Genomic DNA, 144,179 nt, shown 5'->3' on the forward strand with positions numbered 1-144,179 from the left:
GGCATCTCCCAGGTCAGTGTGGGTACCCCCCGGGGTGGATCTCCCCTCTGGGCAGCCCTGCCTGGGCACCCACGGCCCCGCAGGGCTCATCCCCGCTGGGTGGGACCCAACCCCTTCTGAGGATCCCCATCACCCGCTAAAACACCGGGGTTTCGTGTAAGCTAAAAAAGCTCCGGCTTCCTGCCCCGCAGCCCTGCCCGTGGGGTGGGGGAGAAGGAGGCCACCCCGTTGATGCTCCTCTCTGTACAGGGGGCTACCCCTTGACTACTCCAACCCCCCTTTATTTTGGCGGGTAGGGGGGACGAAACTGCCCGAAAGCAGAGGTTCAGCAGCGAAGGGAAGCGCTCCCGCTGCTCCAGGAGCCCTCACCTCCGCTCCCTGCCTGTCTCTGCCTCTCTGATTATTTTCCCCCCTATTCCATAGGTAAATGTCCGCGCAATAATATTTATTTACAGTCAGGATGCAGCGCGTATGTTTCTTTTAATTGTATTTTACCAGGGTGATTCATTCTTGGTTTTAAAACAAGCGGCTTGGAAAAATATTCCCATTTGGGGAGAGGGGTAAAGGAGGGAGAAAGAGAGGAGGGGGAACATTTTTATTTATACCTTTGACATTTAAAAGAGCATAATTAATTTGTCCTGCTTGCATTAACATTGTTGAGGAAGGTTTCAGAAAGCTAACCAGCAAAGGGAAGGGGGAGGAAAAATAGAAGCTCGCCTAGAAAGCTCAGTATTTTTTTTTCTCTTTCAGATGTGTAATCAATCATTCGAGTAGGAGGCAGCAAAATTGTAAAGATTCGATAGATTAAAATGCAAATGAAAGGTAGAAAAAGAAACATTAACATGGCAATCAAAGATTTAATAATCGTAAATCACGGTGGGGTTTTTTTGTTGCAGCTGCAGTTTGTGTGTTTTTTATGTTTTAATCATGTTCGTTCTATAAATAAATAATTTCTGAAACGAGACTAATTTTTCACTATTTTAACCGCTGGCTATGGCACTAAATTTTTTTTTTTTTTTTTAAAGTATGTAACTCCAGATTGCAAGCTATCAGACCAGAAAAGGGAGAAAAAATAGCTAAGTTAGCTTAGTTCACATTTGAAATTTCAAGTGCAATGTCTTCGCTGACTGCTTTACTTTCCAATTGAAATCCTTATAAAGTTTATTTGGAAACGTGAATGTTTATGTAAAAGCAGACAACCGGCTTTTCTTTACAAGGCTAACGGTAGCGCTAACCCTCATTTCTGGAGGAAATACAGAAAGATAAAATACATATTATATATGTATATAGGGGAAAGAACAATATCACTTAGGCTGTAAGTATATTACTTCCAAAATAAAGCGTTGCTAAATTTCCAAGGGGAAAGTTGAAGAGGGGGAAACCTGAGGGGGGATAGGGGGGAGCTGTAAAATGCGGCGAAGGAGCCGTAGAGGATTTGCTAGCTCCCCTCGGTTTAGCGCTGTGCGTTAAAGGGAGGCGCCGGGGGCTGCGTAGGATGGCTGTGGCAAATTCAGCATCTTTCTGCCCTGGCTCGCCCAGCCTTGGCTTCGAGTCCCCCAAGCCCCAGGTTTGGGGGTGCACGAGCTCATCCTCTGGGAAAGTGAACGGGAAATAATTATTTTTAACTTTTGGGTGCTGCACATGGACTTAATTTTGTGCGGGGGCGGGGGGGGGAAGGAGTTTATCTTCACTTCGTTGGTAAGTTTTTATAGAGCAGAAGGAGAGAGAAGGGGTTCAAAAAAACCCCTTTGGCCGCTCAGGTTCGGGTTTTTTTAGCAGCGCTGCCCTCTCTATAAAGCGCTCGGCGCCGCTTCGCCGCGGTGAAAGAAACCGGTTAAAAACAACTAAATGCGGGAAACGAGCAGCTTTTCTGCGCTTTCCCCCTCCCCGCCGAGGGGGGCCTGTCCCCGTCCTGCCCACCCCCAGCTCCCGCCGGGACCCCGGCCGCACTCCCCGCCGCCGGGCCCTTCCCGCGGCGGCCGCGGGGCCCCGCTCATCCCCCGCGGCCGAGCTCCGCGGGGCAGCGGGGATGCTTGCCGGGGAAGGGGACCCCCGTGGAGAGGCCGCGGAGCCCCAGCCCCCCGCCCCGCCGCCCTCCAGGCAGGTACCGGCCAATACGGGGGGGGTGGAATTTACCGAGTGTTTTTTCTCACCAAAATCATATAAAACCCACTTCGATTTTTCCCTCGGTAGGGCCTTTTTTTTTTTTTTTTTTTCTCCAACCCCCTCCCCAAACTGGAGTGACCCAAGCGACGGCCCCGCCCGGAGCTGCCCCTGCCCTGCACGCCGGCTGCCGGGCCCGAGCTCCCGGCGGTGCCCGGGACTTGCTGTCTGCCAGGCGGGGACCGGGGCAGGGGGGAGCGGGGGGGTCCGCCGCCTCCCTCCCGCAGCCCCTGACCCCGGCATGCACGGCGCGGCTCCATTGATCATCCCGGCCCGCCACCCCCTCCCTTTATGAGATAATGCAATTACAAACATCAATAAGGAGCTGCGAGGGGAATCATTATGCGGTGACAGTGATAAATGACGGTGCAGAAATAGCATGCTTTTTTTTTTTTTTTTCTTTCCCCCCCTAACAATCCAGGGGCTTTGGGGGCTGAGCATAGTCACCAAGGTAACAGATGACATCCAAAATGGCACCAAAGGAAATAAAAAAAAAAAAACAGTCTTTCATTCGCCTTTCACTCTTTTTCCCCCCGCTCTTCCAAAAGAGTTTAGTTGGGGCTTTAGCAGCAGCTGCCACACAGGCACGCAGTTATTTCCACAGGCGTTAAAGGGACGGGGAAGCTTTGCTGGCTGTCACACACAAAGCAGCAGCCCGGCCCGGAGTTGCGCAGCCGGAGCCAGGCGAGACCTCGGCAACAGCGCCAGCTCCGCCCCACGCGTGACCGTGACCGCTCCGGAGACGCCCCTGAGCCGCCGAGCCTCTCCAAACGGTGCTTTGCTTTTATATACACATATATATATATGTATCTATCTATCTATATCTATATATATATGTATATAAAATTATCATCCGGGGCGGCATAGCAAGGGCAGGGGAAGAAGTAAATACCCTGCAGTTTTCCACGCGAGCGCGGAGCGCAACAGCACCGGTGTTGTGTGTGCTTGGAGATATTACCCCCGTGTCCGAAAAGTGCCGCTTCTCAGCCCAAAAGTACCTGTGGCTGCGGGAGGCAGGGCCGGGCCGGCGGGGAAGCCCACCCCGATTTGAGTCCCCCTGCCTGGGGGGGCGCGGGGGCTGGGGCTGCCCAGCAGGATTTGCTGACATTCTCTCTTCCCCCCAAAAAAATCACCACCACCTGCGGGTGCCCACCCCAGGCGCGGGGTAGCCCCCGCGTAGCGATGCGCGCAAACATCGCGCTGATGGCGTCTGGTCTCCGATCCGCCCTCGGGCGCCGGCTTTGCGCGGCAATGCGCGCACCAGGCTCCGCGGCACGCTGCGCCCGGAAGGGGGGACGGGGGGGCGGTAGAGCCCCAGAAGGAAATTGGGACGCGGGAAACTGGGGCTGCACAAAAAAAAAAAAACAACAAAGGCGGGGCGGGGGGAGAGGACAGAGCCTCGCCAGGGGGTTGCACAAACTGCGGGCCTACAGCGCGCATTGCCCCCGGCACTGCGCGGGGGGCCGCGGAGTGCCCCCCCGCGGCACTCTTCCGAGCCCCCAAGAGATGGCAGTCGAATCCGGCTTTCCTCATCCTCTTCCTCCTTCTCCTCCTCTCCGGCGGGCAGCGGCAGGACAGCGGGGAGGCCCCTGCCCCCCCGCCCGCTCCCAGACCTTCCGCCCGCCCCGGCGCAGCGCGGCGCGCCCTGCGCAAGGACGCGCAGCCCCCGGGGCCGGGCGCTGAGGCGCAGCCGGGCAGCCCCCCTTCCTCCCCTCCCCGGTGCAGTGAAAGGAGGGTAGCTAGGAAACAGCGAGCGGCCCGAAAAGGCGGAATTTCCAACGTGTAAAATGTTCTTAACGGAGCCATTGAGAGAGTGCAATAAGGCGTGAGGGGGAACTAATCTCCCCATTTAAATGTTTGTGGCAATTTTATCTAAATGAATTTTAATGCTAAACGCGGGATAATTCCCTATTTGTAACCCGTTTACTTCTCTTTCCTGTGCCTCTGAAGCTGTCTAACATCATGTGATGAACAATAACAATAAAAATACTGTCAAGGCATATTCTTCATTTTGAATGTGTTATAATTACAGCTGATTAAATGTCTTGGGATATAATAGTGGGTTTAATTTGAAATCTGCCCCCTCCCCAAAAAGGGGGGAAAAAAAGAAGGTCCGATGGAGGAAGATCTGTGCCCCACTTCTCTGCGGCTGTGAGGAGGAAGTGTGCCCTCGCATGCAAGAGGGCGGTTTGTTTTTTTTTGTCTTTCAAGAAACATTTTTAAAAAATACACAACAAAACAAAAACCCCAAGAAGAGCAACAGCCAAAAAAAAAACCAACAAAAAACAAACAAGAGGCGAAAAGCAAGACCCACTCATTCACGTTTTGGCAGAAAAGTGTCATTATTCCGGGCTCACAAAGCAGGAGCTTTGGGATGTGCAGCCTCTTTGGCGGTACAGCAGCCCTCTAAAAAACAAACAAACAAAACAAAACAAGAAAAAAAGCGAGTGGGGGGGGGGGGGGGGTTAGGAGGAAAAAAAAATAGAGAAAATTGGGAGTTACAAAAAAAAAAAAAGAAAATCTGAGCTTCGAGTGGAGAGGATCCCTTTGGTAGCTTGCTTTAATTCAGAAAGATCTGTGCTATGCCCGCCCCAGCCCTGCCTGCACCCTGCCTGCACCCTGCCTTAGCCCTGCCTCCAGCCCTGCCCAGCCCTGCCCGGCCCCCGCCACAACCGAGGGCCCCGGGCTGGGAGTGCAGGCAGCGATGGGAGGGCTGCTGAGCTCCCACTGCCCCTGAGGCATCCCCGGGCCCGCTGGGGGAGGCAGCCAGCTGGGGAGGGGAGTGGGGAGGTTGTTGCATGATTTTACCTTAATTAAAATATTTGTATATTTTTCCTGCCCCCGGGAAATTAACTTTTTCTATAGCTGCAATTTTACTTAAAGGAAACGAGCAGGTACTGCAGCCTGCCCAGGTCATTTGGTGATGGCTGGCAGGCCAGCTGGGTGCACAAAGCAAGAGCTGGGCAAGGAAATGGGTTACTGCTCCAGGGGTTCCAGCAGACCCTCGCACCAGCCCAACATTTACTTACAAACATGCATTGCCCAGGCAATGTTTTCCGAGTTTTATTTCCCTCTTTCCTTCTTATGTTCAATTCCAGAAAGAAATGTAGTATGTCAGTAGCTCAAATAATTTAAACTATGTGTTAGAACTCAAATTTGGTGGTGGTGGGGTAATACAATTTACAAATTTCTGTCTGATAATGCCCTGCAATATTACATTTATTAACAGGCAATAGTTCCCATCCTGACAATTTACAGTGCAAGCTCCCAGAAAGTTTCTTTCTGCACCATAGCATTACTTTTTATATTATTTAAATGCACAGCTGGCATTAAATAGCAAATGATGGGTACATCTCTGGAGCTAGCTGAATTTGGTAGCTGCTTGGCTCTCCATTTGGGATAGAACGGCTACAAATGCTGAAGGGGAGAGGGGGGTGGGGCAGGAAACAAATTTTGCAAGCAGTGGAGTCACCATGACAAAAAATAATTTGTTTTTATTTTAGATTCAGATTTCATTACTGCACTCAAACTACTACAACTGGGCTTTGAGTTATTATACAATCCAAACTGTTTCAATCAGAAACTCTAAGACTCAGTGTGCAATGATTATTATTAATAATAATTAGCTCCTTGGTTTCTTGATAGAAAAAGGCTATCAACAAGCATTTGTTTAACCACAACAAAAGTATAATTAGCTTATCCCACTTAGTAAATCTGTATGCATGCCAACTCATACCAAACTGCTACTTTTACAAAAAATTGCAATAATACAGATCATTTTTCCAGTCCTTTTTGCACAAAATTTATTTACAATGTATACATAAATGCTCCATGATGGGACTATGGAAAAAAAAATGCACACGACTGATGTTTTGCCCAGAAATAAAGTCAACATATTAAAAATAAATCTTCAGTCCATGTTTCGAGCTGCATAAAACAGGAAGTGATGTACAAGGTGGTGGTTGCTGCATGGGGACAAGGATGCTCTGATGTGACAATTAGGCTTCAAATACACTGCCTTTCCGTTTCCATGCTTCCTCCTACCAGTCTCCTTAAGACACTGCCTGCAACAGCTGATTAATCATTGTTGATGACCGCAGTTTTTCCCATCCTTCCCGATTTACATCTGTTCAGGCCAATTCAAATATGGTGAGTAAATGAATTAGACATGCAAATTCACGCCCCAGGCAAGAAAGAGAGAGAGGGAGAGAGACTGGGAGAAAGGGAGAGAAAGGGAAGAAAGACAGACGGAGAGAGAGGAGAGAGGAGAGAGAGAGTGTGCATGGCTGAAATCCTAGGATAGAAGAAAGATTCTTCTGCCTGACATAGTTATTTTAATGCTCTAAAAATCCTGCAAATAAGCCCTTTCTGTCATTTGCAGGAAAAGTGTAAGGCTTCTTTTTTAATGTAAGGAGGCTTCTGGAGGAAGTGAAGAGCTATGGAAACAACACACATAGTGTGGAAAAATTTCACATTTTTTTTAAAAAATCTATAAGAAACAACGTAATATGGATAACAGTATAATAGCATTTTACAATATTTCAATCTTTGTTCTCTTAATGTCTTATATAGGTATTTAGCATGTCCCCAGAAGTTGACTTCAGTTGGTGTTTTCCTGCTTTTCAGGGTCCCTGTAAAGAATCGGAACATCTCTTGGTCCAAAGTTGACACCAAGAACTCCATAGTCATTGCAGAAAGACAATGTTTGAAATCTACCGTCGCTGCAGACAACGCTTATTTCCCTTAAGCTACTGAGCATGAATGTCCATCACTTGTCCGCTCACTGCCGGCTCGCCGGTATGAAGCATTGTGGGGCTTGATGCTGACATGGGCATTCCAGGGTGGGGTGGTCCTCCATGCATCATCATCGCTGGGTGGTGAGGGTGTCCAGGAATGTAGGTATGCATGGGGGGGCCATGACGCAGCTGAGCAGGATGGGGGGGCATCTGGGGTGGGGTATAGCTTGGCTGTCCCATATTCATACCCATTGGACTACCCCGAGACACATAATCCCCTGGCATACTTTGCAGCCCTGTGGAGAGAAAGAGGTGGTGGTGAGTGGCGGGGTCCAGCTATGGACACTGGGCTGTGAAGTTCTTCCGCTTGGTCATGGGGAAGGCCGGGCTCAAGCCAAAGGCAGGACGCGGAGTCATGAGTGCGCAAGTGCAGTCGTCTTTGTGGGATCCGAGCCTACGTATAGACTCACAATGATGGCAATGGGAATGATTTCCCAGGTTTAAAAAAAAAACAAAACAAAACAAAAAAACAAGAACATCAACCCCCCTACAACGTGGAGTTTTGGGAGATAAAACTGCTTTCCGCTTTTATGATTGGGAACATATGCGAAGGAGATGCTTCCAATCTGGAAGCCAGCCTGATGATGACTAACGTCACAGGGGGTGGTGGCACCAAGCTGGGGGAAGCCCTGTGAGGGCTCTCAGGTGGGCTCCATTCCCCATGGCCTTGCTCCAGATACCCGCCTTCGTCTCCCTGCTTGTAAAAGCGTGCTGGGAATACAAGGCGGGGAACTCATAGGAGTTAATGAGGAGCTTGGGAGGAGAGATGGGTTAAATTGGTGTTGAGGTTTATCAACAGTTATTTATTTAGCTCTTGAGCCCCATCACTTGGAATCTGTCCCAAGTATTCATGCCATTCAAACAGACCCTATACAGAGAGCACATACATCGCTGAACAAAGGCCTCATATGAAGCCGAAATTGATAGGATTACTAAGGACGATTGTTAAATCAAACCTGTATTTTTAAACACACTAAAAATACATCTATAATCAATAGCAGTTATCAATTAATTCTTTCCCCCTGCTCACTTCCGTCCGCAAAAATCAGACGAGCAACTCAGTCAACCTTTCAGTGGATTTGGGAGAACAATAAGAAAAAATTGGACCTAAAACAATAAAACCTCCTGCTTTCTGTGGGCCTCTGCCTTCTGCTTGGATTGCTGTAGCTGATGGGAACTGACAGGTGTATTGTTTCGCAGAGCTATAAGCTCCATAATCATCAAGGGTGAAAGGCATACGCTATTGCTAAGTAGGTTCAATTGGCTTTAGTTCTAAGTAAGAGCGCGCTGTGAATGCACTGAACACCTTGGAATCAGGTCTCAAGGCTCGAGCAATGAATAGCTGCTTAATCTAGCCTAAAGGAACAGTTTTGAACTAATGAAAATTGCTTATAAAATATACTGTACTCACAGCTCTTTAATCAAAAAAGATGATAATATTTTTTGTAATAACCTATTAATTTAATTGGTCACGAAGCATAAAATACATCATTTAAATTTAATTGACCCAGAAAGTAAGAAACAATATTTAAATTAACTAAGCTAGAAATTTCCATGATGAGGTAATAAGGCTGTTGCATTCCCAAGCTCCGAGGAATGTTTTCACAGCTAATTGTTAAAACTTAGTTTTGAATCACACCCAGAGAAGATGACTATGAAATACACTTGGCCCGGGGAACTTGAAGCCCTACGTTAATATAGGCTGGGAGCACAACAAAGATGCCTAAATAACTGCTTGGAAGTCTAGAAAGAAAGCAAAAAGAGCAGAATCAGGCACCACTAAACACCATACCAGTGCCTTGGTGGTTCAAACTACTCCAGTCTTGGAAAAAAAAAAAAAAAAATTAAAAAATTGTATATGGTATTTACCCCTATAAAAAGACAAGAGGGGGAAAAAAAAAACCCAAACCAAAAACTGGGACAGTTTTTCTAGGCTTTCTTCACGAGGCCTGCCACTGAAGATTGCATTAATGATCTCTATTTTTGTATACTGAATAAGTCAAATCCATTTGTCACACTGCAAGTGATGGCATACTTAATTTGGATATAGTCAATTAGCCTGGGCTAAGCTCCATAGCCTGCTGTGCACACCTCTATTTTGTATTCTCTCTTTTTCCTTTGCCACACGTAATCCCATTATGATGGACAGACAAAGAGAAATAAACTTGAAAAAAAAAAAAGAGAATCAAAGTTTTGTTCATCGCCTTCCAAAACACAACTATGAGAAGCCGCTGTTTGTTTGTTTATTTATATATTTTTTTTTAACCTATGAGAAGTCTCTGTTTGGCTTTTTTGGTGTCTTGCAGGTTAGCGGGAGAAATGTAACTCATGCATCAACTGCGGTTAGACAGATTTATGACACTTTGGGGACATGCTCTTTCCTCTCCCTGCGCTGCTGCAGACCGCTTACATTTTGCAAATCAGTCTGTTGCCAAGACGACAGGCTCCCCCACTTCCCTGGCTGCTTCTTGTTTTGTCATGTGCTCGGGGATGGATAATAGCATCAATGTATGGCGGCGTCGATGTACGGTGGCGTCAACGCACGGCGCGCGCGCGCGCGCACAGGGGGTTTGGAAACCTTGCGCTGAACCGGAGGGAGAGAAACCCGAAGGAGCCCAGGCGCAGGATGGATGGATGGAAAGGAAGGAACAAGCATGAGGCTATGGGCAGGGAGAACATAGGGAAATGCAAGGAGACAAATATCCCTCGGACAAAGTGAGAACAAAGACCCCGTTTGTACTTACTTCCCCCTGGCTTTGCCATTGGTTACCTAGGTGAAGGTTACATGTAGTGCCACTGCCCCTCCATGCCCATATTCATGCCCATTCCACTCATAGGTCCTAGAGGGAGATAAAAATCCAAGAAGATGCCAGAGAATGAGCAAAGTCAACAGATAGTGCCAAAAGCCCCTTTCCAAAACACAGCACGGCAGAGGGCCCAGGACCACTCAAGCAAGAAGGTGCCTGGTTTCCGTCAACCGTGTTGAAGGCAGGCAGAAGACAGGTGAGACAAGGCAGGCAGCTGAGATGATGGCAGAGGGCAGCGGTGGGGTTACCTGCGGTGGCTCAAGTGAGGTCGCCCATCAGTGGGCAATGCTCCCCCAGGGGCTTACCTGGCGCTCGGATGCCCATGTGCTGCTGGCCGTCCATCACAAAACCTCCCATTGGCTGCCCATCGGGGTTATAGGGTGTTCCTTGACTTACTGGAAAAGTGCAGAACATTGCTTTTTAGCAACAGCCAAAAAGGACACCTTTTCTCATGGCATCAAGACACAACCCCCCCACCTAGGGACTGTGAGAGATGGCTATCCATGTTGGCTCTGAAAAGAGGGAAATACATCTACTGCTTGAATGTAGTGTCTGAGCTAACAGGCTTGCTTAGTTTTGGCTTAATTTCCTACTGCCAGTTTGGAAATGAAGTTAGCAATCTGAAATCTCAAGGCATGAGGACCCCCAGCTCCAGCTGCTGCTGCTGCTGACGTCAATGCAAAGACCTGTATAGGAGCTGGATTTTATGGCTGGAATAGTCACACTGAAATTGCAGTGTGTTAAATTACGCCTGTGTGCCTTTCTAAGAGCAGGACCTGAACACGTCCATGCCAGATATTTACCTCTAATGACAAAATAATTGAATCTACTCAAAGAGGAACTGTGGCCCAAAGGCATCTTGGACAACGATGGATTTGGTTATTTGGCAGCGAGATGTGGAAAACAAAATCAATTTGGAGTAATGGGCTATTCCTTGATGGTAAATACCCACACAGAGCTGCAAGCCAAGACCCCAGACAGAAGCATCAAGAGAAAACTTAAGATTTTTTAAAGATATATACAAATAAATTCCCCTGAGGTAAACCCCTAACATGCAGCGATCCCAAAATACAGTTACTAAACAGAACAGAACAGGGACAAAAGGACCCTATACAAGCACCACTACCTGAATGGGAGGTTTTCACTGTACACTAAAAGCTGGCTTCAGAAGTAAGCTGCCTTGGGTTATTAAAGCACATAAAGCTCCACCTCATTGAATGTCTTTGAACTTTACTGAGTCCCACAAGCAATTCTGACCCCTTTGCCCTTTTGACAGGTAATAAAGTTTACAGCAATTCCACACCAAGCCATGCACCAGGGAGTGGTCACAGGAGCAGAAAGAGCTGGGAAGGAAAACTCAAAACAACTACTAAAAAAAATAAAAATCACTTTCATTCCAAATGCGCACAGAAAGTCTGGTCATAGAGTGGACAATTTTAGTTTCCTTTTTGCATTTCCAACGTCTTTTTTTCCCATAAATGTTTTAATCATGTTAAGACGATTAGGGTTGTAATGAAACAAAGCTGGTTGTATTTTAATTGTCAGTCACTCCCAGCATTTATTTCTCATTTATTTACCAGGTAATGGACCTCCTGGTGAATGGCTTGAGGATGGTTTTTGTCTGCGTGACTTGAATACAGTTACTACTGGGGACTTGCCTGCTCGATTGGACTGGTCTATCATGGGCTGAACTATTCTTCTTCTAGCATTAATAAACCTGCAAGATAAAAAGAGGAAAGCAAACGGTTATCAAAGGGGATGACTTCCATCCATTTCCACACCCTCTCACCCAGCCACGGCACTCTCCATTGGGCTGCGTGTGGATGCAAATACTGCAAAACCTCTAACCCCGATGACCTCTGAGAGCACGAGCTCGGGGTTTCCGAGCTGATTTATGTTTGCCTGCTTTTTACCACAGTCGGACACTTCCATTTCATCTTTTCATGGGGGAATTAGCCGAGTTTTCAGGAAACAATACCAGCGACGCTCTTCTCAATTCAGAACAGGGCACACAAAAAAAGGGTGAAGCTGGCGAGATGCTCGTGAGGGCATCTGCTACCTCCCCCTCATTAGTACCATTTCTGCCTTATGTCCTCTGACTTCTTTTTCCCTTTTTTTTTTTTTAATCAAAACCTGCCCCTGCCTCTTGCAAACCTAATTCCCTTTTAATGCTCACTGTTAAGATAATGAACTGTGGTGGCAGAACCCCATCAAATGAGGGAACGTTTGGAGTTTTATCACCACCAAGTCACACTGCTGGGGACTTCACAGCCGCACATTCCTCCTAGCCATTTCTTGGTGGGCTTTCTCCCCCCCTCTGTCTTTATGCAAAGTCTGAGGGGTCAAGGCGAGGTCATAGCTTTACAGTAATTGAATTTATAATCCTGTTTTCTCCAGCTAGGCCTGACCATTTACAGCAAACATCTTGTTAAACTGTAATTACTGGACTACTGAAAATTCCCCCCGAACAATGAAAAGCAGATCTTTGAGGGGAAAAAAAAAGGTACAGTTGTTTTTAAAAATAGCCATCTGCAACCATACTCTGTGCATTTTTGTAGCTCTTTGCCTCAGTAAGTCTTGCTATACTTATTTGGGAAAGGAATATTTAAAATAATCTGGAATTAAACAGAAGGAGAGGAGTCACAAACGCCCTCCTCTCCTCTGTGTGCAGCCCTCATGGAGCTGAGATCAGGAGGCTGGAAACCAGGCTAGGAACCTGTCTGAAGAGAGTTAGAAGAACTTCTTTTGTGGTTTCGCTCATCAGAAAGCTTAGTTAAAAACCCTTTAGAAAACACCTCCATTGAGATTTAATCATAGCAAAGCCTCATAACCAGACTTTACATTCTTTGTGAGAGATGAAAAGCATAATAAAAATGTGTATGCCACAGTATTTACTCATAAAAGAAGAAGCGTGAGAATGGGTAAAACCATACTACCCTTGCAAAATGCAATGGGAAAGTCCCCAAAGGGCCACTTGGTTCTTGTTTTCATTGCCTTTGCTTGAGGTGGCTTAGCAGGAGCTCTCCTACCACAGAGATAAAGCCAACAAGACCTACCCGTGGGAAGCTATGCTGCCCAACCATTCCCCTATGCTGGCAGGGAAAAGAATTACAATCCACCGCCCTGTGCTGTTTGGTTTGCTCTCATCAAAGACCAGCACAGCAATTTTCGTCTCCTCCTATCTCCTGTTACCCAACTCCTGTAAAAATTAATCAAGATGTTGAGTTCTAATCAAACCTGTCTTGACAAAATGGGCTCAAAGGCACCAATTTTGGGTATTGATCTGGAAACTCTACACCTGAACTCAGTCATGTTTTGTCAGCAACAGTATTGGATCAATTTTTCTATACAATTCCAGTAAAAAAAAACCCAGCCCTCAACTCCAGCAAACAGTGTTGCAAATCAGTTTATCATTATCTTGTACAAACCATGAAAATTAGAATCATGTGAGCAGAAGGTTAGACTAATTCTCCTTTCTCATTATAAGCACAGGTGTAGCACAAACACCATGTGAAATAAGCAATTAAAAAAAATCTGCTTTTTTTCCCCCATTAGCTGCCTTAGCTCCATGACCAATTAGAAAATTGTTTAATATCTGTAATCTGCATTTGCAGAAAGCAATTTTCACAGTAACTCTCCTTAGTAAAACAACAACACCAAACCCCAGTGCCCCAGCCATTTCTTTCTGCTAGCCTGGCAGGCTCTTGCTGTGTTTACTCCATCCTACTCCTGCCTGATTGCCAGGATCTGTCACTGCAGCAGGTTTTTGGTAGCCTTGAGTTTGGCTGGTCACTGAAACCTTCATTTACCAGAAGTTTTTACCCCAAAGAACCCAAAGGAGCAACATTAAGCATTTACACCCCAAATTCACAACCTTCTCTTCCTTCTCCTTCAAACTACAAGCATTTTTAATAAAAAGAGAGGCTAAATAATGAACTATATAGCTAGAATAATAAACTATAACGCTAGAATTTGCCAAAAAGACGTGCCTATGGTAAAACATATTCTCACCTCTTTGCTCATGCTATCACTTGGGGTGTCTGCTTTAAGAACATTTTACACACAGGTACTTAACAGTTACCTTCTTCCTACACATTCTTACAAGTATTTTCTGTAAGTAGTAATTCTGCTAAACAGCCCAGTGTTTGGATGTCTTCAGGGGGAATTCAGACGTAAGAACATTTTCCTTCTGGGCAAAGTAATAAAATGACATTCTCGCTCCTCCCACTAGAAGTCAAATGGAGGTCAGCTCCCCATCCTTGTATCTGTTTAAATAAACTGGTCCAGCTGTTTGTTTCCAGGATGCCCTTTAACCTTCTGTCCCATCCTCCCTGCCTTTGTAACAGAACACTTTACTTTGCATTATAGTAGACTCCAAACCACTATGCATTAAAATAAAAAAAAAGGAAGAAAGTATTCACTTTCAAGTTTCTTCCCGCATCCCAAACCTGGAATTCCTAAGAACCCATCAGATTAAAACCATTAATGTGGCTTGCCTTGAGAGAGCACAATGCAGTGCTGTTAGGTTTATAAATCACATAGGAAAATTCTTTGCAAGCAAAATTGCAAATTAGCTGTTGCTGCAGAAATATACAGGCATGGAGATAATTTCTTCATATTCTGCTTTTTTTTCTTTGATAGAAAGGCCAAGATCTTTTGATCACTTTTTGACTTTTTAAAGCACCAGCCTGATGTAATACCAGCAAAAAATATGGAACAGAAAAGCTAACAGGAAAAATCTCACTGCTCCTTTCCCTGTATGTTCACATGTGCCCATCTCAAGCGACAGAAACCCTAAATCACTCTAATTCGTAAAGTTCAGTGGAATCAGGACCTAAAAAAGATATTTGCATAATAACTGCTACTCAAATGGAGTATTCTCAAAATACGACTCAGCATAAAACTGAACGATTAAGACAGCTGTATAACCTTACTTGTGTGAGTAAAGACTTGCACAGGCTCAAGATCTGCATGAAGTCCATTTTCCTTTACCAGCGCTTTGTGCATTGGTACCTTTGCCCTTATGTGGAAGAGTTTTTTTTTGTTTGGGATTTTTTCCCCCAAAGGGCAGAATCAATAATGATGCCAATAACATGAGCTCCCTCTGTGAACAAGCTGTACCCATCTCCCTGCCCAAGGAAAGCTCTGCAAAACAATGTGCTGAGTTGCTTTGCTTTCCTTTTTTTATATATTTTTATTTTTATTTTTATTTTTTTTCCAAGGGGAAGGATCTGGCATGGAGGAAACATTTGCACAGTTGGGCAAACAGAGAAGTTTAAAGTATTTTATTTTTTTTCAAGCTAACTGTTCCTTGCCCTTTTGGATGTATGAGATTGTGTTTTCTGCTGTGCTTCCAAAGGCAAGAAAAAAACCCAGCTATTCCACCTGTGTAGCCCCAAAGAGGAGTAGGAAATCCTCTTTTATCCAATTTGCATTTTACTAGGATGTTTTCTCTTAGTCCTCTTGCCTGGGGTCTGTCTCCAGAGGTCACTGGCAGTCTCCCTGGTTGGTGCAGGGCTGGTCCCACGGGTGTGATCCAGCCCCAGCCCCAGGGATGCGACAATCCGCCTCTGCACTCTGACCTTCAGCTTGGCCGCCCTCGCTGCCACGCACAAGTTTTGTTTCTTCTCAGCGAGAGGCGGCATGGCTGGTGATGACAAAAGACTTATTTTAGTTGGAAATTGGCTACAATAATAGCAGCCAGAGAGCAAGGATTTTCAGAGGGTCACCAAACCCTACGAAAGGCACAGTTTGCTAAGGCTCAGGTTACAGCCCGAGTGACATTTTCCGCACAGATCTGGTCTTTCTCCATTCCCCTTGTATTTCTCTTTTGTTGAGTGAATAAAACAAGACCTTCCTCTGCTGTCACAAATTTCCAAAGTCACCTTTGCTCAAGAATCGGCAGAGTGATTCCGGGGGCTTGTAATTTGCAGTCTTTGAATGAAATATTCCAGGACTAGCTGTCTGAAAGGAGACTTGAGTGGTATATTGAGTTTTTTTCTCCCCCTAGCTCTCCTAAATGAGGAGAGTTTCACACCACTACTAACTTCTGATACTTGGAGTTGCAGGCTCAATATTGTACCAAAGCACTGCACACCAGAAGTCTGTGACTGACTAGCAGTGCCAAGAAATATCCAAAAATAATTTTCTCCTCGAGATCCTTCTAGTAAACCAGGCATAAGGACAATAAGAAAGCCCACAGTACCGACAAACCCCAGTGCTAAAATGTCTCTTGGTCTGAAAGAACTGCAGTCCTCTTGACAACAAACAAATCATAGTTTTTATAGCAGATGCCAAAGTAACCAGAGCCCTTCAAACTGGCAAATAATTCACTTGTAAAACCAGCCATACTCTTTTCTGCATACTGAGATCCTTCATTTATACAGCAGCGAAACAACCGTCTCTATTCAGCACTTAATTCCTCAACACTTAACAGGTTTATCTCAAATAAAAACAATTTAAATGGAAAGTGTGCTATAAACTGGGATTAGTACACTTCAGTAACTGCTTTATTCCTTATTTTAACATATTTTCATTTTTTCCCTGTGTATTTGCTTTCCAGAGCTTTTTAAAGAAGACAGTCAAAGAAAAGAAAAAAACCCATAGAAATTATTTCACAGCATTATTTCAAATGTTTTAAAAACAGCTTTAAAAATAGCAAGCTCCCTCTGTAATTATGAACAGAAAAAATAACTGCAGACTTTTGAATGGTAATCGCATCTCTCCATCCCTAATATGAGAAATATATGTTAAGAGTGCTTACTGCCTTTATTAGAAAGTTCTGATCCTGAAGTCAGTTAGTGAGCTTAATGACCCGTAACTACCAGTCATTAGCAACCCATGCTCTCTGTACTCCCTTTATTTGTAAAGAAAAAAAAAATCCAAGATACTCAAGAAACTTTGTTCAATTTAAAGTCAAACCTTATGAAGTAATGTTTGGCAACTTTTCTTAGTTTCTCCTCCTCCTCCAAACTGAAGACAGTTCAGGACTGCAATACATCATTTACAACACTAAATGGAGGTAGGGAGGAAGAGAGTACACGGGCTGCTAACCACCCACTCCAGACACGTAATTTTGGAATATACTCCAAAGGCAGCAGGTCCATCCATCAGGAGGATCAGGAAGGTCTCCTGAAAGCTCTCCTCTCCCTCCCTCCATCACTGGCAGCACCAGGGACTCAGTATAGGGCTGGGGGTGTCTCAAGACAATACTGAAGAGCGAACAAATAAAATACTATGCAAAAACTAGTGATGAAAAACCACTAATTAGCTGACAAATTTGATGTAAAGCACTAATGAAAGCCATGTGTGGCTCTGCAATTTAGTTTTAAAAATAGCTTCTGACTTCAAGCATTACTATGTGACCCCACCGATGGATTCATGTGGTGCATTCAGAAAAGTAGCTTTAAAGCAGGAGAGTGCTGTGGAATCTCCTGCAAGCCAACCCTGCTAATGCAGCAAGCACATTGAGTGCAAAAATAGAACACAGAGAGATGGGATCAGGTATGCACTTCTTGTAAGAGAGCTGGCTGTGCCCTACATTCGGCTGGCCCAATGTGCACCAGCTCTACCTGTGGCCACCTCCTGTGTTTGCTCTCCTCCCAGACCCTGAAACCCCACTCCCCCTCCTGCTCCAGACCATTCTTTCTTCTCCCATCACTGTGGGACACATCCTGCCTCCAAATAAACAGAATGGATTTGGGGGAGCACCCTGCCACCTGCCCCATGGGACACCACTCAGCTGTGGTGACCGTTTCAGCGTGGCAGCAAGCCTGGTGGTGGCTCATGTTGTGGGGGCAGAAGGGACAGCTGACTGCTTCCCATCAAAGTAGAAGGCTCCTGGCTCTGCTCTTGTCCCCATTGTTCCTCTAACCCCATCTCTGCTTGTAGCTGGTGGCTGCTCCATGGGTCTTTCTAGAAGAAAGTGGGGCAGGAAACACTTTCCTAGTCTTGCAAAAATATCCCTGTTCCCCAGCAGGATGAAGCTAAAGCCTATTTGTATTTATTTGGTTAATTCTCAATGGAAAACAAGGGAAGAACTTGCTAGGAAGAAGTGAAGAGCTGACATGCCCAGGAAAGGGCTCCCTGGAGATGCTCCTCCCTGCTCTGCCCATCTCAGTGCCCTCCCACATCACAGGCAAGCTGCTGTTAGCCTTTCTGGTATGCTCTCATCCTTTTCCTCCTTCCCTCCCATCTGCAAATCCCACTTGAAAAAAGCTCAGCCAACATGGCAAGTTTCCGGTGAAAATCCAGGTCCAGCATCCAGGCATCTCCCTGCTGATGCCAGGGAGCCGGAGCAGAGGCCATGCTGCAGGGGAAGGCTCACAGCAATCTCATTCCCTGACACTGCAATTCCCTCAGGGTGAAAAGCAGATGTAAACTTGCCCTCGGCAGCCAGATGATGTAAGGGGAAATCTTTACATGGCAAAGCGCCAGCGGAGCTGACCTCCTGTCTCCTCACTGCTCCCAAATCCCAGCGCAGCTGTACGCTGCTGATCTCCGTGTGCCACAATTAGCCTTTAAGGAATACGGCAAGGATTCATCTAGTAGAGCAGCACTAGGGCTGCTCTAACTCACACCCAGGACAGCACTGGACTCCACACAGCACTGTAGTTGGGTACACAACGTGCTATCAGCCAAAATCTTGCTTCCCACAAAAAATGTTCTCCCTACCCAAGGGCTGATGCTGCCTTGTTGCTGCTCCATTGAAGGTTTGGAGAGAGATTCAACTCAACGCTAACTTTGCTGGGATAGAAATGTATGCCCTTCCATGTGCAGATGATGCCACAAACCCCCAGACACTAGTGGCAGAGGGTACATTGGGCTCATCACAACCCTTGAGAGCACCCCAGACTGTGATGAATACCTCCCAGCTCAGGGTTTTATCCCACCTTTGAGGTGGGGTCTGAACCTCAACTTTCCATCTAAACCTCCATGAGAGCATACCTGAACTACCTAACTCAGGTCCTGGTTTGGTGCATGCCATCAGTGCAAGCCAGCTGCTTGTGTTCAGCAGATCACACCAACAATCCAGGTCCTGCTCAATGGCAGGGATTATGGGTGAGAACTAATAGCAAAATACTCATTATTTCTTTGAAAACACTCCTCTCTCTTTCAGTAATTTCCATGTCCTCTGCTAATCCAGTATGAACACTTATCCAAGCAAATGTAGTGTTTGTGAGAGATGCCTGCATGATCTTTGAGCTTTCTCTTGCCACACAAGTAATATAAACATAGGGGTCTTCCTTTGAGGTCCAATCTTTTTTCCATGCAGCAAGTTGAGACCCTTGTCCAAACAGCTTTTTCCCTGCTCACTCCTACCTAGAACGCCTATGGCATGGGAGTTGGAAGCCATGCTCAATCCTCCTGCCCAAGCAGGCTGCTCCCCCCTCTGCTGCTGGATTAAGTGTGCTCCTGCTCACTGAAGGATGTGGGAAATGCCCTGTCCACACTCCTGGGTGGATCTCCACACCTCCTCTCATCTTCAGAAGGCCACTTAAGGAGTAACTCCATAACCTGTCACCAAAAAAGGACAAGGAAAAGCGAACCCAGGGTGGCCAAACCAAAAGCCCTGACTAGTGTCTTTGGGGGAAAACAGCCCAGAGCCACCAAAGCTATATATAAGCTATATATAAATAAGGAACCCCTGTATGGGACCTGAGATTTGTACATGAAATAGGCTTTGACATCACTCTGGTCTATGGCCCAAGACGTCGGCTCAGCACAGAGAAGGGAAGCTGTGATTCCTGTGGTTTCATCCTCCCCACCACTATTTTGAGTGATGTGGGCACCTGCAAAACTGGTTTGAATTTTTTTTTTTAAAATTCCGCCCCCCCCTCCCACCCCCCCGAAACCACAAAAGATACAACTCTGAGTCACAGCTAACCTGAAAAACCACCGCACACTTCTGGACAAATTCCCCCCAGAAGACATCCTACTTCAAAACACTGTTTTCTAACCACTACTAATAACCTACTTCGTAATCTACTTCATCTAAACATAATTTCCCATTAAGTGAAGTAATTCATTTTGCTTATAATCCTACTCCTGACAGCATTTTATTCAGAGCAGGAGAAAAGACATCCTCAGAAAACAACACAAGCAAAACATGCACAGGGAGGTCAGAGGAATGTCAAAGATAAAAAGAACTTGTAAGACCACAGGACATAGAAAGCTTAAGGATCATCCCCCTGGATGGTATAAACCACCTTTATAAACCAGGTTGGAAGTCAGACATTTCTGGGATAAATATGAATTTAAAAGGAGCATTGCTATTGTGTTTTTAGCCAAAAAGCTACAAGGATTGTAGTGCCTGGGCAGGGGAAAAAACAACAACCCATGAAACTGTTACATGACCTAGATTTTGTTGAAGAATTGTGGAAGCAATATTTTTTCAGCAGCATCTGCTGCCATTTCTTTTCTTTTTTAAAAGTAAAATAAAAGGCAGAAGCCTCGTTAGCACTAATGCTGGTAGAGCCGGCCATACACCATTTACACCCAAATCACTTCAGGGCAGGCAGGGCCAAATGCACGCCCTCGAAAGCACGTCCTCGCCCTGTGCCTCAGGCTGTGTTTAGTTTTGGAGCAGAGAAAATCGTTTTAGCCAAGAAGGAGGCAACATTTGCCCCATTTTTAATATTTTAGGCTGAGTTTTGAACCAGGGAGTTTGCTTTATGCAGGTGCAGCCCGCGGCCAGCACCTGATGTAAGTGCGAGAGAGGGTCTCTGAGGGCACCTTTCTCCACACGTTGGCGTTTCAGTTCACAATGGTTAATCACTCTACACCAACCTCGGCAACTGTTGACACAAAATAGGTGGAGATCAGGTCTGTGCAAGCACAAAATACCAGAAAGGCAAACTGTATGTAAACACACTTCAGATAGCTATGACAAGAATAGACCAAAACCTGACTTGCAAAACAATGACAAACCGTTGCCCTCCTCTTTTTTTTTTTTCTTTAATATATTGAGGGTAAATATGTGTATGCATATATATATATATATAGAGAGAGAGAGAGAGAGAGTTAATATATCAGGGGTATTTTTCCTGACAAAAGCATGTGGTGAGGCCACACCTCCAATACTGTGTTCAATTTTGGGCCTCTCACTACAAGAAGGACATTGAGGTGCTGGAGTGTGTCCAAAGAAGGACAACGAAGCTGGTGAAGAGTATGGAGAACAATTCTTACATGGAGCATCTGAGGCAACCGGGGTTGTTTAGTTTGGAGAAAAGGAGGCTGAGGGGAGAGACCTTATTACTCTTTACGACTAACTGAAAGGAGGTTATAGTGAGGTGGAGGCTGGTCTCTTCTTCCTAGTTAACAAGCAACAGGACTAGAGGAAATGGCCTCAAATTGTGTCACAGGAGGTTTAAATTGGATATTAGGAAAAATTCTTCACCAAAAGAGTCATCCGGTATTGGAAGAGGCTGCCCAGGGAAATGGTGGAGTCACCATCCCTGGAGATACTAAAAAGATGTGTAGCTGTGGTGCTGAGGGACACAGTTTAGAGATGGACTTGGCAGAGCTGGGTTCACAGATGGACTAAATAATTCTAAAGGTCTTTTTCAACCAAAACAATTCTATGATTCTATGACCTCTTGCACTAAAGCAAAATCAAGTCCTGAGACTTGTATTTACAGAAGATTGTGCAGAGTCCTTTCCTTGCTTGCAGTGCAGCATTTGCACAACACAACAGTGTCCTGGATGTTGGGTTTTTTTTAAAGCCCAACTCTTGTTCTGAGACAATGCACACCTGAATCTCAGCCTTTCAAAATAAAAAGTAGCAACTCAAGCCTTCTGACCCCTACCCTGATCCTGCAGAGCAAAGCTAGGGCAGGAGCGCAGAAAAGAGCGAGCAGTGAATGTTTGCACAGCCCCTTTTCATCTTATTTCCCTGACACCTGACAGCACATTTGTCACAGAATATTAATTCACTGACTAAAAAAAAGTTTGTCAGGTATGAAGCCACCCCAGGAGAGGACGAAAAGCTCAAGGAAAACAGGATATTTTTTTTTTTTTGGCTGCATATTAACTTCTCCAGTGCTGAGCACCTTTTGTTAGTCAAGACTTTTGGCAAGTAAACCGTTTTCGTGCTGTATGATGTTCTGTGGTGGGAACCAACCTTTCTCCCTCTCAAAAAAGCATCTGTTTGAATAGACTAGCACCCGTTATTTTATTTGTGCAATGCCCAGGGCACCTAAGTAATCTGTTAGTTTGCGCAAAATGATCCCAGGTTTGCTCTTGAAATAAACGGTGTTTCCTCTGTTGGTTTTGCCCAGCCTGAATCCAGGGGGTGTCAATGCAAGGATTATGGGAAACATCCTCGCCTGGTGCTCCTACATGTCATGACCCCTGTTTTGGGGCAGTCTGGGGCACACAGAGACTGCCAGGGTCTATTAGCTCTCCAGGGTAAACACCCTTCCCCTGCTCCACCTGAAATCCCAGAGGCCAAAGGGGATATTTCCCCAAAAAACTTGTTTATCCACCTCCTCCAAGCACCTGCCCTCTTTGGAAAAACACTTGTGTTCAGTGCCAAAACTCCTTAAACCCACATGCCGAAACCAAACCCTGCAGGTTTAAACCACTGTGCTGTATTTTTAAATAGCTTTACTGAACTAAAAAAAGAAAAACCAGCCTAAAATCCGGTGATACAATGGTACCTGATGGCTCTAAATTCACAGCTCTTCCCCCTGCAAGCTATTTGCTCAGCTTTTCTAATAATACCTTCGCTGCCTGGCAGCTCTCCAGGGCTGTCTAAGGCAATATGCAAGCTAAACATTTTTTCGTCTGATTTCAATATTTTCTTATGAGTAACTACACAGGACTTTACCTAGTGAGTATTCCTGATTGCTGTAATTTAAGAACAGAGAAATAGACTACAGATGTAATATTATTATTACAATTGGCATTCAAGGTGAAAGGCATAACAATTAGCTAAGACTTAGTGAAAACATAAATGTAAAAATCTGCCTGAAAAGCCTGGCACATGGGATGTTTAGAACAGCTAATTTACCGCACATATTCTGAATTGCTCAAATGGTATAACAATTCACCCAGCCAGAATCTTTTTTAAACTCTTTGCTTGGGGTTTTGTGGGTTTTTAGGGGGACATGATTTTCATGTTGCAAACACCTACTGTCTTATTTTACTCTGGAATAACAAACAATATATATTTGTTAAGCCTGCAACATATATTCTTTCTTACTCCTATTTTTCCTGCTTTCACATGTATTCCCATTAACAAAATAGTATTTAAATAACATCTGTATACATATTCTTGAATCACATAAAGAAGGAAAGTAAATAGTTTCCAAAATCTGACAGTTAAGTTTGTATTGCTGAAGTTGAGAGGATAATTTGTGAATGTTTTAACATTTACTAGTAAATAAGTACTTGTATTTACTGTATCTGATTACTGAGAAAAGTATTTGTTATGTTCTTACATAGATTTAAATTGCATCTTGACCTTTTCTCGTTTAATATGTTTACTGCAACAAAAGCAGTAACAGATACATCTGAAAACAAGCAGATATTTTACGCATCTAGGTCTAAAAACCTCTGCATGCGACATGCTCTGCAGAGTGGCAAATCAAATAGCTTGACTCTTTATTTTAGCCTGTGATTAGGTAGGCAGCAGGGGTAAAAATCCACCCCTGTGAATAGGATCAGCACCTGCTTTTGTTATGCACCCTCCCTGCCAGCCTCCTCCCCCTCTTACACCCTAAAAATAGTGCTTAAGTGGAACTAAAGTGGTGCACTGGTCATATGCTGGCCTTTTGCTCAGGGTATCACCCTCAGCGATGGAACTGAGCGAAGAGATGTGGACATCAACATGTGGGAACCACCTGACGTTTGAAGGTGTGCCCTATATGCACTGAACCCCAGGCATACAATGACACAGTGGGAAAACAGAGGCCTGTGACTATTTACCAGAAGGTGACAGGATAGAGAGCCATGCAGCCACTCCTCTCTCCCTTCCTCATCCATGGAAGTGGCAGGCAGGGGCTTTCTGCATCTGCCCCATCTGCATCCTCCTATCTACCCCATCTGCATCTGTCTCCATCTGCATCCCCCCACCTGCCCCATCTGGATCCTCTTATCTACCCCATCTGCATCTGCCTCATTCTGCATCTGTCCCTGTCTGCACGCCTCCATCTGCATCTCCCATCTGCCCCATCAGCATCTGCCCCCATGCCACCATCTACATCTCCCAATCTGCAGCATCCCCACCTGCCCCATCTGCACTCCCCCCATCTGCTCCATCTGTAACCCCACCATCTGCAAGCCAGGCTGGGCACAGCCAGCGAGCAGATGGGCAGGACACCCCTTGCAGCAGTGCTCCCCACTCAGCTCCCATGAGAAGTGCAAAATCCTCCTGTCCCCACCACGCCACATGCCTGCCCTTGCCACGGCAAAGTGCTTCATCCCCTGCCCCATGCAACTACAGCAGCAAAACTCTACCACTGCAGTTACCAGAGAGCAAAGACAGAGGCAGCAGAAAATTTCCTGCTGGAGGGGAGTTGTGATGGGGCTAAAAAAGTAATAAAGTATTTCTGGGTGTCTATGCTCTGAGCTGGCTGTGCTACATACAGTAAGATGGTCCAGTCTTCCCATTGCAAACCCATCTCAGGTTTTTCAAACTCATCTTCAGGCTGGTCTTGGGAGACTTTTAAAAAATTCTTCCTTATAAAGTTTCAGCAAAAATAACTTCAGTTGTCTACAAGAATGACATTAGAAAAACTGAAATTATTTGATAATTTTTTCCAGTGTGTTTCTTTGGGGTTTTTTTATTTGTTTTTTGGGGGTCTTGGGGTTCTAAGAGTTTTGTGGTTTCTTTGGGCTTTTTTGCAAGCCTAGGAAATTATATGCAAAACTGACATTTAAGGAGGTCAAGGTAATAAAATTAAGAACTTAAGAATTAGGAAACCGTATTACTAGAGCTGCTTGCACCCTATTCTTTAATCTACTCTACATGCAAGCAGTTCAGTTACCTACTCACTGTACAATTTTTGAGAGGGCCCAATACCTAAACCACCCAAACAATGGATATATTTATTATAAGAACAAGCACTATAATGTAGAAAAATTAATTTCTACAAGAAATAAACTTTGTCTAAGTTGAACAAATAAGGCAGCAAACAGCAAGAAAGGCAAAGCAGTGTTGGCTGAAGCAGCTGAACACTGCACTGGAGAAGGGGATTTTCAGCTCTGCCTTTGACTACTTGGGAATTGCTGAGGAAAGCATTAAATGCAAACTTCTTGTGTCTCTCCTCTATGCCCAGCACTGGAGCTTGGTAATGTAAGATCACAGAATCACAGAATCACCAAGGCTGGAAAACACCTTTAAGATCATCAAGTCCAGCCTATGACCTAACACCACCACATCTGGAGGCGATAAAATTTTTGAGTTTCCACTAGTCATTTGACCTTCAATGAGGATAACCTGCTGTCATTTTGAGTCTTCTCACAGTTCCCAGACTGACCCAAAATCAGTGGGTGTGCTGGACCTGGATCTCTCTGAGCCTCACTTCTTCAGCTGTGAACTGAGACAGCCCTATTCTTTCTCTTTGAGGGGAGATGCAAGAATACCACGCAGATCTACAACCCTGTATGCGTATATAGGCAAGCAAAGGTCAGGAGAGGACTTGGGTATTACAGCAGCAAACACCATAGGAAAGCCCAGCAGTAATTATTAATTTCATATTCAAGCACGGTTTGAATACAGTTCAACAAATGAAGCACTGAAGAATGAGGGTAGGATAAAATACTGACTAGCTGCTCCATCATTGTCTAGTCTGTGTCCCAGATAGTACAAGGGTATTTTAGAAAAAAAACAGAATGGAAACACCTAATAAAATGCTGGAGCTTTAAGAATTTGAATTTTCAAACTTAATTACTTTTTAAAGATAATTTTAATGCAGTTGTATTCATCTCTGTGTAGAGAGACAGTCACAAACAGGCATGCACAAACAGGTTATATAGGCACATTATTCTGCAAATACGCAGACATTTATCTGGTGCACCTAGAACATAATCAAGTGCTTGACACCTAATGCAGCCCTTGATGAGAATTGCTCTCTTTTCTCCATAGATTACCACCAGTAATTATTTACCATTAGTTTTTAACAGGAAGAGATTCAGCTGGGATATACTAAACAAGAAAACTGTATAGATTATTCAATCTAGTCTGGCTGGCTCTCAGCTGAGGTAAAAAATGATTGGATCACACCTCCTGGGTATTTCAACTGCAAGTTTTATCACTGGGGAAAAGCACTGTATTAATCTGGACTTGGTCAGGTCCCCTCCATGTCCATCTACATCATGCTGTCAAGATCATACAAGTGCCCCTTCTAGTTCACATCATCCTTGCTTCCAACCCTCAATCATTGCAGGGTTAAACAACTAAAAAGACGGCGGCCTGGAGAGTTCCTTTAGACTAACAACATCTTGAACTCTGCTACCTTCCTAGCTGCTATAGGTATTTTTTAATTTTTTTTTTGCTCCTTCTTCCCACAATAGAAACATCTGATTGTGGAAAAAAGATGGTCCTAAAGGGCAACGCCAGTGATTCACAAGGAAAATCATCATGTGTGGAAAAATCTTCTGAGTTGAGGATTACATTTAAATAAAATATTTAAATTTAAATAATAAAAAAAAAAACAACCCAAGCAAAAGGGTCAGGGTCCTTTTTCCCAAGAAAAAGGAATTTTCCAAGACATGTGCCCTACCCCTAATTTTCTGGCATGTCTCACATAATCACCCCGTTCCTGTGACTCTCCACCATCAATAGGAGTTGTGTGCATCAACATAGGGAGTCTGAACACCGGCCAGGCCATATGTGAAAAACACAATTTTTTTCATTACGGCAGAGAACTTAAGTATGCAACTAGCACATACTGTAAAGGCATTCAAAATATGACCAAAAAAAAATAAAAATTGCTTAAATACTTTCAATCTGCAGCAAACAAATGCTCTCTTCACTGCCTGCTCTGTGGCAAACTTCTAATTCCATCCAGAAAAGCCAGCATTCCCAGTCTGGACTAACGACCATGCTACGAGACATGAGTTTATGTTTTTCATGCACATTTCATGTATTCCCACATGCTGTGTTGCTGCCAATAATTTATGACTGATCTGCACCCAGCCTGCCCTTCAGCATTTTATTTAATCTCTGCAACAGTGATTTACAATGACTCATCATTAATACAAAAATGTACATATGTGTTAACAAGTTTGGAAGAATCTAAGAAGGAAGGCAAAATTTTTTGCAAGTTGTGGCTGAATGACTTATGAGCCTGCTGAAGAAAGGCAAAGTCAAGCAGAAACAATACATTCGTTCCTCTCTAAAGCAAACAATTTAGGAAAAAAGAATTTCTTCTCCTGCATACTGCCTTAGAAGAAAAGAGATTCAGGAGAAGGTTGGAAAAGGGTTGTCCCATACCCTCCAGGGTTTGGGAGGGGATGAGCAGTTTGTTGGTTACCCCATGGCTGGATGTTTCCTGAGGATGCACACGTGTGTCTGTGCAACCTGCATGCTTAGCCCCAGCCTCACAGCCTCTTTGTTCCTTAGCACCCATTGCAAAAAAAAAAGGGGCTGAATTACTTTTCTTTTGGCATCTCTGCCCATCACCTGTGATTTAAGAAAATCCTGACTGGCTTTATAGCGTTAAATCTTCATGGGGCTGGAGAAGGAAGGGGAATTGTCTCAATAATTTATACAATTGTAACACCAAAGCAGAATTAGCAAACTAGCTCAAGCAGAGGAAGCCTGCCCTACATCCACAAGACTTCAGTTATAATGTATTTTGACCTACTTTTTCCCTTTTTTTTTTCCCCTTGCACATAAGGAACTTATAAAAACACATCTAACAACCAGCCAAAGTAAAAACTCCTCAAACCCAAGACTGAAAAACACCCTGGAAAGTCCCTCAGGAGAAATTCCAGCAGCTTTAGTTCAAAGCCTCCTATGTCCATCATCTCAAAAAAATTATTTGATGAACCATCATAAACGGACATTGTTGCCCATGTCAAATCCTACACTCCTGGACCCCTCCAAAGCAGCACACTCTTGCTCCATCCCATCGTTAAATAAGACACCTGAGGAACACACACAGCTCTTCAAGTGGCCAAAGCACCTCTCATTAAACTGAAGGACAATCATATAAATTAGGGTATCTCCTGGATGAAGGTTGGAGGATGTAAAGCTGAAGCAAACACTATTTTTTCCAGGCTGAGCCAAAATATCACAGGTTATGTCTGCATATAACATGTATTTTATGTTTAATGCCCTTTATTCCTCTGTTTTAAAGTAAGTAACTTGGAAGCATACTTTAAATATACTAAGTATTTGGCATTTTCCTTTATTCAGTGTCTTAAAGGGCTTCAAAAAATTGATCTCCCAGGGCTGCTGTGGGGTCACAGAAATTGATAACCCTTACAAGCTATGCTTATGTGAGCCTGCCTGCGTCTCCCAGATAGTGCACTTTGTAAATTAATCCTCCAAAGGCAAATATATTGTAAGTAGCTTGTTATCTCTAAAGTACTAAATTGAAGAATACACGGGATTATATTGACAGAAATTACATTTTCAGTAATGGGGTTTAATATATCTGCAATCTCTCCCATAGGCTCCTACTTTCTCTGAGAGAGAAGGGTTTGTTAATGTAGGTGCAATGGACATCAAGACCGAATTTATTCACTAAAATGGATTAGGCCATGTAATCAGAGCTTCAGTAATATTAATCTCTGACACTTATTGAACAGAAAAGAAAACACTTTTGTCTGCAAACTGGCATTGCTCCCTCCCTTCTCCCCAGCAGGCTTGCCGTTTGCCTTGGCCATTTTCTGGGTATTACTTCAAAGAGGATAAGGTTTCCCATCATAAACACTAATCTAAAAATATTAGGACAATTAATTAGATACACTCCGTTTTACAAGGTATTAGATTGCAATACACTTCAAATATGACACTTGTTCTGGGGTAGTGGGAGAAACCTGCATTTCAATGCAGTAACAAAGGGTAATAAATCAAACATTTTCTTTCAAGGGTTTGCTGTTTTGTTTTATACTTAAATCATGACTAATTTTCACTAGCTGCCTTCACCACATCCTGAACAGTTAGCAACCCCAAATCCACTGAAGAAATAGCATGGATCCTAATCTTCAAACAAATCACTACTACAACAGATCAGGGATTCCAGCAAGCCCTAGCTGGAATAACTAAATGAAATTGCTCCACACCGTACTTCCGCAACAAAGAGCCAGATTGTCCCCCAAGTTTATTCAAGCTTTCAAAAACTAGACTTTTTAAACAAAGTGGAAAAGAGATGTCAGTTAAAAAGAAGAAAACCACTAACAACATTAAAAAAAGGATTGCAACATCCCAAAATAAAAATATGCTCTGAAGAAAAGGGACCAATTGCCCCTTTTTTTTCACCCAAACATCTCAACTTCTTCCAAGAACAAAGTTCTTAAAATGAATGTGGCTTCTTATTGAAGAGGACACATCATCAGTCAGAATCAGGACCTATATGCAAATACACTGAAAACAGTCCCACTGAGAAAGCAATGACAAAAATAAATACTGCTAGTTTTCTGCAACAGCAAACCTCCTAGTTCCCACAACTGAAATAATTTGCCCAAATATATCACCTTTGCATCAAAAAATGCTGGAAGGGGGGAGCAAACAAGGGAAAGGTGTGTCCTCAAAAATGCAAAGCATTAGCCAGAAGGTGCCAGTGGCCATATAGAAACACTAAAGAAAATGACTTACCAATTGTTCACTTGAAGTATAGTGAGCCCTGTGTCTTGTGCCAACTGCTTTTTCTGTTCTTCTGAAGGGTAAGGGTGCTAGAAGACACAAAAATAAATACATTTAAAACAATGCTCTTTTTTTTTTTTTTGCCAACTTTTTATTTTAAATTTTAAACAACAACAACAACAAAAACTCCAAAAAAAAAAGACACAGAAGTGTGACATCTATTACTGAAAGGTGAAAATGCTGAGGTGTGTCACTCTTTTATAATTATTAATGGGCTACTACATCACTTAATTAATGGCAGTAAAAGACAAGCCAATTATAAAGATTAGTGAAGTGGAGAAATAACTGCTTAGGATACTGGCAGTACCTTGATACTCAAGAAGGATATTTGTTGCATTAGCTGTAAGTTTTTGCACATGTCTCGAATGACCGATCAGAGTAAAACCACCCCGTTTTCTTTCTGTATTTCACAGAACAATAAAGCAAGCAATAAAGCACTTCTCTGTAAAACTAAAACACTCTGATGTTTTTCTGAGATAGTGAAGACAAATCTTGCCAGTGCCCCAAAATAATTTGCAAATAAGATCAGCATCCTGAACATAAACAAACGCCTGGGTTTTGAACACAGGCCAGTGCAAGGTCAGTGATCAGCACATTTTTGCCTGACATTAACATAGCTGTACTGCACTAATCCTAAGAGACAGAAAATAAATACTGGTTTAATTGAAGATAATGTAAAAATTCAATCACAAGTTAAGTTTCTTGTGAGAACTTGATTGCTTTTTGAGAAAATTCACTTCTGCACAAGTACAGATTGCTTAACAAATCAACACCAAAAACCACATCCAAGTTTGAAATTTGGAAATTACATTAGCAATATCATTTCTGTCCTTTCCTTCCATGTAAAAATGTCACCATCCCCAAAGGAAATGGCCAAACATTGCAAACATAACAATTCCTAGGAAAAACCCCATACTGAGGATGTGGCTTAGCCCCTAACCTGGACACCCAAGTCCCAGTACACATCAGATTAAGACCTGGTCAGCTACAAGGTACTTAATAACATTTCAATAAAGAGAATTTGCTATAACCGGTTAGACCTACCCCAGTGTCCCATTTAGCAGTTGGTTTTCACTAAGTATTTGCTGCTATACACATATATCCCCCCTTTTTTTTCCCCTGAAACATTCCCGTATTCTTTGGATGTATTCTTTGGCATAATATTACAGGAGATGTAAACTGAAACCTTGTAAAGCATAAGAATTTAAAACCTCGTAAAATTCCACAATCTTACTGGTATCGTAACTATTTAGCAGTTTTTATATATTCTTGTAAACAGCATAATTTGACATCTAAAGGCTATGTCACATGACTGCATCACCTCATTTTACTAAACAGGGATTTTTGTTTTAACTTCAGCTACTTCCCTTTGCCCAACAACTTCCCTTTGCCCGACGTGCCCATTTCAAAGCCCGTTGTATCCAAAAGGTACGGGTTTTTTTCCCCGAAAATGGAAGAGTAACTTTCCAGTATGTTAAAAATACTATTGCTTGATAGTAAGCCCACAGGTAACCTGCACACCTCTAAACCACCCTCTGTATTTTCTGCATGTACATGAAACAGCTCCAGAATTCTGAAGTGAAAAACACAGGGAAAGGGATTTTACTTCTTTTTTTATGGGTATTTTGCATTTTACACAAGCAAAAATATAGTATGAATTTTATCATCCACTTTATATAAATGTTCAGCCACAACAAACAGTTGCACTTGACTTATGTCCATCTATCTGAACATAACATTTTGCTTCTCTTAAAAAAAACCCTACAGAGATGATTTGTAACGTTTTCATCTTTATAGCTTCCCATTTCATTACTTTTCTATCAAGTGAGGACAAAATTATTCTTCGTTTTTTTCCTTATTTTACATTGCCACCTTACATGTGATCTAATTTTAAGTAATTGAACAAACTGTGTCTAATTTCATGCAGCAAGCAATAATTACCAGACAGCCTCTAGCTATTGGAATTGAGAACTCTGTCTCCATTAAGCAGTATCCAATTGTTCTGGACTTTTTTTCCAAATGGACAAGACTGGATAAAATTAGCCTTCAGAATAATACAGTCACTGTAAAAATAATTGCTTTAAAAGTCCCAAAGCCCAAATTCCTCAAATTATGGTATATTTATGGTCATCTGATTTATTTTTTTTTCCGCATCCTAGCACAGCATAAACTTTTAATTTTGTGATAAATCTGTAATTGCCATATTCACATGACAGCCCAGGACTTCATGTAGTTAATCCCTCTTAGCTAAAGGTTCATAATGCGGCAGGCTTTTTAACTAGGATCCGGTGTGGTTTAAAATAATCTTAAACATTGGGCATCCTTATTATATAAGCCTTCTGCAGATCATACGAGTTGTTCCTTTGTAGGCTAAAAAAAAAAAAAATTTAAAAAAATGGCTTGACAAAGAATCAGCATGCCACAGGGTAGGTTGCTATAAAAACATTCAAAGCCTTGTTGCATTCCCACCCACAGGGCTAGGAAGGCCTGTGCTACAGGCAAAGGCAAGACATCACAATGCAATGGAAAGAAAGGGGGAAACCCTGAGAACTGCCATCTTATGAAGAAATAGGAAATTCAGTCAAAAGTGTTGCTTTAGGTCTTTATTTCACCCCTGTGAGAATGACAGGCACCATCCAAAAGCTTTCTCATGTTTGTTTAAAGGGATAAAGACACATGCACAGAGGTACGTGTGTGTATTTTTGCCTATGTATGTATATGACATTTGCGTGTGTAGGTATAAAATATATATAAATACATATTTATATATATGTTAGTCAAATGGTTTAATTTTAGGTAGTCCATGAGGAGCAGGAGGTTCACTGTTGTGATCCTTATGGGTCCCTTCCAACTTGAGATATTCTATGTAATATATTAATAAAGAGATACAGAAATATACATGGAAGTGCGTCTAGAAACACTACACTGACTCCAGCTGGCAAGTCCACCTATCACTCTGGATCACTTTGGGATATCAAAGCAAACTGTACCACTGTTCAATAAACAGTGACTTGAGACCTTTACTTTGTTGTGTGCATTAGCTCCTACCATTATCTCTTAAAAGCTTAATTATTTGCAAACAATTGATCAAGATGGGAATTGGAGAAAAGGGATGCTGGACCACCGGGAGAGCTACAATGCATTAGGAGAGCAAACAGAATTACCTTTAGGTCTTATAATCAGAATTAACGATTGGGACCTTATGCAGGGCAGCATGAGAAGCTGTAACACTCTTGCTGGAGTGTTTCCCATTTGATCTGCATTAACACCTCGAGTGAAAGCCATAAAACAGTGATTACAGATGGGAAGGCTGACCCCTCCTTCTCAGAACTGTGCCAGCCTATGTATACTGAAAGACTGCAGACAAGCTTCCTTGCCAAGGCCAGAGGAAAAGAGCAAATTCAAGGGGGGGAGGGGGGAAAGAAGTAGGAAGCAGGCAGGTTATAAAAAAAAAAAAAAAAAAAAAAAAGGCAAGAAAAAACAAAGCATTTGAAAGAATAAAGCTGACAACAGATACAACAGATAAGGACTCTGAATCTGGCTCTGCTATTTTCTGATCATGCCTACTGCTGCTACAGCTCTACAGAGCTGCATCCACTGCATGGTATGAGACCTAGTGCTTTTCCCTTCCCATAAATCTAGTGCTGAAATGTGGATTGTTTGGCACCATTAATGTGTTTTTGAGGCTCTGTGGTGTTACTTTTAATAATGACTTAGTACAGAAAGTGATTGCTTAATAACACCATCAAAGTCTGCATGTAAATGAAAATTATCCCTGGGGGATTTGCCCAGGGTAATACGAACAGTTAAGGAACATTTGAAAAGGTAAAAATAACTATGCAAAATATGAGTCAGAGCAGTCATTTTAGCAGTAACAAAGAAATCAAAGTGACACAGAGAAAAATATAACTTTCCATCGTATTCTCTCATCACTGTTTTATGAATGGTATTTAGAGAGCAGCGGTCCTAATAAAAGCCCTTTTTTAATGCAGTCAAGATAATTCTTAGCAAAACAAACAATAAGATTTGTGGGTTTTTTTTACCACCTTTGACTACAGCTGATGGGTAAAGTATCCAGCAGATACAGATGGAAAGGATCCAAGTTTGCCTCTTAATTATACCCCTTGTCCAAATGTACTCCTTTCCTCAAATTTTCCACCCCAGGCTGCAACTGCTGGATGCCACTATAGCAACAGACTTTATCTTATCTGTAATCCAGTATCAATAACACTCTCACAATCTCAGCCTTGCCTGCCATAGCAGTGCATCATAATAGGTTGCAGAAAAAGATTAAAATAATCCTTCCCAGAGCGTATGGCTGAGATAACAGGAGGCAAAGCCACCCCTTCTCACCCCCCAAATTACTAACTTCTTGTGGCACCAAGCCGCCTCAACATCAACACTTCCAACCAGCCTCATGGCAGCCCAGAGACAGAAGCAATCCCCAAGCAAAAGGTTGGACATTCCGCTGTAAGGACGTCGTGGCAACCATCCAGTGTCGCCCTTATCACAGCAGTGCTGTTGCTTGGCTGACCGTGCCAGGAAAACCATTTTGGAAGTCCTTTTATCCCCTTCCTCCAGCCCTATGCCTCCTCCAGAGCTCAGGGTGATGCACCAAGGCAAGATGACCTTGAGACTCTGGTAGGTGATGGAGAGAAACTACCCCCAAAAATGTATACCTTTAGGAGTGCCTAATAACAGTTTTCTAACCTCAGTATAAAATGAAAAAAATCACCCAACACAATGATTTTCTTGTTTCTGAAGAGTAACCCAGCTCACCTAACTCAGTAAGCAGAAGAAAGCCTGAGGTTCAGCCCTCCGGTGACAAACTGCACATTGGTTTTCTGCTTAACTCCAAATCCTTGCATCCCTCAAACTTGTCCAGCGTTAGTTAAGGCAGCAGCACAGACTTCTGGATCTCTCCTCTTTTCCTACCTCCTCCTGGTTTGCATTTTAACTGTTTACATTAGTGATCAAGTTGATCTCTGATAAATTATTATTATTATTATTAAAAAATATCCATAATGCTTTACTACTGTCCCTCAGCTTTATAAATTAGTTTTACTGTTGCAGTGAATGCTTTTTTTGTCTCCTGACTGCACATTATCAAAGGGACACTTTGTGCCTTCCATTTGCATTACAAAAGCAGTGCATGGTGTAGTCTAAGAACAGAGCTTGAATTTATAGCAGTTAAGTCCTGGATCCTCACACATGCCAGCCTCCAAAAGAGTAACGGGGGTTCCTGCATTTGCAAACTAGCCAAAAAATGGTTGGATCACTATCAGCAAAGTCACAAGATTCCAACCTGCTTTCCTCATCGGCCACCAGCATATTTAGACAGCGTAATAAAAAGAATGCCTGGGGTCCCTTGCCTGTTTTGCAGGCTGCGTGAATCAGTTTACAGACCATCCCTGAGAGCTGCTTTAATATTCAGGCAAGGCTGTACAAAGTTGCCAAGTGGAGGTGAGCTGCTAGGGGGGGAAGAACAAAAAATCAACTCGGAAGCTGCAAACTTGATCCTGTTTATCCCATGGGACTGGCTTGCGTGTTGGAGGAAATACTAAACACCGAGAAGGAAGCTGTTTTATTAGAAATGCATCTATGAGGCAGGGAAGAAAAAAAATGCCGGTACAAAGTTTGTACAGCCTTTTCCTTGGCCGAGAGCAGTGAGTCAGCCTGATAATGCTGTTGAAGTGTGAGCTGGCTTTGGCATTTAAAACTCCTCATTGCTTTTTCAGCGCAGTGAGAAAACGCAGTCCATATGACATGGTCATGCTGCAGACAAAGCCAGCCTACTCCTCTTGCAAAAGAAAATATTTCTTCAACTTGTTATAATAGTTTAATATCCCCACAGTAGGATTTTTTTTGTAGCATTACTGTTAATAAATCCTGGCACTGCCGAAGTTTTTGAACTGCAAACTATGAAGGCAAAATCAACAGGCATGTTTTGTCTTGTAAAGTTAAAAATGCATCAAAATATACCACATGACAAGATGCTGCATCCCTGTATTGCTATGGTGAGGCCACACACTGCCACTGCTACTCAACTTCTGCATCACCCCATTCTGAGGAGATGGGGCTCTGAGACAGAGCTCATCACTGCCCTTACAAAAGGGTTTGCAGGCTGCTTTGGCAGCCCTGCCAAAAAATAAAAAGTGAGGAAAGGAGGCAGAATCTGACTCTCCTAAGGCAAACACAGAATGTAAAATACTGAGTCAATAACCCCAAAGTTTTAACATCTGAATGTGTGTTCACAGTGCAACCTGATTCAACAAGGCTTGGGTTGGTTTTGCAGGCAGGGAGGTGGAAGAGACATTTTATTTGTGGGGGCTTGCAAGGGGGGAAGAGGTACTGGCAACAGTGACACTTTTTAATGAAGAAGCTGTGCTGAGGAAAAAAAAAAGTGTTCTGTGCTTCTCTTTTTTTTTTTTTTTTCCCATTTGCCCTTTTGTAAATAACTTTTTTCAAGAGTTGTCTGTGAACAAGTTTTGGCACTCACTAACATAAATATCCTTTCCAAGGCTGATGGAGAGACATGGTATGGCTTAGGATGTGCTGCCAATACTTCTCTGGTGGCCCCATCAAATTATTCATAAAGCAAGCACTCATTAAGGGAAAAAAGTTCAGATCATCCCTTGCACAGGATATTGCAGAAGTCAGAAAATGGAAAAACCTTTTAACTCATCTGATCCATCCCCTGGCTGCTACAATATTATTCCTTCCATACCATATATTATTACCCACTGCCTTTTCCAGTTGAGCTTCAGCTAGTCCAAGCACTGGTGCTTCTGCTATTTCCTTTTGGAGACACTCTGATAGATCTCAGTGTTTGGAGCTTACTCTGGCTCTCATCAGCCTTCAGTTTAAGTTGAGTCTATGCAGACACTCCCGCCCCATGCCCAGGTAACCGAGCAGAGCTCTTCCCACGTTAAATATTCCTTTAGTGCCTGCATGTATGTGCACACAGGAACATACACACAGTGCCTGCACACACACATTAACTTCTCTTCATTCACTTAATAAGTGATTTTTGCTCCAGTGTCAAGATTATTTGTGCTAATGTGACCTGGGTGACCTTCTTTACTTTTTTTTGCTCTACCACAGCCTAAAAATAACATCATTAAAAGAAAAATTTTATCCAAAAGATCAGCAAAACTCTCTCCACCACAGCACATGTCCAAAAACAATGAAATATTACATCCAACTGACACCGAGGGAACAGAGGAAATGCATCATCCAACTTCCAACAGTGTCAGAGCTGAAATTCACATCCTTGAAACCCAGCTTTTCAGTTAAGCCAGAGTCTTTATCAGACGGCTGTGGAAAGGCAGGAAGGTGAACCTCAGCCCTTCCTAGGTGAGCAGCTTTTGGGAAGGAGGAAAAAATATCTTTGCCCCAGCACACTAAAGGAAATCCCGGCTACCTGATAACTCCGTAAAAGCACTGCTGTTGTTTTTAGAGCCAGCCTAAGACAGATTAGCTCAGGTAAATATCTCCCAACCAGAAGCCTCTTCTCAGCAATAAGTCACTGTCCTTATCTACCTCAAATGACTTTCTAAACAGGTGGGCTCGGAAATAACTCCACAATCTCTGGGAAATGCCAGCGCCAGTGGTTGTAATCCCACAGAGCTAAGCCGAAACCTTTTATTTGTGCTTTCTGCTCTCCTTCTCAGGCTGCCTTTGGAACGTCAGGAGCTCCCTCTGTAAGTCAGGGATAAAAATGCTTCCCTACACCCACCTCCCCTACCCTACACACTGGAGCGAGCAGGGCAAGGGAGGGCTGCTGTGTTCAGCCAAGTCCCTAATATCAACCACAGGCTTTGGGACAGAGTGGGAGCTTTAGGCAGGTTTCCAGGGGTGACAGCACCCTTGGGAGCAGCCACCAAGCAATTTGGGAAGCCTCCTGCCATGAGTTTGGCCACTTTTTTGCACTGAAGGATGAAGCAGTCACACAGAGAATTCAAGGGAACAACTTTGTGGAGGTGTCAATCTTCAACACCACGACAAGCGGGTTTTTACATCCAAACATTTTCTATTTGAAAAAAAACAACCCCAAAATCACCACCGAGGAAGGAAATGAAAAGATAAAGCTCCTATTTTGCAATGCCACTTTGTTGGCATGTAAAATCCTTGAACAGATGCCCCATCCACCATTAAATATTCACAACATATCCTTGTAAAAGAACAAAGTCCAGTCAAATTATAAGCAAAAACACAATGTGTTCTTCATAAAAAAAAGATGCATTTAAAGATCCAGGAGGGAAAAAAAAAAAAAAAAAAAAAGGAGGGAAAAGAAAGGAAGAAAAAAAAAGCCAGCAAAACACTGCTGTTCTCCAAAGAAGCAGAGACTCCTGGAAGAAGTGCACATTCTCTGGCGTTAATTTTCCCACTTAAATTACAGTGATGCTGTAGCCTCATCTCATTAGAGATCATTGTCCCCAGTAGACAGTTGTGTTTATGGGGGATTCTTGCTGTTCCACACCTGCTGCTCAGGTTGCTACGTGATAAAGCCTGCATACAAACAGCAGTCTTGAGGTTGCTGGACTGCAACTGATGAGCCCAGGCTAATTCAAGGGTGATTATGTAGTTTACTGGACCACTAAACCTCTTTAAGCTTGTAATTACTGCCTATTTGAGTAAAGAACATTCAAAAGCAATTCACTGCATCATGCCTGCCACAGCTGGAAGCAGGCTGCCAGCAGTCTGCAGGGACATTAAAATCTACAGGGACGGGGATTTGAGCACAGCTCGTAGGCACTGACGGTGGCAGCCAAGTGTGTTCACATTCCAGCTCACCTTTTCTGACCAGACGTACTATTAAAGGTGCAATGAAAACTATAGAAAAGCAATAAAGATGACAAATAATGGGACGTAATTGAAAGAACTGCATTTTAATGACTCTCCCCCTCTTCCTTCTTCCCTTATATTGGCTTAACAAAAAAAAAAAAAAAAAAAAAAAAATTAAGCCTTTTTGTCATGACAAGGGAAGGGAAAGAAAAGGCCTTTTGCAAAAGAGGAAATGTGCTGCATCAGTGTGTTTCTCTTTTCAAAGTTGGGGGCTTTCCTCATGTTTGGAAGTTTTAGAAAGGAAAAGTTTACTTGTAAAGTGAATGCAGAGTAAGTCTTACTATGTATTTGGCAGCAATGATGATGCAGAGGCATTTTAATCTCTGAATCTTGATTAAAATCTCACTGAGTCTTCCTGAAACCCTCCAAGAGTATCTTCAGATCTGGAACAAATGCAAACCCTTCTCTCACCTCTGCATCACTTGCAAGCACTGGGAAATGCCCTAAAGCATCACCCTGAAAAAACAGCTCCATCCCACATAGCAGTACCAAAGCCAGGCACAGGTCCCTACTATGAAGACAAGAGGGTTTTTAAAATAATAAAGATCCCTCTGATTTCATTTGCCTTTTGAGCTTGGAACCACTTGGGTCCTCCTTTTCAAGCCTGCCCCTGCAGCTCTCAATGAGCCGGAAGTTATTTCAAAAGACACCTTGTTTTTTGGCATAATTAGCAGCCTTTGGGAGAGGGGTCTTGGGAAAAAGAGCAGATCTAATGGGGCCTGTGACACAGGCAAAAAGGTTAGTAATGTGGACTTTTACAAGTGATTAAATTAAGGCCTGGAGTGGATTGCTCCGGCAAAGCTTGAGAACCAAGGGAAGTTGCCAGAGGGGCCAGTGAGCCCTGACGCCACGCTGACTTCCTCAGGAGCTCTGAGGAGGTGGCAGTGCCTGGCCATGTGGCTCTGGTTGAAGAGTCGAGTCCTTGGAGCCCTCCCTTGCTCCAGCCACCTCCCAACACCATCTCGTTCCTATTATACTGCCACGTGCGAGGTCCACGTTGATGGGTCTAACGAGCCGCCCTATTAACTAACTGCATTAAATGTACTTTAAAGCCTGGCAGGACATTTGAAGAATTCATCAGTGTCCTTTCCCTGTCCCTCTATCAACTGCCGCAGCTGCCTGGGAGAATGGGGTGTGGGAAAAAGCAAAAATAAACAAGAAAAATAAAATAAATTATTGCTTTTGATATCATTAACCCTGGACTGAAACTAAGTTTGAGAGATGAGGCCTCTTTCTCTCCTCATCTCATAAATTGCCTTGTTTTAAAAAAACCCGTCATCTCATCTGTAGTATTAATCTCACTATATATCTAGAGAGGGAAAGGGGGGGGAAATCCAAGCATGCACAAGCATGCCACTGTTAACAAATAACAGCTTTTAAAGGAGAATATAAAAGCATTTGGGAAGTTTATTCTTAAAAAGCATGTAAATTCCCAGCTACAACAATCCTCCAACTAACCCCATCTGAGCTCCAAAGAGCCATGGGCTTATATGTTATCCAGCCACCACTCTTATTAATATTCATTAGGCAGGTCTACTTGCATTTTCATAAGCTGCGAAGGTGGCAAAAGAAACAATCAGAATTCTTTAACACACAGGCATTATCAATTCAACATCTGCCAAAGAGGAGTGCATACACATCTGAGGTTGAAATTCGAATGCAATTTACCTGGGTTGGAGCTGGGCTTCACTTCCCAACACCCAGCAAGCTATTTCAGGCACTCTCATTTTATCCATCCCAGCTTCTGTATGCCCATAAGTTCATTCTCCATTATTTTTACCTTTAAAATGAGAATCCCTCATAAATTATCTCTTTCGTTCCTTAGCTCTAATGAGCTCCTTTCTGCTAAAATAGCCCAAGTTCCGTAAGATCGCATATATGAATAATAAAGCTGACTTTTAGCTTGGTAAACTTGACTAAGCAATTCTGCTTTCTGACTAGAGAATTCATTTATCTACACCCATTTAGCGTGTGAAATCCCTTTGACTGGCTTCAGGGTGCAGAGCTGTGCAGAAATACAGACTTTCTGACCAGCCTGGCCTAAAATTTAACTCCAAGAGATGAATTAAGGAGTCTCCAAAAGAAAACAACTGCTCTGACTAATTATTTACCCTACTTAGCAAAGAAATGTGTCTGATAATGCAAATGAATTTAAGAATAAAACAGGCATGCATTCCCAGGATGGTATTTATATGTGCAAGGACACACACCAAAGAAAGTGTGATTTAGATCTCCCTAGAGCCAGAAAAAAGCACATCCCAATTCTCCCCCAAATCTCCAGATTCAACCCTAAATTAACATGCATTTGCCCACAAGTTCACTACGTATTGATTCCTGCCCTTATAAAAACCTCTTTTAAAAGGTTTGGACAGTCTCCAGGACGTGACTCTCCTCTCTTGGCAACCTGCTTGGACTGAGAGGGCTTCCCCATAAAAAATAACCTTTTCCCCTCAAAGTCAATGCAGCTCTCCACTGTTTTTGCCTGGCTTTCAAAAACCACGAAAGACCAAACTGTATACTCCCTCACGGAGGATTGACAGGACTGAACTTTGCATTTCAGTGGGAATATTCATGGAGCCAGGCACTTCCTGGGGCTCAGTGGTGGCCAATGCTCCGAGGACAGGCCCTGAAATGACAAACCTGTCTGCGCCTATGTAACTTCAGATATGGTGATTAGCAGCAGCAAACTCAGCCAAACCCTGGGGTGCCTAAAGGATATGTCCTCATCTTTGTAAGGTGAGACCCTAGGTGGGTGTCTTCTACAGGATGATGGATGGACAAACCCAGGACACTGGTTTTTTGAACAGGCGTTTTCAAAAATACAAAGAGAGTCAGCTACAATACACCAGTGCTCACTGCTTTGCCAGCCTGGGCATCCCCTCCATCCTCTCCTGCATGGTCTCCTTCAATGTCTGAAGACATCAAGCACCATTCATGTGCAGATGTCTCCACAGATACTGCCAGAAAAGAGACAATCAACGTATTTGGAAGCGTAAGCATTGAGATGGCACATTTCTTCCAGCACATTTATGATGTGATGATCATTAATAATTCACAATGATAATGACATATAATCAATTTTCTCAATATCAAGCTCCTTTCTGAACAAAACTCCACTTTTGTTTTAGCAAGATTTAAAGGGAAGTAGCTAATAACAAAAAAATGTCACCACTAAAAAGTCACAACGTAGGAAAAGACAGACCAGGCACATCTGAACTTGTTCTGTACATGAACCATACTACAATGACTAGTCTGATTAAAAAAAAAAAAAAAAAAGTTGAATCCATCATTTTGATAACATGAAATTATGAACTTGATTATTATATGCATATACTTTGTTTAATGACTTCATTTATTTTAATAACAAAGAGAAACTAGATCTTTACAGATGAAAGCTTTATTTCATGTCTTAGATGCAACTGGGATTTTTAAAATCTGTGATGTTAACCAAAATGTAATAATGGATGTTCTCAAGGGTCCTATTTTATAGCATTTTATGCAGAACCAAACTATACATGAGACATTACAAACATGATGTTTAACCCTATTTTAAGAAAATAGAACTGACTCTGGTGTCAAAGGCCTCTGTAATTGTTTTCCGGCTGCTTCTTGTTCCTCTGAACAGTTACTTATGCAGCAAAGTCTGGCTGTAGAAATACTGTGACAAAGGCATTAGCTCTCTGAAGACTTGTTATAAAATTATATTGAAAGGCATCGTTTGTGGTATTTTGGCTGTGAGGGAATAAGAGTGATTGCAATGTAGCCACTTTGTAGAAGGCTGTCTTGAAGGGTCTGTTGACATACAGAAGAATAGACACAGCAAAAAGATGCAAAAAAAGAAAAAAAGATACTAAAAAAAAAAAGCTAATTCTGCTACTGCTGTTATGTCAGTTAATCCTTAAGTTAGAGATAATCAGAAACACCTCATCGAACTTGATCATGAAATCAGTCCTTCTGAAGAACTTCTACTCCACTTTCTTTTATTTTTACATTAGCAGATGGAAAACAGTTGTTTGAGATAACGGCAGCACTCATGCATATGCAGCATTAAGGATGCTTTTGTTTAATACGTTTCATAGATACATACACATCTTTACACGTGCAAAGGTGTGTATGCATATGTGGGGGTCAATGTCATTTTGCAAACTATGCCTTCCACCCAAAAAAGCAGGGACTTAACCGCTGTCTTACAGAAAGGTAGCCCAAGATGGCAGCTCGTGATTAATGGCTGTATCATCCCTGGCTCGGCAGCGGTGAGGCCTGGGGTCTGATCTGCCAAATATGCCCTTCGTCTGCAGCCAATCAGCAGATGTAAGCACATAGGCCCTGTCAGCTTGACATATCATTCCAACGACAATGTCAACGAGTATTAATGTTCAATTATCTGTCCTAGAAATAACCCTCGCCTTTACACATTGTGTAACTGGGCGCGTGGCAGGGCGGTAATCTGAACGACAAGGGCAGAGATGCCCACGCTCACCCGCTCACTGTGAGTTGGCTTCCCAACATCATGATGACATTGCCTCGCGGTAGCGCATGGATGCTTTCCCCCTTCTTCCTCTCCCTGGTTGTGGGGGGGTTTATTTTTGGAAGGCGTGTTGCAAGGACTCCAAAGACCTTTCTCCTCCTCTTCATGTGTTGTGTGTCATGCTAATGGAGCATTAGCTTGCCAAGGTACACTCAGAAAAGACGCATTTTGATTTTGCGCCCATGCAGAACCACAAGAAGTTTGCCTTTTTGCTTTTATGGAGGGCCATAAGCCACCCACTACCTGGCAGCCTCTTTTTATGTCCCATGCTTGGGGGTGGGTGTGTGTATATATATATTTTTACCATCAAATGCAAATGTCAACAGTGGCTTCTTCCACAGATACATCATGATCAGTTCAATCCCCAACTGCAGGGCTGGAACAATTTCTTCACATGAAACATCACTGCTTCCCTTTGTTAAAGAAAGGTTAAAGTAAGACCCCCAGGAGAGAGATTATTTGAAGAACAAACACGAGTTCATTCTTGGCATCTTTTACCATTGTTCAAATATTAAAATTATCGATCAGGCCAAATTCGAATAGGACTCTTGGAGCTAAAAGCCTACCAAGTATTTCTTCCTTTAAATCAGCGTTATTGTAAAATTACTGCTTGTTCGAATAGGCTGTGATGGAGTTTGCATGATTTTTTTTTTTGTTACTATGGCACAGCTTCCTTGAACTAACATTCAAAGGTTATCGGCTCTAAGTTATGCTTGCTAAGTCTTCTTATACAACTCACAATCGGAGGGAGGGAGTGGGAGGAAGCAGTGTGATAACCAGTGCCAGCTTTGAGATAAAGCCTTCCATCTAATCTCTGTTTATTTAGACAACCATCTAACCGCAGCACCGGGTGTAAAAACAAGCCAGGTGTATGGCTAAGGGAATTTCTTCCGCCTTATCGTGACTGCTTTATATTTTGTTGCAAAGGCAAGCAGAGCAACCCCACCTCCCGCCCCCCCTTTATTTCCCCCAAGATAACTTTGAAAATTTAAATAATCCCAAATTTTGAGGCTTTGATGTTTGGATTTGTCCGGCTTGTTGGGCTTCTTTGCTTTGCTTTGTTGGGAGGGGAAGTGATGGTAACAAAGCGCATTTTATTCCGTATTTTTGTCTTTCTGGAGGTTTTGGAGAATAAGGTTTGCCACATCACATTAAATAATTAAGATCCTACATCAAAATATTTCCCACCAGAGGGGATTCAGGGTGTTTGAAACAAATACACATATCATGGGAGCAAACTGGAGCAAACTGAGAAGCGTTTGAAATGTATTTCACCCTAAAGAGCTGACAAAAGCTCAAGCAGCCAGCACACCTCCTCAGCAGTGGTGCTGAAGCTGCTTTTCCAGCACTGAAGCTGCTTTTCCAGCACGGTTGCCAAAATAGAAAAGCTCTTGCAGGTCAGGCCATGAGGAGCAGCACTGTAAGGCACCTGGCTGAAGGATAACTGAGTCTCGAAGGATAACTGAGTCTCTCTCCAGCTTCAGCAACAATGTTTAACTGCAGTGGGAAGCTTGCGTGTCAGCTGATGGCTCTATTTCTCCTGTCATAGGAGCCCAAAGTTGCTTCTCATGTATTCAAACTCAGTTTCCCCCCTTTTTTTCCCCTCTGAGAATTCACCCCACCATTTGTTCCATCATCTTAGGTAGGGCGAAGTGATGAATGTTGCTGAGTGCCAGTTTTTTTGGTGCAAGAGGAATAACCCCAAGGAGCAACTTACACCGGGTCCCAGGCTCCTGTCAGCCCTGTAATTGATGATGTTTTCACTGTAAGGGGTGGGGACTGGGACACATTAAGGCTCAATAGGGGAAGTAAACGGAGTGAATTGACTCAGCAACTATGCCTTTTACCACAGCTTCTAATAAGGATAAACTGATTACTGCCAAATGTACTTTAAAATCATGGGGGTGGGGGGAGGAATCGATCTGCTCAAAGGAAATAAATGCTATACCAGAAGTTTTTTTTTTTAAGTGAACTTTTATATTCAGAAGACTAGACGCATGTTTCAGCAGCATGTTGCTGCTTCCTTTGAGTTGTCTTTTGCCAATAAACCAAACTTGAATCTGCAGACTTAAAATGCATATTTAAGATGAATGCTGCAAAACGATCACTATGAAGGCAACGTATCTTTTCTCTAATCCCACTGTCAAATTACTTTAATAGCAAAGAAGTGCACAGCAATGCTCACACTGTATTTCAAATGCTGACTTCATGTCAGCATCTTTTTTTACAGCGATTGGGAGAGCGGATGCTCTGCTTCTGCGCCAGGCGGTGGGAAGGCAAGCGGGCGGCCTCCCAGGTTGCCAAGGGTGACTACAGAGCTGACAACCCCAGGATCCAGCAAAAACCGCCCTGACTGATGGCTTCTGGGTTTCTGCTGACCTTTGATCCCTTCTGGTTTGGCTGGGAACAAAAGAGCTTGTTCACTAGGGCCCCTTGCACGTACATTTAACGAAAGCGGTCATCGCCTAAATACTGATTAATATGTTTGCTTTACGTGTGGTGGGAGGAGGACCATGGCCATCCCATGCCACCAGGCAGGTAAGTGCCAGGCTGTAAAAACAGAATATATCCCAGCTTGTGTGCCACACAAAATAAAACAAGGAAATCCACCACGAGGCACACAGAAATGATTAAAACAGGTAAAGACAATTTTTGTCACCGATGCAAGAAGTTGCCAAGGCTGGCGACGGCACTGGGAGCAGTTTTCCCTGCATACTCGAAAACCTGGGAGGAGTTTCTGTCATGAGAGATTTGGTGCTGCTCTGACACCAATGGCTTGAATGCACTGCCTTCAAGATGCTGCCAGCTATGGCAACCATGGAGGATGCTGGACGACCCTCAGCGGCAACTTTCATTGCTGCGTATTGTCACCATAGCAATGAAGCTGGATGTGGGCAAATGACAAGGGTCTGTCATCACTCAGCCCTGGCCTGACAGCCTTCAGCACCACTCGCTCTCATTCAGCCTCAATACGCAAATATATCCTCAACAGGCCTTCTGCAATGTCATTGTTTTGCTGGTACTCCAAATAGTAGTGTGTAGCCCTTATAACGCATGGGGATGCTTTGTTTTATTCCTCAGTGAGTTTCTGTGCTTCAGAGAAAAGGAATAACAGAGAAGGGGAGAGCCAGAAAGGAGACAGTGGCACCCAAACTTCAAATATCAGAGATAATCAAGAAACAAACAAACAAAAGGTAAATATATCTGTTACACATATAGCAGTTAAAAATGAGAAGTAACATTTGAAAGGAATACTTTTGACTCCAGGGCTTCAGCAAGCAATAGGAATGTATTGTGAAAGACTAAGGCTCCCTTTAACATTAAACACAGGAGTTGTATATAAACTGAATTCACCGCTTCCTTCACAGAAACAGGCGTTTGGGGTGACGTCAGGATAACTGGCAAGGTACACTGGCAAACACAGGAAACACGCTGCTCTGCCTTCTAGCAGCACCAAAATCAGGGGTCCCACCTATTTTCATGGTCCTCCTGCCAGAGATGCCAAGAAGAGACAATTAACTTGGTCTATTTCCCCAGTACCTTGCAGGAAGTACAGCAAGAAATGACAGAAATCAGAGGTGCCAGAAACGATCTCATCTAGAGCTCGTCTGCCTGCTTGGATTAATCATAATGTCTCTATTTTGGGAGAATTTATGTGCGGCATCGGGTCAGTTTTTATTCATCCTGCCCATGCAAAGTTACCCCTTCCAATTGCGGCATGTGAAGAAGATGGTGAGAAAGATTTGACTTAGTGGTTACGTTACTTAGCTCACTGCAACCATGCACTTCATATATTACTTTGTGTTTAGTCATACAGAATAACCTCATTTAACACTGATTCCATGTATTGTGTAAGCCCTCTCGCCATTTAGAAAGCCGCCTTTTAATGATATTTAATTTAGATTCACTTATATGCTACATTTGCTAGTGAACACACTGGCTACCTGGCGCTTATTTAACACGTTTGCTGTAGCCCCGTAGCATGCAACACACTCAGCAGCAGCCCTGGAAAGACAATTCACTGCCTGAACATTTTTAAACCTGATTTACCGTTCCAGAGAAACAGCCACACAACTAATCTTCCAGGACAAATGTAATGTCGAAGAATAACTAAACTGAAACGTATAAATTCCATATATACTTAAAAATATTATTGTCTGTAATTTAATATAACAATATTTCGAGGCCTATAACCTTGCACGCAGAGGCAATTTCCCAAGCATTAATACTTAAATGGGTCATATGCACCACATCTGTCATTCTGTCCTGAAGTCTATGAGGCACAACCAAGACTCTGCAAGCCTATTGATTTTTCTAGCATTTGCTTTAATTTACTTAACCATTGAGAAATCCATCAGTACATAAAGGGCAACTGTCCATTACTGCCTCATTTGCAGACATTCTTTCCCCTTGCTTTTTTTTTTTTCTTCTTCTTTTTTTTTTCTTCTTTTTTTTGGTAAATATTTCCCTTTAAATCACTGTGTGTTTATAGTGTAAAAATGAATCTGGAAAGTGCTCACACCTGTTTCTGTTCAGGAACTGCTGCACTGAGGTATATGTAATGTGCTTAAAGATAGAATAAATATCTCAACATTATTACATCTGTGTGCAAAGGGTGGTAAATTAGATCCTAATTACATTAACAGGGATTCTGCCTCCCAGCTTAAATTTTACATGAGCACTCTGTAAAAATCCAAAAGCTCTGCTGTGGTTTCTTTACGAGCTGGTGATTACAGCTACTTCCTATGCGGTCACTAAATATTCTGTTTACAAATAAATGAAGAAGCTTTGAGCCAACTTGCCAGGGTAATAATCAGTGTTTTTTTTCTTTTTTCCCCCAGCAAACCTTTACCACATAAGCATGGCAACAATCAGAAGCCCTGGCTTCATCTAATTACTCTATCACATAATTCCACAAATTGCCTTTTCACTGGGGAGCCAAGTGCAAAACACGCTCACAGTGGGATTTCAGGCAGCAGCTTTCATTTACTACTCATTTCTTGTTAAATTAAACACAAAAACACCAGTTGTGCGAAAGAAGTCAAAAAGAATGCTTGCAAATGAGCCAGACAAGTGTATCTTATATTTATACCATTCATACAAAATAGCTCATTGGCAAGCTGGATTTTTAATGGCACCATTATCGCATTTAACCCTTTTAAAGCCCAGTGCAAGGCTGGTAACCGCATCATCCCCACAAAACCCAACCCAGTAAAACAGCATCAAGCTGTGCATCAGACTTATTAGCCACCGTGGCACCCTTTCATTAACGACTGGTGAGACAAGGCAGCGTGCCTTGACTTAGCCTCCACATAACCACTCCAGCTTCCCAGGGGTTTAATGGAGAATAACCCAGGGCAGAATTTAGACCACAAATTTGTGAGTATTACACCCACCTAACAGAAAGGAGGGACGGTCCTAGAAATAAACTAGGTGGGATTTGTAACTGAAACTCCCATTTCAACTCAGTACAGCCCTCCAAGGCAGGGGGAGACTAGTGGGACTCGAGGGCTGAGGGACCTGGAGGGCCAGACCCGTGCTAATTATCTGAGTGCTAACTAGGCAAGATTTTAAGCTGCCACTGAGGAACACAAATTATTTTGAAAATAATTGCAGCCAGTGTACCATCACCGGTGGAAGTGAACTAGAGGTTACACAACATTTTGCACATCAACAAGTACAAAACTAAAACACAGCGATTAGTAATTAAAGCTGTTCCTTTTGTAGCACCAGAGCCAGTAGGTCAGGTACCGTTTTACATCAGAAACCCAGCCTTGATGGCTGTAGATTTGCCAGCATTATCTGCACAGGGAGGAAAAAAAAAACATTAGCAGCAGCTGTCTGTGTGCCTCGACATTGAAAATCCTATTCATATAGACAGGTGGAGTAATTTAAAAGCCAATGTGGTGCAATTTTGATGCAACTAATGCCACTGTTTACTAAAACGCTGCCATTACTTCTGTTTATGAAAACATTACTAAAATTGCACTTTATTCATAAGAATCCTAAGATTCAGGGTATTACCAGCTTAAAAATTCTGTCCCCAGCTGTAGCTTAGAAGCCTCTGGGGTTTATAACCTGCTGCACTGACAGACCCAGGCTCAGGTTTCAACACCAAAACCAAGGATTTATCCTCTTTGCCATTCCCTCGCAAGCACAGCGCAACACCTGGATCAGCAAAAAGTTCGCAGCAAATAAGTAAGAGTTCTGGCAACAAATCTGTTAGTTAGCCAATTCATCTAATAGGGCATTTACCTTCCCAAAAATATCATCCAAGGACCACAAAAGCTCTGGCTGACATGAATAAAAGTGGTCTAGCAATAAGAGTTCCACTTCAAAGCTGAATTTAGCTAATGAACAAAGCAAGCCACCTTAAGGTAGAGTCCCACTGTTTGCCCTGTGAGTTCCAATAAAGTCCTTGGAAATCATATTTATATCATCAGCAAATCTTTGTTTTAACTAGTGTGACTAATGTGATGCATTTTTGTCATTAACTTGACTACTTCACTTTTTGCATCACTGGTACAGACCATCATGGTGGGAATAAGTTGGTGGTGTCTTGGGTGTTTTTAGAAAAAATAGTTCAAAAACATCTTATGCTGTACAGGCTCGATTAGAAAAGGTCAACCAGTAGCCAAGAAAGGAATATTAGTGCTACACCTAAAGACCAAGAAGTATTTTCTGGGCAGCAGTTTCTGGTTCATAAAGCAGAAGATGCAGTGCTAAGTCTCCTACAGCTTATTAAAATGATGGCCCACCACTGAAGTGAAATGAGTACTCTGCTAAATATTACGGGTCTAAATCAGGCAATGATGCAAAAGGCAAGATATATTAGATAACTACATATTAACTTAAACTCTTTTCTGCCTACTTACCTTCTCTCTACACATATATTTAGCACTGCTGTAGCTTACAGGGTGAGGAGCCAGAAGTATTTTTCATACATTGAAAACTGGATTTTCAGCTGAGCATTTTTGGGGAAAATATGGCATTGTCCATTAAATATTTTACCTTTCCATCAACAAAAAATTCCCTTCCACAAGAAAAGTCTTCTCTGAGTAGTTTTGATGGACAGATAATAAACATAACCAGTTTTTCCCTAATTAGGAATCAGAGCTTCTTGAGTATAGACAACAAGAAAAAATGTGTAAGCTGTAGCAGTGCAGACTCTGTGTAGCTGAAGGTAAATGCACTACAAGGGAAATAAAATGTTTAAAACCAATTCATATCTCATGCCTGTCCTGGAGCAACAAACAGATTATATTCACTGCAATGTCACTGTTTTGGTTCATTCAAACAAGGGTTAAGTTCATGCAAACAGATGTAGGATCTCTATGCCAGAGCAAGGGAATGCATCTTACACAACTTGATGTACCACTTCCAAATGTGACCCTCTTTGAAAGTCAGCTTATCTTACGCTGCAGATTAACACATCTCATCAGATATGTGCCCAACTGGTTTGGTGCCTCATATTTTGGCACTTTACCTGATCTGATTAAGTCACTCGTTAGCTTATATTAGTGTGCTATGAAACTCCTGCAAGAGTTAGGAGATTGCCAATAAAAATTTAACCCTGACACTTCCATACATAAGCATATCTGAGAATCAACTTAGGCTCTTTTGTAGAAACTGTGTTAGAGGAGAAGCTAAACAAACAGCTAATAATGAACAACTGAGCCCAGAAATTTATCCTCATTTCCTGCTCACCCACTGCTTGCCAAGATACTGTTGTTGCCTTTGGTCTACTTTGTATTGCAAATTATTTGCCCAGATATTTCCATGGATACCTCCAGATTTACAAATTGGTGTTCAGACCTCCCCCCCCCCCCCTTCAAAATGTGATACTGGAATCTCATATGACTTCAGAAAGACAGTACATCACATATCACATTTCTGTGCCTTGACTGGAAGAGGCTAATTTCAAAAATGAAGTTGCAGACACAAAATATCACAGCTGCAAATTCAAAAAGAAAGGAGAGGGTGGAGAAGAAAGCAAAACATCTACTGTTGACTTAAAAATTCGTATTACTGCAAACATTCTTGCTGGTAAACTAATTTCCTAGAATATTTATGCAAACAAAAGGAGTTCTAGTACAACCAGAGCAAGTGTAATTTAACATCTGAATTAATGTTTATCATGTTTCATCTTTTCAGTATTCCCTCGCTTCTACTCAGATGTGAAATTCTTCTGGTGTGTAAATACTAATGTGTTTCAGCAGCTTCCAAATAATTCAAATTATTTAATGTGCTGGTGGCTTCCACATTAGTACAACACTGCCTCCAAGGTGGAAAATGGGGGAAATTAGGAAAAAGACAAGTTAGTCCTTCGGGAACAGTCTGTCTCAAAAACCTATCCCAGGCTGCTGGCTACCTTCTGATTTCAACCAAAACACATCCCTGGACCACTGTTACTCCTGACACCGGCGAGGAGCTCAGGACGAGATATCTCATGCTGTATAGTTTAAGAGAACACGGTTGCCTTCATCAGAAATAAGATTGAATCACAGATCTGAAAAAACATGTTGTAATTAACTGTACTTCTGAACATGAGAATAGCCTATGTGAGGAATATGGTTTCCTTGAACCAATTGACTAAAGCACCCTGTGGTTTTTTCTTTCCAGTCTAAACCCAAATATTTGTAGTATAGCTCAGTGCCGGCAACTTAAAAAACCTATAGGGCAGCATGAGATCTCAGACCATGAGACCCAGGCTTTCCAAGATATCATTAAAAAGGAGCAACAGCAGCATTGCTAAAGGTATCCCATGAAAAGCAACAGTTTTCTTTTAAAATGGGAACACTCACCCACACTAGAAAATGGACCAACCCATGGAGGCTGGACAGCAGGTCAAAGCAACAAAATTGGAGCCCAATTAAAGAAAATGCTGAAGGTTTTGACAGTGAGTGTTCTTCATCAAACTCTGAGAGGGCTGAAGGGTTAAGAAGTTAATTCAAACCAAGTTACCTAAATCCAGTTTGCCCTCCTTTCTGGAGCTCTCAATTCAATTCTGACAGAGCCTTGGAATAATTATCTTCCTACATAATATAATTTCCCTTTTTGTCCTCTTGAAGAAGACTGCCACAGCACCTCCACCAGCAGAAGGGAGCATCTGAACATCCATCCACTCAACCTGAGTAACTTGCACCAACCTGCAATGGATGCTTTTGCTCTCTGCTCCAACAAGTCTCCCCACTGCTGGGAACGGGAGGAGCCCCAGTTCCCACCTTCCCAGCTGAGGGGATGGTGGTGCATGGGCAACCAAAGGCAAGCTAAAAACTCCTGGTTTTTCCCAGGAATTCAGGACAGCTGGCACTAAGAAGTCTCACAGATGTGGAAGAAAGATTTTACAGCTTTGCCCACAATAAAATTGAGTGAAAGAGGAGACTTGTGTATCTGGCATAAAGAGGGGGACCCCCCTCCCAGTTCTAAGTCTAATATCTGGAAATATGACCCCTGTTACGCAGATGAGCTCCCAGAGCATTCTGGCATTTTGCAGAGCAAGTATCAGTTGGTGCAGGATAGAGAGTCACTGTAAGCTGTGTTTTTAGGGGGGCTGCTTTGTTTTAATGCTTCCAAATCCTCTAGAAAGGAGAGCAAAGAAAATTGTCATTGTTTTTAGCCAAACACTTTGCCTTTTTATGTTTTCAGCAGCCTAGTTTTATACCCATCTGCCCTCTCTATACCCGTTTCCAAAACCAGACATTATCCTGCACAGGAGTAGGGGCAGGGAGCCAAATTTTAACCCCATGCTCCCCTCAAGACAAAATCTCATAATCATGGAGGAATGGGAAAATACATGAAACCCACTTGCTTTAACCTTAAAAAGCTGCTGGCCTGGAAAATATTAATACATAACCAAAACTTACAGAATTAAGTGGTGTAATAGTATTTTTTTATCAGATTAACATCCTTGAAATGGACTATTTTTCTCAGCTAGATCCGGATATAAAGTGCATCCTTCAAATACCTGCCTCCAAGAAATGCTTTTATACAAGTGACAACTTTGCTAAATAAATTGCCTATTGCTTATTACAAGTTTCCTTGTTAAAAGAATGGTATCAGGTGATCAATAAAGATTCAAAACCTAGAGACAGAACAGAAAAAAACCCTTTCACTTTTACTGGAAAGTCAACATCTTTCAGCTATGTCGTCTACTTTCTGCTCTGTCTCCCATTTCAGTAAGATTTAACCTCTTAAGGAAATTGTTTTAAAAGCAGTTAAAAATAATGATTAAATTATGGGATTTACATGAAAGAAATCCTTGCTCCATTCATTTTTTTTTTAAATCATGGCAATTTGTTTTTTAAAAGGTGTTTGAAGTCCTTGAATCTACCTCTTGGCACCATTTTAAAAAAAAGTAGTTTATAATCCCCTAATGTGCTTAAATAAAGCCTTCAGTAGTTTAAAGTGTTATTAAACATCTTTTGGGATTATAATTTTATGGCTTTTTTTGCCTGATTAGATGATGAACGTGAAGATCATCAAATACTCATCATATAACAAACCAATTACATAGTATAATCCCCAAAATGAGTTCTGAATCCCAACATTTTAAATTAAGCTGGATTTAAAGGATGCAGAGAATTCACAATGAGTGAACAAAACACTTGAATAGACACCCCCCAAACTCCCTTCTTCTAGTTTCCAACCAAAAGGTTCCATTGCTGGGACAAAAGCATAGTATTTATCGAAGCAGAAATTAATCCTGTTGCCACAATCTAATTTACACAGATCTGGTTGTAGGCAAGATTATTTTTTTCCCCTTCCCTTCTCCAAGCTTTTCCCTTTTTTTGCAATCCCTGCTGAGGGTTGTAAGCTACAGCGAGGAGAACTGCTTGAAATACAGTGGTGAGATCTAAATGTGAATTGATGCAACAAATAATAATAACAAAAAAGAAAAGAGGGTATGTAAAATTTTGCCATGCTGCAGCACACGGTGAAATTATCATTATGCCAACTTTCTGGAGCCCATCTCCAGCACAGGACTTGTTCTCCTCAGTCCTTCCTCTAGATACTGCCATGTCATTTCATGTTCATCTGATGCCACCACACAAACCTCCCCTTATTTTTTGACTCAACTTTTATCTCTTCACCCAACTATTAGCAGCCTTATTTATTGATATTTTTATCCAAATAATAACAGGACATTCCTTTCACCTCAAATTTATGGCAAAATCCTAAAAACAGATTTCGCAAACCTCAACATTTACAGGCTGCTGTCATAATCTACCATAAAAAAATTCAATAAGCTCCAAAGCTATGTTTTGCCTAACTAAAGGTCAACCCAGGCAGCTCTTCCAACCCATACATTTAATAACAATTAAATCAGAACAGCAAACAGTTAAAATAAATCCTGCAAAGTCCTAAGTGTCTGGTCACCACTTCTGCTATTGCTTTAGCCAATTATTTTTTGTTGTCATTATTCCAAGGGGAAGAAAATAAAAAAGGAGGGGAGGAGGGGCGCAATTCGGATGAATTTACACCCTGGAATATTTCAGAGCACACTGCCTGCACCCACAGAAGACAGTGCTTGCCCACCCTTCAGGCACATGTCAACTCAGCTCTGCACATCAGTCAAAATCATGGGGGGCGTACAGAGTGACACTGAGCGGGAACTATTGCCCAAACACTTCCACAAACAGAAAGGCTGTGGCCTTGCATCTGATTATTTGATTATTTTTTTTCATCCTTCAATTAAGAAAAAAAGAACTCCCTCCTAAGCGGGAAACGAGAGCCAATGGACAAACCTCAGGAAATTAAGTCAGTACACGAGGAAGATTTAATACTCTTGGAGATGGAATAACTGCACAGAAGGAATTAACCAGCCTATACACTTTTGAAAGACTGTATTAGTCCCAACATTTATTTTAAATCTTTCCAACCATTAATCATTAGTATGACAGCCACAGCAATTACTGTCTATTTTGTTTAATTCCATGCCACTGATGTGTATTAATATTACAATTGCGAGAAAAAAACATAACATTTCCTTTGAAAAGGAGGGCTCCATACTAACACCCCAATTAGGAAGCACCAGTGGTCAAGGGGATGCTGGATTTCATGGTTAACCACTGCTCATTTCTTCCCTCAGGATGGGAATGTGAAAGCATGTTAAGCACTGGGGGAAAAGGGAGGTATCACCTGCCCTTAGGTCTCCCTGACCAAACAGAACCCCCTCCCTATCTCTCCTCACCTCCCACTTTAGGGAGGACACCCTAGGGATGACCAAATTCACTAACAATAAATAAATAAAGGATACGGGCTCTCTAGTTTCCTCAGTTGACCTCCCTCCCACAGTGAGGAGACCAACTGAGGACACTGTCATGCCTGTGTGTAGGGTCATGAACAGCCATGAGGACCAGACACCCTCAAAAATTAACTGGAGCCTTAATTCCTTCAGTGATAGACTCATAGAACCATAGAATAGTATGGGTTGGAAGGGACCTCTGGAGATCATTGAGTCCAACCCCCTTGCCAAAGCAGCATCACCTAGGGCAGTTCACACTGTAACACATCCAGACAGGTCTTGAAAGTCTTTAGAGAACGAGACTTCACAACCTCTCTGGGCAGCCTGTTCCAGTGTTCTGTCACCCTTACAATAAAGAAGTTTTTCCTCATCTTGAGCTGGAACTTCCTGTGTTCTAGTTTGTGTCTGTTGCCTCTTGTCCTATCACAGGGCACCACTAGAGAGGCCCCTTCTTCTTGACACCCACCCTTCAGATATTTGTAAACATTAATAAGACCCTCTCTCAGTCTTCTCTTCTCCAGACTGAAAAGCCCCAGGTCTCTCAGCCTGTCCTGGTAAGACAGATGTTCCAGTCCCTTAATCATCCTCATAGCCTCCATTGGACTCTCTCTAGTATATCCCTGTCCCTCTTGAACTGGGGAGCCCAGAACTGGACACAATACTCCAGATGTGGTCTCACTGGGGCAGAGTAGAGGGGAAGGAGAACCTCCTTCATCCTGCTGGACACACTCTTCTTAATGCAGTCCAGGATACCATCTGCCTTCTTGTCCACAAGGGCACATTGCTGTCCCCAGTCTGTCATCCTCCTACTTCTCTGGTCTGACTGCAGCTATGATTTGGGCCTGTTTTTTTTTTTTTGTAGAGAGGTGTGGAGAATGGCCCGTCTTCTCCCCCCTCCCCCAAGACTAAAGAGTACAGCACCCTGAGCAGCTTGTCAACATTTTATATTGCTCTAGCACTAATGGTAGCGTCGACTCTTCCCCGTGCTATCAATGTGCTTGCCTGGAGGACACACAAAACCCACCGCTATTCTAGAGGCACAAATTCTCTGATGCCTTCTCACTCCAGTAAAAGTACACCCAGCTGAAGTGTGCGCTTCGAAGAGCCCACAATGTTGTCCAGACATGTTTTAATTTGGGGAAACTGCCCGCAAACTCATCTAGAGTCAATTTGAAAAGTCTGTCTCAAGGTGCTAGCTGGAGAAGGTTGGTCTTGGTAAACCAATTGTGCTCTAATGAGCTGATCAGACAAGCCTGGAGCTACCATCATGCTGCCTGAAGAAAGCTACCCTGCAATAAATCCACAGGCTTCACTTGGCTGGGATGGATCTGCACAGGGGATAGCAGATTTTCAAAGCAAGCTTTAGCTTTGTGCTGCAAGGCAAAAAATGCAGTGGGGGGGTTCCTTCTCTATTTGAGAAGAAGAGACCACCTTACTAGCAGATGTCCAGATGGTGTCTCCCAGGAGCACCTGTCTCCACAGATACTCTCATCTTCTCTTTTGCACACCATTACAGCACAGGAGAAGAGCAAAACAATACTTGCATCCTACACCTAATCTGGACAAAACAGTGATAGGGTCCATTCTCTGGTCCTGAGACTGTGCGTAAAGCCAGCTGCAGGATCAGGTCAAGCCCATGGAGCTAAATGCTCAACATGGACTGGATCCTGCCACAAGGTCTTTCAGAAGTCACCCCTGCTATCTTCTATGCTCCCAGGAATGGGTTTGAAGGGTGGTATCCACCCTAGGCTAAGAGCATCCTGGAGACTGCTCAAGCAGCTTAACAGGACAGTCTGTCATGTTTCTGTGCCCAGGCCTGGGTACTGTTTGATTTACTAGCACAAACACAGCAACAGGCCACTTCCAGGAAAAAATATTAATAGTAATACACACTATCTAATTTGTAATTCCTCAGCTGGGAACTACAGGGACTGACATGCAGTTGCCCAGTATCCCCTGGTGTGCCTTGTACTGACTGCAGAGCTTCCAGAGCATCTCCTCAATCCAGAACCTAAACCAGGCTGGTATGAACATTGCTGCCAGTACAGCATCCCTGGACTGTTTTAGAGGCAGATGTCCTTCACCTCACATCTACCTACACACACCAGGTGTGAGCTTGTTTTGGGTGAAGACCTAGAATCTGGGTGCCACCAAAAGCAAAAGGGACCTCAGCCTTCAGAAGCCATGTGATGAATGTTCCAGCGACAGGGCTAAGGAGCTGGCAAAGCTAGGGCGTGGATGACCTAGAGTCTGACAGAGAGAGAGAGATTAACTTGGTGGTATCCGAGGCCCTCTCTGGCCTTGGAGGAGGGCTCTGGCATGAAGGTTCATTCATAGCAACCCAGGACCATGCTGGGCAGGATTCCCTGCCTGATCCCAGTGCTGACAAGAGTCACGGCAGATATCTGGTTTCTTGGCTCAGCGGGGGATGGAGAAGTGATGTGAGTGAGCACTTCCTCCAGTTAACAAGTACACCCTTGGCAGGGCTCCCACCAGGGCTGGGCTAGCTGGCTGGCTTCTGGTTTCACCCTGACCCTAACTAAAGGCAGGGAAGAAGAGTCAACTGCTGGGATTAGAGGCGAGAGCTGTTCTTCACTACCACCTGCAGATTCCTGGCACCCCTTGCCTGCCCGTATCCTCCTGGCACAGAAAAGTTCAGACAGAAAACCTGGGGCTGAAGACCCACATCCCCACAGTGGATGAAAACACAGTGACAGATCACCACAACATGATGAAAAAAGGAAAACAGCATTAGAAACTTTTCTAAATGCTAACATTAGAAGGTGTGGTACACAATATAAAGCCTTGAAAGAAGCTCCAGCATCCCATTTAACCCCACACACCTGTCCAGAGCTTTGATTTCTGATCCCAGGAACAAAAAAAAAAGAAAATTATAAAAAAGAACAACAAAAAAACCCAACAACAAACAAACAAGTAGCTGTGGCAACAGAAATAGGTGCACATCCCTCCCCCCTTTATAACATTATATATAGGAGTAATGTACACTCTGGGAATGAGAAAATCTCAAATAAAAAAATTATACTTTCCTATTAAACCAGATACATTCAGACCTTTCATCAAGAAGCTTCTGATGATCTCTGACATAAGGTCTTTGTTCACTTTTTGCTTTGTTTTTAATCTCCCCAGTTCTTGTCTGTGGTTCTCTGGAGCACAGAACAAGGGGCTGAAGGCTGCTCCCTGCTTCGAAGCAGCAATTCCCACATCATCTAAGGGGAGCTGCAGCTGTGCAAGCAGCAGGGCAGGACAGGTCTCCGAGGTTATTAGGATAAGCTTAGTCACATTTTGCAGTGACGTCCTGTTAACAACTGCAACTCGAACAAACAAACAAACAAAAAATCTAAAAACAACACACACAAAAAAATCCCAAACCCATAAAAACATATGCTCCATGCTCTTCCCCTGGCATCTAGCAAATGAGACAACAACAGCTCTGCTCGGAAAGGTTCCCTGAGCTGCCTGTCAGCAATATCACACGCATTTTTCGCTTTCTATGACTACTACAACTATGACATTTTCCGTGTTTTATTTTGCATATTTGATCTAGAGTTCACTTACTGTTAGATGCTGGAACAGCCATGCCCTCATGATATTTGTGGCTACTTTGGGAAAGATGCCACGCTTTTTATGTCGCTTTTTGTCCTTATCTGGATCATCATCATCACCTGTGCTGGGGGAAGCTACACTGTTGTCCAAGCCGTCACCTGTAAATATAGTGAATCAAATTTTGACTTATGCTACCTTTAGATACTTCAGCCGAAGCCTGGCTTTGGGTATTAACTGCATGAATATTTAAATGAGGTATAAATTCTTTAACACCATAATTCATCAGGGGTTAAGGGGATAGGGGGAAAGAGACAGGGAGAGAGGGAAGGTCTCAGGACTGTGTCAGCCCCATTCTGGCTTATCCTGAAGGACAGTGTGGCCAACTCTGCCACTGTAATCCAAAACCAAAAGGGTTTTAAAAAAGAAAAATAAAAATGTTGCAAGTAGCCAGCTTGCAAAGGTGGAAACGGTGGCTTTTCTTCACACTAGGTCACTTCCCAAAAATCGATCCCGATCAGCTACTTTTGCTGAGATGGCAATCAGGAAAATATTGATGGTGTCCCATCCCTATGAATTGTGTGAAGCTAGGTGCCCCGTCCCACTCCGAGACACAAAAGCGAGGAGAATGCAGCTCTCTTGCAACATCATATTTTTCTCCCCAAATTAAAAAATAACCAGAGGATTGGGGCATCACTTATTTTAAGTCTTTTATAGATGTTTGACTTCCCCCGACTTTTTGATGGAAAGTGTGCAGCTAACAGGCCTCCCCTCTTCCCAGCCCCAGCCGAAAGAAATGCATAGTGGGATAAGTAGGAACCAATTTGACATACACCATAGGAATTAACATCCTGCTTTGTGCCAGTGTGCCATATCTGTAATAGGTGTCTTCTCCTGTTAAACAACAAACTGATCCAGAATGAATTTCCTTAATGCAGAGAAGGTCTCCAACAGTTCTCATCACATTAGCAACATAGCTATGGAAGGATGTAACTGCATAGCAGCCAACTTGGGTCTGGGCTGATGGGCTACCAGTCAAAGAAAACCAAAAGCTGCACTGCCTGGCCAGTTTGCATGCAGTTTTTCTTTCCAACCCTGAAGGCAGGTTATAAAGAAGTCCACAGAGCAAACCAGTCTTTGAATCTTCTGCACGTGGATTGAACGGTACATCCTGGTTTCCAAGGATGTTGTATTTGTAGCAACACGGAGCTGCAATGTTATTAGGCAAGTGTTTTTAACACCCCAGGGGAAGAACAATCAAGAAAGTAACCTGAATTGGGCTGAATCAAAACTATCTCTGGTAAGAATAAAAATTTATTTTAAAAAATTAAAAAAACCCAAAACCCACTATGTAGACTGTCAAAATTATGATTCATTAAACAGCTTTCAGCACACACACACACAAGTTATTATTAGTGTTATATTTTTAGCACCTGACTGTTGCAAATTTATAATTGTCCTTATGACTTGGCTTGTGTCTTTAATGAAATGGTAACCTTGGGTAGTTATAGAAACAAACAAGATTTTTTATGAAGAAATCAGATATCTGACAAATTCTTTGAAAGCCCAGTATGTAAAAAAAGAGCTTTTATACAGAGAAGCAATTCACCATATAAAATAATAATTCATAAAAGAAACATGAGCAAAGGAAACAACTCAACAGCATTTAAAATTCCACAGGCTAATCCACTTTCTGTCTGTGAGAGGCAAACAAGGAAAAGAAAAGTATTACGCATTCATTGATTAAAAATGAAAAGCTTCTAACCTAATGACACTGCCTTTCACCACCTCCCTGCAACCATCCACCCACCCTCTTCCCCCCCACCCCCTATTTTTTTAAAATACACTCTCTCCTCATTTCAAACCCCCTTCAGATTAATTTAGCAGGCATCACCTCGTGCCTGACAGGAGGAGGACTCATTGATAATTTATGGAAATATCTACTATAATCCAAGGGAGATGACTTTTTTTCCAGCTTTGTGCATCAATAGATAATCAAGGCCTTCAAGCAGCCTTAGCTTCCCATTACCTCAGGCAAGAGAATTCCTGAAAGCATGCCTCCGGGGCACCTGAATTATATCCTCCATTAGGGGAGGAAAAGCTTTCTGCATTCCACCTATAACACTCCCCAGAACCTTTCCTGTTTATTTCTGCTGTATGAAAGCAGAAGCACTAGGAACAGGATTTTTTAAGTGAAGACTTATGTAGATACAATGGAGAAACCTTTCAAGCGCGAGCCAGATCACCTCCTTCAATCCCTGGTGTTGACCTATCCTAAATAAAAGGTTTCTGTTACATCATTAGCTCAAGCCAAAACCAGCCTTGGCTTAATGCACAGTTTGTTCTTCCTACTGTTTTTAGGCAAATACTGCTACTTTACTCCCATCTGGGAGGGAAATTACACTGCTGGGCTGTAATCTAAGACAAGATTTTCATTGGAAGCAAATGCTTTCAATCCAGTGTAAATACTGGTGCATGTTCAGAAAAGCCTAAAACAATAAACTCTGGCCCCGTCCAACACAAGTTAGAGAAAGTGAAAGGCAGGGAGAGGACCAGCTATCCTAAGAGCAAATGCTTCGGTATAGTTTTATAAATTGTTTAACCTCTTCTACTATTTTAAAACGGAAAATTGATCCCGTAAAGACTTGAAACCACAGAGAGTAGTCTAAATGGTCAATTGTGGATTTTAGAATTTCCATCTACTTTGCAACTCGATACACTCACCTCTGTGAGGTCTCCAGAGATCCTCTCCCCTTGCCCTGCTTTCTTGCCGCCCCTCCCCCTGCCCCTCTTCCTCTTTTTAAAGATCACTAAACAAACTTGAAGCACCACTGACCAGCCACACGGTAGCAGCTACGAACCACGTTTGTAAAATGTCAGCAGCAACTCTGTTCCTGAAGTTGACTTCTCCTGCCGCCAAATGAAGGCGAACTGAAAAGGTGGAAATAATCATAGAAATGATGCTAGTCCATAAACAAGCTTACAGCCTCATTAGTATAGCGGGAGGCTCCACTGGGTGATTTATGCTTGTTTTGCTGATGCCATGAGGAAATGCCATAGGGCAACTTTAGCCAGCTGCTAATGGTTTTTGACAGCTTCTTAGCAACTAGTGCAAGCAACGCCGTGGCGTTTGCTAGTGACAGAAACCGAAAATGTCATATTATCTGCCCATGTGTCACGAAGTCCGTGTGGCAATTAACTAGTAGGCCAGTGACCGAGGGGCCAGAGGCTCTCCAAAATGGCCCATGGCTATTCGGGGGGCAGAGCAGGCACAGCACTCGCCTTTACACTGCACATATGCCCAGTTGTATGCACAATCTGCATCATGCTCCCTCCACCTTAGCCACCAAAGAGTTTGGTCCACCCAGATCCTTTGTCTGTGGAGAAACTCTGTCTTGCTTTCTCTTTAGGCACGGCATGACATTATCAGAGGAACTGCAAGTAATCGGTCTTGATATGATGGTTGGAAATGGCACTTTAATTGGCAATACCTGATTCTCTGGTTTTGAGCACTGGATCCGAAGGTGCTAGCTGTTTTTCTGCTTGCTCGCAAATTAGTCTAAAAGGATTTAATATCATTGAAGCAGACTCGTTGCCTGTCAAATTGCTGGGAGCGCAGCGACTCTGCACAGCAACTAGATGCTATTTAAAAAAAAACCTGGAGCCTGTAAGGAGCAGGAGGAGTGCCCAGGCTCTGCACGCCCATTCCCCAGTGAGCAAAACCAGGCGCTATATGTCAAACTGTCAAACCTTTCAGAGTGGCCATTTGCCCTTTAAAATAATATTTAAGAATTGTTTTTACTCAAATTTTTATAGGCCATGGTCTAGGGAAACAGGCCAACCAACAAAGAAAGGAATTTGTACTACAATTCATCCATAGACAATTTCTGGCCAGACCTGGGCCAGTCCCCATGGAGCAAGACAGGTGACCTGTGGCAGCTCCCTGGCTGTTGGCGAGCTCCAATTTCAAACGTCCTCAACTCTGGCATCCCCAAGTTGCCTATTTAAGCACACCCAGGCATTTAGGCTGCACTATCTTGTTCCTTTCAAAAAAGGATAAAGCAGCATTTATCGTATTCAGCTCCACTGAATGGGTCAGGCCAGCCATGCCAGCGGGAGCTCCTCTCACTGCATTCCCCTCCCCACTGCCATCACCTCCTACCACTTCCCTTTCTCCTCCCAATCTCCCAGAAATCAGAGGTGGAAGCAGCAAAGGGCAACTGGCTTTACAGCAGCTCCTTGAGTGGGTGTTGGTCTCTCTGTCCTGGGTGATCTGTTATAAACCTTTGCTGGCAAAAGAGGTGCTTCTAGAGAGCAGTGTGGTGCATGTACTCATCTTCAGTGGTGGCAGCCAGGGCAGGAATCAGGTGGCAATTCAAAGCCTCCTTTCACACTTCCACACTGAACTGAACTGAAATGTCACTGCCATGCAATGTTGGGAAGGCATAGGCAGGCAACTTCCAGCCACCCAGCTCCTAAGTCCATCCTCAGAACTCTTAACATTTCTATGTTATCTATATGTATCTATAAAAAACCCAAACCCAAGCCTGGGCCATTTCAGAAAGATTAGAAAAATAAATGTCCTAAAAACCTCCGCTGTCCACTCAACTAGAAAATCCATGCCTCTGCATGTGGCTGTTTAGAATAACATCCTCAAATTATTTTAAGAGACTAGAAATATCAATAGCAAAGTGTCAAATATAGTTTTACTACAGGTATCTTCACCAGATACAACAGGTTATTTCTCACTGCATGTAGCCCTGTCCTAGGATCAAATCTGTACTTGGAGCACAAGTATGTTTATATGGAAGAAAAACATACTATTCCTAAAAAGTCTGCTTTTTACACCTCTGTCATGAGACTGGAGAGAGGTTTTGGTGTTACTGTTCAATTTGCTAGGAAGGGGTGAGAGGAGGAGACTATGTTCACTGAGGTCCACCAAATTGTCTAATGAACACCACCTTCCAGCTTTTACAATCCACCTCTAATCAAGCATTTAAACCCACTGCTTTAAGGCTTTCACAAAAGAAAATGTGAAATACATACACCCAGAAGCCCTGGGAAAAGGCCCTGAGCAACTTTCAGGTGTGCCTGGGACTGGAAGGCTCCATTAGCATGGGAGTAAGTCAGTGTCCTCTAAAGTCTCAGTGTTCTCTAAGTTGAACTTATTTTTATGCTTCCAAATCTTTCCTGTTAAAAGCAGCTTCTGCCTCCTAGAAGAACTTTATGGTTTGCACTTCTGCATTTAATAAGCTAATATAATTTAAATATGCTCTCTGTTTGGAAAAAACTATTGACTTCTGCACTAGACTTGCAATGTTTTTGGTGCTATGAGCTAAAACACCTAATATGGTGGGCTTTTCAGTACCGGGATTTATTTTTTTTTATATTCTATCACACTTTTTTTTCCAAGTATTTAAAGATGAGTTCCTCAAATTCTTGCTTCTGCTAGCATGAGAAATTTACATTATTTAAGCCAAATATTTAACTGTTCACTGACCATCCACAGCTCTGTTGGTTCTTTTCTCTTTTAACCCCTCCAAGAACTCAAATCTCTTAGCAACCTTTCCAAGTAACTGGAAAGCAGGATTCATTAGTAACATTAAGCAACATAACATGTATGAGAGAGATTTTAAGTAACAAAATTACTTCCTATAACGTTTCTTCAGTGCTCTGTGCTTATTTTGAGTAACTCTTCTAATTTCTGTACCTTTACCTGTGTTATCCCTTAGAGAAAGAGACGCATCTCCAGTTGGCTGGATACACACACATCCACTGTGCTGACTTTTCAAAGCACAAAACCAGGCCTACATGTGATATATGATTTTCCTATAAGCTAGAAAATTACGAACTCTCAAAAGGCAGGGTCGAGGACGTGACAAATTCTTGTGTAAAACGAGAGCAAGAGAGAAGAAATCTGCCACAACCTACTGTTCACAGAACTTATAACAAGGATCGTCATTTCAGACCACCAGCATTGAATGGACTTTGAACAAAAAAAATAAGCATGTGGAGTTTTTTAATTTGTTTCTGACACAACCAGCTCTTGGCACAGGAATGTGGTGAGCAAAAGTCACACCCAACTGACTCTGACATGAATCAGAGTGGCTAATATTCATGTCCACAAGTATAGACAGACCAGTTCACTACTCAGAAGCAATCATTTCTCTTTACAGAAAGGTGGTGAAGGAGAAAAGCTGAGCAGCTCATGGGGCTGAGAGCTCAGATATGCCAGGGCAGAGCTGGAAGGCACTGTCACAGTCTGGGGATACATGTCCAGCTGGTAATCCAAGTTGCACCTATTTGTTGTGGAGAACTAGAAGTTTTGACATGATAAGGCCCGTGAGTTTAGAAGATTTGTCCAAAATACATTATTTTAAACTTTACACACGCACATGCACATCTCTACTGCATACGTTAACATTAACCCACTGTGACTGCTCTCAGCCTGCCAATGCCCAAGCAAGGCACAGAACTGAGGATGGAGCTACCAGCAAGAAGGTATTTCAGAAGCTTAAAGTAACTGCACAATTGCTTCTTCAGGAAGAACATTTTCTATTAATTTGGACCCACAATTAGTCAGATGTGATGGAAGCACCCACTACAAGAGTTCCTGGGGTCAATGGCAATCATGTCAGCACATTTAATGGCCTACAGAACATCCCCCAAAATTATGTACAATTATGATACTATGAAACATGGTGTTGACAAGGGAATGATATTTTAAATTTTTTTTTTTATTCCTTTAAGGAATAAATCTTCTCAAAAAATCTTAATAAAATGTTATTGAGGAAACAAAGGATTTAAAACTAGCATTAGTAAGGAACAAATACTGTGCATTTGGGTTTGCACACACCTTTTAGGGAAATATGGTGTGTGTTTCATGCAAGGATTCAGACTGTGACATAAGCAGTGAGAGGTTTTCAGTCACAGATAGTATCCATATTTACAAGATACTAAAGGAAACAGTTGCAAAAAACTACTACACAAATATTCATAGATGGAGTAACGTGGACAAGTATAAATTACACTCTGGCATTTGACAAATTTTCAAAGTTTTTTTCTTGAATCATTGTACTTTGTTCTTTAGAGACAGAAGCACCTTTTTCTAGTAACTCAATCCTCCCTTTTGACTTGAATTCCCTTCAGGCAAGTAACGAGCAAATTAGCTGTCTTTGCAAAGACTAAAAACAGCATTGATGAATAGGGGGAAAACCCCTCAGATTTTACTACTATTAATTTGTTCAGCAGCTTTTTACCGCTGAAAGGAAGGAAACTACTTCTCCTGTGCAACATAGCACTTCTTAACGGGGTTCAGGAAACTCTGCTATTATGGGCAAGTTGTGCGGTATTTCTCGAGTCATGCATTTATGCACTGAATTAAATATTAAGAAGAAAGCAATTCATTGTATGGGAAGCAAACAACTTTCTGCTGCCAGCAACATAAGTTTACTTTGAGCAGTTGGAAGCAAATACCCTACAGAAAAGTATCTGGTTAAACAGAAAAACATCCTGCTTTAACCAAGAATGGTAAAAAGCTTAGACAGTTTTTCTTCCCTAACCTAAAAGCCAGCATGACAAGCCTAGTATTTCTTGGGAACTGGTTTTCAGTCATGCTCTCATTTTGTTCAAATATAGGTCTTTTTTTGAAACCTGTTCTCTCCAACTTCAGATGGAGAACTGGCCCTCGTAGCTAGGGGTCCCACCAATTGCTTTCTCCACGAGAAGTCAACCGCATGTGGCTGTAACACAGGTAAACCCACTGCTGGATTTGGCTGGACTGCAAAGCAGAAGCACAAGCAGCAGCAGGAGGAGCACAGGACTTCTCTGCCATGGGGGAAAAATGCCCAACTAATACCCCAAATGGCCACGAGGTCAACTTCCATAAATCTTTACAGCTCCTTAACAACTGGCTCTATCTTTGTGTATATCCAGCCCCTAAGACACTTGACTCTTGGACTGAACACAAGAAGCTATAATAGGCTCAAAGCAAAGAGGAGAAGCATATTACGTATAAACTAAGGGACACATTATCTGTAGAAATAGTTTATTACAGTGGAGCATTTAAGTATGTCTTCATCCCTAAACACAGCTAAATTGCCCTCAGCCCTCCCTGCAAGCCTGCTTCAGAGGAGGTGATGCTGTAGACTTCATGCTGTATAACAGAAAATATGTGCCAAAACGTTGATACTGTCCAAACCATTCAAGATTAGGTTCTTCTACTTAAAAACAGTTAAAAAAAACCCAAAACAAAACCAAAAACATTGTTGGGCAAGACAAACCAAAATGCTTGGGACTGTTGAACCAAACTAAAGCATTTTCTTTTGGGCCAATTCAAGCCCCAGCTGCAGTGTTCCCTGTGGGAACTGTAGTTCAGACACTGTTTGTCCCAAGTCTTTTGCAGAGTTGGATCTCACAGGTCACAGGAGTAAATAACCATAATGAATGGGAGAGAATTAGTTTCAGGCAAGTCACGATTCATGACCTACCATGCCCACACGAGGTATTTCCAATTGGAAGCTCCCATATTATATGTGTCAAGTGAAAAAGTTCTTGCTGATACACAACACATTTTCTTCTACTCCTGTCACCTATTTTAAAGTTGTGTCAAAACCATAACACATAACATAAAACTTCACTTTGAACACCATGGTGGTACCACATACTCTATTTCCCCACACACAGTGGTCACTTTGCAACTACAAAGGGCAGAATTAAAAGGCATGAGAATAAAATGCTCCCATCTCATCTACCTTTCCTCTTTTGACAGTAACAACATCTCAGCTGCCATTGCCTATGCTTCAAAAAAAAGCCCTAAATCTCATGCAACCTTATAAAGTTCCACCTGGTGCAGCCATTACTCCAGCAATCACAGACACTGAAACCTCTTGACTGTTAGCAAAAAGACATCTGGCTTTGAACTTAAGGCACAAATTAATTATTTATTTGTACTTAAGAGGAAGGCAATTTTGATTTGTTATGTAAGATTAATCAAAAAACCCTTCTGAGGCAGCCTGGTGGTTCCCAATACAGGACCCTGTCTCTTAAGTGCTATGGAAAGTAGTGAAGTGAGGAGGGCTGGTCACACCTAGCTGGAACCATTTCCACAAGGCCTTTGAGGTCAGATGGAAATTAGATACCTTTGTGGTGGCCTGAGCTGGACAGAACAACAGGGACATGGGAATCTTCCAGTACTTGGGTTCCGCATGAACAGGGCATGAGCTCAACCCAAAACATTTCTTCTCCTCTATCATAATCAAGTGTTAGAAATAATGTTTGCAATCCTGACTGAATGGGTGGCCTCTGGACTGCACCATGTTTCCTTCCCTCACCCTGCCCTGGGGCTCCCTGGGATGCTCAGAAGAAGCCTGTTTCACCTCCCAAGGACAAAACCTTGCGTTACTACACACCTTAATTACAAAATAGCGACCCTGTCAGACCTTTAAAGGGAAGGGTGTAGATTGAATAAATAATGTTTTTCTTATATTGTCTCCACTGCTCCTTGCTTCCCAGTGTCCTAAATCCACTGCTCTTGTTCTTCCAGCAAAAGCCGGTTGCTCCACAGGGTACGTAACAAGAGTGGGAGGCTGCTCCTCAGGAAGGAGCCAAATGGAGATAAGCAGATTTGATAGATCCAAGCTCACATAAAATTTTCTTCCACTTGACTGTCCCTCTCCAACTCAAAAGGCAAATCTGCTCTGATGAGGTGGCACTGACAAAAAGGCCACAATGGGAAAAACAAACCTGAAGTCAGGCTCTAGAGGGAAGGCATGGTGGTGACGGCTCTGGGAACCACCAGGCTGGCACGCTGATGCTTCTTGTTTGGCTCCTGCTGCCCACCACTCAGAACAGTGAGAAGCAGAGAGGGGCTTCCAGGAATTGCCTTCCACCACCTTGCCTGTGGCTCAACCAGGGCAGCACGTGGTAGAGCACAGCACTGGAGATGGAGGACACTCATGGGTGTCATTCTGCACCAACTGAAGCATGACTACTAGCAGTAGCCCAGACAAACTTTGCTGGGGCTCATCTACACAAACTGGGCTTAGAAAGCAACCATTTGGGTAGGATGCAGCAGCAGCTGCTGGAGAAAAGGGCTGCTTGCTCTGCCCAGACTGACTACCATGGCTCTCAGGCCACCAACTCTCCTTCTGCTACAAATGCTTCCTCCAAAAAAGTAGAATCTACATTCCCACCTCTCCTAACACGCCTGGGCTGTAGGGAAGTGGAGTGGCACCATGGGCAGGTCAGGATACAACTCCTGCACATGCAGGCACTGGCATGAATCAGCCCCTGAGGCAGGGCCTAGAAATTCAATGGGCTTTGAGAGCCCTTTGTACAAATAATGGGGATGCAGAGGTGGTCTTGACCCTATTCCTTGTGGCTGGGCACTGGCCACCAGGCTCAGCACCGAAGCTGAGCACCTTTCACAGTCCCCTGTGGGAGCCATGCAGGCACTGACAGCCCTTTCAAACACTTCATTCCGACTAAGCTAGCTTGTCCCCTTGGTCTCCAGCTTAATGTATGCATGTCATTGCTGTGGTTTTTGCTTTCCTACATCTTTCTGACACAGCTTCTTACATTTTGCTGCTTGTTTTACAGTGCAGTTATGGGTTAGGGGGCTGTTTTTTTCCAAATTAAAACAAACAAACAACAAATCCAAATGTAAATAATCCAGAAACAAACCGATGTCAAAGGGTCTAAAACATGCAATGAAGGCAAAAGCTAAGTCAGATCAAAGCTGGACACCTAAAAACTTCCCCTGTATAACATGCGCACCTTATTTTTACCTCTTTCATCTTCCATCACAACATATTGATATACATCAACTACCTGGGATTACCTTCAACTGACCAACTGATGGTAGGAAAGGGAAAAACTTCTGGTGCACCTCAAAGTTTGGGTATTATTTATGTACTACATCTACTGGCATAAAAATTTGGAACCAAATGTGAGAAGGTCAAAGGATGAGAGAGAGGTAACTTGACCATTTCCAGTACTTCTCTCTTTGACTTCCTGCCTTTACAGTAACAGTGTTTAACCAATATCCCACAGAAAGCTCAAATCAAAGCTGGGTCACAGCAAAAGCCACCCAGTGTCTTAAAAACAAACAAACAAAATTCAAACATCATTCACAAAGTAAGCTAGAAAGATTTCTGGTGATTCTTTTTCAATTAACAGCATTTGTCATTATCTCCAGTAGCAACAGTAGTAGAAACAGATAGAAAACACTACATGCTTTTGCTAATCTGATGGATTTCAAATGACACGAATGAGTAACCAAGGAAGTTAAAGAAAACCTCAGGTTCTGACAGGCTAAAAGCCACAGGCATCAGCTTCCCCTAGGCAGGTATAGAGCACAGGAAAGAATAATCTCCTTTCTGCTGAAGCAACGTCATCCTTGTTGAAAAGGCTGAGGACCTTGTCTCGCCCCTTCCACTTACTGGGACATCTGCCCAGCTCACTACTCAGTCTGTCTCCTCCTGGGGCAGCCTGGTAGTGCCTATAAAGTCACCAGTTTCATCTTCAAAATTGTGCTGCCAAATATTGCATTGCTCAGATGGTATCCTCATACCCTCTCAGTTGAGGCTACCAAGGAATATATTTCTACTGTGTACGCCATCTTTCTTGCTCCAGCTTTTAAGACAGGCTTCTCAACCAACATATGCACATGCAGGCAGTCAATGCTGCTCAAACACACACAACCTCCCTGTGCCTTTCCCGCATGTGCAGTATCAACAAGAGAGTTTTACAGGCACTGGTCACCACATAAAGGAAAAGACTGACTTTTCTGAGCTACCTGTAAATGCTGGGAAGAGAGAAGAATGGAAAGGAAATGGAAGGAGCAACCTGGAAAGTAGAAGGGAAAAACAGGAGAACTCGGCTCAAAAGAGTGAGCTGACCACACTCTTAGCCCTGCCTCCATCTATAGAAGATGTTTGCTTTTATAAATCTCAGGAAAAAAATGTGGTGCATGAGCTAAGTCAGCCCCTAGGCAGGTTTAACTTGGGTGACCTGAACTTACTCTGCAGATCACCATAGGTCTCTCTAACCTTGGCAGTGACACAAGGATCATATTTTCTCATGGATGAATTGCTCTGGAATAGTTCTGCCAAAGTATTAGGCATAAATAGCCTTCTATTTAGTACTGGGCAAAAACGTTCCCTCTTTCTGCCTCTTGCCTCCCTAGACAAAATCTATTTATTGGGACAAGGAAAACCCCACCCTTCATTAAGGTCTGGGTACACATCTCAACAGCCAGAATGAAGCTTGACTGCTTCATTCTCATGGCAATGTATTTTCAGACATTGCCTTCAGAAAGATGCACTCTAAAGTTAACTGGTAAGATCTGTTGCTTTTAATTGGGGTGGTCAGCCTGCTTATTTGCAGATGAATGTACAAATATCTTCAGACACAAAAGAGGGGAAATACGTAGATCAATAGTGGGAAAATTCAGCTTTGATCACCAGAAAACATGATCCTCACTGTACATGTACACGTAAGTAAGGAGCAGCTCCACTAAAACCAGACAACTTGCACCGTGATAAGAAAAAAAAAAAAGAAAAAAAAAAAAATTCACATCTTGGTTTTGCAGAAAATTGACCAATTTGGAAGGAACAGGTAAACAGTGTGTTCTTGGACAAGAGTCAGCACAGTTTGGATGATGCAGACCTTTCCGTTCAAGAGTTGCACTGGTTTTTGTGTCTGGTCACTTCAGGTCACACCGCAGAGCTGTAAGGCTCTGCAGAAGTCCTACATGCTTCCTCCCTATGACAGAGGTGGCTAAAGTGGCTATTAAAATCAGTTGTTACTCTGATGCCACCTGATTCTTAATTGCTAAAGAAGTGGGTATTGAAACCACAGAAAGGGCTTTCTAGCATTGGCTAAGGAAGTATCAGTTTTTGGGATCAGAATAACATCCTTTAAAAATAGGAATTAGTGATCCTTTCAAGCTGCATCTTGATAAAGAAAGGGAAAACATTAACAGACTGTTTTGATGCAGAGCAGGATAGTTTTGTAATAAATATATAAAGGCACACTTTCAGATGTGCATAAAAAGGAAAGAAAATACTTGCAAACCCATATTCAAATTATCCTGTGACAGTCAAATAAATCCTAATAAATGCTATTTCCAGTTTTTACCATCACTCTGAATGAGTGTCTTCTCATAAACTCATCATGTGCTGAGAAAAATGGAAACACAGTTTTCCAGCTGTTTGTGAACTGCTTGTTTCATCGATATGCCACAGCTTCTGCTGTATGGTTGACCACTGACAACTTAATGGCAAGTGTCTCAGTCTTAAGACTGGGTCACCAAGGCTTGTCAGGCAGAAAAGGGAGTCTCCAGCCACACAGTAACACTCCTTCCCATTAAAATATGCCAGAGCAGTAAGCACTGATACCAAAACTGGTGATTCTCTTGGGACTGGAAAAGATTTTCAAAAATATCTGCCAATTATCTGAACAGCCATCAACAATGCCAGCCTCTGACCCACTGCTTATCAACCTGCTGCTTTCTATGCAAAGCAACTTTTGAGCTTTTTCATTTATTTTAACTACCTGACCAACTTCACCTGCAATTCATGGTTTAGGTGGATGAGAAGGAAAGACAGGGATTTTAATATGTAATAACCAGTTGAAATTCAAAGTTCAGATAAAAAGTGTTCTTAGCTATACGTTATTTAACAGCTTCTAGGGAAAAGACTTTGACACAACAACCATATTTGCAATTGGTATGATCTCAGCAGTGACCTGAACAAAGAAAATAGACCTAGAGAGGGCAATACACTCTTGCCTGTCGAGGCTCTCCCTTATGCTCAACCCTCACCAGCCCCAGAAGGTTTTATGCACATGCGAGGATGCACATGAGTCTCATGCAAGAGAATGCAAGGAGAAGCTCAGCACTGTGGGTGCTGTACACGTTATCTCAAAGACAACATCAATTTCTACACCGGATGGCACAGAGTGAGATGTAAATAAAGAGGCTGAAGTCTCAAAGCAGTCAACAAACATGCCAGAAAGCCCAAATTGCCAAGATGAGACAGGGATCTGTGCAGGTTATAAATCCTGCAGGGCAAGCAGAACAACTCGTGAGGAAGTTTCTGCTGGGACATCCCTGGAAGCACCTCACTCAGCTCCCTTCCCGGGTTTACCCTTGAGAGCCATCCCTCAAGATCCCAGATAAGGCACACTGACAAGGTGCTGAATGAAAGCCCATGCTGCTGCTGCCAGTACCTTGCCCTCCTTCCGTGCCTCCAAAGCTCCAGCACTCCAAACCCAGCCCCAGCCTTTGCACTCACAGCTCCCCAAGGAAGCAAGCCCTGAATTTTGTGGTTTTGGGGCACAGCAAGGTCACTGGGCACAATCCAGAGTTACTTTTCAGGGCAGCATCCAAAGTGGACTTTGATATGAAAATAAGAGTTCAATATTCTGCATAAAAATTATTAAACCCCCTCCACCTTATCTGCTAGTGAAGTTTGCTACAAACATGACTACAAAGCAAAGTGCACAAATAAGCCTTTTTGAATGCATATTAGTAGGCTTAAACGGACTAAATGTGCATCTTTGTTAGTTTGGAGTGGAAGTAGGTTTAACTCAGGTTTTACATTTAAAAGCAGACAAGGGATGTACGTGGAGAGAAGTCCCAGCAGCTGCCAGGCCAGCAGACAAAGGGCCCCATGCCCAAACAGCACAACAAAGTGAAGCCCCAAGTTGCTTGAGTACAGCCATTCCTACACCAACTCAGCAACAGATTTTGTTTCAAGGCTTTGCTCACAGAGCCTTTCATCTCATTGAAGTCCTCAGTGATGTTTTTAGTTGGAAGTTGAATAAAGTGCTGCTACCAAGTTTCTCAAGACCTTCTTTCAGGCTTCATATTTAAGTCCCCACTCCCAGAGTCATGAGAAAAACTTCCACCAAAAACACACAAGCAAGAAGCTTCCTGAAGGCAAAGAAAGCTTGAAACCTGGCCTCCTGAGAGCAAAGCATGAGAATAGAGACATCTATTCCCCCCCTCCATGAGTAATATTAAAATATAAGTATCTCTCTTTCTATGCATGTCAAGATTTTTTTAACACTTCAGGTCACTACTACAGGTTAGCAAAGGAAACAAGTTTAATGAGATGCTCAGGGCTGCAGAGGACACAGCCTCACCCACACACAAATGCTCAAGTCTGTTCCCCTCACCTTCAGTGGTACAAAACACTTTATTCTGCTTCTCCACACAGAAGAAACATTTCATTTTAGCACAGATTAATCCCTCACTCTAAGCATTGAAGTCAGATTGCTGAGCTAAGTGTCTGAGTGAGGCCATTAGTCCTCCCTGAATCTTTCCACAGTCAATGGAGAGAAACAGAAACTCTCCAGAGGGAAATTCAAGATTGAGATGACTACCAAAATATGTACACTATTAGCTTTGAATACTGCACAGAACAGTAAAAACTTACAAGCAGTAAGGCTATTGCAAGAAAATTATGGCTAATGAAGGCTGACTATGCCCATCTCTGTTTCTAAACAAGATCTGGACTTCAGGGCCCCTTCTAAAATTACTCAGGATGGAAAGGCTGAATTTAGCTCCCATCCATCACCTTATCATGAGGATACAACCTCATGCTTCCTGCCACTGTGAATCTGGGAAAATGCAAAATTCTACTCTTTATCATCAAATCAGGATTAGTTTCTTCTTCCTATTTTACCTTACTTGAGAAAAAAACAAAACAAAACAAAAAACAATCCTTCTTGATAGATAGCTAAATTTATGTCTTACCAAACTGAATGTAAAGCAAGAAACAGGAAGCTTTTACTTGGAAACTGGAATTTCAAGCACTCAGTGGCAAACAATGAACTGGAGAGATAAAGATGCAATGGCAGTGGTAGGGGACAGACCTGCCAAACTTCCTGCCCACACTGACTCAAGAGCATGTGTCCTACCATGATACAGACTGGCCACATCGCTTGCTTTTATTTTAGTAATTGGTATTTGTTCCTGTAAAAACCCCTATAAAAACAAGTCAGAAGACTGGACAATAGTAGACCCATCATCTCTTATAGCCAGATCTCTTACTTAACACTTTAGCAAAAGATGTAATCAGCAGATCTTTGTCCATTTATACAATTCTCTCTGCTGCGATGGGGATTGTATTACACTCTCCAGCACCCGCCAGATCTGAGCAACCAGCCTTCCCCATCACTTCAAGAGATTGATCTGATACTTGAAAGCATATTTGCTATTATCTACTCCAACCCATTTGGAAATGACTTTACACAGATACAGGGGGGCAGGCAAATATTGCCGCTCTTTTATTATTCCTGCCATTCCCTCACTTGTAATATCTGAGAAGTTCCCAGGTCAATGGGATTACTCTGTCTTCCTCCCCCTTCCTTTATCTCCTCCCTCACCCCACAGGTATCCGTGTCCAAATGGGACTCTTCGGCAGGGGTTTTGCTTGACCCGGGTCACTTGAAGGTCAAGCTTTTCACCACTTGCTAATGCAAAGCTTCCCCCCGAGCCCTCCATAGCCTTCCAAAGCCCAGGGGCCTGGGGAACCCCCTCCCTATGCACCCCTCTGCTGGCTGCTGGTGCAGATGGAGAAGGCAAATGCTCCTCTGTGAAGCTGCAGAAGGAAAATCCTCCCCATATGGAAACTATAACATGTTTTTCGTTTTTAAATAAACAAAGCAAAAGGAGAAACTCTTGAAAAATCAGCTCAGCTGAGACTTTATTCCTGCACTAAACTTGAAGGATTGGAGGCTTAACTAGTTAGGAGCAACTCAGACTATATTTTTGCCTACCAGAATGAAGATTGATTTTTACTTACATTGATTTTAAGATTTACATGCAAGAAATGGATACAATTGGATCAAATATATACTAAAACAAATTGTTGACTCCCATGAAAGCCAATAAAACCAAAACAAATTTCACAGATCTCATATACCAGCATTTGAGATTTATTTTATTTCATTATTTTGTATACATTTACTGAGCAGAAATCTGCTTAACTCTTCTCCACTTTTCTTTTACTGAAACAATAAGACTCACTGCAGAATTTTTTGTACTTGAATATTATCACCAGGATAGCATATGGCAAACTAGCAGCAGGCAGTTTATCTTCATCCTCTTTGTAAGCTAAAATTAGCACAATGCTTTTGCAACACTGTATGATGTATTCAGAACAGTACTATATACCTAACACAACTTCAGATCCATCCCTGGCTAACCTCCAGTATTCAAGTAAATAAATTGTTTATTTTAATTGAGTATTAACAGGCTTAGTATCAAGTTGGTATTTATCAACTTGAGAAACACTTTTAAGTTTAATGCTGTCGTTTCCCCTACACCAACTGCAACAGTAAATAAAATTTGTGTACTAATGAGATACAGAATTTCAATTCATTTGTCTGAGGCAATTCTAATTTATATTAAAACATTATAGATGGAAAGCCATGCTGCAAAATTGTATATTTGTGCCTACTCTGCTTTTCAGTGATATGATATAATTAATCGTGGTGAAGACTTGATAGACCCATGTTATGACTTACGTGTTCCTCCTGCTGCAGCCTGCATTCCTGCAGACTGTTAGCTGGTTATTTTACCAGGATTAAATTCAACCAAGTCACCAACTCTACATTTCCTGATGATGTGGCTAGGGGCAGCTTTCTCTGCTTGACAGTCTGCTGTTCAACCTGGTAAACTATGGCCACCTCAGGGTTTTTTTTAGCTGGATTAAATCTGCAGCGAGACACTAATGTTAGCACTTCTTGCTAATTTGTTTCTTGTAGCGGTAACGTCAAGGAACCTAGAACAACACTATCTAAAGGAAATACAAAAATGTCCTATAAAAGCCCTGTGCTTCACAAGAGTGGTTGTTTTACTACCTTTCTTACCAGGTTGACAGAATAAAAATCTGAAATGGTGGGAGGCAGTCACATCCAAGTATGTATATGACTGAACACACACAGAAACTATAAATGTTTATATACTGACATCCCAAGATTTTGTGGCTCAATCTGCTCACTGACTGACAAAACAGCCCCCTGCTTTACCTACAACCCATCACAAAACTGCAACACAGGACCACGTCTGTTCAATAGTTATACTGAAACTACATAACTGTGATTCTTGGTTTTACACAGCCAGCCTCATGCCAAATTTGCACAGGTTATTCCAGACAGATATAGAAAGAAAGAAAAAAAAAAAAAAAAAAAAGAGAAAACAGGCAGTATCCCAAACAAAAGCCTCTCTTAGGGCATCATCACTGCCACAGCCAGGGACAAGAGAGGATAAAGAGGAGACGCTTTATCAAGCAGTAAGGGAGGAGGAGTATGGCATGAGTATAAAACTCCAACCCTACTTAGTTGCCTCTTTTCCACCCCCTGCAATTTTCCTGCATCTTATCCCCTACTCTTCAATAAGAGTCTGCTACACTGTGACATTACAGTGCCCTGAAAGAATCTTAAATACAATTTTAAATGATGGCACTCACAAAACTTTACTTCAAGCAGTTCAGTTAATAGTGACTGCATTTAACTTCTTACCCCTGCTTCAGGAAGACAGCTAATGCAGAAGGCAAAGTGCTATAACCCAGGCCCCACACAGGTGCACCACCATGGGGTTTCTCCCTCAGGGCTGTGCCAGAGACGCAGAAAATCCTCTTGGCACAGCAATGAGAGCAACAAAAGGTTCTCCACCTTACAAGCCTTACTTCCATGACCTTCACTTGCTGACCAGACAGAGCTAAGATATGTCTTCTTCTGGAGTCCATTGGGACAGTACATACTCCAGAATATTTTTAGCAATGCATCCATGTGACACTAACTGCTATTCAGAGTGCTGGGGGAAGATGCAATAATCAGTCAGGCTACATCCACCACTTTTAGCATTTTTCTGAGGACATAACCGATGTCTCCTAGTAGGTCTTTTCCTGCCTGCTTCAAAAGATAAACCTACAGCCCTGAAATGATACACAGTACCAGGGTTGCAAGGCCCATTGCTCTCCTGTGGCACAGGATCAGCCATAGAAAAACAAAGTTGAAAGGGCTGTCCCTACTATATTTTTATTCACTTATATGATGGCTCCTCTTTCTGACACCTCCACACTATGCTTTTGCATAAAGCAACCACAAAAAAACTCCAGCCAACTCTGCATGAGATTTTCAACACTTGTGAGGAAGAAAATTAAAAATAAAATAAATATATAAATAAATAAATCTCATCTGTGGCTATTAAATGCCAGAGATATCAGCTGGTGATGAGGATGTTCCCAAGCCACAGAATGTGGGAGGGTGGCAGAGGGCCCTGGGGTGACAGCGCTTGCCCTGACGCAAGACTGCTCCCACAGCATGGGCCCACCCAGGCTCTCCCTGTGTCCCTTCCACCCCCCAAGCCCTACCAGCAAAAAACTCAAGTGTGCCAAAGGTGAGATGCAAAGGCTAGACAGAGGTGCCATTATGGCTAAGGAAACAAGCCAAAGAGATGGAAGGTTTTACCAATGACACCCTCATTCAAAGACCTCCCAGAGCTGCCTCAGGCATTTGCTTAGTCACAGCCCTTCGATCCCCCACCAGCTCACGGAGAAGGGACACCTGCCTCTCTCTCTGGTATTACGCAGGGCACCAACTACTTGGGTCACCAGGCCAGGGAGAAGCAGTCCCTGATGAATTAGATGGTGACAGGTGGCTCTGCCACAAGCTGCTGGGGCTGCCCCAATCACCCAGAGAAGGTCCTCATCTCACTCATTAATTTAAATTAAAAAAAAAATGAAACAAAACAAAACAACAAAAAAAAAAACCCCAACAAACTCATGTGTATCAATGTGCTCAGAAAAAATGATGTCAGCATCTTACAGCGTTGATCCTATTAATTAATCCCTTAAAGAATGCCCCCTCACCCACAAACATACAATGTAATGCTGGCTTAATCTTACCTAAAAAAAAATACAATGCAATAAGATTACTAGTCTGACTCTGCTAACTGCTACAGTGCTGCTTAATCCTGTATTTCGCTGCTTTAACAAGCTCCTACAATACTGGATGTAGTTTATCAGAGCAGTTGCCGAGACAAGAAAGACTTACGTTTTAAACAATATCATTCCACGGTCTTTTGTGCTCTTTAGGCATTATTTTTATACAATGACTTTCATCCCAGAAGATCTCAAAGCCTGCTCCCTGTTCCTGAAGTATTCCTTTCAAGTTTCATATTGGAGCAGTATTAGAAATTAAAAACGAATATATATATATATATATAAGGGAGGGTAATAGCAACAAGATCTGCTGGGCCAGAATGTCCATCCCTCCCATCTTCCATATGCAGCTGGGATGGGTGACACCAAGCTGGCCCGCTCTCAAAAAAACTGCAAGGGAACCCACTGGGACCTGGCCCAAAAAAGTGGGTGCAAGCATGACCTACCAAACTATCGTCCCTCCACCCCCACAGCGACTTTGTCTTCATCCCCAGGCCACCCTCCCACCAGCACAGCCCTGCTCTGGCAACGTGTGCCCGCAGCCACACATTTCTCGATCTTTGCTGGTTATAGACATACTAAGCTTCCCATGGAATAGAAGAAGAAAACTCTGCTCCCTCCCTGTAATTATCAAATCAGCCTGAAAATGAGGGAGAACTGAGAATCCTCATTATAGCACATCGTAAAACACGGCAAGGTCTCGTGCTCGCTGGATGTTATTGGCGCAGTCTGCCAACAAAACTTTACAAAGAGCACAAGAATTCATGGTTGCAGAGATATTAAAGTCATAAAAGGGGAAATTTGTATTTTATTTTCCCACAGCCTAAATGAAGGTGAACCAAGCAAATTTGGCAAAGAGCGCTAGTCAGATGCCATTTCCCACAGCAGCGTGGTATTTTCCTCTGGGAATAAAACATTTTCCTTCAACTACTGTTTATATCTCTTATCAGTTCAACAGCAATAGAGCCATCAAGTCCAATATCTTGTGGAAAAAAGTCAAGGTCAACAAGTACTTGCATTTTCGTTTATCTTTAGCTGCAATTGCTACTGACATTCAATTGGGTAATAAACATGAGGACTGTCAAATGCTCTCAGCAAACAGGTGATCCAAAAGCTATCAGAGAGAAAGAGGATACCGCCAGGTAATCAAACAATTCTGTTGCAACAATTATGATTTGAGTGCATTCATTTACAGAAGCAATCACCTGTCAAATTTGAATGAATGGTGTCAAACCATTCCCACCACCGGGGTAATAAGGGTGAGAAAATACAAACTCTACTTTCTTCCCAACAAAAGCATGCTAGCATTAGCGAGAGCCATCAAAAACAGTGTAAGTAAAAAATCTAGTCTCTCACTTCCTGAATTGAATTAATAAAAATTATTTTAACATAAAATCCAGAGGAGATCAGTCCAAGCAGCTCAATCTCATGTCAGTCTCTCCGAGGAGCAATAATAGATGTTTTGGAAACCTGTGCAGAAAGGGGGGTTGCACAGAAGTGGCTGTGCCATGGCTCTGACAATCAGCACTTGGGCAGCTTCCTGAGCCAGCGGTTGCATCTGGACCAGGGTTTTTAATAGATACAGAAGGGCCTATTTTTCCATGAATTGGTCTAATCTCTTTTTGTCCCCTGCTGACCTCCACAGTACACTGTAGCAATAAATTTAACTGAATACATAAAACATTTTTGTTTGCTTTAAACCTGCAAATGATCTGGAGAGTTCCTGTGCCATGAGCCTTGGTGGACAACCACCCTTAGTCCCTGCATTATGGGACAAGCACCTGCTTTCTCTACACATAACTCATTTTTTTTAAAGACTTTTCTTCTAACCTTAGTAATCCTTTTTTTTCCCCTCTCAGCACTTCACATGAGAGGTAGGAAAATGCTTGACGCCAAGCAGCCCGATGGCACACCCTGTTGCACCACTAATCCAGAAACAATGCGTGCTTACAGGTTTACACTCATAGTGATAAAATGTTTCTCAAAAGTGGAGGCCATCTCAGGAACATGGCTTTGCTTCCTTAACCTCTGATATCAAGAGGTCAGTGACGCAAATCTGAATGTCATGCTCCACCTTCATCAGGGAGCAAAAGACTCAGCTGAAGCCACCAAGACCTGGAGAGGTAAATGGAGATGAGGCTGGTGCCTTCATGAGGAAATGCATATGGGCCATATGGAAAGTTCACTGGTTTCAAGGAGCCACAGCAACCTAAAGGAGGATGCCCTGAATGTGTAGGGGAAAAAAATGTACCGGAATAACACAGCATTTTTTTCTGAATCAAATCAGTGATCCTCCAAACACCAGACTCAGGTACTGCTAAAAAGGAGTATCTCGAACACCAAAAACTTCAACCTATTTCTACAGCTACTTGCAACCAAACATCTCTCTGCCTCATCCAAGGAGGAACTTCAGTCCTAACACCTTGTTTTTTAGGTAACAGCTCAAGGTGTGATTTAGCAATGTGGTATTTTCCAGCATTGTTCCCTGCTTGGCATCTACAAAACCTTGCCCACAGTAACACACCCAGGGCCGTGCAGACCTATTTCAAGGCCTGTAAAAGCTTCACACCACTGATGGGATGCTTGGTTCAGGGCCAGGGTCATGTTCTTACATACATGTTTATGTATATACAGAGTTCCACACAGCCACACAGATGTTTAATGGGATAGACATTTCTAAGTTTAGAAAAACTTGCCAAGAAAAAAAAAAAAAGACAAAAAAAAGACTACAGCACATGAGTTTTGCTGCTTGATTACAGATGGGCTGAGAAGTCAGGAATATTTGTATTTCCATACCCACTTTAAAGGTAAACATTTCGCAGTCTTTTTCCCTCCTTTTGCTCTGCCAACAATGGCAATAGCTTCAGCCTGAGGGATCAGTCTCCTGACACGATCACCTCTCTGCTCCCCTCCTGGCAGAGAGCTTTTCTTAAGCAAAGACTGAAAGTCACATTAAAACGTGCTGAAATGGTTGTGCTGGTTTTGAACTACTTATGATCTCTGGGGGCTGACCTGAAAAACAAGTTGGCACTTAGATGGAGAAATTCAGGTTTCCCCTGAAAGGCAAATGGGAGGAAGGAAGGCTTTTTACAAGGAAAATAATTATTTTACAACTGTGTTACCCACAATTTAGGCAAAACAAGCAACATTTAAAACTATTAAAGTTAGCTTTGTCAAATAGAAGAGAAAACTGCCTGGTAATAACAGATGTTTGGAGCTAATATGAATGAGTAAAATAAAGACTGATACCAGGAATAGATTGATGCTCCAATCATGACAGACACCCACTTCCACACAAGGACTCTCTCCCATGCACCATACTGGAAGTGTAACCCTGCCTAGCTGAGGCACAGAGATTTAATGCTTCCAAAATCTAACTTTAACAGCTCAATCAGGCCGATGAAACAAAAAAAAAAAAGAAAAAAAAAAAAAAGAAAAAGAAAAAGGAAAACAAAGAGAAAAGAACCTAAAAAACCCAAACCAAACAAAACTCTAACCAGAAGGAGAGAAAAAAACAGCTTCACACCCTCCGGCTTTGGAGCAGAATGATAAATTGACATCGTGTTGTTATGAGCATAATCCTCAACTACTCAATCACTGTTAAAATATAAAACATGATGCTGGGGAGATAAAAATAATTAATGCGGGTGCTGCTGAAGAATATGCACCTACGCAAAGAGTTTCAAAAAAATGTGGCATTGTTTTAAATCTCATATCTTGTGTCAAAGGAAGAGGCACATGTGCTAATGCTGATTTAAAGCAACCTGAACTCTGCCCACTTGATGGAAATGCAAGAAAAGAAAAGGAGATGGCAGAGCCTCAGTGAGAAAACTGATACCACTTCGTTTCCAAACAAGCCTATTACGCTTAATTCAGGATTCACAATACATAAAGCAGCAGAAAAAATACCGGGAGCAGCCCCTGTTGACTAATGCCCTGTCTTTTCCAATCGAGGGTCACATCCAGTCTAACCAATCGCATGATAATGGCATCAGAAAAGGTCAATCAAAGACAAGCCGAAGCTTCCACTGCCTGGCTGACCTTCGGAGCTTGTGACAAATTGCTATCAGTCAATGTCAACTAATGACAGCAGCTCTTTGGCTAATCAATTGTTCTAAAAATGATCAAGAAAACTACTCGCAGGACAGCTCATTTTCACATCAATGCCTGTGAAGTATGAAAAGCTCATTTTTTTTGAGTTTTTAATAAGCTCATAAGTAAAGCAGTTACTTGGTAACAGGGGTCACCTTAGTGAAAAGACAGAACCTTTGTCTGCCTTTTACATATTCTTTTATTACCATATTATAGTAAAAATATGCCATGCCATTACTATGCCAGAGGGCTACATAATAAAGTGGGTAATACTTCATACTACTTTTTTTTTTACTTTTTTTTTTTTTTTTTGAGATAAATACTTCTGTGGTCTAGGGGTCTCTGTTTGGATGTAAATAATTGTCTATATACTCACCAAGTATTTAAATGCAAAGCCATCACCACTGACATGCAGATGACGTGCCCACTCATCATTCACCCAAACTTCACGTGACAGAGCTGGTAGCAAAAGCCACGCTGCAAAATCCAGCGGCACTGCTGGGAAGTCAAAGTCTAACAGCAGCTATTTTGTTCTTAAACCCACCCACCCCATGCGAGCACAACTTATTCTGACTATTTCTGACAGAATTTACATTTGGTAGGAAAACCGCATGCTGCAAAACCCCCAAAGCCCTGCAAAAGCAAACAGACATTTCCTCCCTGGAAGGATTTTATGTGTAAAAGCCAACGTGGAAATGCACACAGGCTTGGGCTGTGGGACATATATCACGATTCCCCCCCGCTAGAGCAAAGGGGTAGCTATGGACTGAAGCATTGTCTATCCCTTCATCATAGCAGCCTTTGCCAGCATCATCTTCGACCACCTCGCAGAGCCTCACAGCCAGGCCATGCCCTGAGCTGCATTCATGCATTAAATATCACCGAAACAACAAACCCACACTGCTCTAACGCTCCACAACTGCAGCCACAATTATGTTTTGCTTTTCCATAAGGAGAGCGTTTGGCAAAGTACATCCCAGAGCTCTGCACTACCAGGAGCCCCTTGAGGAGATGCCACGTTGAGAGGGAGCACAGTCATCGTCCAAGCGTGGCACTGATTTTTACTTTGGTTTACCTCTTTACTTGGGTGACTCCCAGCCACAGCACCTGTACTGCTGAAAAGGCTTTACCCCACGGAAAACACAGCTCAACCCAACTGCCCTCAAAGCAAGCCCCCACTTTCCCACCAGAAGGAAGCTGGTGGAGGAAAAGCGTTGAACAAGAAACATTAAAACTTCTGTTTTCATCATTGAAACTGCAAAGTGACAGCAGTTTCAGGTTACATCCTAAACCTGCCTTGCTATGGTAGTTTTTCACATTAAAATATCTTCTCTGGCCTCAGCCACTCTCGAGGCATCCATAGGCAAGAAAGAAAGGAGGCAGGGCAACACTTAAGCTCAGCCATAATTGGAAGTATGTGAAAAATGAAGTGTCAGTTCGGTCAATAAAGGGCAAAGGTGAAGGGGAACTGCAGCCCAAACTCAGTGCGAAATGTGCTCATTAAGACACCCAATCCGCGGGCTCCTGCCCACCTATTCCATTAGTCATCGGCCATCTGACCGCTTCAAATGCCTTGCCTCCCTGCTCTTATTACTTTTCTTCTCCTATGTTAAAAAAAAAAAAAAAAAAAAAAAAAGGCAAGCTGGTATATAAATCCTTGCTCCGTCATCTGGAACATAATGTGGCCCTTCTCTCCCCCTCTGCCCAGCTCTGCCGCCTGCCTTTGCAGCCTTCAACCAACCACCCTGAGAGTCCCAGCAATAATAAATGCTGTTGCCTTTTTGCCTATATGTTGCCTGAACTCCTACAAAAGCCTGAATAAAATCATTGCAGCCACTGATACATTTTTATGAAGAAATATCGCCACTATCTACTCCTGGCTTGAAAGAACAACAGTTATTTGGAGGTTAAAAAAGTGTTTTGAACCCTGGCCGAGACTTGCACACAAAAAAAAAAAAAAGAAAGAAAAGGAAAAAAAAGAGGATAGAAACAATATGGGTAAATAGGAGACACTGATGGATGGTTTTTATTTTAAGTCATGTAGGAGAGCTAAAGATGGGAATTAAAGAGCCCCACTCAGGATTAAAATTGACTGTACCAGGGCCTTGTTCAGTATCCTCCTGGCCTGACCATTTGAAAAACAAACAAAACAGATATGTTAATACCCCTAAATGGGAATATTTTAAAGCTAGAATATGCAGTAAGATAAAATAACATTGCTGTGAGCTCAGCATCACCCACCTGTACCTAAGAACTTGCTTCTTTCCCTTTTAAAACAATTTTGCAAGTTACTTCTCCAGTGTGTAAATTCAGATCTCTTTGCGCCATTTGGAGACACACCTCCAAAGGCCCTTCACAGTAAATTCAGAGCAATGGGAAAACAGCCCATGAAACTTCTCCATAATATTATTCTGCATTCCTGTACTACAACTATCCCCTATGATGACACAATACTGGGCCTTTATAAGAGGTTGTGTCAACGTGCTATGCAATAACATATCCTGCTGTTCAGTGGCACGAGACCCCAGAACAGCTTCCTAGCAGTTAAACGTGGATTTCTACAATAGATTGAAGCAGCTGGGAGTCATTACTATTTACTCAGTAAGTAAACTTACATGTTAAAAAAGACCTCAAAATGTTAAAACGAAAGAGCATCTCTCCTGTTTTGAGAAGTAGTTGGTCAATGTGTGTTGTACACATAACTAGGTTAAGAAATGCACTTTGGGGAGATTAAAAGCAAGGAGAAAACAGGTAAAGAAGAGAAATTTTGAAAAATAGACCTTAACATAGACTGGGTTAAGGACTAAGGGAGAAAATTTGCCAAGAGGCTTAAGTTTTCAAGTCTGTATGTCTCTCCAAAAAAGTAAAGCTCACACTCACATCCTTGTGCTACCTTTAGCCAGGTTGTCAAGCCCGCCCAGAAGGTGCTTTTACCTACCCCAACAGGGTAAGCAGGTTGTGGCAACAACCTAAAAATATACAGTTTTAGAGGGTTATATTTCTGGTGACTAGATTTGTTTTTTTAAATGGCAAATACGCTCTTGACAGATGGAACCAAAAGGCACTTTTAAAAACTCCTAAAAATAGGGAAGCCCATAATATACTGAATATATGTCAGGCAGCGCGTACATATTGAGTTAACTCCTGTGCTCGCAAGCACGAGCAGGCAGGTCCCCAGCCTTGCGCTGCCACCCCTCCGCAGCACCCAATTGCTGCAGCAGTGCCACGCCACCTGCTTCTCTTGCCCAGAAAAGCATACCACCAAGGTGAACATAGCAGTTTGGCCACTGTGTGGCCAATCCTTACATCAGGCCACAGAGGAAAAGCCTCCAAATCATAGCATTTTGAAGTTAAATGTGGTTGGGGAGAGGCAGAGTATTTGCTATCCTTTTTTTCTCTTCCCTCTTGATCATTCAGCATCACTGTTTTTTGACTTCTTCCGCATGTGGGAAGGCTAAAACCATGCTCTTTTTTAACAAAGTGTACATGCAGAGGTTGGTGTGCTTAAACAAATGAGATTCCCCCATCATTTCAGCCTTCAGAGAGCTTTGAGCAAACAAGATAAAAATCAAGGCTCAGCACGACTGCTACCCTTTTCGCATCCTCGTTCCTCGAAAAAACTGGCCATTTCCATAGGTGACAACTGGCCTGAAGGCAAGTCTCAGTAACAGAGACCCCCTGGACAGGGTATCCTTTCCACTACTCGTTTCCCAAACTTGACCTGAGAACTCAGTAAATTCCCACTTTATTTACTCTTTCCTAAACTTTTAATGCAATGAGCCTTCTTCATAAAACACATTAATGAAGAGCTAGCAGCAATTCCAGCCTTAATAAACTTTACTTGGGGATTTGGGTAAAAGTCTCAGAATCAGCTAAAGCATCATTGACAAGTATTTCTGTGGATCTTTAAGAGGACTCAAGCTCTAAAGTTACTTTAGAAAACCCTTCCTGACCGAGGTTACAGCATGCACCTTGCTAGGAGCCAACCAGGATGGCAATGATAAAACAACAGGTAAGACTGGCACTCTGGACTAATAAAATGCCACATCTAGGAGAAAACAAACCCCAAAAATATTTAAAAGTACACCAGAAACTAGGAAGCTCGATTTCCAGACTGCCCAAGACATTTAGGAGCATGACGTTTAGCAAGCCTCCCCGCAGATGTTTTGTCCACGCACATATAAACATAAACACGCGCACATCCGCTTAATAAAAGAACAGCCCTATACAAGTACAAAACCCCCCTCCGAACACCATGTTTTAGTTCAAAGCCTATTTTTGCAGCAGCTTTTTCATTCTTAAAAAAGCCATGGATTTAAAGTTTGCTCTGAAAGCAAGGGGCTTTAATGAACATGTTGACACCACTTCAACTATAGCATTGTGAACAGCACCACTAGAACATATACGTATACATACTTGAAAGAAAAAAGGCCCCCTGAATTTATGTTGCATATCATTTTCCAGTAAAAGTCAGAGGTCAGAAGGTTACCAGTTTGTGCCTCAGCTCTGCAACAGTTTACTATTCCAGGCCCCATTTTTACTAGGCTATGCTTGCGATGAAGTCAGCAACTTTTCTTTAAACAATAAAGTGTCTCAAATACTTAAAATTCTATAAAGAGATTTTATTCACCATGTACTTTAGGTCCATGTGTATAAAAAATTAAAATATACTGGTTTAGCTTAAAAACTAATCTTGTTAAATGCAGACTGCAATGCTAATCAGTACTGCTCAACCTTTTTTTGGAAACACAATTCCTTTGTTGTCTAACAGCACTTGAATGAAACATGATCATAAAACCAAACTTAAAAGTATATACCTATTGTGAGTTCAGAGTCAACTTCAATAAAGTACTCTCTTTTATATTCAGATTAAGGACCTTCTTTAAATTTTAATTGAATTAAATTAACACTAAATCTACTGCAGTTGGTCTCTTCAGAAGAAGTATGAAGCATTTATACAGCTTCTCAGAAAAACCTAAACCATCAGTTTTTTTAGACTTTGGAGCTTCTGAAAGATCACTAATTATCTGTAGTATGCCCCACTTCAACTACATCAACCTTGTTTCATATTCAGCCTGGTTGGCCTGGCACTCAAACAAAACCTTTTTGCATTCAAGTAAATTGAAATTGAGTTAAAAAAGTAAATAAAAGCACTGCTCAGGATTTTGTAAAATGGGCCAGCTAACATCTTTGCTTCACAGGCAGCAAAGTTTTGATGGCATCTTTAAAATATTAGCATGCATTTCTGCAATCTTAATTACATTTGCTTTTGAAGATTTCATCTTTTAACCCATTTGAATGAAGAAAAAAAACAAACACAACAAAACAAAAAACAAACCCTTCTCATTGCTTATTTTTATTAAGCATCCTGCAAATTTGGTACATATGTTGCTCTAACATGTGCCTGCTGGCAAGGTCGAAGAAATAAAGATGCCAATCCTTTTACTAGGAGGAGATGAAAAAAAAAAAAAGGGAAAAAAAAGGCAGATAGACGTCTCTGAGTACAAAACCCTGGTACCTGAGCAAATTTCAACAACAGCAAGAGAGTAACCAGTCCCTGACTGCATCGGTGACCACTTGCCAGCTAAGAAAATGTGAGGGCTTTGTTCCTACCTTGCTCACTGCTGTTGTCCCCGCTGTGCGATGTGTGTCCCCCGCTGGAGGGCCCGGGGGTTCCCCCAGAGCGCGTTGATGCCGTATCATCATGGTCTCTGTTCCAGGAGGGCTGCAGGGCCAAAACAATTTTAAAAGTTAAAACCTCAGATGAAGAAGAAGTGCCCAGTTTGCATGTTCCCGGGAGAGCAGTACCCAGGCCCAGACCCACAGGAAAAGGCTGGCAAATACACCTCCCAAATTATTCCTTCTTTGCAGATAGCCAAATTGCTACTCCCCAATGAAAATAATATATTCTGGAATATGTTTACCATCTAAATAATCCCATGCTTTATTACCATAGAAAACAGAAACGTTCCCAGCAAGGTGAGGGGAGCAGGGAGAGAGCCAGGGACTGAATCACTGGCACTGGGCTCCAACTATATTTTTAGCTTCCGCGAACCCTCCGGCGTAACAGCCTGCTCACTCCACAAGCAAAATGAGAGCGGTGGTCAAGAGCAGTGCCATTTATATAAGCCTCCCATTCCCTGTACGAGGCCAACGTGGAAGAGCTTAAAGACTTTGCTGGCAATTAGGCCTGGGTCCATAATAGCCAGGATGTGTCAGCTGTTTGCCGGATGGTATATGGCAAATGGACCAGGCATGGGGACAAAAAAGAAATGAGAATAACAATGGCTTCACATTGGCTGTGTACACTCAGCCCCATGCAGAGCCTCCTTGTACTATTGAACAGAAAACAGATGTTGCTTCTTATCACTGGGTACATTTGAAAGTAACATTCAGATAGGAAAAATTGGCTGTAAATTAAATTCTTAGGGAAAACAATCGTGGCAACACTCCTCCCAAGCCTCCCTTTATCACCAGTGAAGATTTTAATTAGCTTTTAGTACTAGCTTTTAAAAACATCACAGAGACTCACTGGTCATCCTGCACGGCCTTCTGAGTGTAATTGAATAGTTTCTTCTTTACCATGAAGCAATATTGCCCACTGGAAATTATTGCCGAAAAGAAAACCCTTGTTGTTTACAACACACACCCGTAAGTCTATTGAATTTAAATCATACCACAATATGAGCCAAGTCTGTATACTATTAAAGTTGACTGATACTGCCAGCTTTTTAATACATCTACCAATAGGCTAAAACTTAGCCACTTAATACAGCGTTCACACGTTGCTGAATGAGATTTAAGGTGATCCAGATGAACTTTTCACACACACAGATGCATACACAGAGAAGGCAAATTGTGACAAAAAAGTCTAATCTGAGACAGAAGATAAATAGGATTAGGAAAGCTCAAATTTTTTACAGAAAAGTGAAATCTTTCTTCCATTTTTTGTAATCCTGGTTACAGCCATGATACATGATTACAATTAAAGCAAGTGAGGCCCAGAAAATACAGCATGAATATTTTAAACCAATTATTATGCATATTCCTTGGAAAAAAAAAAAAAAAAGTGCTAATTGATCCGGTGATTCTGTGATTGAAAGAATGATGTGTGAACTGTGAAAGAAATGCTTTTTTTTTTTTACAAATACGCATTCTCCAGCATACCAAAAGAATGTTGTAAGAGGTAATCTGGAACACATGCTCAGAATGCAAACAGTTAATGCATAAATTTTCAGTTTGTACAACTGCAGCTTTAAAAGAGGGACTTGTTTATTCAGAGCTCTGCAGAAAGAATGGTACAGCACCCAGGGGACAGACAATGCCAAGCACAAAGCCCTGGTGCCTCAACATGTAAAAGGATGTTTTTCTATGTGCTACAAATCCCACTTGAAAATATAATTAGAAGGAGAAAATGGCAAACTATTGCATTAACTGTAATTGAACAAAAGACCAGCAAGGCATGTGGGAGGTTGCAGGAACCCGTGGGAGTTCCAGGATGCATCAGATCCTACGAGTGACATCTCCAGGGCACTCTCATTCTATTTATGTTGTCCCTCACTACTATTGTTGACTAGTGAGCTGACTTGTAATTAATAGAAAAGCTGCAGATAACAAGGTAAAATATAGAGCGCCACACTAACCTCAGCAGAAATGTTTATTAATCTGATTAAGAATACAACTCCAAAGGTGAGGGGGGGGGGGGGAGCAGAAGAGAAGAGGCTCCGGACTGAAGAATTATACCGTGTTGTGCAGGAAACATCCCTCCTTTATGCAACAACAGACCTGATATATTCACTATCTTTTAATGAGCTCCCCTGATTTATTCAGCTCCGTTCGGTTCCCTCCCCCACTTTTCTACTGTGTGGGATGTAGATTAATTCAATGCTTAATTGTTTAGTAAATTCAATTTTCCACATTCTATTCTGCATAGCTTTAGCTAAGGTTCTTAAATCTTCAGCGGTGAGCCCTGAGCCCAGTGTTTGTGATCTGTGCCTACCTTTTTTCATCACCATTTTTCTTCCTCCACCACTTAATTCACCATGAAAAGATTTTCCTTGCTGGAAAGTCTGATTCCGCTATGATCTGTGAGGCATTCCGATTCATTGCATTTTCATTGTGTTGGGTCTTAGATGCTGGGCTCCTCTTTTCTCACAGCTATCGCCACATTATACAGGCACTCATGCAAGAAATGTTGGATTCCACCTCAGTTTATCAAAATTTTGTGCATCCTAGATGTTTACATTTCTGTATTCAGAAGCAGGAGTTAATATTTTCCACCTAATCTCACTTTTATTAAGCTATTATTTTTATAGCCTGTTAAAAACGAATCTGCTTGGGATACTGCTAACTTTTTTTTTCCTGGCTGTCTCTGTCTATTAGCATTTCAAAAGTATTTGTATTTAACTAAGTATCTCAAGTCTTAAGAGACTAGGAATTACATCTTTAGTCAGTTTATTAAACATGATGAAAGATTAGCTATCAAAGTTAGTATGCAAATTCTTCAGAGATAACTGCGTTGAAAGCTGCATTATTTTTAAAACAGACGCTATGCAGCCCCGGTTCCAAAAACATCTCTCTCCACTGAGGGTAGATAGATCCAAAGCACAAAACCAAGTGTAATTTTTCTTCTCCTGACTATTTCAGCAAAGTTCCCCTGTCCACAAAAGTAGGGAGCCAAGGATAACATGAATGTCATCTCTTTCTTTTTTATCTTCCAGGGAACTTTTAAGTCAACAAAGTCTCTCTTTCTTGCAAACTCATGATCCTCCAAGTACTTTTACATTAAATTGTTTCTGACAGTGACATGCCAAATATTATTACTTTTCACACTATGAACCACCTCCCTCTTTCGCAGAAATATTTCCAGCACTAGTTACACAGAAAACTCTTACAGTAGTCATGACAATCTATTCCTACACAGAAATAGAAATGTCACTTATTTATTTCCCTTCAGCAACCAAAAAGATGCTGTATAACACTTGACAGGGCTCCTCAGTGATTATAGTTATTCTTTTAAAATTCACTGTACAAAGGCTGCCTTAAACAGGAATTAATTCCGTGTCACCTTCTACACAGAAATCCTGTGTTCTCACTAATCGTGGGCACGTGGGGAAAAACTAGAAGTCTTGCTCCCCAGTTCTGCAAATGAGCAATGCCCCTTGCACCTGGCTACCAAGCTGAAAATAACTTGGGATGAGGCCTGGAAGCTCTGGGCCTCAGTTTCTACCAGGGCAAAAACAAAACAAAAAAAACCTAAGAGAAACACACACACAGAGGAAAGAAAAAAAAAAAAAAAAAAAAGAGGGCTGCACTTATCTACAGCACAGATATTATTGGGGGATTAAATTAATTAGCAACTGTAAAACATGTTGAGTTCTTCCAAAGGGAGACTTTAAAGAAGTGCAAAGTAATATAAATTAATCACTCCATTACATAGGCTGGCTCACTCCAGAGGAGGGTCTCAGCCACGTGGTCGTGACAATAGTGTATAAATAAGGATAATGGCCCATTATGACTTGGGCTTATACATTAGTCACCATTTAGCTGAAAACGGACACTGTGGCATGGACTGGGACCTGCTGATAATCCTTTTTTTAGTAGCTTGTATCTCTCCCGAGCCAGCCCCTGTCCAACCTTTCAAATGAACCTTTCAGTCCATCTCTTTGCAAAATCAAGAAAATGTGAACAAAATCAAGAATACAGGAGACAAATCAAGAATACAGGGGCAAAACCATTTGGGAATTTCTAGGCAGGGATCTAAATTCCCACTATTTAAACTGGTTTTGCACCACTGCCTTTCTTGCTGGTCAGTAGTTTCTAGTGCCAAAACTATGGTCTGGCTAGTAACTGATTCAAGTCCTGGTTGCATGACTGATTTAAAATAAAACAGGATTAAGCCTAGGGTACTCCTAATGCTGCACCACTTTAAGTGCAAAAGATCTTCTACAAGAGATGCTTTATCTCAGCCCGTGTCATTTGAAATACATTTCCTGACTTTTGTTTTGGTTTTGAAGCCTGTTGAGTGCTCTGACACAAGCAGGGGGAAAAAAGAAGAAAAAGAAGAAAAGGGAAAAGAAAAGGAAGAAACAGAAATGTTTGTGCCTTTAAATAAACCCAGAAGCACCAATTGCCTCCCATGACCTTTACCAGGTGCTTCATCCACTTGGGTGATGTGCTGAGCTGAAAAGCACAAGCCTCAGCAGATACCAGCAACAGGGAGGACCACATTTGAAGAGGCCTCTGAAGCAGTTATTGACTTGTGTCATAGTGAGCATCAAGCCTTAATAAACAAAAAAGCTACAGACAAAATTATTTGGTTAATGGCTAAATTGGAGAGTCAATATAAATAACATTATGTACACTTATCACTGCAATGCACCAACAGCTGGGCTTTGAGTCGAGTCAACACTGACACATGGTGAGGGCAAACCATTGCATCCTACTTATATTAAAGAATAAAATTTATTTTTTTGAGCACCAAGCATGTGCAAGGGGAAAAAAGGAGGTCCTGGCCAAGGAATTAAAGGCTTGACTATAAATACATAAATAAAAGAAATCGCCTTCTATTACAGGTGATAAAAATTGTACTCAGCATCTTTTGATATATATCTTCTCAAAAGTTTTGTGAGCACAGCCCTCTTGTGGGCTCATTTGTGTTTGTGTAACAACTGGAGACTGGGAATGGCTAATTCCTTTAGCTGTTGGACGAATGCTCCTCCAGGCTACAAGAGAATTGGCTGCAGGTATAATCATTCATCCCCTCACCCTGAAGGAACCGAGCTGCTGCCAGCAATTTGTCAACATAATTTGGGCTTATTGTTTCCCTTCTGAAGTTTTATCTTATTTTCTTTTCTTAAATTAAATACTTATTCATTAGGAAAAAAAAAAAAAAAAAAAAGTAATGCCTTATGTTTGAAACGTTCTTCAGACTTTTCTTAACTCTTTTAAAAACTTTCCCCCAACCCTCTTGAAGTTAGTGACCCACCATGTTAGGAAATGCTGGTACTCACTACAGGGAAGAACTCAAAATGAAAAGGGGGCTGCTTCATAAAGTCTTGCATCCACCTCCTGCAAACTTCTCCCATGTATTTAGCAAGGATTTACTTTTTGCATAATTTATCCTTCTGGTTGTTTGCTATACTGATGTCCCCAACCTCACTTGGGCAAAACATTCAATACAGCTGCTCAATACCTTAAGCGTATAATCCATAGTCCTGATGCCAAAGCTAGAGCTACATGATAGACAGATGTGGTCTTTGTAATCCCCAAGCCTCAGCCCACCTTACTTCTGGAGGGCATGGCTAGTAATAGCCCTCAGGTAGCCTGTCCCCATCCAGCATACAATAAAGTTTTTGAATGGTCTCTTAATTGTGAAGAAAACCTTGAAAAATATAAATTGGTAAGCAGGACTAAAAATATACTCTGATAACATTACATTCTAATGCCATGTAGTTCCTATATTCCACACACATAGATTGTTTTATTCCAATCTCTGTCAAGTACAGACTTTTGGAGATCATGACATCCAACAGTCATGACTACCCTAATTGTCTGAGAGGACTCACTCACGGTTTTACCATCCGAACATCTCCTTGAGGGGCCAAGCGAGGCCGCCAGCCATCAATCCCACCTCCCAGCCCACCAAAGCCAAGTGGGGACATCACATGCAATAAAACTATAACCAAGGGGGATACATGCAGGAACACCAAAACACTGCCAAACAGATGCTTTTTAGAGTCAATAACTCCTCCGTAATCTGCTTCATGCAACTTTGATTCCAAGGTGATTTATTTTTAATAGAACAACAACAAAGGCACAAACATCAGGTTTGGATGGAAAAGAGGTGCTTCAAATCTACAGAAATAAGGTTGCTGAAATGACTGACAGGCGATAACTCCACCTGCAACTAAGCAGCACAGCGAGGGCAACTCTTGCACAGATGGAAACCCAAAGCGTTAGAGGCAGCAGGGCCCGCTGAACTAAAAAGCAGGAGAAATTCCGTGTGGAAGTCCTGGCTCTGACCTGGATTCCCTTCCTAGTCCCAGAAAACTTGCAAGCTTTCTATCTTTAGTTTTCCCTTATTTCAAATGAGGATAGGACTCTTTGACTCTTTGCAGCCTCATAGGAAAAAGAAGAAATAAGCTGTCTTTATGCAGACAAATAGATAAAAGGAAATGAGAGTGGCTATCAGTGTGAATACCAGGGAAGATTAAGAAGTGGAAACAAACAGGACTTTTGCCACTGTTTTTCATGAGGTCATGACTTCACCTGAAGGGACCAGAAGCACAACTAACATTGTGTGCACAGTTCAAAGATCATTGAACCAGCATCCACCAAACATGAGCTCTTTCCAGTTGCCTTACTATCGTGATTCATTGCTGAATCTACCCAGGTTCAGAGAAGGAGCTAACACCTTCATGCTGCACAACACCCATGCAGGTATCTCTAACACAGCAGAGCTTTCTAATCCACTTCATACCCTCAAAGCACAGAGGAGCAGAGGGTATGGCAGGGAGAGGAGAGGAAAGGGCCTGAGAGTCCTACACAGGCTGAATGGAAAAGAAAACATGAGTGCAAAAGGACAGGGTCATAGTACTTTCTGAAGAAGAAGAAGAATTAGAAGCAGCAAGCACAAACCACAGAAAATAAAGGAGAATTAAATGGAGATCATCAGACTGGGTGGGACATAAAGACAAAAAGGAAGGGGAAACCCACAGCTCCTCTCTTCCAGGAAGAACCAAAGCCCTGTAATTTCTGCAGACTTTGGAAAGAAACACTTGGGTGTGTTGGTGTTCACAGATATGCAAAGACCCCATTGGTCTGGACTGCATTCTGCCAGAAGCACTGCCCCTCCACCTTCTGCACATGCTGAAATAAAAAATGTTGCACTTGGTGAACCATCTCTCAGGTCCCTCTGCAGAACACAGCATAAGCAGCCAGATTTTCTCTCCAAAAGAAGACTCCAGAGCCACCAAAAAACACCTCTAGCAATAACAAAAGTAAAGTTCTTCTGGGTAGCAGAAGGTTTAGACCTTAGGTTTTACTTCTTGTATTGGTGGTTGCTGCATATGGTAGCTGTGACAGACACCCACGAAGCCTGAGCAGCAACGGTGTCGATCACAGTGTGCCTTACACTTGATTAACCTTATTCCATTCCTCATTTTTTTAATCTCAGCTCCACAGTACACACCGCCTGCCCAGCCAGGTTAACAGAGCCAGCTGATGGTGATGCAGGGTTTTTGTCTCCCACACAACAAACATTGACTAGTACTTTCTATTTAGAGCAATCCTGCATTGTAAACCTGTCTCCTCCCTTTGATAAGAGCCATATCGCTAGATAGCATTAATCCCTGTCCCTTTCTCAACACTAGGAAAAACAGCTTCATGGTCAGGGTAGATAAAATCACTGCTTCATGTAGATTTTTTTTAAGTCTAATATCGTGCAGAAGCACACACAAAGTCAGATCCAAATGACACCACTACCTCCTGAAGGCTGGTGTGCAAGGCCTCGGTAGGTGTGTTAGTCCTCCCTGGCTCCTACTGAATTTAGTAGGACTGGAGTATTTTCTGCCTCTTTCTAGACCAGGAAAAAGGCCTTCAGAGACAAATAAGAGTTTCCTGTTCAATATTTCATGTAATCACTCCTCCAAAGGTGTAAACAGGAAAAATGCCTCACCACTTAGCCATAAATGAGCGTCTGCCGTCCCTTCCTTTTATTGTGTTTACGTGTTAAAGTCATTTAGAAGGGGATCTGCCAGATGCCCAGACCAAGACAGCACAGGCTGTCAGCTGGCTGAGGTCCTGAAGCCAACCTGCCTGGGCAGATCTGGGGCGAGAATGAGCCCTCAACCTCTCCCTTCTTCCCTGTCAGGAGCCCAGCAGGCAGCCTCGGTGGGAGTCAAAGTTTCGGAGAGATCTGCACTTCACCCTGAACATCTGGGCTCAGGCAAACAGCGAGGGTTTGCTTACAGCAAAAACCACATCTCTAAGCATTCCCCTTACAGATTTTAGGGGGTAGTTTATTATGGGAAGACAAAATTAACCCATGGGGGCACCCTCTTCAAATTATTTTACATGCACTTAAGTGCAGGCTCCAACTTCCAGCATCCCATTAGCCCAGCCAGAGATTTTTGGGGAGCAAAGGCACAAGCACAGCCCTCACTCTGCAACAGCCATACTTCCTTTCAGCTCTATGGCAAGCAAAAAGTGCCGAGTGTATGTCACAACTATCAACTGGTCTTTTTAGTTAACTGACAACAGACGCCATTTGGAGTCAGCGTATTTTGATTATGGCGAATTGTTAGCAGGATTCAAGAGCCTGCTCGCCTCACCGTGTTGTTCAACTCCAAAATTAAATTTCTGCATAATTAGCCTTATTCCAGCTACACCTTTCCATCTGAATAGATGCAATACCTGCAAAGACTGCGCTGGGCATAAATTGTGTTCCTGATTATAAAGCGTTTGCTTAATCTCGAGGGCGCCGCCTTGTTTTTTAAGGCTCTCTACAAGTCACGCACTCCAGTACGTGCCGCCCGTTATCTCCAGAAGGCTTAAAACTGGAATCCCCGTGATTCACATTTTCCAACACTCATGGCCAAACCCTTCCACAGACCAGCTTCTCCACGTTCTCCCATTTCACAACAAGCTCAATCTGCAGCGAGGCAGAAGTGGCCAAGCGGCCTGGCTCTGCCAGCCACATGCCAGAGAGCTGGTGGCCACAAAACACACCGAACCCAGACTGTGGGAGCTGGAGGAGGGTGAGCTCCAGGGTGGTTCACCAGGCTGAGGTGGCGGCGGCTCCCCAACACCTCCACCCACTCATTTAAGGATGGCTTGGAAGCACATCTGGCTGACAGTCACCCAAAAAAGTTGGGCTGAGAGGTCCCTGTGGCCTCACTGTGCCTCCCAGGGAGGTTTTGGAGTACTCAGTGGGGCTTGTAGCAATACAGGGCTTGTGCCATGGCCCCACGTGGAGCCATGTCTCAGGACGGGCGGAGAGTCCACCACCCTGCAAATGCTTCCACTAAGCTACACAGCTCTGCTCCTGCAGAAGTCACTGGTGGCACTACTACTTACTCCATCCAGTATTTAAGTTTATCCCTACCTCCTTTACATACATTTCAAAAAGGGTAGTTACATGGAAGATAGCAGAAGGGGCCAAAACCAAAGCGCAAAACCCTCAAAAGCAACTTTTACCATCAGCCTTTTGGTTCAGCACAGTGCTTCCCCGTGACACCCAATAGAAATGTTTTGCTTTCTTTACACCATTTTCTTTAAACTATCCAGAGTAAAATAATTAATTACTTTAACATATGACTTATTATTCTTATGTCTCCCACACCTCATTATTACTGTATGACCTATAAATTCAGGTATCAGCCCTACCTGATGATACAGGAGAAGTAGAAAATCTCAGCGCACAAGCAACTAACTGTCCTGCCCCAAAACCTCAGTAACAGACCTGTGAAGAGCATCTGCATCTCACCTCCTGCCTTGTGCTGCCAGCAGCACAGTGTCCCCAAACCATGCCCCTCCAGCATCACCATATCAGTCCTTACCCAAAGGAACTCTCAAACATGTGTCACAGCAGACCAAATCCCGGTTTCACACACACACGTGCACTTAAAAACAAAATTAATCCTCCCTGCACATGCTAGTCATGTGCATACCCTCACTCTTGCTTTAAAGGAAAATAATAATAAAAACAGAGATCACTCACAGGGGGTTGCAAGATGCAGTCATAGATACCATGCTTTTTCTACAAAGCCATGCCACAAAGCACTACCATGGGCCTTACGCACATGAGAAAAGCACCACGCTCCCCAAGTAGGTGGACGTCACGCTAGTAAAACTGGTTTGTGCAGCAGGGAGGAGGGTCAGGAGCCTCCTGGGGTAACACAGCTGCAAAATCTGCTGGGCAGAGAGGGGCAAAGGAGGGAACGGCACAAGCACAGCAGCCATGCTGCCTCTGGCATGCACGGCCAGTGTAATCCGGACATCTCTTCCGGAGCATCCCTACAACCACTGGGCACCTCTTCTCAGGCATCCCTGCAAACAGGGGGCAGCACCAGAAAGCTGCCTGATGCCAGCTGACCCATGTGCTTGAAAGGCTTCTCTCCCTGTCACTGTCACCCTGCCACCAGAGTGATGCCCACTGGCAACACTCAGCCATGGAGCCACCATGCTTGTCAAGTGCTGCCCAAAAAGCTGGTGTGAACACGAGCAAAAGAAAGAGCCAGGCTGTGACTTAAAACCACCTTGTGGTGACATGGCTGTGCCAATCACCAAAACACAGCCATATTCAGGACATGGCAGAACCACCCTCCCATAACACTGTACAGCTCTACGCAAGAGCAATTTAATCAATTACAAGTCACAGGGACACTCATAAAAAAATCTGGCCACCCTTACCTGCGCAAGATACCTACGTGGTACAGGGGTGAGTGGAGGAGCTCAAGGACCAATGTCACCCTGGCACAGCCCCGAGAAGCAGCAGGGTCCTCTGCACTGAGTCAAGCCTAAAACCAAAGTGCCCCCTACTGAGTCCCTGGCATTTCTTCCACCAGTACCTGTGTCCTCTCAGGAGGGTTTCTAGCACAGGGCTGGCCACAGGTAATACTTCGCTCACCAAATCTTGGCAAGTAGTCACTGTGCTTGAGAAGACTCGCCTCTGATTGCTGCTGAGCATTGGCAAGCAGGTGACATCCCACCTCGGACCAGGAACATCTCTGCATACCCCACCCCAATGCAATAGGTAGCACACAGACAGCCAAGCAAGTGGTTAAGACTTTCACATCCACAGATAAACCACAGCATGTGCTGACAGAGCTTGCCCTGGCTCGGGACAAGGTAAAACACTGATGAGACAAAACTCCTTGCGTGCCAGGCTTCAGACATTGGTTTCTACCATCTCAGCCATAGCCCTGCACCCCAGCACACTGGACACACAAAGCCACAGAGTTTTCAATCCGCTCTTCCCCTCTCCTCCAGAGCCTTAAATGGAGCTATTTAAAGGCAGCATTAAAAACACCAGCAATGATCTGACCTTCTTGGTAATGACAAAACCGGACCAAAACCTAAAGACCAAACGAATGAAAAGAAAATTACAAGGTAAAGTTTGCATTCCCTGACTGTGTGCCAGCGGCAGGAATCTTGGATTACATCGGTGCAGCTTTCCAAATTTTAAATACAATAATTTTCTGTATTAAGGGCCCAGTAACCCTAATGGAGGCATAATTAGGCATTGATGCCATGCCCATACGAGAGAAGCTTGAAAAACTTAAATAAACTGTGAATGGCAGGATTAATACCACGGCTTTTCATTTTGTACAGCTGTTTGAATACAGTACACTGCCTGTGATGGCATCAGCTGTTGCTTTACTCTGGGTCAGTATTTCTGAAGTTAAAACAGGCAGTTCTTTTAAGCAAATGAAGAATTACCCCTCTTATTGTTGGCCTGTTTCTTTCAGCAAAGAGGGTCTGGATGCATATTTGCTTTATATTAAAAAGAATAAAGGAAAAGCCAAACTGCAAACAAAACTAGTTGGCCAGATTCAAAGCCCAGTGACGCTAGTAAGAGAATTTTAATTTATTGTGATGGTCCTTCAGGACGGAGGAGTAAGTAATGCAGTTTTGGAGATCGTCTGCACAAATGGGAATATCATATAGATGCCTGGAGAGTCCTTGAGAAAATAGCTTACCTCGGCCCTGATTGAAGAGGAAAGACAATACGTTGGTGAAATAGATTTCTGTATTTCTAGGAAAGGCTCCAATAGTAAATTGCTTACTAATGCAAGAAGCCTTGTAAATTTTATTATGAATGGAACAGGCAATGGCAGGAGTGTGACACGGCGCAGCATCTGCACACACTGCTTAGCCAGTAAAAAGTAAATAAATAGGTTACTTGTAAGCTCTAGAAGACACCCGAAAATACCTCTAACAAAAAAGGCAAGCTCAGTGAACTTCAAGCAAGAATCTGAAACAGCTTCCAAAACTATCATACCAGTATTTTTTTTTTTTTTCCAGGTAAATTAGTTCTCCTGCAAGTTAATTCTCAATCCTTGGTTTTATGGTGGGCAATATCAGCTGAAGAGAGTTATGCCACATTTCCTCGGTGTCTTAAAAAACTGGCTTATCGGTGGATGTAAAATAAACTATCTATGCAGGAAGCGCGTCAGGACAGCAAACCACCATCACAAAATAAAATGCTCAGGTTGCCAGGAAGAGGGTGGATACTGGGGGAGCCTAATGCCATATTCACCTGGAAAATCTGACCCCCAAAGCGCAGCCCTGTGCCACTGGACCGGGAGAGGCAGACAGCTCTTCCCTTTCCTTACAGCCTGGCTGAACCCTTATCCATACCACCTTGGCTGAATCCATCCCTATATCCCCAGCACCGTAAAGCTTTCCTTTTTTTTTTTTTTCTTTTTTTTTCCTTTTTTTTTTTTTTTTTCCAGGCAGCATTAAAAACAGTATCACCCTTGAGCTGCAGGAGCAGAAGGAGACGCGGGTGCGGGGGCAGTCGGCTCTGTGCAGCCCTGGCTGGGGCGATGACAAACACCAGCAGTTAAGTGCCGCTGTGGAGATGAATATAGCTAATGAAAAGCTTACCTAAAGCTCACGGGGAGCCTGCGCCCGGCCGGCCGAACCTCTCCAGAGTGGTGGGCATGAGGCCGCCAGGACGCTCGGGAAAGACGAATTAACTAAAAGTTAATGTGGATGTTCTCATTCAAAAGAAAAGTGGCCTACTCCAAAGGGGATTAGGCTAAAGTGAACTAAGGCCACTTTACTTCTGAATGAGAGCATCCACACAATAGTGCAATGCACTTTAACTAATGCACTTTAATTTTACACCCAATCAATTTGTCTTACCTCTCCTGAGTGTCCTTGTGTGGACAAACCAGAGATTCATCGAGTTTTAAGGCCAAGCGGGAACCATTAGATCAACCCATCTCACTCCCCACGTGTTATGGGCCATTGCCTTTCACAGTTATCCCGTTATTGATCCCCAAAACTCATGGATGACTAACGGAAAACCTCCAATAGGTGAAAAAATATTTCTTCAACGGGGTGCCTGCCCTGAATTTGAAGACACTTTCAAACGAAGAAGCCATTTGGAAAACAAGAAGCCACCACAACTTTCGAGAGCCTGCCCCATCACCAGCAAAAGTAAGCATGGACAAGTTTGGGCACAAATTAGTTTTTTTCTGTCCTACCTTCCCCATGCCCCACAAGTTAGCAAGGAAATGGCAGTCTCCATATAATAACTTTTAAAAACCTCTTTTTTTTTTTTTTTTTTTTTTAGTTGCAAACAGGCCGTTTGCTTTCAGAACAAATTCTATTTTTATTTTTTTTTAAATTCATCTCACCAACATTTAAGTTTTGAACATTTGCCCAGATGTCTACCAGTGAATCTCAAACCTCCTTTTCCAAAATCCAGTAATCCAGTAATCCTCAGAAACCACTCACTGCCTGTGCCTTTGGTACCCACAACGACCAACATAAACCTGAAATCTCCATGTTGTTCTTCACCTTTCTGGAATACCCACTTGAAAAATAAATAAATGAAGCTGCAATGGCAACAATCAGTGATGCAACCCGATGTGTTGATCCTGCAGAGGCAATGGGGACTCCCCATGCCAGAAGCCCTTTCACTAGCAGAGACCAGACCCTCACCACCACCACAGAGCAGCTGAAGGTTTCCAGAGCTCTCATCTAAATGAAAAATAAAATAAGGAGTCTAGAGGACACTGGCCTGCAGGGAGTCTACTCCTGTCTATGCTCTGAGGCTGGGTTACAGCTCTTCTTTTCCTTGTGATAGTAGTAAAAGGAAAAGGCAACCACACTAAGCATGCTAAAGAAGAGGTGAACCAACTGCTAGCAAATTGTCTTTAAGTCACGTTACAGAATATCAGTGGTAGGTTAGATACGGAGCCATTAATCAGGGACAGAAACACACTCAAACATGGCAAAACACAAAATGCACACTCTGTTAGAGTTACCCACTCCAAATATTGCTGCGACTGCAGGAAAAAAAACCCAAATATAAACACTAATTTCCAAATCTGCCGTGCGACTAAAAGCCTGCTCCAAGCAACCGAGCATCAGCCGAGGGAGGTAACATGCCGAGGACACAAGGTGACACTGCAGCACACCCCGGCTTCTTCTCCCACACAAACCCCACCAGGAAACAATTCCAGAGACCTTCAAAAATTTTAACGACCACTTCAAAACAACCCTCCCATTTATTTTCTTAAATTTGTTTAGCTTACACAAGATAGCTCCTAACTGGACACTCTTGTGACAAAACCAAAACAAAACAAATGCAGAAATGCGAAACAACAAAAAAAACCCCAGAGATTCCCTAATTTAAAGAAGCTGTGCTGGATTTTCAATGCTTTTTAAAGCAGTGTTTATCAGCACAACCTACGCTTACTCATTTTGATCTAGCGCTATATAATTTGTTAAGTGCTAACATTGCCCACCTTGGGCTGTAGTAACCTTTCTGAGTACAGAGCCCATCACCTTTATTGCTACCTGTGAATAAGCAGCCAAAGAAGACTCAAACCCTCAGCCATAAAGGTTAAATTTAAGGTAAAAACTGCTTTTTCTACTTGCAAACCTGCAAGTTGTCCCAGAATAAGAATCTGCAGTCCCTAATGCAAAGACACCGCGAGCTCCCGTTTATGGAAACACCTTGGGATACACTCGCAAAAGTTTGAGTTCCAGGGTTATCTGGGGTTTAAACTCACCTCTGTCAGGTTGGATATTGAAAAAGATGCACAAAAATTTAGGAAGTTTAGCCATCCTTTGCAACAAAAGGTAACTTCAGTTTGAAAAACTTGAAACAAAGTTAGGCCTAAGCATGCAACTTAAAGAAAACAGTAAATATTATACCGAGCTGTAAGGATGGATGAGTTTGGGCTCTTGAATGATTTTTTTTAAAACCCCAAAACCCAAAAAGCAACAAGGATTCTTGAATACACATGAAAGCACAGATTAAAGAAAATATACTCCATCTCATATCTACTTAACAATATATTTACTTGCATAAAGAAACGGAGAGCAAAGCAAACCTTTTCCTAACACAATTTCAGCCACAGTGTTTGGATGGTAACAGGTCCAGAATATAAATTAACGTGTTCTGTCTTTACATTAAATAGTCTGCCAAACTTGGGCATGATAACAGCTCCTAAATATTACAGAAGAAAAAAAATTACCCCAAAACAAACAAAAAAAGGTTTCACTGGCTCAAGGTGGCATAAAGTCAGAGGAAGAAAATTAAATTTTTAGCCTTGTAAATTTTATTTTATTGGTCCTCCTCGGAGTCCTACTTTGCCGTAACTCTTTTATGAAACAGAAACAAATTCTACCTTACACCCTCTGCACCACATCTACTATTTTGATGCCTGTTCCTTCAATATGGGAGTACATAACACTAAATGCAGCAACATTCTTAGCTTGCTCCACTTCAATTCATACATGGTTCGAAAGTCCTCAGGAAAAATAGTACCGCTCGGTAATTTTTTTCCCCCAAAAGCATTATTTTTGTATTGGCTCCAAGCTATAGCAAATTTATTTGAAGTATTTGGGAAAGTTAGTCTAGTCATAACTGGCTGATACACTAAACAACCCATTGACCATCAGACATGCTAGATACTGCGTTCCAGTTTATGATTGTTTCTTTTTAAAGAATATTGCATTTTACGTCATTTTTCCATTTAAAAAATAACTGCTGTCTATCCGCATTTTGTTTAGAGAAACTCTGGAACTGCACGCATTAAAAAAAAATACCTATTGCAACATAAATAGAAATGTTGCTTTATTATATACATATATATATATATGATATACTAGAAAGGCCATTTAAAATGCCACAGTTGCAAACATTTAAGACTGTAACAAAAATGACTGAGACTCCAGTATCAGTTTACTATCCTTCAACAATTTCCCTGACAGTGGAGTCCAATAATGTTGAATTATGGACCTTCTTACAGGAAGTCTTATTTCATGTTCATTTTTTGATCATTTCCCTCCTAGCCCCTATAGGAATTTGGCTCGTTGCCGATTTGCCTTTAAAAGTTTCTGTGCGCGTAACTGCCTCGTGCATATTAAATGATAATTCTTGTCAAGTAATACCACTGTGGGTTTGCTCAAAAAGTTTATTTTCCATAATAAAATACTGTTTTGTCCCTACAAAATCTATCTTACACTGCTAATACACTTTATGTTAATGTGGTGGGTACTTTATGCTATGTTTTCCTTAAAGGACTTTCTAAAGGCTTTCTGCAGACATGCCGTTATAGGGGAATTTTACAGTTCGGACTAGAGCACCTGGGTGCCAAGGTGCTGTGGCTTCAAGAGAACAGCCCCATGGTAGTAGTTTAGGATTATCCAAGACACTGGATTTCCGCTATCTGACTACAGACAGTCTGTGGGCTTGTTTTTAAAGAGAGGGAGTGTCCCCAGCCACATCATGCAACAGCTGTGTTTTAAATCTTTCTGGGCTTCGAAAAACAGTTGAAAATTTAAACATGCAAATGTTTGAAAGGCTAATGATTAAAAAAAGTTTATTTTGAAACTATTGAGGATGGGTGCAATCCTTCAGTTAGGGTTTTTAAAGTCTCAGGGCCTGGTTGATCTCGAGTTCAATTATTCCCAGAAAGAAAATAAAATAAAAATAAAATAAATTAAAAAAAAAAAAAAAAAAAAGAAAAAGAACACAGCCCCAAACTCCTGCCTTGTACTCCTGGAGCCATAATGGTAAACAACAACTCTGCAGGTCCCACCCTGGCAGGCAGCAGGGTCGTGCCTGTGGGAGAAGGATGCTATTTTAGTGACCTATTGCCACTGAGCTAGTTAAATCACTGAACAATGGTTAGTGTTATGGGGCTTTACTTTGCAAAATCTAGCATTAGTGTCATTGCTTTCCATTAACCGGGAGGACTTAAAGGCATTGGCATGGAGGGGCCTGGAAGGAAAGAATAAATAAGGGGAAACCAATAAATTAAAAAAAAAAAAAAAAGAGGGAGAGAGAGAAAAAAAGCGCAAAAGCAACCCTGTTAACTGCAACCTTTACTACCGCAAAATAAGAAAATGTAATTAAATCTATAATAAAAGCTTTTACATGCTTACTCTTTTACTACCCTGACAAGCGCGGCCTGGCTGCGGGACGGCCCCGCACCAGTAGGCAGCCCCTCTCCGGCCGCCCGGCCCTGCGCACCCGCGCAGCCATAAACGCGCCCCGCGCAGCAACATCCTAATTAGCTGCCCCTGCGACAAGCACTCAACACCTTATTATTTAACCATTAGGGCCCTGATACTGCCGGCCTCGCCGGGGCCGGAATTGGCACCGGAGTTTACCGGGGACGCGGGCGGCCGCGCATCCCCCGATAAACACTCCCGGGCCCGCGCAACCTCCGCGGCCCCCCTTTTGCAGCCCGCCCGCCCTCCGCGGGTGCCTTCCGGCGCCCCGTCGGATGGGGGGAAAGCGCATTTTTGCGCGTTTCCCTTCCACAGGGAAAGCGAAGCCCAGTTCCCCGCGGAGCTCCGCGGGTGCGGAAGGGGAGCGACAAGGAAAACTGCGCATCCCCCCTGCCCGGCGAGAAGTTGGCCCCCCAGCCTCCCAGGGAGGCCAACCAACCCCGCGACTGGCGCAGCGCTCGCGCAAGCCCGACGATGCCGGGGCTGAGCCCCGCGAAGGTGCGCGGCCCCTCCGCGCAGCGGGAGAGGAGCCGGCGCTGGGCGCGCAAAGTCCGCGCTGCTGGAGAAAAAAAAAAAAGAGGGGGGGACACACAGACGACCCTCTCCTCCCGACAACCCCAAAACTATAGCTTCATTTCTTTAGCTTTCACTTTAATAAAATAATGATTCGTTGGGAAAATGGGGTATAAATCTTCATTTTGGAGGCAATTAAAGTGTTGATTTCATTCGTGCCCCTGAGCAATTCTTGTAATTTGCTCAAATAGCTTTATGTACCCAGCACTCCAGAGCTTTTAGAAACCCATTTTCTAGTGAGACTTGTTGGATTACAATTTTTATTCAACAGCAGCTAGCGGAGCTTCTCTCAGCTAGACTCCTCGCTGTAGGGCTCCCCTCGCTTTAAGGCGCTGCGCGGGACCGCCACCCCCGCAAGCATCTTCCCCGGACCCGGGAGCATCTTCCCCGGCCCGCCGGTCACCTCCCTGCCGCTCCGCAAAGCCTTTACCCTTCGCAGCAAAACTGCGGGGGAAAAAAAACCAACAACCCCACATAGGGGCACCTAACCCCCTTATTATATATATATAAAGTTCACGCCTTCCTCCAAGCCTGCCTCCCCCTGTCACGGCACTACCAGCAGCCCCACAGCCTTTGGCAGAGAGCAGAAAATATTTAAGATACTGCCCACGCTGTGATGGAACACACCTCCGATGTCGGCAACCTATAAAATAATTCCTGGGTGACAGTGCTGGTGATAATGGCAAAGCGGCTGAGGAAACTCCTGTCTGCTTGACTGCGCCTTGCTTGAACAAAAGGAAACCTCCAGAGTCTGGAGCTGATTGCTCCTAAGACTGTATTTACGAAGCTGATCATAAAGAAGAAATAACTTGGGGGTTTTTAGTCGGCGTTTTGTGTGTCTGTGTGTTCAGGGTCCAAAGCACCAAAGCGCTGCTGCCCCTCCGTTGAGAGGGATCCGACAGGGAAAACCCGACACTTTTGCCCAATTCGGGAAGGGAGGTGGTGGGGGGGGGGGGAAGAGAAAAAAACCCCAGATCTCAGCCACTTCCATCATCTAGAAGCTTAATTTAGCTCTGGGCACCTCCTGAATTAGCCCCAGCCACTCCAATTAAAAGACAAGAATCCCGACCTCAGCCCAGCAAAGGGGACAGACAGGAGGAGGGGAGAGGGAAAAGCCAGCTTTCCCAAGGCATCTCTACTTCCCACATCGGCTACAGCCGGCATTAAGGTTCGAACCATCCCAGACAAAACCTGGACACCGACAAAGCCACGCAAGGCTTTTCTGGCTTGCGTTTGGATATTTTGTTGTTTTCTTTTCGGTTTGGGTTTTTAAGAGAGGGGTTGAAAACTCGAAAGATCAAGGAAAATAATTTAAAACCTGGGTCCCGTTTTATTTTCTCTTTTTTTTTTTTTTCCCCCCCATTAAGTAAAATAAAATGGGCGCGTTTGCAGCAGGCAGGCGTGCACAAAGCAATGTTCACTGAAGTCTAAAAGCGTTCGGCCAAGGAAAACTGACAAGACAGACTAATGAACCGTAGAGACGGGAAGAAAATAGCCAGTATTTGCTAGATTTCAAACCCTCTCTGTCTTCCCCGGACCACCTATCTCAGATTTTATTATTATTTTGGGAAACGGCTCCAGCCCTTCCCTTCTTAAGTCACCAAGAAGCCAGCGATTCACAGCTCCCACTTCTATTATTGTAAAGGGTAAATAAAATAAAGACAAAAATTAAAAGCGACAAGAAACAGGTCGAGTTTGCAGGCGATGCTTTTACAAGCTCATCTCGCCAGGTCGAATCCGGGAGCAAGCCTTAATGAAGCAATAATAGCCACATTATTCAAAAATTTTCATTTCGATGGAAATTTATCTAAAAGGGACTTAATCATATGCAAATAATAAAAGGAGGCGTAGTGACCCAGCGAGCGATCTGCATACAAATTTTAGCGTGTGCGGCGTTGGCGAGATCATACCTGATCTGTTAGATTTGCTGATCTTGTTATGTCTTCACTGTCCGATTTTGATCCGCCCTCTCTATCGTCTATGACCAAATCGATAGGCATTTTTCCTTTCAAACAGCTAATATACCGGTGGCAGAAATTGTCACATAATTCGTGTACCTACATTATGACAGAGGTTATAAAAAAAAAAAAAAAAAAAAAAAAAGCAACAGTGGAAAAAAAAAAAAAAGGAAAAAGAAGGAGGGGGAAAAGGAAGAAAATATAATCAGGAATACGTAAGTAAAATTGACAAGTGCAACCAGTCTCCCCCCTTCACCCCTGTGACATCAAAAGTCCTAAATGGGGGAAACACACTGCAATTATCCCCTCGAGACCTCTAGACGCATCCAGAATTAGGAATAACTTTCTTTTCTCGCAAAATAGAGATATCCCAGAAAATTGACAGTGACAAGATGATTCACAGGCTACAACATATTCAACACCCGTGTTAAATTCATCTGCTCCCGGAGCTGTGGCCATTAGAGAGGTGACCTGCATGGGTGACATTTAAGGTAAACTATTTAATTTCATCCAGTTATTTCATCATAAACCCTTTCCAAAGGGGTATGTGGACAGAAAGAAATATTTTCTAATTTTTATTTTTTTTTTAAAAAAGGGCTGAAATACATTACAGGCACCCGAGCCCTGAAATTCTCAGTCACTCTGATAGACTCCTACCTGAGCCGCCTCTATTAATGGGCAGATTTTAACACATTTCGGGTAGAGCGAGAACAACCTGCCATTATGGTTAGATAAAGTGGCTGAGGCTCCCGAGAAACTTTTCAACTATTTAAAAACCTCTCAAAATGTTTATTTTTAGGAGAAAGGGAATTCTCTTCTAGGCCAGCTATCAATGACACGTAAAAAATTCTCAGGAAACCAGAGTGCACTTCCAATTTAATGTGAGCTCGGATGACACCGCCTTCTTAGAAATTAGCATTCTCCCTCCTAAGATTTCTAAAATAGCCAGCAAAAAACCCTGCATTTAGCCTGCCATCTCTTTCTTCTGCTCGGAGGTGTACAATATTCCCAGGAACAAGAGACAGACACAACTATCAACTCTGCTTTGTCTCTGCAAAATGTTATAGGACAATCCCTGCCCTGAGCCTGACCTGCAGATGGCTCTCGAAAAAAAAAAAAAAAAAAAATCAAATAAATCCATCTCCCATCCCAACTAACTGTAACCAAAGTCTCTTCCCCACCACCACTACCAAGAAAAAAGAAAATAATTTATTTTACAAAAAAATAAATCACAATTTCAGAGGTTTGGCTGAACCAACCGTTTCGAGTCTCATCTGCGGCACCACAGAACTGCAACTATTTATACAAAGCCAGCAAAGTATTACAATGAACACAAGGCCTGGGCGTTTGAGAGCCCGGTTTTAGAGGCTGAAATTGTAATTAAACTGCGAAGAGAAATGGACGCCAAGATTGGTCTTGACACTAATTACCAGAAAGAAAGACATTTATGCAAATTTACCAGAAGCCTGAACTTCAGCAGTACTGAAACGGAGGAGGAAGAAAGAGAGAAAGAGAGAGAGAAAAATTACCTTCTCTAATTCCAACAGATGAAACCTTAATACTTGTATGGCTTGAATCATCTGCAAAGACACAAACAACACGAGTATTTATCTCATTCCTGAATTTGAGGATATTTCCCACAGCCGCCCCTGACACACTTTGTAGCTTGACTTTTTCTCTAGTAGTAAATAAAAAGTTGTTTTGATTTATGGCAATAACACTAAAACTTAATAGCAGTGGCTTTGTGCGCTGTTTAACGAGAAGCGATCTAGAGTTAACCAAAAGGAAAAAAAAAAAAAAATCCCTCTTGCAACGAAGCAACTAAATTATATGGATCATAAACATTTCTTAAAAAAAAAACAACACAACACCACCTCTAAACACCATGGCTGGCTCCTCACTTTGCAAGAGTGGAGCAAGACTCCTCCAGCGGAGACAAAATGTTTGTTTATCCTTAAGGAGAGGGGGGAGGAAAAAAAAAAAAAAAAAAAAAGGGAAAAAAAAGGAGAGAAAAAGACCTCATTTTCGGGGAGTTACTGGATGGTGCATCTCCTGCCACAGCAATCCTCTGTGTTTCCCATCAAGCTGCTGAGATGCGTGGAGGGGCTGGCTCCAGCGGGGAGAAATCCCCGCTCCTCTTGGGCAGCCGCAAGCTCCCCTTTGGATGGGGCCTTCTTTATGTACATCCTTATGGGATTTTAGTGTGGGTTTTTTTTTTTTACTTCCATGCAATTTCCACACTGTCTTTACTTGTGATTATAAAAATCGCCATCGTCATAATAATAATAAAAAATAACCCACGTGAGAAATTTTCAATTTAGGATCTCTCCACCTCTCCAGAAAATAAAGTTTTAAAAAAATAAAAATAAATGGGAAGGAAAGGGAGGGTGGTGGGGTGGGGGTGGGGAGAGGAAGAAGTGTTATTAACTCTTACCAAGTTATCCAGTTCAGGATTAGAGGAAAAGAGGGGTTTCTCTGCTCGGATCTAAATATAAGAAAGGGGAGGAAAGGGGGAAAAAAATGATGATAAAAAAGATGTGAAATATGGAAGCAGAAAAAGCAGACGTTATTATTTCTTGCTTCATTACACTGTCGGGTCCATTATGTAAGCTTCCGTGCAAAGCCCTGACTGCTGTGTTCAGTGCAGCAGCCAAACACTTGGACAAGTGAAACACATACACCGAAAAATACCTACAGAGCTCCCTGGGCCGAGCTCCGGCCCCGACTCCCGGAGCCGGGCAGAGAAGCTCCCGCCGGAGCACGGACCACTCCGGTATTCGCTTTGCTTTAGGGGGGTGGTAAAGGCCGAGATTTCCCGATTTTTTTGTTGTTGTTTTGGTTGGGGTTTGGGGATTTTTTTTGTTGGGGTTTTTTTTTTGGGGGGGTTGTTTTGTTTTGTTTGGGGAGGGGTTTGCCTCTCGCAGTAAGAGGGGGGAGGGGAAAATGCGCATCTTTATCTCAGCAGAGACTTGTTTTTCTCGTTACGATTTCCCCCCCCCCCCTTTTTTTTTTTTTTCTTTTTTTTCCTTTTACTGTTGCAACCCGGTTTTGCTGACCTGTTTGGCGAACACTGCTATGTCTTCATTGAAAGACTCAGAGGAGCAAACATCGCCTCCCGCTACCCCGGGCTCCCTGGGTGTGCATGTAGCTAATTCACATTTCTCAAAAATCAGTGCTAAAAGAGGGAACAGGGGGTGTCTGAAAGAAAATACAATAGTCACACACACAGAGGGGAAAAGTAAAAAAAAAAACCAACAACCAAACAACACATATCATAACGAAATAAAAAAACCCAAAGACAACAATAGTTAGTCTCGCAGCAGCTTGAGGGGGGGGGATTACCCACCGAGGGGACTCCGGCACCCCCCGCCGCCTCCCGGCCCCTTCCCGCAGCCAGCCGGCCGGGAGCCCCGCATCCCCCCTGCCTTATCTGGCCACAGATATTGTTAATACAGCCTTAGGACAAGCTAAGAATAAAACCCAAGTCGGTTCCAGCAGCCATTTTGAATTAACTTTCCTTGTCTTTAGGAAAAAATAAAGTAATAATTATAATAATAATAAATTTAAATTTCTGGTTGTATACTTCTGCCTTTCATGCTTTTAATTCCCATTTTCTGCTGAAGGACTTGCTGTGAGCGAAGGGGGGGGGAGGAATCAAACAAAAAAAACCAAACAAAAAACCCCAACCAAACAACAGAACAACAAACCCAGAAAAAGAAACGACCTCCATCCAAATTAAAATAGAAAAAAGGCCCCACACCCACCCCCCAGCACCCGATAAGCCGATCCACCGGCAGGCGCTGGCCAGCCGGGCTGCCTGCCCGCCGCCCCCCGCCCCGACCCGCGGGGGGAACCAGGTGCTTTTGGACTCTCCCAGCTCTAAAAGCCTCCCCGGGAGAAAGGCTGCGTGTGCATCTGGCTCCCTCGGCCGTTTAATAATTTAAATAAATAAATAAGCGTGGGCACACACACGTATACATGTATATTTATAACAGGGAACTAATTCATTTTATTATTATTTTTTTCCCAGGGCTTCATACTTTTCCTTTTTTTGGGTACCGTACACGCTGAGTTTTAACCAACCCTGCAGATTTCTGATAAACCGATAAAGAAACCGAACGATGTGATTTTTTTTTCCCCCTCCCCTCTCCCCCTTCTCTTCACTGTTTAGAGAGCGATTTTAAAAGGCTCTTAAAACTTCCCTTCAGACTCAAGCCCGGCAGATTAATTTTAAAAGCATCTGCCTCCCAGCGTAACCCATCAGCTCCCATCACAACGGCCTAGAAACTGCTCTGCAAGTTGCTGCATTGAGGAGCATTCAATGCTGTCGGATAAAAAGTTTTAAAAAATTAAAATGTAAAAGAAAAAATAAATAAAAAAGAAGAGATTTGAGAGAAGCAGCTCCCGAGCTTTCTCCTTCTTAGCACTAGGAGAGGCGAACAAGGAGGAAAGTTGGGCAAAGCGCTCCAAACTCTCCCTGCTCCCAAACTCCATGCAGAGATTTACCACCCGGCGCAGGTTCTGCCCTGGGAATATTATTTTCCTCCACCTCCTCCGTGTGGTGATGCCTGCCGCCCTTCCTGCAACCTCCGGCTCCTATTCTCCGGGAGCCCCCGCGGCTCCCCGTGTTAGGGGGGACCCCCGACCTCTCTCTCTCCCTCTCTCTTCCCCCCTTTTAAAAAGCAGTCATACAACATGAAGAACACGGCCCTTTTCCGCGCAGCCAACCCACCCTTCATCCCCATCCCGCGCAGGGACAGCCCGGCCCGCACCCCACTCCCCCTCCATCCTCCTCCCCGGCTCCGCGCCGCGCAGGTTGCGCGCAAGCCCTCCCCGGTCACCTACCCGTAGATGGCATCTTTATCTCTCTTGAGGGCGTCGTTGACGGAGGCGCCCATGGCGGGGGGCATGGCGTTGGCGTGGGCGGCGTGCGGGTACTGGTGCGAGTGCAGCGGCGGCCCGTGGTTGAGGTGGTGGACGGGCTGCATGGGGCGGGCGCCGTGGGGGTCCCCGTACATGGTGGTGGGGATGCCCACCCCCTCCATGCCGCCGTAGTGGGGCAGCTCGTCGTACTGCGGGGCACAGAGAGCAGAGAGAGGCGTCAGGGGAGGAGGAAGGGGGGGGGAAGGGAGGAGGGGAGGGGGGGATGCAGAGCTCCGCTGCCCTGGCGTCTCCCCCTTCCCGGGGAGAAGCCGCTTTTCCCCCCCGGGCTCCGGTTGCCGGGTCTCCCCCGCCTCGCAGCCGCCGGCCCCGGGGAGGGAAACGCTGCCCCGGGCCGGGGAGCAGCAGGGTTAGGCTGGGCTGAGCGGCCGGGCTGCCCGCAGCCCCCCGAGTCCGGGGAGAACTAGCAATAATAACAGTTCATTTTTATATTTAAAAAAAAATGTAATCCCTATCCCCAAACTTCCCACACACCCCGGTGAATGGAAGCAGTTCACGAAGCCCAAGTCTTCCTCCGCTAAACTTTCTCCCGCTGCTAAGCAGAAGTCAGGTACCAAACCCAGCGAAGATGGAAAAAGTTTTCAGCAGAAGCAAAAAAAACCCCAACAAACCGACATCCCAAAAAACAAACCCAACGAAGCGATTTTGGGGGTTTCCAGCAATTCCACGATAAGGTACTTTTAGAGCCGAAAGGCTGGAAACGTTTGCGAATGCTTTAAAAAAAAAAAAAAAAAAAAGAAAGAAAGAAAAAAAAGGAAAAAAAAGAAGAAAAGGGTTTTCTTTGTTAAAGAGTAAGGAGCGAAAGCTAACGCGGTTCCCAGGCAGCGGGGGAAACGGCCACTTTTCATCTATTAAAAGCGAAGGTGTGAATAAACACTTTTAAAGATCTCTGACACTTGCTTGGACCGAAAGAGTAAAAGGCAAGTTGTCAGCAGAGGAACTTTCTTTCCCAACCGGCACTCGGAGGGGCGGGCAGGCAAATTAGGCAAGAAAACTTCTTTTCAGGGCTTTTCCTCATCCCTAAATCCCTGCTCGTCCGACTCCGGCCGGTTATTTATTTTCTTTCCCACAAAACTTCAATTTAGGAGGTAATTGGAAAGGGGAAAAAAAAAAAAGAGATCGCATCCAAACCAGAAACAACAATACACATGGCAGTGCATGCTGGTAACCTCTAATTCAAATTAAAGTGACTTTCTTTTAAAAAGAGCTTTCTCCCCCCCATTGCATTGCACCTTTTGCTGCACCTTTTGTGACTGAATATTAAAAAAAAAAAAAAAAAAAAAGAAAGGGGGGGGGGGGGAGATGAGGGGAAAAAAGAAAAAAAAAAGTTCTGTTTACTCCCAAATAGAAGTTGTCTTCCGAAAGTGAAGCGGTGTATCATCACTAACACAGCAAAACGCTCAGAGACATGCACACATTCAAATATTTCAAGCCCTGGTGACTTTAAAAAAGACATTGGTAGGACTAAAGCTACAAAACCAACAAATACAGAGGCTCGGACACATTCACTTACATGCCTGCATGTCATTAATGTATAGAAAGCTTGCCTTTTCCGTGAGAGATCCGGGATGGGGAGTCAAAGAATCAAGAAAATATCAATATATACAGGTTTTAAGCCTACAAGTACAACTGATAAATCCTCCCGCTCCCGGACACCGCTTTGTGCCCCTGCTCCAAAGAGGAGGTGGAGGGGGAAGAAACTTTTTTCGCAGCGTCTCTGTCAGCCACGTCTCAATATTATTTCACATTTGAAATCCAATTATTATTTTTGTTTTAATAAAATACGTACCCTTTGCGCCATCGGCCTGCTTGCTCCCTTTCTACTTCAACTTCTAATATATCCTCTTTAAGGCCAGTGTGAAAAGAAAGAAACGCGAAGTTCCCCCCCCCTCACCCCCCCAAAAAATGCAAAAATCCCTTAGCGTCGCCAGCAATGAAAGCAATCGAGTAAAATCTTCGGCTTGCTGGATCTCAGCGAAGCGATACGGTAACTCAGCATTAAAAAAAGGAGAGAAAAAAAAAAAAAAAACAGAAGACAAAAAAGAAAAAAATTCAACTCTGCCTCCTTCCTTCTTTTTTTTCTTTCTTTCTTTCCTCTCTCCCTGTCTCTCTCTCTTACTCTCTCCCTCTCGTTTCCAAGACAGCAGCGGGGCGAAAGCAAATATCCTTTCCCCAAATCAGTTTTTTTTTCCTTTCCTTTTTTTTTCTTTTTTTTTTTTTTTTAAAGTGCCCCTCAAACCCAACTACCAAGTCTCATGGCTTTTTGCCACTCCGGCTGTCAATCACAGGCGAGGTTGTCAAGGTGGTGAATGACTGATGATGATCCGCTGCGTGTGCTCCCACCGCGCAGGACACCTCAAATGGGAATTTTCGAGCGCGCTCACCCAACAACAACCAAAAAAAAAAAAAAAAAAAAGCCACCAAAAAAAAAAAAAGGAAAAAAGAAAAAATGTAAAAAAATAATTAAAAAATTAAAAATCGAGGGAGGAGAAGAAGAAGGAGGAAGAGGAGGGGGAAAAATTAAAAATTAAAAAGGCTCGCTAGCGCGCCGGCTCTCCTTTTATTATGGTTATTATGATGATGATGATGATGGTTTTGCTTTTTTTTTTTTTTTTTTTTTTTTTTTTCGCTCCTCCTCAGCTCGCTCCCAATTCCTCGCCGGCGCCGGCTCGCTCTGCCCCTGCGCGGCGGCCGGGCGAGGCTGGCGGAGGCGGAGGCGGGCCGGGCGCGGGCGCGGGTGCCGGGCGGAGCGCCGCGCCGTGCGGGGCGGGCGCGGGGAGGAAGGGCAGCGGGGAGGAGGAGGAGGAGGAGGAGGAGGGGAGGGAGGGAAGGGGAGGGAAGGGAGGAGTAGGAGGGGAGGGGAGGCGCGGCGCTGCCGGGCGTCCGCCGCCGCCGCCGCCGCCACCGCCGCGGCGAGCGCAGCGCAGCGCCGGGCTGGAGCAGACTGCGGGAACCCGGAAGTAGTGGTGGCCATAACAGGTCGCGTCTTACACAATGCGCTGGGCGGCAGCAACTCCGACACCGGCGCGGGGGGGCGCGGGGGGTGCAGGGGCGCGACGGCCGCCCCCGCGCAGCGCCGCGGCCCCGTCCCGCGGGGAGGCCACACCGCGCGCACACACGCGCAGACACTCACGCACACCCACCTCCCAGCCCTGCCCCTCCGTGTGCGTGTGTGTCCGTGTGTACCCCCCCCCCACACACACACCCCCAAGCAGGTGTGGGCGCGGGGGCTCTCCTGTCCCCTTTGTCTCGCCTCCGCGCCCGCGTAGCACCCGGGGGGGCCGCGCCGCCGCCCGCCCCTCTTTCCCCCCAGCCCCCCATCGCACCGTCACGTCTAAACTCCCCCCCCCCCACCGCTTCCCTCTCTCCCTCCCTCCTCCGGCTCCCCCCGCGACCGACAGCCGAATGAGCTCACCCGGCCCCCGGCCGCCACCGCCGCGCCGCCGCCGACCAATCAGCGCCGCGCCGCCCCACGCCGCGCCCCCATTGGTCCGGGCGGGAAGCGGGGCTCGGACCGGCAGCGCGAGCGCAAGCCGGCGGCGGCGGCGGCGGGGGGGGGGGGGCACCGGGGGAGGGAGCGCGCCGGGGCCCCCATCCCCGCTCCCCCCCACCACCCCCGCTCCTCCAGTCCGCCTAACCGGGGGTCTTCTTCCGTCCGCAAGCACAGCCATCCCTCCCCACCGGGCCCCCCCCCGCCCCCACCCTACCGGTTTGGGAACGGAGAGAGCTTCGCCGTCTTCCCTGCTTCCCCGTACCTGCATCGCATCTCCTGCCCCCGCCCGGGGCGGGGGGGGTGGGGGGCTGTTAAAGGGAGAACCCCCCGGTAGAAGGGTGGCAGCCGCTCCCGAGCGAGCTGCTGGGGTGGTGGTGGTTGGGTGGCAGGGAATTGGGGTTACCGGTAAACCCCCCCCCCCCCACTCGGGGAAGCGGCTCAGTCCTCGCCGCCACGTCTCAAACTTCAGGGAAATCCGTTCCCGTCTCAGCGCCCCCCCTCCCTCCCTCCACTCCCTACCCCCGCCCCTTATCCGCTAGGAACCGGCCTTTTATCCCGGCGAGGGAAATAAAGACCTCTCAGGTAAGAGCCATTTTCGTACCCTAACCCCCCGTCCCGGGTGGGAGCCCACCCACCGACGTGGGGATCATCTCGCTACGGATCTACCGGGGGAACTGCGCTCGGTAACAATTCTCGCCGGTCCCTCGCCAGGGGGGGAGGCTGCGCCTCAGCTCCCAGAGATGCCACCTCCTCCTACTCTCCCCATCCCTTTTCCCCCCACCCTCCTAAATAAACCAACAAACCCAACTTAAAAAAAAATAAAATAATTAAAAAAATCCCCTAAACCCCCTCCCTTTTCAGCTTCTCCACCAGGCCTTTATAAGATTAATTCCTCGCAACCCAGCCTAAAACACTTTTACAATGTAATTACAGTCGTACAAATTGTTTGCCCAAATCTCACTCTGGATAAGGATTTTACAATTAGCAAACAGTTATTACTCTCCGGGCTGGCTGCGAGAACTCGCGCTGCGCGCCTCGCCCCTCGCAATATACCGGCCATAAAAAAAAAAAAAAAAAAAAGAAAACAGGAAAAAAAAAAAGCGCCTAATCCGACAGCAATTAATCACCTATTAAAAGGAAAAAAATCAACGGACAGTTCCGCGCTCTCTCCCTAAACTCCTGCCTGGGCTTCGCGGCGACTCCCGAAGCATCTCTCCCCTTCTTTGCCTTTTTTTCCCCCCACGCCCCCTAAAACTTGCTGTTTTGCGGGAATCTGTTGACGCTTGCCCATCTCGGGGTGGAAAGGGAGAGGGGTGGGAAAAAAAAAAAAAAAAAAAAGAAAGAAAGAGAGATGGGGAGGAAATAAAAACGCAAAGAGCGAGGAGGGGCGGTGGGTGCGCGGGCCGGGCAGCGGCCTGGCGGCGGAGCGCGGTGCTCTGCGCGCTGCTGCGCGGCCCCCCCGGCCCAAACAGGGCCTTTGGCGGACCGGCCCACCGAGTTGAGGCCAAAAAAAGGCGTCTGGGGAGCAAGGGAGCCTCCTCCGCGAGGTAGAATCTGGGTCCATTTGCTTATCGGATAATAAATGAGGCTTTTAATCAGGCTGAATTTCCCAGCTTAAGGAAAGAATTAGTCATACCTAGGAACAATCCCATGTTTTCTAGCTGGCGTCCTTGCAGCCTTCCTACCGGGGATTTGGGGGGGGGGGTGGGGACGGGACGACGAGAGAGAAATTAGCATCCAAGTGTGCTCTTTCACCATTAATATTGAAATTTGAAAACTGAAATAGGAACAAGCAGAAGAGACAAACAAACAAGAAACCGCAGAAGAAAGCGTTTGAAAGGCTGCCGAGAGATAATCCAGGAATGCTTCAGATAAGGGGGCGGGGGGGGGGGGAACGATACGTGCGGAGATACCCGAAAAGTCAGAGCCTGATGAAACGGTTGAAAGAAGGACGGGGGGAAAAAACCCCACCACAACAACACAAAACAAACCCAACTGTTTAAAGATCTATTAAAGGGCAGAGCCAAGGGGAGGGGGGGGGGGTGTGGGGAGGGAAGTGATAATAAAAGGAGGTTAACTGGATGGGATTTAAGCGAGCAGATGAAGCACAGAGCCTGAAGTTGGGGGGTTTGTTTACTATCTGCCCATTCGGAACACAAAGAGCGGCTGCTCGGGCCGGGGAGTCAGCCCGAGGTCAGCCTCTGCTATTCCGCAGCCACCGGCAAACCCGCCCGGGCCCCGGGTGCCGCCGGCAGCCCGCGGAGGGCGATGCCGGAGCTGGCGACGTTGGCCCCGCGATGCTGCCCGGTGACCCCGGGGGGCGGGGGGTGTGGGTGGGTGCCCGCTCCCACCCCACCGGCCGCCCTAACGTGTGCAGAAGTTAATCTTTTATTAATTAAAAGGAGGGCTTCATAAAATATTTCTGATAAAATGTACGGTTGTCTTAAAACTCCTAAACACAGAGACAGACAGACAGACAGACAGACAGACAGACAGACAGACAGATAGATAGATAGATAGATAGATAGATAGATAGATAGATAGATAGATAGATAGATAGATAGATAGATAGATAGATAGATAGATAGATAGATAGATAGATAGATAAAGTTAAATTTGAAATGAGTTACTGGCCGGGATTTCTTGTCACTTCAACTTCTCCGGCAGCAGTGCCGGCGAAGGGAGGGAAGGCACACGAACACAAAAGGAGCTTTTCAGGGACAAAACGTCGCGGCGGCTGCCAGGTTTACCCGGCGGTGGCACCTCGGGGTAGCCCGGACGAGGCAGAGCAGAGCCGACCTGAGCCCCTGTCCGGCGCCGCCTTCCTAATTCACGTTGTAAGGAGACTACTTCAGCCTCAGATCCCCAGAACCACCCCAGAGCCCGGCTGCACTATAGTGTTGGGGCTGGGTTTTTGTTTTGCTTTGTTTGTTTGTTTTGTTGTGTTGTGTTTTTTTTTTTTTTCTCACACGATTCACAAGTTCATTTGTAATAATTTGGAAGCGCTGCTCCGCTCCGGTATCTGCAGCGATACCCGCGTTTAGCCCAGCTGCCCGCCGCATTTCTTTACTCCCTGCTTAAGCAAAGCCCTGCTTTGTTTTGGTATCGATATTACTATATTTCTCCTTGTATGAAAATAATAATAATAATATTTAAAATGCTGGATAAAACTGGCTGCTTAATTAAAGAAAAAAAAAAAAAAAAGGCTGCTCGGCTGCTCTGCATCTGAAGGATTGAGCTGTTGTGCCGTCTACTGGGCGACGGGGACACTACAACCAGAAACGCCTTGAAACTTTCTGCGGGAGAAAAAGTCCAGTTTTCGGTAATTTGGAGGGGCGGGAGACGCCAGATTTTTCGGTAGAAGAAGACAAAAAGTGGCCCCCGGACGGATAAGCCGTAGATGCAAATATTATTTCTTTCGGCTACACCTGCGTAATTGTGGAAGGCTCCATTTTAATGTGCGCGGTGTTTTATTGACTGCAGAGCGCGAAGCAATCGGCCGAGTTAAGGGGGGATCACGGTAAAGATAGTTTCAGTTTACCCGTGAAAGGCAGTTCGACATTAGCTAAATATGTAGGAAAGGGGAGGAAAAACACTTTTTAAAAAGGTGTGCGCAATAATTGCTAATGGTTTAAAAACTTCCCGCCAGCAGCCGGCTGCAGCGGCGGGAAAGAGGCAGCGCTCCCAGCCCGACTTTGCTCTCGGAGGGGAGCAGAGGCGATCGGTGGGATGTCTCGATAGCTGCCGCTGCTCGGTGGGGCAGCAGGAGGGGGGTTTGCGCCAGGACAGCGTTAGTCTCGGCTTAGACGAAGCACACAACGTCGTCGTATTTATTTCGCGGAGCCTTTCCCCGTACCCGAGTCGCGGATGCTCCCAGGCAGATGAAGCCAAACTGAGTAATCCCCCTCTCTCTGCCTCCTTGGTTATGCACTCTCCTCCAAAACCAAAGTTCACTAAGGGGGGGAAGTGTTTTTGTCTTGTTAAAAAAAACCCCAACAATCCACCTTCAAAAAAAAAAATTCAAACCCCTGACTTTTGCGAGGCAAGAGTCGCAGAGGGGCTGTGAAATGCAAAGCCTTCGCCGTATTTACAGAGAGTGTCAGCAGTCGGCTGCACATGGAGATAAAAATCTAGTAGTCTATGTGAGCTCAAACTTGTTTTTAAAAGCAAAGATCTCTAAGCGCTTATTCTCAATCCACACATTTACACGCACGTTGCCTAAAAAGCCGGAGACACCCACGGAGCTAACAACAGGGTTTTTAAAAATACCTTAAAGGAGGGCATAAGGAAACCCTTCTGCCACTTGTAGCCGACCAGGTCCGACAGCTCTCTGCCCTCAGAGCCACTTGTCAGAGTTCAACAGAGGGTGACATTAGCCTAAAATATTCGATACCTTTCTTTTTTTTTTTTTTTTTCCCCCTTTTCTTTTCTGGAGACTTTCCTCACTTCTGCTGGGCTAAGTTCAGCTCCGAGTCCGTCTCTGCGGGTAAAATTGTTGTCTTTGAAGGAAAACTACAACCTGGCTGATTTTTTTTTTATCAGCAAGGGACTACGGATACTTTAATCAGAATACATAAAGCAGAAAATAAATGATCCCGTGCTTCTGGCATAAAAAGTTGAACGCTCCTCTTCTATAAACTTCAAAGAAGTATCTTACCCTTTTAAAACGAGCCCGAAACTACTAGCGACACAATACAATAAGTAAATTAGCGAGTAACAAAATAAAACCCCGATTTCAAGCCACAGGGAATTGAATATTGGTATCTGACAGCACAAGAGCGAAGTGGAGTTTTGTCAGAGCCTTTCCAGTTGATGTTTTCCTCCAAACTAATTTTCAATATTGCTCCATTCCTATTACCTAACCCCGTATTCAACTTGGCTAATGAGCCCATTAGAGAACTATTTCGGCTTGCCTCTGATGCCGATTGTCGAGGATAGGCATTAATTTGGAGCGGGTCTCTGGGCTTGTAAAGCACGGTGGGATGGGGTTCTCTGCAGGCTCTTCACGCCACGGAGATGGGTTTCTGTAAACGGTACAGTCTGGGTAAATTTGGGTATAAATCACCCACGCTTTCTGAAACTTTTATATATATATATATATATATATATATTTAAATATATATATATATAAAGAAGAAAGGAAAAGAAGAAGGAAAGCTCTATGTCCGCAGTGCGGGAAGAGGGGGGGGGTTTGTCTGTCAGGGCTCGAGGTGGCCCCGGGGGAGGGCGGGCGGCGCCCGGCGCTCCCGGGACCAGCAGCCCCGCCAGACCCCCACCGGCACCGGGCACCGACTTGTGCCCGGGTGTGCAAGGAGACGGGGAGGCGGGGGAGCCATTCAGCGTCCCCGCAACTCCGCTTCAAGGGTTACCGGCTCTCCGCAGGACAGCACAGCGGAATCCGCCGCTATCTGCATCTGTGGGTGCATTATTACAGACTTTTTTGCCTAACTGCATATTGACTTTACTAAATGGATCCACAGAGCTATTTAAACATATCTCTCTCCCACCCGCAAACAATTTTCCCGGCAAGAAAAACTACAACAAAATAGAAGGGGCTGCAGAAAAGCTCCAAGTTGCTTTTGCTGCTTCATCCAGAAGCGTTTCTGAGGGCACATGGGGCTCATTTCTAAGCGGCTTGGTGTGCGTGAGTGCAAGAAAGCAGAGTGGGTCTGCAATCACGTGTGTGACAACTGGTATGGGTGGCTGTTACTCACTTCGGGGTCTTACAGGTGAGTATGTGGACATACACGTCTATATCTGAACTCCCTTGGACAATTTTTGGCCAGGCATGATGCCTGTGAGAAAAACCTATGTGAGTATGTGTGTGTGTGCTCATGAAGGACTGCTTTAAGAATGACTTAAAAAATCCAACCCTCCTTGTTCACCATTTTCGAAGCCTCTCTTGGAGGAGAGGCACTCAAATGCTGGCCTTCCCCTCTCAACGCCTCCCCACTCTCAGCAATGCCACACAAGCCATGTCAGCCCCAAACCACAGAGCCAGGCTTTGCCTCCAAGGACAGGAGTGCTCATCCTCTGCCTGCCCCTGGCCTTTGCTGTCCTCTCTCCATCCTCCCCACTTGCTGGCTGGTGCACAGGCAGCTGCCCTCATCCTTGAGCCTTGCAGGGGAAGGCAGCCTCCTGCTGCACCAAGACCGGCTTCCCAGGGCAGCAGCTGTGAGAAGCAGGCAAGGAGGGGAAAAAAAGAAAAGGAGGAGGGTTGGGGAGGGAGGCGGTGAAAGCTGCACTTTCCTCCAAGCAGAGTGAGCATCCCCTCGGAGGGCCCCCTGCCCCAAGAGCTGCCTCCCGAGCCCGGGGCCTCCCACATGGCAGCAGCAACATTGCCCCCTCCTGCAGCCCCACAGCCACAGTGGGGGCAGCCCTGCATTGTGGTTGGGCCCCCAGCTGCTCCCCACTGGCCTCATGGGGCTGCAGTAAAGGGATGGCCAGACATGCAGGGACAGAGCCAGCCCTGGGCACTGGTTTTGGATGGGAAACTCTGAAGGCCTGAGGATTTGGAGTGTCCTGTGTGATGATGAGACACTAACAGTCATTTTCTGTGGCTTGTTTCAAGGGTTCATTAAAAGATCTGCAGGGATCTGCAGTTGTTGAAGGGACACCCTGTCAGAAGAACCCACCAAGATGCATCAAGAGAGTGTTTTCTTCCAGCTTACCCCAGCGAGCAGTTTTTGTCAGCTCGAGGATGTTAGTTTTATTTGAGAAGCTGTAATTGCACTGCAAAGAGAATGCTCTCCTGCTCTTACCATCAACTGAGTCATGGGACAAGACAAGGAATCAGACAGGCACCCAAACTCCTCAGACTCTGGAAAGGGAATATTTTTTAACTGGGGCCAGAGAAGCACCTCATAGAGCCATCAGCCCGTCTCTCCTTAACTGCAACGTTATTTCCTTTTATTTAGTAGACTTCAGATCAATTTATTAGTCTGTATTTTATCTAAGAAGGCTCTGAGCATGGTATGAGGAGGACTATGCCACCATTCAACCGTTCAGTTAAAATTTCCAGAGATATTTTGCTTCTCTCAACACCGTGGTGACCACAGTCCATACAAAATTTGGCACCTAATTTCTGCCAGAGATAGAAACCATCTTTAACAAACATGCGCAGTAAGCTGCACTTCAGGGGTTTCCTACCAGCTCCAGTCTCATTGAAAGTCAACAGGATTAAGGGCCTAAGTCTCCTTTTGAAAAGGGCTGCACCTTTCTGAAGATGATATGCATTGTAGTGCATGTAGGCACAATTGAAGTAGCTTTGAATCTCTCCATTGTGGAGCCAACAAGAGTCTATTAGCAGCCTCTACCCACCCAGGAGGTTCTCAGAGGATCTGGGCGACACTGAATTTTTGTCTTGACCTTCTTCTTCCCTCAAAACACCACTTCTATGCCTTCAAACAGGGGCAGAATGGAGTCAAGTTTTCTGAGATGCGTTTACCCCCGTCTGGTAAAGGTGAACCATGGACATGCACTACCCTGGCTATCGCTTTGGTCCCCTTCTCCATTTTTACCATCTCTTTAGTTTGACCTTGCTTAAGTGCATTCCCTGAAATGGGACTGCTCAGCCAAATGGTGTGTGACAGCTTGTGGCATTGGGGGTGCCACCATAGCAGGAGAACATCTTATGAGCCGGTATGTGAGACGGGAGAGGTTCATTCCATGGCCAGAACACTTGAAGCACTGAAGGTCTACAAGGGACTCGACCAAGAGACTACAGGGTGGTGTGATGAATAAAGGCAGATACTCAGCCTCTCGGGCCTCTGCTTGAAGACAAGCTATTCCCACCCCACTCTTCATTAACTCATAAATAGCAACTTTGGACCTTGCCCAGATCTCTCCCCCCACAGAATATCTTCCTTTAAATTATTTTTCCCATATCATGCTAGATCATATTTCTCTTTTTATGTTTCCAAGTTGAAGTTTATTATAGTTTATTATAGTCATCTGCATTGCTGATCATTTGTAACCCTTTCTATTATACTCCTGTCCTTGCTGGTATTTGAAATGCTTCTTACTTCGGTCCTCTTTTCAAATTATATTACTGTGCTGCTCACCCCATTTTTCCACCAAGCCCATTCTGCCTCACTTCTATTCTCACCCAGCTTGAGGCTGCTGCTGCTCCTTCTCCTTTGCTGTACAGCACCATGGATTGATTTTTTCCCCCAGCCTTTTCTATACACACTACACCTCTCTGCTGATGAAAAGACCCTCACTGGGTTTCCCCAGTGCCAGCCATGTTGTCCTTGCCATTAGTGTTACATTTCTAGTTATTCTTGCTTCTTCCCAAAGCCTTTGAAGTCTTGTAGAGACAATTTGATTCATTAGTACCCTCAGTCTTTCAGTAACTCTAGCCTCTGCTTTAGTTTCTCTATTAGAAGCACATGTTGGGTCTATGTCAGGGGAAAGCTCCACTGTCTGATTCCCCTACACAGCTCAAACTGTGCTTTAAAAATCTCTACTGAATTCAAGTGGCTGGTGGCTTTCTGCCCTAGGTTCCTGTACCTGGGAATGCTACACCCTCTTCCAACCATCCACGTACTGGGATGACACACTCTTGCAAGGAGTATGTTTTCTCTTTCTGTGCCTACCTGGTCTGGAATGTTTTTTGACAGCTGCCTGCCTGTGTTTGCTGCTCTTTTCAGAGTTTTCCAGAAGAGCTGCAGTTATCCCAAATATTTCCTTACTGAGATGCCACTTGGCTTCACGGAAGTTGAGATCCATCAGCAGCACCCTTCACTAGGTGTACTCAAGGCACCTTTGTTGGCCCCGTTGGGTCAGGAGGCAGATAACCCCCTCATTTCTTCTTCTGGCTGTTGGGATGTTGGGCCAGGCTTCTCCACGAGGGACCATCTGAATGGGTCCCTTGCCTTCTTGACTCAGCTGGCTCCTCTCAAAGTCATTCTCCAAAAACAATGATGTGGGCATCTGTGATATAAAATGTGGCTTGACACACACCCCTGTGCTGTCCTGTTGCTGTGCTTTGTCTCAGTGTCCTTTGATTGCTTCTTCATTGCCCGATGGGGCTGTGTGTTCCTCCAAACAGCCACTAACTTTCAGAGAAACTTTACCTCATGAGTGTATTAAAAAACATAGTGTTCTGAGTAAAAGACCTTCTAAGAAAACTCCACTGTGGGACCACTTGTTGCTCTGGGCATGCAGTTTATTCCATTCCCTCTTTCCAGTGCTCTTTCTAAAGCTTTTCTTACCTGCCTGTCTCTTAATATAGATCTTGTTTAGGAAGCCAAGCCTGCCTGCCTCATGTTTTCCCTTGGATCCATTCCCTTCTCCTAGCCAAGGTTGCCTACAGATTCTGCTTTGAAGTTCTTCTACAGCACATTGGCTGCACTCAGTGACTCTTCCCTCAGCTGACGTCACCTCAGGGGTCCCCCTCCAGCAGGCTGAGAGTCACATCGCCTCCACTTGCTTTGATCAAAATGAAAACCATTTACAAGCGCCTGACAGGCTGGCACAAACAGGCCCACAGGTTTCTAGCCAAAACTAGCTGACATAAAAATACCCTGGCTTTAACTTCAGGTGAGTCCTTAAACTAGTTAAGATGAGGCAAAGCCCGGAGGAAAAAAAAAACCATTTAATTTCAATTTATGAGCAGTTTCTGTTTGTGTAGCTCAAATGAATCCCTCATCATCAATTAAGCAAAATCAGTGTAAGATTGGCTTAAATCAGTGTCCATACAGGGTTGTACCTCAGTATTTTAAAAAGTTAATCTAAAATTACACTTCAGATCACTTTCCTGCTTGAAAAAGGCTCTTTTCTAGAGATCATCTGACTGCCAATTACAAACAGTGTTCATCTCCAGCAGGTCTGGGTGAAGGTGGTCGAAACAGCTGGATCTCAGTAATGCTGGAAATCAGAGTTGATCCCAGCACGCACAGTGATTCAGTCTGCACATCTTTCAAACCTAGATAAAACCTGGGTTTCACTTGCTGTTCCAACAAGCTGAAGCGGGCAGTCTCTGTGTCTGAAAAGTTTGTTTTCCTTTGTGATTATACTGTTAGGCTCTGCTTGTGTTTGCTAAGTTGTTTTCCTGAACTCAATAAGCACAGCAGTCACCTTGAAGTAAAAATGAGGGATTTCAGCCCAAAAGATTACCATCCACTTTACTAAGTTTTCCCCTTTCAAGTATCTGTAACTATTGAGGGCTACATTTTGGCAAATCCTTTCCAAAGGAAGGAAGGAAAAAGCATGTTTGCAGCCAGGCAAGTTTGTCTAATCCATCTTTTCTTTATAACCTCATGCCCAACCCCAGGGAAGACAGGTCTGACCTTGGACTAGTTGTAGAAAACACTGCTTGAAATCAAATGTTTGAAGAGTTAGGGAAGTACCTTCTCTATGTGTTCAGTTCGTCTCTTCCCACCCATTTCCCAAACAGTTTGCTCCACCATCCCGAACCCATGCATGTGCCAGATGTGCACTGGCATTCACACACAGGCACCAGCTGTGTCCTGGCACGCACCCTCCTCCCTACGTAAAGCTACCCATCGCCCCACTGGCTTCTGACCCCCAGGAGGGGGATAGTTTCAAGTCCTTTTGATATTTTCTTCTAAAGATTTGTTTTCTTCTTTGCTGCTGAGCCTGTAATTCAGTTCTGCTGCCGCAGACAGTTAACCCCATAGTGGGAAGCTATGAAACACTCCCTGGAGGTATTTGGTTGTATCGCCACAGCCTCTGGTTTTGACGCTCAGGGTTTTTTTTCCCCCTGAGACTCCCTGGGATGACTGGCAGAACAGTTACTTTGCTGAAAAAGAGGGTGCAGCATTTCACGATGGGAAGAAAAGTCTGGAATAGAGATAATCTGATCTCAGGCATCAGGAGGCATCAGATAACCAACCTTGTTCCTTCACTTTTGCACCCAATGGGATCTTATTCCCAGGCTGGTTTTATATTGGCACGGGGACACAAAGGCAGAATTTATGTCCACCAGTGTGCATTAACTCCTGTCCTGACCAGTACTAATTGCTGCTAATTATGTGGGACAGTGTTAATTCTTTTAGCAGCTTTACTGCTGGCCTTACACTTCTGAAAGTGCTTTTGGGTGAGGCAGCTTACTTTGAAAAGATATTTATGTGGGGCTTAAATAGAGAGTAGTTAATACACCATAAATTTACACCATTGGATAACAGGTTTTAAGGTGTCTAAAACATGGAGGTCTCTGGGCATGAAGACAGGCAAACCCTCGAGTAAGAACTACTCAATAGAAAGGGTGGCAGGATCACCCTGTGTGATCCCAGAAAAGTAATTTTGATCTGGCATTTCTCTTCTGTAAAACTGGAAAAATAGTATGTCCCTAACTCTCTCAGGGGTATATTATTTATTTTCTCTGCCTTGCCAATCATTCTCTTTGCTTTTAAAAAATATTCTCCAAACCCTAATTGGTTTTATGTGTTTGCAGTATAAGACATAAAAGACATAAAACCATCGTATTTTTCTATACTGTATTTTCCCCATTGTGTTGTACTGTTACCACAAGCACTTTGCTGTGCAGAGGCTCAGCTATTTGCTGAGAGGATGAATTAAAACATCTAAAGTGCTTCAGCATCTTGGCTGAGTGGCACTGCAGAGCTGGAAGGTATCATTAGGCCAAATGGCTCTTTTCTGTGGGAGTGAGAAGCCCAGATTTTTCAATGGATTAAGGAAAACTGGTTCATGTTCCTCTGGGCCCCGAAACCTACCAACCCATATAAGGCAAAAAGCCATGGCTTTGAATCACTGAATTCCTTTCACTCCTAGGCATTTATCCCTTGAGTTGGATACCAGGGTCCAGCCTGGGAAGTCATGAAACACTGATGACCCTGGTCCACGCTGGCATCAACATCTCTGCAATTCAGCTTGGTATTTCTTCTTTCAGAGGCTGCACAGTCATTGTTAGGGCTCAGCAGGATGATTCTGGATGGTTTTGTTGATGTTACCATTTCCTCCAGCAAGAGCACTCTAGGCTGGGAGGCTTTGCTGTTATATCTACACTAATGTCTGGTCCCTTGGACTGCTGGTGCTCACTAGTCTTTGTCAGATCCATGGGGAAGGGAAAAAAAAAAAAAAAAAAAAAAAAAAAAAAAAAAAAAAAAAAAAAAGAAGGGCCATCTGATTCATCTGTTAAAGAGTGTAGTGGATCTGTGAGGATTCCCAGCTCTCATAAGTTTTTCTTAGTGCCAAGGATGGGCTAGTGCTGACAGACAAATGATGTTCCGAATTGTGCCAGTGAGAGGCTGACTTGGTTCCCTGCCAGGCTGCACAAGCTGCCAGTCCTCCATGGAACTGGGGTACACACTGTGCCAGGCTGTCTCTGCCTCCAAGAGATTCCCATCTTTGCACAGGACCTTTGCCCATGGGTCTCTCTGTCAGTCTCACTGGTCACTGGTGACATTTTGTCTACTTCTCCCATCACTGGTATTCTGTTGCAGCCCATTTTTCCTAGTTATTGAGTAGATGGTCCAGGTAGACCTGGCAGCACAGTGCCGAGACCCTGTCCTGCAGTGTTGATGCACTGGTGATCTCAGGGGGTTCTGAAGCCACCTGAGATGATTTTCATGTCCATAGTGTCCAAAGAGATCCCTAAGAGATCATTCTCCCCTCCCCCTTCATAAGCAGTACGTTGGGAACACCCTTTCCCTGGCATCACTCACCACAGTGGAAACATTTACTCCAGCCTTTCCTGATGCTCTTGCAGCAATACCCATGTGAGGCTTGAGGGTCTCCAACCTCAATGTGTATTATATTTGGGGTTGTTTTCATCCTTTCTTTGACCACTTGGTTATTTGAAAGCATTTCTCTCAACAATATGTCCAGTAAGCTGGAATCAGATGTACCACAAGGGGTTTTTAACTAAGTATTCTTTTATATCTGCAGATGGATGCCAAGGTTTTCAACCCTGCATAAAGCAATCACCCATCTGCTTATCATTTTATTAGGTGAAAAAAACAGGAGCCTTGTTTGTCTGATGACAGTAGTATGCAAACACTCATCAGTGCTTTCAGTGGCCTGGATGTTTGGCTGTCTTCTCAGTTGCCCTCCTCTCCTGCTTTTACAAATAAGAGGTAATATTTGGCGATTGTGTTCACATTGACCTTTTGTACTCGCCTCTCAATTTCTGAAATTTCAGGCTTAATGAAAACAAAACAAAAAAACCAACCAACCAACCAACAAATAAAAATAAATAATTTTAAAAAAACCCCAAACAACAAAAAAAACAGGGGGGCTGCATTTTCAGCAAGTTATTTTCCTTTTCCACTTTTTCTTGTCTGCCCATGACACCTTCTCTCAGTAGCTCTCTGCAAACCAGCACCTGCAAAGGCTCAGGTGAGAGGGAGGGGACTACTTCTCTCACTTCCCCCAGTTTTAACTCACCTATAATTACACTGGCTTCAGCAGAGCTGCTCTGATTTATGGGGCTGTAAGCAGTGGGACCACTGTCTGTCCTTTCCTACTCCCTGCCGGAGAGCTGGGGAGAAACAAGCAGCTTCCAAGAGGCTTGTTGGTTTGTGTTCATTAACAGCAGCTGTCAAATGAAGCTCCACGTCCTTTCAAAACCATCACAGCTTTCTAGTCTGCTTAGAAATATGCAGCAGCTTTGTTTGTAGAAAACTTGCATTAATAAAAATTTAATCTAAGGCTAGCATTGCTTTAACAGCAATAATTTCTCTTAAAGGCTGAATACAAAGAATACTAAATACTGTCTATAAATAAGATTGTATTTAATAGAGGAGAGAAGTGATTTAATAAGCTTACTGATGAAATCTTCCCTGCTACTTTCAACCCCAAATATAGGTCTTTTTTTCCTGAGCAAAATTGGCCTGCTATGAGGAGAACTTGGGCCTCACTAAACTGTGATTTTTTAAGGTGAAGTCATTCAACTCCAGCTTTCCTGTCTAAAACGAAGAGGAAAAATACCTACTTAGAGGAAATATTAATCAGAGGACAGCCCTTTCATAATAGAAGCTACTAGGGATTTAAAAGCACGTGCTAATTATAATAGTTGCCCAATTATCTGCCTCACATCTCATTTTTCTGTCTAATCCCACTTTTAATTATATAGTACCTTTTTTTTTTTGCCTATCACACAACTGAAGTACTCCATTTTACTGGAAATAAATCCTTTTAACTGGCGATGTCAGAGAAGAAATACTGTCACTGCCCCCTGGAACGTGTCTGGTAGGAAAATGCCTTGCCAATGGTTTTGGATAAAGTGTCTAGATTTGCCTGTTAGAAACAGGCTCATTGGAAGCTTCGCAGCTTTCCTCAAATGAGAAAAAACACTCTCAACCTCACGGCTCTCGGTAAATGTGCTCAGCTGCAAAAGTTGTTCAGTATTTAGTTTTGTTTTTCAAACTCTTACAGCTTAGGTTCCCCTTCCGCCCATGTTTGATGGGATCTCTGCCACTGGCTGATGGCGGGGTAGGATTTGGCCTCTGAACCAAGCCAGCATGCAATTTGCAGAACGGAAGCAATATTTGAGCTATGATATCTATGAGCATCTGGTCATCAAGATCTTGCTTAGCGATTAGCAAGTCGAGAGGAAACCCTATGGAGGGGGGAGAGGAAATCCCGCACGCGGGGTTCCCATTTCCAGCCCCACCATGGGTTTCCTGCCCTAACCTTGAGCAAATCCCAGCTCTCTGCTTCCTGAGAATAAAAAAAAAAAAAAAAGAAAAGAAAAAAAAAGAAAAAAGAAACAAAGAAAAAAAAAAAGAAAAAGAAAAAAAAGAATTACCCCTCAGGGATGTTGTCAGGCTTAATGGATGTTTATAAATTGCTTGAACAAAAGGTGCTATGTCAGTGAAAAGCGCTCTTCCCAATGATTATTCAAATGCTCATTAAAATGCATTTTGCTCCATCCTTTCCCTTGGCTTGTGTGGGAGGCAACTGAAAGATTTAGTCTTTGTGGGAAAGCAGGAGAGCACTAGTGCTTTCCTTTGGGTGTGGGAGCAGCAAGTTTAGAGAGTTAAGGACCTCTGGCACACAGGTAGAGTTTCGCTCAAGGCTTTCGGCTCCCAGCCAGGCTGCAAGCTCTGACAGACCTGGGGCTGTCGAGTTCCCTCCAGGAAGATGAACCAGGGATTAATGGTACCAACCCCTGCTTGAATTTGCATGTATCATTTCCTTAGCTTTGCTCCTGACGGAATTAGGGATCATCCTTTAGTTAAAATTATTCTTAATGTGTATTTAAGCAGTAAAAATGAATATGCATGCATGTGTGATAAAACTCAGGGAATAATTTATAAACAGCTAACGTAATGTGAGATATGGAGTACTTGGCTGCCCTGCAAACCTGCCTGAATGTATTATGTGAGGATGCTTCTTCCTTCATGGATGTTTCATTATGTTTTGCTGATCCCTTCATGGTGGCTTGGTCTGCCAGGGTCTGCTGGCATTTCCAGGCATTAAAAGCTGAAGAAGATGTGATGTATCTTTATACTTTTCACCTTCACTGGACAGCAGCTTGGCATCTGAGCTGGCAGTCTAGACACAACATTTTTCACCCTCCGCAGGTACCTAAAGCTGCACACATGACCCTCAAACAGCATTCACAATAAATGCTAACCTTTTTTTTCTACCAACTTCCAAATCAGTAGCATTAGTTGTGGATATGAAAAATATGGATTTCCTGGAAATGGGTTTCTATCCAAAATGCAAAGAATTTTATGCATTTCAGGCAAAAAGCCACTGACAAGTAATACTTTATATTGTTTCTAATTAAAGTGCACTTACTTGCTTCTATCATTCTTTTTAGAGGATGGAAGATGCTTCTGCAGGGCATGATGACTGCTCCCAGATACAGTCCTCTCTGCTCACCCTTGCACTTGTCATATAGTGCATTGGTAGAGACCCCTCCATAACCATTTTGCCTGTTTGTTTTTTCTTCCTCTGCTGGGGGATACTTGTACTATTGTGTCCTTCCCTCATAACAGGCAAACCCTCACTGGTATTGCAAGCAGCTGCTGGGATGAACTCAACCTCCTCTAGTGTATTTCACAACCACATGGACTGGCAACTCTTTCTTCTCCTTTGCAAAGGCTGAACCCATGGCACAAAGCACGAAGCAGGGGTGAGTCAGGCTCCATGAATTTTTCTTCTCTATGCAAGCCAAGTCTGATCCTGACCATACCCCAACCTTTGCTCTATACCCATGGGCAAGTGAGAACCAGGCTTGGTATCACCTTGGGCTCTACTCTCAGCCAACAAACTGCCAGATTTCAAGTCTTCCTCTATTTTTATTTTTTAAAAAACTTTTGCAGCTGGTGCCTTTTTACCTCCAGTACCTTCCTTTTTTTGCATGTTCATGTGTTGTCCAATCCATGTTCCTGCAGGTCTTGAAGTGCTTTCAGGACCTGCCTCTCTGTCATCCAAGACTTGGATGTGACACACCCTGAGAAGCTTAAAGAAGGAGCTGTGTACCTTGGAGCCCTTCCTGCCCTCTTCTTCCTCACAACTTGTCTTTATCCACAGACCACTGTGGCACACACCAACTCCACCTGGAAAGGTCATCCAGGATGTACTTAGGACAAACAAAGCCTTAATCAACATTACATAAGTTTTCCTGGAAATGACCAACAAAATCTGCAGAATGGAGCAGAAAATAGTATCTTCCCCTCAACTTAAAAATCAACCCAAATATTCCAGCTGTAGAAAATTCTGTATTTCTCCTCAAAGGAGCTCATGGTGTGGCCACACAAATTGCTGTTTAATGGCTCCCCTCTGGAGGAAGAAAATCTTGCCTCAAGATCAAGGGTGACAGATTGAATGGACGATTGTGGACACCCAGGTGATCTTGTGAGGGGGCTGTGGGCAGCGGCAGGATGGCACAACCTGGGAGACCTCTGTGCTATGCCTGATTGCTTCTGATCCTTCCAGTGACTGTGGAGCACAGTGCCACACTTATGCCTGTCCTCTCCTTTCTCCTCCTCTTCCTCTGTGGAGCTGAGTTTTGCCATAGAGATGCGCTGAAATGTAAAGCAGTGCAAGGAACAAACCTGAGCAGCATCCAGCTGATGGTTATTAGCGTGCTCTTCTCTCCCTCTGTTTTTACTCAAATATTGCCTGCTTCATTCTTCCTTAATAAATGGGTTGTTTAGTTTAATTTTTCATCACTTAAGTTCTTAGCTAATTCAAATAGCCTCTCCTGGGTATACCAGTGGTGAAACTAGCTGCTCTTTTAACAAATTTAGTTAATTATACTGGCAGGCAAACATTTTCAGAGTGCTAAACTATCATGTGCAGAGGACTGATGCTCCATGAAGCTCCTTATTCCCAGGACAGGGGCACCATGACTTCATGGGGCCAGTGGGCTGCCAATAACAGTGTATGGGGACAAATCAAGTCCCTCAGGCATCCCCTGGCTGTGCAGCCCTGTGTCGATAACCATGAACAGACTGAGTTTGTGTAGGAAAGACCTAAAGTCCCTGTGTCCCCCAGCACCTCTACACCCAGTGTGACACTCCAGCTAAATCTTGCCTGTGCTGCACAACCTTCCCTGTCAAGTAACTAAGATGCAATGGGCAAATGATGGAGGAGCAGGGAGGCAGTGATGCTTAGGACTTAGAGCAAGGCTCAGGAATTTGTCTTCCCAGTCCCTTCACAGATGCACAGCACAAACATGGTGGTCAGTTAAAGCAAAACTTCTGTACAGATCTTAGCACTGGCCTAAATTTCAACTTGGGTTCTTGACTTGGCACACAATACTCTGTTAATCCAGCTATACTTTAAATCCCATACCCAAGGCCTGAAAACATTGTCCTCCGCTGCCCGCACCCCTAACCTCACCCCTCTGCAAGAAGGAGCTGTAAGATCCCATGTCTTGTCCACCATCCTCCCCAACTCTCAAGTCTGACCACTTTAAATGAAAGATTCTTTGCACAAAAAGGTGTTACTAAAATTAGTCTGGTTGGTACATAAAATGAAGAGTGACTTCAACTTTGGAAGGACAGAGGTGTGAGTAGAGAAGTATGACCAGCAGGTCAAGGGAGGTGATTCTTCCGCTCTACTCCACTCCTGTGAGACCACACCTCGAGCAGCGTGCCCAGTTTTGGAGCCCCCAACACACGAAGGACATGGAGCTGTCAAAGTGAGTCCAGAGGAGGGCCATAAAGATGATCAGAGGCTTGGAGCACCTCTCCTATGAAGGCAGGTTGAAAGAGCTGGGGTTGTTCAGCCTGGAGAAAGAAGGCTCCAGGAAGAGCTTAGAGCAGCATTCCAGTATCTTAAAGGGCTACAGAAAAGCTGGAGGGGGGCTTTTTATAAGGGCATATAGCAATAGGATGAGGCGTAATGGTTCTAAGCTGAAAGAGGTTAGATTTAGATTAGATATTAGGAAGAAATTCTTTAGTGTGAGGGCAGTGAGACACTGGAACAGGTTGCCCAGAAAAGTTGTTGGAAATGTTCAAGGCCAGGTTGGATCGGGCTTGGAGCAATCTTGTCTAGTGGGAGGTTTCCCTGCCAATGGCAGGGGGGGTGGAACTAGATGTTCTGTGAGGTCCCTTCCAAAGCAAACCATTTATGATTCTATGATCTTCCTCCTCAAGCTACTTTGCTATGGCCAGTACAGATAGGGTAAGGACTGATGCAGGTTCATCTGCTACTTAATACACTAGAAATCAGCCCCCATGTAACACTTATCTTTGCATAAAAGCCTCTGTCATACCAACATTGAGACCCAACAGCATGGTCCCACAGCTGCCACTTTTTTGGAACAAGGCTTAGATCATGCTCTTCACAGCTCATAAACTGAGTCTTAGCCAAACTGTAGGTGCAGAAGAGCCTTACATGGACAAGTAGCTTCTGCTTAAAGCTTGAAGAGGCAGGTACAGCAGACCCTGAAGCAGTAGATGCTATAAAATCAGCAACAGCTTGAGCTGAAAGTGACAAACACCTTTTTTTTTTTTTTCAGGCTGAAACTGCCTCCTTCACCACCACAGTTTCATCCCAAAACAGCAGTACAGAAGGGAGCCCATGGTCCTGCCCAAGGACTCCTTTTCGCCTGCATCCTCTCAAGCCTTCCCTGCCAAGTCTCTTGAGGCAGTTTGAGGTCATTTCCCCATCTGAAAAATTACTGTTAGAGACCAACCCCTCAATTTGTTCCAGGACTTTAGGACTGAGATGGATTTCTTCCTTGCCAAAAAGATATTCAAGCAGAAACTCTCTTGGCAGAAACGTATGGGTTTTCTGGCCCTATCTCTGCATTTGGATACATTCTGTTACACAGGATGATGCAACCTCTGTGTATCTCAACAGAAGCTTGTTTTAAGATACTCCTCCGTTTTTCTGATGGCCAGACATGCTTTTCTGTAACACTGCAACTTAACTCTACCTGCTTCTTGTTATTGCTATATATGTTCTTTTTAAGCAAAACCCAAAGAATCTATAAATAAGGAGAAATAAATGTAATTACTTCTGCTCTTTTACAAATACATGACATTGATTCCTATTTCTATCAGTCCTCAGTTTTTCAGCTTGGAAGGTGTCGACATCCACTTTTTTTGAGAAAACATGGCTAGATACTCCTTCACCAAATCCCCTAAACTAATAAACTCTATAATAATCTGGAAGTTTCACAGGAAACACTAGACCCACAATAATCATTCCACTACATTCAACAGTTTGCCAAATGCTTTGAGAACTTGCATTGAACCCAATGGCTGCTGGTCACTCTGCAGCCTTTGGAGCAACCGCTTTCCTTACAAATTCTCAAGTTTGGACCCATGCATTTTGAACATGGATTGAATTTACAGATGGCTTGACTGCCCAGGGGCAGGGAGTAACACTTCTACACACAATCATTTCTGCTTTGCTGAATTATTTGGAAGCAATTCTTCACAAAAACAGATGTTTTTGCAAATAGCCAAAAGTTGGTAGCACTTTCAAGACGGTCTCCAAAACTAATTGCACACTAGAATGCAACACTCTGATCCTCCCAACACTTCACATTTTGCAGAAAACACTGTCTTCACCCCTGCTCAGTACAAATCACTAGTTGTATTTAATCTAGGCTTCCTCAGATCTCATGAAAAACTACAGCTGCTTTTACAGAGTGCAGGATCAGGCCCTCCATCCCTGAATGGACAAACTTTGTATGCAGCAGCAGGTGCGATGTAATTTTCCACCAACCTAGAAATCTTCCTCACTTTGCCAGAATTGATGTTGCTTCTTAATGCCAAACCAGTCCTGCTCTGAAGACTGAATTTCAAGGGAGGACTTCCACATTGAATGCATACACAAGGAAAAACCTGTCCCACATAATCCAGTGCGAGAGGAAGGTGATGGACAGACAGACAGGATTTCCTTGAAGATCTTTTCCAAGGGGTGGAAACACTAGGAGATGCAGCTCTCCACAGTCCAACCTCCCCAATGAACATTTTCACAAAGAAAAAACCCAACTCAACCAACCCCCCTAGCAAAAAATCCTTGCAAGTTTCAGATGTTGCTGCAAAGGGTACCCATAAGAAATATTTTTAAATGAGTCACAACTAATTCATTAATCATCACTATTACTAATTAATTTGTCCTCCTGCAGCCCTTTTCACCCAAGGATTTATCAAAGGACTTCCCAAACACTAGCTAAGTATCAGCATGTCTCTCTTACCTTAGCTAACTGGCAGGGCTGGAGCAGTTTGAAAGATCTGGAACTTGGCACCCGGGATAGGGCAGCAACTTGCTGGAGATATTAAACTCCACAATCAGTGCCAGGAGCAGGAGCCAAACAAAGCCTGCACTGGAATCAATTTTCAGGCTTTTTTGGGATGGTTCTGTTTCACTTATTTTTTAAAATAAATATGTATTTGAGGAGCTGTGCTCATTACAGTGGTTTACTTACAGGAGGCAAAGCTCTGTCCAATTACATGCGGGTCTCCCGTAGGAGCCTCTGCTTTGTGGCAGGCTGTGGAGCACTAAAATACAAACACTGGAACAAGATCTTCTTCTGCTATCCTGTTTATTTTTTGAGAAATGCTCCTGGTTGAGCTGGAAAATGCCCTCCCATCATGCCAAGGCCAGGATTCCCTTCTTTTTCACACTGGCCCCGGTTACACACCCCTCCCAATAATTCAGCTAACGCACCTATTTTTCATAACACAGCCAGCTGCCTTACAAAAAGCCAATGAATTATTCTTGGGTTTAGCGCAACCGCTGAAAATATTTCAAAGTGAAAAGGAATTGACCCAACCTACTGTGCACATTATTTATTCAGAGGTAGTACAAAAACGAGTCCCTGATGTTACTAAAACAAACCCTAATAAGTACAGAGAGCATCAATTACAGGCTTCCCTTTATAGTCCTATATATCTCTCTCCCTTTCTAGGGATAGTATCACATGTGAGGGGGCACTGTGTTGGCTTTCAAACCTATTGAGCTTTCATAATTATAACCTCCATTTTAACCTCTTTTATAGGACATACTATACCATTTCACGTTATGTTCCTTGAATCCCAACCACCCCTATAAGAAAGTGTCTTTAAAGCTCTCTTCTTATAAGACGTGCATAAAATGGGAAATATTAAGCATTCATAACATCATGCATACATTACATCAGGGTGCCGAGTGTGGGGAAGAGAGAAGAAAAATATATCTTGTAAGCCTCGCTTGGGCTCTTGCTTCAAGCTCAGTAAATATTCAGCGTGCACATATCCTGACATAATGAAACCAGGGAAATATTAATTGCAGTGGAATAGCTGGATTTTTTTATTATTCCCCCCCCCTCCCAAGTCTGTATGGAATGTCCTTCTATTTAATCAAAAAGCTTGGAATGATTCCTAATCTATCATAAAAAATTTTAAGGACATGATTAATTCCATTGTTTAAATTCTGTTTTATTGCCATAAGAAACTCTCGTAAATGATCCTGCACCTTTCTCTGTGATCATTTCCTTCTAAAGTAATATACTAATTAATTTCAATTAAATATATGTAAAAGAAGATATATTTTGAAAAATGCTTCTCCCTTGCCATTTGTTAATATATTGAAAAAGTGTAAACCTTGGAACATTTAGCATAGAAAATATTCATTTTTGGTAATTTCTCAAGGGGGCAATTTATTAAATGAAAGGCTTTTAACATTAGCTAAAAGCAGCCCAGTAAATCATGGGTGTCATCAAACTGCTTCATCACTTCATTAATTTAAAAGATTATTATATGCGTAACTGACATAATTTTGAACAATGTTACATGGTTAATTTATTAATGTAGAAAAGCAGAAATGACATGCTGAATTGATTTATTATTATAATTGTATAATTTTAGGACTTTTCTCTGTGACTTTCACCAACAGAACAAATGATTCAGGGTGAAATTGCGCCACTTTTTTTTTTCCATGTTTGATTTTATTTTTCAGGCAGGACTACTTACTCATGTCTGCTAGGACTTAAGGGATGGTCCAGCATGGTTTCTCTGTGTTTCAGAAGGAGCTGCTGAAAGTCCTCCTTTACAACCCATAGTCACCTTGTGGTTTTATTAATTTTAAAGTACTTTTTTCCCCTTTTGGTAGTCAAAAAGATTTAAAAGTTATGGTACCTGTGTTAAAAACCTGATTCTGAGTAAGCGTGCTTAGATGTGCAGACCTCCATAGCTCTTCACGTGCCTGGAATTTAGATGGTGGACTTTGCCCAGCTCCAACAAAGAGCCCAGAGCGCAAACCAGACAGTATTTTTTTGGTCATAATTATATTAGTGAGTAGTTAGTGCTGGCTTCATGCCCGAGCTGAAAATACAATGCAGCATCATTTCTTTTCTAAGAGCTGCGTGGAAAGCACAGTTTAACTTGTCTTCAATAATAGAATACCACGTTTGGAATTTATTTTTAGATTGAAATGATGCGTGACTTTGAAACCTTGCAAAGCTGGTGGAACATTCCTTGTTTCAGCCCAGGGGCGTGTGCGCAAGGGCAGGCAGAACCTGCTAAAACTACTTCGCCTCAAAAACCTGCGAGGGAATAAGTTTAAATCAAGATTTAACTAAATGGGGCCCCAGTTCAGCAAAGCACTTGGGCTTGGCTTCAGGGATGTGCTAACGTCCTTCCCTTTAGCAGAGCCTGAAGGAGCTCAGCAAGCCTCCCCAGCTCAGTGGAGCTCTGCATCCCACTCCTACAGCCTGAATTTTTTAAGCTGAATTGTCATCAGAAAAGCTAACATTTTTCCCTGCATTTTGGCTGAATTTTCCAGCCCTGGACTCACGCTGCATTGCTACGGTCATGCTTGGAATGGTGCTGTGCGGACACATGGGTGATTGTGCAATGCTCTTACTGCATGTTTACACCATCTGAAGAAACAAACGTCTTCAAGAACACAGCTGGCCATCTGTCCTTAGTGCAAAGTGAAGCTCTGGTTCCAGAAACAACTCTTTTTCTAACATGAGCCTTGATGCAGGAAAGCTTGTGAAGGATGACTACAGGTAGGCCCTATTTGGAGCAGCATTTATGTTGCATGCGGAGTGGTTGGCAGGTATAAAAAACATGGGAAGTATGAACTAGAGTTCAGTCAGAACCATCAGCAGTGCCTTGGTTGGACCTCCACTGCCCACTCCCACAGGACACAGGTGCCCATGGGTCCAGTGCCATATAACCATGGTATGGATGTCCTCAAAACCTAGAGTCACCTGCAGCCTCACTTTAATGTTTGCATGGATGTCCCTGAAACCCTGTGTCACTTCTGGCTTCACTTAACACTAGTGCTGGCATGGATGTTCCTGAAGCCTTATGTAACTTCCCGGCTCACTTAATGGTAATGTTGGTATGGATATCTCTGAAACCTTGGCTCACCTCCAGCCTTGCTTAATGCTAGTGTTGGTGTAGGTGTTGCCAAAAGCCTGGGTCACCTCCAGCCTCACTTAACACTAACATTAATCAGCTGAACTAAGCTTTCGGTCTCTGGCTACAACCTGAGAGGACTAAGACTGGAATGGATTTGCTAACAACACAGCCCAAATACCAGCAGCCAAATTAGTTTTGTTAAAATGCAGCTTGTCAGCCCTATTGACTTCATTGTACCTGTGACTGCTCCAGCTGCTGTCACCTGTGCCAGGCCAGGAGCATGGGGCTGGGCTGCACGTTGAGTGATGCTCAGGTGGTGAAAGCCTGAGCATGTCCCCAAACACCTCTTTTTTGTACATTTTATTTATTTAGAGATGCCTTTACATGACCAGACACAAAGGTCTGGCCCCTAGAAGAGACATCTGAGATGCCAATAGTAAGGATTCCAAAATAAAATAATTTCACAGTGGATAAAATTTAAAATGCAAATTATCAACTAGACTGTTTCAGAGCAGCAGTTAAGGATCCTGCATTATCAAATGGTGTCACAAGAGCATTCTGGGCAATTATGGACAATTTTTAAGAGAGTATTTTTCTTTCCCTGTAATCTTACATAATGCCTTTCATATGTAATACCTCAAGCATACGCAGTATGCAAAACACTCTACCAACTGTATACAGACAGAAATAATTTCACCATTAAAAGCAGCCATGGCTGGGGTGCAGAATGGTGACCAGATGGTCTGAGCACAGAGCATGCTGCAAGACTAAAGAGCAGGGAAAAATTTTAGCTGAGACCACTGGGGCAGACACAGGCTCTTACAAAAAGCACCATGTGGTTTTTAATGTGCACAGAGTGAAGACAGGACCTCTGATTTTAAGATACTACCCCCCAAGATGTAAATTATCCAGAAAGGCATCCTTCATGCCACGAAGTTTCAGCCCATCACTCACGTATATTATTTCAATGCTCACAAGTTAGATAGGGCATATTATAAATCTCCAGTTATCTCTGGCATGTGTGCAGTTGACTTTTATTTTTGATTATAATATTTTATTTTTTTTTTCTTTTCCTAAGGGTGTCACTACGGACATGGGGAAACAATTTAGGAGATGATAAAAAAAAAAAAAAGGGAAAGATTCCAGCCAAATGTTTTCTTACAGGAAACATTTATTTGCACTTGAGTGTCTCATCTAACAAAGTTCCACCATATTTTCCCACAACAGACAGGAACTTGTCTGCATTAGCATTTTAAGAAACGAATCCTAAAGACCAGCAAGTGTCAATACGCTGTCACAAGTGGGATTGATGGCTCTTGACAGGGCTCTTCTCACATGAGTGCAAATGACTCTCTTTTAGTTCATCACAGGCATTTTGGTCTACACAAACTTTTCTTATTTTCACATGCCCTTTAAAATCCTTATGAAAGCAAAAAGAGGGGCTGATCCTGTCCTCACACAATCAACAGCAAAACTCTTCATTGTCTGACTGAAATCAAAATGAGAACCCAAGTACTAGCAAATGGAATATTGTAATTTTCTGCCACCTGATCTCATTACAAACATAGACCTTAAAAGGTGTGTGAGAGAGAAATTTACAGAAAATAACTTGTTTTAAAAACAAAACACAAATTCTACGTGATCTGGAGTGGATATGTCCTGGGCAAAAGGAGCTGGTTTTGATTTGACTTTTGTTTTATATTTAGTGCTGCAAACATCTGCTATCCTTATTACAAATTGCACTTTGGTAGGCATAATTAGTAACCACATGGTGCTGTTCTACATGTGAAGTTTACAAAATCAGAAAAACATGGGATAGTGGAAGTACTCCATTAATGTAATTTCTGGATGTTATATACAACCACTGTGTGACTCTCCCAGCTCCCCCATCCTCCCCTGATGCAGAGGGATCCCTTTTTCTTTTTTTAAAGACAGATATTTTAACAAAAGTGACAGCTTAGTTACAGATTTCCTCTTCGTGAAGATTGTCGCTGGTGATGTCTACCAGCTTGAAAATGAGGAGGGCTGCCTCATGATGACTGAAGGAAATCAGAAAACCTCTCCCACTCTCAAGCTTGAGTGGACAAATCTGGACACGCACCAAAGACAACAACAAAGTTCAACTAAAATTGTAATGCTGCGAGCTTCTTCAATGTGACACTGGCTACACTTGACCATGGAACAGAAGTCTCCAGGATTATGGTCACAGGCAAAAACTTGATTCAGATAATAAAACATCCATAAACCTCCCAACAAGAACAAGTGCAAAGCCAAGGATAGGGTTTAAGAGTACTGGAGTCTGCCAGAAGTGAGGGAGAACAGAAGGCTAAAGAAAAAGAGGATGGTTTGGGACTCATGTCCCTGTTCTGCATCCCTCATAGCAAATCACTGATTATGAGAGTTTTTCACCTTCTAGTTTCAAGTATGTTTCTGTTGGGACAGGGTAAAAGCAGGAAGGCCAGAAAAAACTTCTGAAAAACAAAGAAAGTAAGAGCCCAGGCCCATTAAAACTGTCTCCCAACACTTGCCCTGCAACCAAACTTCACAAATCAATCTCTTCAGCCCAAAAATGCTACAATCCAAAGAAATCCCTGAGAGTAATTTGGTTTTGGATGCCCCTTCTCCCAAGGCATCAGTCCCTTTCCAGCTAAACCAGCCATAAACATAGAAATTCACAAGACACCAGTACATTAGTTGTTGAAGATAAGCCTGGCCGTGGTGGACCTTCACCACTTCCCCACTGTTTTGGGTTCTCCAGGTTCCATTTCCATCAGCACTGGAACCCTTTTGGCACCAGCACAGAGATCCATCACCTCCCTAGCACCCCCAGTGGAACAGCATGTTCTCTGCCCCTCCAGTCCCCATGGGAAGGACTCAGTCCCTGGGGTAAGCAGATGAACAGCAATGAAAGGACTCTTTCCTATCTGGATGTTTCACTCTGTGGCAGGCAAATACATTTAATGCTGTCTGGCCACAGTTTGTTTTAGCTCCCAAATGTGGCATCTAAGCTTTGGAGAGGACCTTAAAGATCATCTAGTTCCAATTCCCCTGAAATGGGCAGAGACACCTCCCACTAGAACAGGTTGCTGAAAGCCCCATCCAGCCTGGCTTTGAACACTTCCAGGGATGGGGTATCCACAGGTTCTCTGGGCAACTTGTTCCAGGATCTCACCACACTCACTGTAAAAAGCTTCTTCCTAATATCTAATCTAAATCTATTGTCTTTCAGTTTAAAACCATTAATTCCCAGAATTTAAAAATGTGCAGGGTGGGAGACAGTTTGGGGAAAGTATTCCTGTACGACCATCTCATTCTTACACTCCTTCCAGGTGCTGTGGGTCCCCATGGCATATGAGATACTGGGTTAGATCTTTGATTTTGAACCAGTATGATCTTTCTTATATATATATTTTTTTTAACCTCGGTGCCAGATACCAT

At 43.5% G+C, this 144,179-nt stretch overlaps 1 protein-coding gene across 6 annotated transcripts; it reads right to left on the bottom strand.

Moving 5' to 3' along the window:
* Positions 1 to 5,637: 5,637 nt before the first annotated feature.
* Positions 5,638 to 117,659, bottom strand: MEIS1 (Meis homeobox 1). Of its 6 annotated transcripts, none has more exons than XM_051613684.1 (13): positions 117,624 to 117,659; positions 113,400 to 113,626; positions 111,611 to 111,752; positions 110,989 to 111,039; positions 110,084 to 110,134; positions 108,507 to 108,653; positions 88,432 to 88,543; positions 58,784 to 58,929; positions 29,538 to 29,614; positions 11,425 to 11,483; positions 10,072 to 10,161; positions 9,704 to 9,799; positions 7,103 to 7,195 (listed from the first exon to the last, which is right to left on the bottom strand). In XM_051613684.1, exons 1-12 carry the CDS (start codon positions 117,636 to 117,638, stop codon positions 9,741 to 9,743), a joined length of 1,176 nt encoding a protein of 391 aa, XP_051469644.1. In that variant the 5' UTR covers positions 117,639 to 117,659; the 3' UTR covers positions 7,103 to 7,195; positions 9,704 to 9,740. The 6 variants fall into 6 exon arrangements, 4 of the variants coding, with proteins under 4 accessions (XP_051469641.1, XP_051469642.1, XP_051469643.1 ...); XR_007888916.1 differs by having other exon boundaries at positions 7,112 to 7,195; positions 9,370 to 9,799; XR_007888917.1 differs by lacking the exon at positions 117,624 to 117,659 and adding an exon at positions 115,285 to 116,254 and having other exon boundaries at positions 7,112 to 7,195; positions 9,370 to 9,799.
* Positions 117,660 to 144,179: the final 26,520 nt, after the last annotated feature.

Source organism: Apus apus, chromosome 3 (genome assembly GCF_020740795.1).
Source record: "Apus apus isolate bApuApu2 chromosome 3, bApuApu2.pri.cur, whole genome shotgun sequence".
Classification (NCBI taxonomy): Eukaryota; Metazoa; Chordata; class Aves; order Apodiformes; family Apodidae; genus Apus; species Apus apus.

Coding starts and splice junctions, on each gene's coding strand:
- MEIS1 (XM_051613681.1), bottom strand. Junction 111,753..113,399: donor GATAAAGATGCCATCTACGG/GTAGGTGACCGG, acceptor ATTTTCTTTCAG/ACACCCCCTGTTCCCTCTTT. Junction 58,930..88,431: donor GGACAACAGCAGTGAGCAAG/GTAGGAACAAAG, acceptor CTATATTTACAG/GTGACGGCTTGGACAACAGT.